Below are 116,262 nucleotides of genomic sequence, written 5' to 3'. Positions count from 1 at the left end.
AGGGAGGCTTGTAGCTGACGATGTCGTTACTCCATCAATCACTGGTAAGTCAGTGGTTGCTGTTTCTAAATCATGTGTTCCAGATGTGGTAACCATGGTTGCACCCATTTCATTCATGGAGTTCAGGCTTTGGACTGGTAAAATCATAATACTCAGACACGTGCACATAGTCCATATCCTTAACACTTGCATCATGGGAGTTCACTGAATCCAAGGTATTTCAGCTGGAGAGTAAAATCTAAAATTGGAACTGCAGAGCTAAAGGTTGAGATTGTCCAGAGGGGAAGACGGAGTGAATCCAAAGAAAGGGCAGGCACATTTATGCCATGAGTAAGAAAATCCAGCAGAGTCCGAGGAGCAGTCACACTCAGTGTTAACATAGGGAGATGAACCACAATAAAATTTGGAATTACAAAAACAAAGGTAGATTATCCTGGGAGTAAATATTATGCTGCTGAGTTATTAACCTAAAGCAATATTTGCACCCGCCCAGTCCAGGGTGAATGATGAAAATAGATGGAGAGCAAAAAGACGGGAAGAAATATTTATGAGGCGGAGAGGTAAAAAAATAAACTCTCACATTGTTAACAAAGGTCTTCGTTCATCACGCTATGAAATACACAGACCTCCCCCTCTTTTTCTCTCCTGTCCCATTTTATACTAACACTAGGTGGAAAGAACCAGAGTGAGTGAGTGAGAGAGAGAGAGAGAGAGAGAGAGAGAGAGAGAGAGAGAGAGAGAGAGAGAGAGAGAGGATACTAGTGGAGAGGAGACAGAGAAAGGGTAAATGTCCAATGAAAATTTCCATATTTGTGATAAATCATTCTTGTCATCATATAGATTTTTGACTGAAATACGGGTAGTGTGAGATAATTTTAGACGAGTGATAAGAAAGAATTAGCAGACAGAAGCAGTTGAGACTGGAGTCATCCTTGTTTGACCAGGCTCCGCTGGCATCTATGTATGAAAAGAAATACAACTGAGACATGAATGATGACCTTGTCTCTACATACATACAGCAGACACACACCCTCTGTAGGGCATACACATGTACGCTGGCGTGCGTGTTCCCTCGCACTGTGCCAAGCAGGTGCCACTGGCTGAGTGTTGAGCCTAACTGGGATTTTCACTGTAAGGTGAAATCTGTTGACAGCCCCTCTTTATTTGCTCAGCAACCACACACACACACACACAGTTCAGTCTGTCAAAAGGTGTGCATATGCTGTCAAGTCTCAGACAACAACTACAATGATTGACAAGACTCATGTTTATCATCTTGTATGTTCATATTTTTTGTGTGCAAATGGGTTCCAAAATATAATTTCGGCTCATACAACGGTTGGTGTAATTATTTGAGACAGCCTGGGCATTCTGCTGTTGGAGGATAGTTGGTGAGACAGTGACTACAGTGGAATCCAGACATGCCCCAAATGGCCCAGCGGACTATTTAACACTAAACACTGAAACACTTATGTCCTCATGTGACTGCCAAGGTAAACAGTGATGAGTCCAGAGTATAATTCATATAAATTCTGACAGGAACATGAAGTAATCCACTGACCATCTTCAGCCGCCTGCTTAACCTCAGTCTGACACATCGCCCTGGATTAGCACTTTCCACTGCAGAAAATGGAACCGAGAGGATCTAGGATACTTCCAATAATAAATACCTGAACTGTTTCCTCCCTTTGGACCAAGCAATTAGCCTCTTTCCATTGCCCCTCCTGTGACCTGTTGCCCCCGACCACCCTCCTTGATAGGGATTTATCTCCATCTTTCCCACTGACTGGGTGAATGTGGCCTAGACAGTCTTGACTAATACCAGCCCTACAACATGTATGACACTTATCTGCCAAAACCACACACACATTTCTAACACTAAATTTTTTTTCTTTGAGGGAAAAAAAAAGAAAACCAGTGGCATTAGGTCAATTGTTTTTTTTATTTTTTTTTATTTTATTTTAGTACAACACAGCAATGTTAACGGGTTGACAGGTGACTGGGAATCTTCACTACCATCAGTAACACCATGCGACACTCAAGTGGTCGAGATCAAATGAAGAGTTACGCAACTATTCAAGGTGGAACATCAAAAAAAATACAGTTCTTTAGCACAGCGCCAGTGATAAAGGCCATGACTTAAAACTAACAAAACATACTAGGTTGACAGGAACTGGTGTAACAATCCTTTCTAGAAACTTGAGGTATGAATGCCAGTCATGCGATGAAACTTAGAGAAGAAACATGGGGCATGATAGCAGGAATGTGGATGAGAAATGATAACCTGGAATGCGCACAAAGTTGTGGCCTGACTGTTCACAATGGATGCCTGGATGGACTGCTGGTTATGGTCTTACAGGTTTTAGATCAAACAGTCAACACATTTACAGTATTTGGTGATGCTGTATCTTTGAGCTGTTGGCAAGACAACATTGACAAAAAGTGACATGAGATACAAACAGGAATGTTGTTAAGCAGAAAGACCACATGAGAACCTATCTAAAGCAGAGGGTGCTAGAAGGTGCATACGCTGGAGGTTTTCTGTATTAGCAATAAGGGGTTAGGGTTAGACACACCACTGCATTTTGTCCCTTTGCTCTCTCTCTGATAGTCAGCTAGCACTACTATAACACTGCACTCGATTCAAAACCACAAGATGGCATTAGAGCAAAAACAGGTTTACAGTTCCACATGAGACAGTGCTGTGTAGCTGTAGGCTTGAATTGTGGAGAAATGTGAGTGAGAAGACGCCGGGACAAGGGGCTAGAGAGCAGGTGTGCTCCTTAGTTTGCAAAGGTCTGACGCACGGTCTGGGCAATGTGTTTAGCACTGATGCCGAAGAGGTCCAGCAGCTCTTGGGGCTTTCCGCTGCGGGGCACGCCGCTTACTGCCAGGCGGGTCACCACGATGCCGGGCTCCTCACCCACTGCTGTTAGCACTGCCTCACCCAGACCACCTGGGCACAAAATAGAGGGACCGTGAGTGGAACACATGGATGATGTGCTTGGGGATGCATATATACACACTGGTCATGAGAACAGTGTGTCATCATCCAAAACAAACAAAGCAACTTACCCTCTTTGTAGTGGTCCTCTACGGTGATGATCCTGCCTCCTGTAGCTCTGGCGCTGGCCACGATAGTGGAGGCATCCAGGGGCTTGATGGTGAATGGGTCAATCACACGGATGTTTATTCCTGCAGGTTGAACATCAGTTTACAGATGTTAGGCTGTGCCAGCAAACGGAGCAGCAAATAACGTCATCTCCTAATTTAGTAAACACTGGTTTCGTGGACACCAGTTATGAAATTTGGGTCTTGGGCTGCAGTCCACACATTTATCCACTAGAGGGCAATATGAGCTTACCCTCATTGGCCAGGATGTCTGCAGCAGTAAGGGCCTCATGCAGAGTCACACCAGCTCCAATCACTGTCACCTTGTCATTGTCAGATTTACGCACCACCTATAGACGAGTACACAAGCACAGCTGCTTACTATCTTGATCCAAATAACACTGGTGAGTCTCTAAATCTTTCACAGCTATTATACACATTTTTGGCTTTAACTAGTATGTCCATGAAACCACTCACTCCAATGACAACACCTCAGATCTTCTGTATCTTATGGCGTCTTATGGTGTATTTTAGGTGGGTAGCCTGACTCTCTGTACCCTGTTGTCCCTGGCCCTGCTCCTCTTGCACCATCCACAGCCATTAACTATGTACCATATTATTTCCTTGCTTTATTTAGTCTTAGTGCCTAACATTAAATAAGAACTTTTAAGGTTTGAAATGCTTCACTCTCATCTATTGTTTACTGGTTATGCTACTCCTTGCATTAATATGTATCTACCCAAGTACGAATTTCTTGTAAAACTGGCATGGAAATAGATCTCTACCTTGGCCACGCCCAATTCAAACTTCTCATCTGGGGAGTAGATGACTTTGGTGTCTGGTCTGCTGGTACGGATGAAACAGATACCCTGGGAAAAAAAACAGCAACATGTTACAAATAAACAGGAATGTTACTCCCACACCCCTGCGAAGACAGGCTGCGTTCCAGGAGTACCAACCTTGGTGTTGGCTGCCAACTCCACAGCCCTCTCTGTCGACACCCCGTCACAAGGGTAGAACACTGTGCATGTTGGGATAGCACGGAACATGGCCAGGTCCTCCAGGGCCATCTGAGAGGGGCCATCCTCACCTGAGGGCAGAATGAGACTGGTTGGCGGGTACAACACACTTACAGTGCCTTACAGTGGCTAGAAGAGCTCAAAAGGACAGCTTACCAATGGAGACTCCACAGTGAGACCCTACCAGGTTGACATTGGACTGGGAGATGGCGCCCATACGGATCTGGTCATAGGCTCTGGAGAAAAAGGCTGCAAATGTGCTGGCGAATGCTACTGTGCGGTCACGGGTGGCACAGCCAATGGCCACCCCCACCTGCAGCAACAAAAGACATCAGTTGTGTAAGGTTACTTTTAATGACAGTCAATACTATTAAGTAAAGTCTAGCTGTGGAAGCTCACAACTGGCCACCAGGGTTGGGCAATATGTCAAAATTTTCCAACTGACCACTGTCAACACAACATCCAGCAATAGCCAAAACTAGTGATAATTCATTTTGTCCATAATCACCCGGTCCCAGTCAGAGTAGTTGGTCCACCTTAACTGAACTGCTGAGGTTATGCAAACCCACTGATGCTAACTTCAGAGTTAATATCCTTTGCTTAATCAGCAAGTGACAAGCAGGACACATTGGAACTTTGAGTCTTGAGTTGTAGCATTTATTCTCTGGCAATGGCCTAAACTGTACGCACATTACTCTGCTATGATCACAGCAGACACACATGCAAAAAAAAAGCCTTTCTCCCCAAAAAACAACTGGCCAGAGACTCAGCCAATCCCTCATAGTTGTATATTCTCCCATGCCTGCTGGCCACATGGGAAAGGGAGCTCTGGAGGGATTGTGACTGAACCAGTGAATGAATAGTAACAGATTAGACTGATTTGGAGCAGATTATGGTAGTAAAGAGCATGGAGCAAGCCAGTGAGAGATCATCCCTCTTCCATTACATACTAGGCTTGATGAGCCAGAGTTCAAGTTGAACTTATGCAGGAGCTGAAGGCCTTACTGTTTTAAAAGGGTGTAACAGGACACAATATAATTGTATTCTTGCAATGATTTCCATAGTCAAACTTGCAATGTCTGAAATACAAAAAAGTGGCATACAGTCAAGAGTATTAAAGCCATTCCTAATTCTACAGAAAGAATTTCATACCATGTTCTGTTCAGCAATGAAGCATTCGATGTAGCGGTCAGGGAAGGCCTTCTTGAAGGTCTCTGAGAACGTTGAGTTTTTGGTGTCTCCGTCAAGGGCCACCACTCTCTGGCTGGACTGGCCAAGCTTGGCCAGGGCAACACCATACGCACGCCTTGTTGCAATCTGACAGAACAGGATGGAAGAAGAGAAAGAATTTAAAAGATAAATTAAAAAAAAAAAAAAGGTTAAACAGAAGAAACGCTTTTAACAAAAATGTAATCCTGAGAATTCTTGTTTTCATATGTAGGTACTAATAGAAACCACTATGCCTTTTGTAGGTTAAAAAGGATTATCTAATCTCAGATGTTGATAACACTCAATGGGAGACATGGCCACAACCCACTAGGCCAACAGAATCTTTCACTTACAAAATCATGTGGGTTCAGCTACATTCACAGTGAACTGCTGGCACTTGGAATCCAGTATAAAATTACTATACTTTTCAATTCAAGATTCTCCAAAATCTCCTCTGCTCCTTGGCCTTCACAAAGGAAATGACATACAGCAGAACTAGTGTGGGAAGTTTGCCCAGCTGTATTGAAGAGATACCTTGTCTCCCTTTTTATAGGCAGGGGGTGCAGGCAGGGAGATGAGGCTGAGGTCTGCAGGGGCTGTGTCGTCATTGGGCATCTCAGGGCAGAGGGTCTTGTTGGGAACCTGGATCTGAGCCATCAGGTCATTCAGGAGGTCATCCACACGATCCTTAGGGATGGGCTTGCCGTGCCAGTTATCCAAGTCCTCAATGTCTACAGCCAAGGGAAGGGGAGCACTGAGTGTCAGTCATATCAGAATAAAATGTATTTTGTGCAGTGAAAAGAGTCTTCACAGCACAACATTTACTCACTTTTAAGGCCTTTTCCCTTGAAGGTCTTGGCAACAATGCAGGTGGGCTTGTCCTTGACCTGTTGAGCCTGCCAGAAAGCTTTGCACAGCTCCTCAACATCATGGCCATCCACAACATACGTGTTCCACCTGCACAAACAAGTCTCAAGTTAGACAGCACCACATATTATATACTGGAACAAATATTAACTCAAGAGTAGGACAGAAGATACATGTTAAGCATCAACCTCATTAACTTGGTGAGGGGGAGCACTGATAGAAAGCAGTTTAGAGCAGGGGGGCAAAGAGCAGGGGGCAGCAGGGGAAATCCTGCAAGCATGTAATGGATGGCAGTGTGTATGAGGTATCTATCCATTTTCTACCACTTATCCAGCACTAGGCCACTGGTAGCAGGCGGACAAGGTCAAGACATATATTGGTAGGGTTAGCTTAAGGGTTAGGGCAATTGGTAGGGTTAGCTTAACCAAAAATCATTTATGTGCTGGGTAAAATTAAACCACACCTTAATCAAAAATGTTTAATGCATCAGTGATGTTTAAACTGGAGCTTTCACCAACCTCTCAAAATTCTTTATGTAGATTTCGGTGACAGTCCTTAAGGTGCTTTGTGAAGTGTGATGTGTTAACCCCCTTTGTAGCAATATTTACATATTTGCCTCCTGACATCCTTGGCCTATCAATGTTCCTTAGCCTCATTTGTGGAAAAAAAAAATCTTCCACATGGCCCTCTGGCTGTGTTTTTCACACACACACACAAAAAAAAAAAAAAAAAAAAAAAAACAGGTTGGGGAAGTTCTGCAGCACCTGCCAAGTTTAGCTGGTGATTTTACTTTGAGAATACACTCCCAAAAGTAAAAGCAGGAAGTTATTGAAGCTAAACTGAAACAGCACTGAGACACTGAAACAGCTCAAGGTGTGAAGAGGGCACTCTTCAGGGCACTGGGCAGCGGTGGGCTCTATCCCTCTCTCTCTCTCTCATGCCCCTTTTCCACCAAAAAACACCTGGTGCTAGTTCGGAGCTGGTGCTAGAGCCAGTGCTTAACTGGTGCCAACCAAGAACCGGTTTGCTTTTCCACCGGCCAACAGCCTAGCGGAGCCAAGTTAGAGCCACGTCATTGCGTCATCGTAAAACAAGATCACGTGGGTGTGCGAGACGCTCGCTTGGAATCACAACAACAAACATGGACGACCCACCGTAGCGATGCAAATACTGCTCGTGTGTTTACAAGCCTACATTGCGGTGGGCCGCGTCATCGGTTCTTTCTCTGGCTCCTGTTTAGACCCTGCTCGGAGTCGGTGCTTGCCTAGCACCAGTTTGGAACCAGTTTGGCACCAGTTTGGCCCCTGCTTGGGGGGTGGAAAACCAAAAAACTGGTGCTAAGTCAGGCACCGGCTCCGAACCAGCCCTGGTGGAAAAGGGGTATCAGTGTGGAAGTGTATGTTTGTGGGTGTGGCTGGCAGAGATGTAGTGACAAAAGTTTTAATTTTATTTACAGAAAACACACCAGGTATCAACACTCTCTAAGCAGTGATGGTACTATTGATATCTACCAAGACAATGATACTTTTGCCAAACGTACTGGGAACTAAAAGTATAAGAGGTAGGAAGTGTGGTGAAACCCTTAGTGGTAAACTCATGTGTTACATTATGAGTTGCTGCTGAAAGTGTGGTGTTGAGCGTTGAGCACTGACCCAAAGGCTTCACAGCGTTTGCGGTAGGTTTCCATGTCGTGCTTCAGGGGTGCAGCCTCACTCTGACCGAGCCGGTTGACGTCCATGATAGCCACCAGGTTGTCCAGCTTGTAGTAGGAGGCGAAGGCCATGGCCTCCCACACTGAGCCCTCTGAACACTCTCCGTCACCCAGCATGCAGTACACACGGTAACTACAACAAAATGTGGAAAATGAGAAAAGGGAACATTAGAATTGCATTTCCAAATAACAGAATCAGAAAATGCCAGAACATGTACACTTAAGTTGAGCCTAAGTGAAACATCTAAGTCGGAGTACAACTTTGGGAAGATGCAGCTCTAGCAAATGTTTTTGACTACTGGGTGATACAGTGTCAAATAACAGAACAAACGCAGATGAAAGTAAAGCCTGGGACAGACTACAAAAGGGTTGAATTCTTGTCTCATTAGGCTGGTTCACACTCAACCACTGATCTTGAGTAAATACTTAACATCTCATGAGGAGGCTACACAGGTAAGATAATGTAGCAAAGAGATCTTCAAGATGACAAATCACACACTAGATTTTGTCATTCAAAAACATTACCCCATTGGTCCAAGACCGTTATTTTAATGCATTGCTGCCGCCATCTGTTGCCCTAAATAACAGGCCTGAGCCAGGGAATAATATCGTAAAATTACAACTAGCCTAAAAATGATTTGTGCAATGAACTCAGATAAATGCATCTGACACCATTTCAAAGGACAATGCGTTCCATTTACCACTTGGGGAGGTGGCTATTTAGTTTCATGTGCTGAAATGAAAATGGGCTAGCTGATCTACAATGATGAGTTAAGGCTTAAGACTCCTGTTAAACTGATTTTTTTTTTTATCTCTACAGAAAAGTGAGGCGAGTTGAGTACAATTGGAACTGTCAATCGAGTCGATCCTGCATGTTTAACTCACTACACCATTTTACATTTTATCACTTGTCCGTACATATCCTCACCTGGATTTGTCAAAGTATTTCCCAGTGTAGGCCATTCCGCAGGAGGCCCCCAGACCCTGTCCCAGAGATCCTGTAGCCACGTCAACAAAAGCCAGTTTCTGGTGGACAAAAGATGCATTATAAAATTAATACAAATTGTAGAAACAGATAAAGTACGGTGGACACTATTGAGGAGACGTAAGTGAGAAAGTTATTAAACAGGTGCTGAGGATTGATTCCTGACTCACTGGTGTAGGGTGCCCCTCCAGGTCACAGTCAATCTTGCGCAGGTTGACCAGGTCGGACTCCTTCACGTAGCCCGCCTCTGCCCAGGCAGCGTACAGCACGGGTGCAGCATGTCCCTGCAGCCAGAGAACATTTTACAGACACTGGTTGTACCCAACCTGAGATGCACTGGCCAACTGCACATTGGTAATATACATAACACAGGTCAGATGTGTGCCAACCTTCGACAGGACAAAGCGGTCGTTACACTGGTTGCCAGGGTCATTGGCTTTGTAGCGCATAGTATGGAAGAACAGCACAGACATGAGTTCTGCTGCGCTGCAACATGATGTGGGGTGACTGTGGGGAGAGGGAGAGAGACAACTTGTTGGCAACCGTTCAGTTTAACAAACAAGCTATTGTTTGGACACCACTCACATTCATGCAAGTTACTGCATGCAAGGACACTCACATACACCTTTTAAAAAGATTACTTAAGGCAAATGACACCGCAAGCAAATGAAAATTAGGATGTCACAGGTTGAATATTTTGGTGTATGATCACATCAGTTTATGTTTGAATCAGTGATTCCAGACAAACATAACATCTTCACACAAACTGCAAACATAATAGATTAGACTGAAACAAGCACAGACATGACACTGGGATTAATGCGGTAACACTCCCATTTCAACCAGTTTCTGGATACTCTGTAATATGATCAATTGGTTATGTCAGTTCAGAGCCCTTAAATAACATTCAACTCTCAAGAGATAAGCAAAGCAATCTTGTGAAACTGTTAGTTGCTGAACAGTGGTCTGAATATCGAAATCACCAAGTTTAGAAATCCCACATGCGTTGCCCAATGGCAGTTCATCTTCCCTATGTGGGCTTCTCTAAAATGTCAACATACGGCAAACTCTGGGAACACTCTGGGTTATCTTTTTCAAACGTTTATCTTGCTCAATGTTAATATGCATTCCAGAAAAAAAAAAAATCCACTCTGTTGCTCTGTTTTACCCCTTGTCCTTCCACTGAGAGACAACCTGCTGAAAGATAATGGATTTAAGTGTTGTGAACGCCACAGGTGGTTAGCATTGAAGCCTCAAGTAAGTCAGACGTATTGTTTCATTTTGTTCAGGGAACAAGCAACAGCAGGTGTTTGAGTGTGGGGCGTGATATCTTGATGGCATCCTTCATTGAAGAGGAGACAAGACTATCAGATTATTTTTTGAAATGGTGTGATTTTCCTGAGACAGGTCATTGTCTAGGGCAGTCAGGATGCAATTCATCCACTTCCTTGTCTAGAGTGAGAAGGAAATGATAAAAAAAAAAAATTCTTTCCCCACAATACACACATTCTTTTTGAAAGTTTCAGTTGCATCATTGCATGAGCATTGCAAAATATGGGCTTTCTTGGAGGAAGTAATCCTAATAAAATTAAATATTCTTTAATGAAATACAGTGTGGACAATGGTGCTTACTGTCTAGCTGAAATGCACTATTCTAGGTGACTGGCTTTTGCTATGATAACAATTCAACAAGGAACTTCTCAGACTACCACTAGAAATTGCTTGGCCTTGTTCCAGTGAACTTACACCCCAGGCCAGCCTATAGGTTTGGTCCTGACATGTTATAAGAAAATGAGGCATTGCCTTCCTGACGTTTAACCTGAGATGAACTAGGACTCGTCATTTGATGTCGACCTAACAGTAGCCATGTCACTGATGCATTTACAAGTAGACCAATGGTGACACTGTAACTCCAAGATTACTGCAGCTGCAACTTTAACGCAGAGCATCACCGACCACGGGACTTTCCTCTCCCAAGAGCATGTGACTTTTTGGTATAAGAGGCCAATGCTAAGCTAGCGATGTAGTATCAAACAGAGACGGCTTAAGAGTTCAAGTTACAGTCTCAGAAGACAGCATGTTCGCTAAGTGTTAGACTCCATTACAGTTTCATTGTACCGGACGGAGCCACGCGTTTAACGTACGCTAACGTAACACGCCCACAGCTTCGTCTGCTAACATTAGCATCTTAGCCTAGATGGATATACAACTTGATGAGTACAGTATGGTTACATAATTAGTTGCTAACGATAGCTTAGTTTCCTGCAGTGCTGGTTTCTCTGCACCGCGTGAAGATTAACTGCACGTGCAGCGAGGCCACGCAGGTGGAGCGTGCCGTGCTCGAGGCTTCTCCACTGTCCTCTTCAGCTCCTCTGTACCGCCGATGTTATGTAAAGCGCTTCCGCGTACCTCCGCTGTGTTTCTGACCGATTCCAGCTACTTAATATAAAATTAAGTTTAGACTTTAAACTTACCCGGAGTTGGACGCGCACGTTGCCTTGATGGAGTTGATTCTAAGCTTGTTGGCGATGTCTCTGAGCGCCTGCAGAGTTTTTTCGTCGGGCTTGTGGTAGCTAGTCATGATTTCTTGATGCGCTTGGGAGTCGCGTCCACTTAGTCAAAGTTCACCACGGTTATTATTTTCTATCACACAACTGCTTCCAGGTGTCTGCGCCACGCCGCTGACAGCTGCCCAGAGCAAGTTGAAGCGAGGAGGAGAAGGAGGAGGAGGGGACGGAGGGGCTTTTTATGTGCGCTTCAGGAACCACTCCCACCCAATCCAGCCATTGGAGGAGTCGTAGTGGCGCAAGCTGCGCAGGAGAAGAGGATGCTGCTTTTGTAAGACACTCGCATTGTGTTAGTTTGGATGTTTTATACATTTACAAGCCAATAACCAAATCGAAAAAGAAGGTAGACTGTCAGCACTGCACCTTAAAAATAAGCCAGGACTATCTTATATCGGACAATGCATAAAAAACTGCCCTATGATATGTGGTGATAATATGTATATGAGGAAAAATATCAAGACATACAAGTGCACCAACCACTCACAAGACCCCTGGACAAAAACTCTGTTAGTGAATTGTTTTATAGACTTCTTGCTGGAGCACAGTGGAAAATGCCCTAATTATGATGACTGCTGTTTTAAGAGTCAAATTATGATGTTATCCTAAAGATAAAATCTTACAATCATGTAATGTATATTGTCTGTAGATATATAGTCTGAAAGACAGTGCACCTCACCATGAGTTAATTTTCTAGCCACCTGTAGTACCCTTTTTGTTGACACTGTACCTTTAAACCTGTTGGATGGCTGCCAACAAGGAAATAGTGACCGATTTTGCAGTTTCATTCTTACTCAGGGAAAACCATGGTTGATTATGCTAGTAACATTAGACTCGGAAATCCCTATCTCCTTTATTAGTCCTTAGTAATTACAACATTGGCCTGTAAAACTTCAGATGTGTATGTGCATTTGCAGTTTGGTTTGTAGACAATACAAACATTAGATATCAACATTTTCAGTCTTTTATTGTTTTAGAAAAAAATAGATGGGCTTTTTTGAACACTCTGGGCTGATAGATGTGAAATTTAACTTAATATATCAATGTATGTATGATGCAAAATGCATTGCACTGACAATAAAACAGATGAGTTATCTTGATACCTGTATAAATGCACACCCCTTTTATATGGTTTCAGTTATAAAAATCATTTCATGCACAGACTCATGCAATTAAATGTGCTTGCTTTGTCTCTCCGATGTACACACCCACCCATCTATCCACACCAGGCTCATGCTGGAAAAGGAAGACAGGTTTACGCCACTCCCTCAATTCAGCCATTATTAGAAGTCCTCTGGGTCAGGTACTTCCTCTTCCTTAAGTTCCTGAAATGACAAACAAGCTGTTAGTATAAGGGAAGGCTTGTTACCTGGCTATTGCAAAAACTATTTAGGGAGAGACAGTTTACATTGACTCTACTATGGGCTTCAGTCCTCTCCTCAGAGGAGATAGGATCCTTGTCAAGTCTCTCCAGCTGTGGCAGGTGAGCAAGCACCAGCAGGCGGTAATTCTCTGTCTCTGCCAGAGGATTCTCAGCAAGGACCAAAGTCCGCAGGGTGTTCGATAGACACCCAAGGACTTGCAGGGCATTCTGGCTTAATATCATGTTGCCTCTGATTGAGAGAGACAAAGATAGATAGAGATGGTTAAAATGAGCTTATACTAAAAGGTTATCTGATGTCTTGTTTGATGACTTTGTAGATGCTGAATTGGTGTTGGCCATAATCATTTTGGCTCTGATCTGTTGTGTCAATATTGTCTACCTGACATTGAGGTACTTCAGACACTTCATGTTTGGGCTAATGCCATCCAGAGTCTCCAGCTGGTTGTCTCGGAGGTGAAGGGTGTCGAGGCACTCGAGCCTGTCTAACCCCTCCAGACGTTTGATACCATTATCGGCCTGATCAGACAGCAAGGAGAGGTGTTAAGCCTGTGGCCAGCCTATTCAGTTTGACTTTACTGACACAGGTGATAAGTGTTACAAGTCCACACAATCAGGTATACCAGTGTTCTATTAGAGGATCGTTGTAGATAGTACCAGAAATAGTTGGCGAAGGTTTGGAAGATAGATGCCGTCAGTTGTGTCCAAGCGGTTTCCTCTCAGCTCTAGAGTCACCAGGTTGGTCAGATGGCGATACTGCAGACCGTTCACTCTCTGGATACTGTTACCTAACACCGAGGTTCCAAAGGTTTTGATGTCAAGACCCAAAAAAGATACACATTGGGCTACAGACCCCCATTTGATAACATATGGTGCTTGATGTGAGTTTGAACAAAGCAAGACAACTAATTCTACCACAGGCAACAGATAACAGAGGAGAGAGGAGAGTGAAATCTCTGATCCAAAATTCTTCTTATGTCATGTTTTCACATTCCTAAGTTCATATCAAAATATAGCTGCAAGTGGAGGTTTACAGTGTCCAAGCACCAGTGCAATCAGCAGACCATGACTTAACGGAGACGGAGAAGAAATTTAATGTAATTTGTTAAGATGGAGGTAAGAGTGGAAATATATACTATAACATGAACATGAAATGTGTAAAAAATCTATACATATACAAACAGCTCTAGTTAGAAATTTACAACCAACACAGAAGACCCAGATATGCTATATACCAAATTTAATGCCAATTGCTCAAAATTTGTAAGAGTAGTGAAAAAATATTTTGGACAAAATTCAAAATAGTGAGAAATCTTTCCAGTCGCAATGTAATTTTAAGTAAGTCTTGAAACGGAATTTTGAAAAAAAAAAAAAAAAACGTTACTAGCACTTACACTTAAGTAGTTATGATCTGAAACAATGTCACAATGTCATTATAGCGCCACCCTCTAGCCCAACATTTATAATTTTCATTACCTGAGCAGTGGGTGAGATTTCTGACATAGCCTATCTGCAAAGTTTGGTTTCAATCTAATTTTTGTTGTCATCGTTTCAGAGATCCACATACTTTAGTGGGTTAGGGTTAGGGTTGTTTTGTGCCGAACAAAACCCTAACAATGGAGCTGAATTATTTCTCACAAAGAGCTGTTTCTCTCAAGGACCCCACCCTGGGAAACCTTGATTTAGCAGAGTACACATTCATATTAAATCTTATCAGATGTACCTGGCATCATAGAAAAAACATTTAACATTGCACAAAACCAGACCGACCAATAACATTGAGGCTCTCTAGGGCAGGTCCAACCAGCCCTTCCAGGTCCTTCAGCTGGTTCATTGCCACACTCAGCCACTGCAAGTAGGTCAGCTGACCCAGCGGTTGCCCTTTGAAACATGCCACTGCATTACTATCCATCTGCAGAAACAGAAAAACACTTCAGCATTAACAAGGAGCTACACTTAATGATATTAACGGGCCAAGACGTGATTTCATAAATGAACAGAAAAGAGAATCCTTGCCTTCAGCCAAAGCAGGTGGGTTAATGATGCCAAAGGAGAAAGATCAGTAAGGTGGTTTTTGGACAAATCCAGGAAACGTATGTGAACATAGCTGCTGATTGCAGTAATGTCTGTCAGTCCCCTGTGGAGCGTAGACCACAACATTTGACATTTTAGAGTAAATTAGATTTAAAGTTTTAGGGCAAGGGCTTGAGGTCTGTCTGTTTTGTAGTCAGCTCTGATCTCTTACTTGTCTGTCAGGTCCAGTCTGACAAAGGCATGAGATAGTCCATTTCCCGTTCGAGCCAGTAAAGAGAGCCCCTCGGCGATAGTTTCTTTGGTCAAGTGGCAAACCATTAGCTGTGCAGGAAAGACAAGTGATGGAAGGTACAAGTGATGCATTTTGCCGAAACTAACTGTATCACATCTCTTGTCTTTTACAAGGTGCTCAGATGGGATGTGACTGGATGGGATGTAACCCGCCTGCAACCCGCCTCTCATAATATGTGTGTTTCCAAACTGAGCCCAGCTGTTAATATTTTTTACTCTTGGTGAACACATTTATTGTACCTGGTCCTCCTCCTCTTCATGTCCTTCCTCTGTGTCTTCCTCCACCTTGCCCTCCGACAAGACTTCTTCTTCATCCATGTCAGACATTGTATGCAATTTGTCAGTTTTTTTTTTTTTTTTTTTTGACAAAGTTGGCTGTAGACTTAAGGTTCAAGCAGAAGTTGGTCAGCCAGACAACCGCTCAACTTGCAATCATTTATCTGACTGTACAAAGCCAACGCTATACACTTATTAAGAGCTTCTACTGTTAAGGATAGCTCGACCAGGCTAACTTTTGATGCTGTAGGTTGACAGCTGATTACGTTAGCTAGATATTGAAAGAGAGCTACTAACTTACCTAAGTATCTTGTCACCCTTTAAAAATTAAGATGGCGTAGCTTATGATGTCTGACTTTTAAGTGTACTAAGCTAGCAGGCTCACTAGTTAGGGTGGCAGGCAGTGCAGAGCTGTTGTGGTAACCATGGAAACTCGACAACAGTAGCAACAAAGTACAGTAGGCCCGAGACTATCTGACCTACGATGATACGGAGTGACCTGTCCACCGCTCAACCATTTCCACACTCATTTGTTACTCCGAGCTTAACATGTGTGCTAGTTTAAGGGCGTTTTTTCTTAAATCCAGTAAATAACTAGTTTTTCATTGGTTAGTTTGTTTGTTTGCGTGCGTGTGCGGTCGATGCCACTATCGTCCCGTGTTGTGTTTATTACGCACACATTGAGACTTGATGCACATAATTTTGCACATACATTTGATACAACTTATACATAACGCGCATACTTTTTAAAATTTGTTAGGCACATATTTTTGTATTTCGTACTTCTGTTTTTGCATAATTTAATTCTTCTCGAGAACTGGGCGACTGCAACAAATCCAATATCCCCCTTGGGAATCAGTAAAGTATTATTGATTCCGATTTACGGACAACTGTTATTTTACTGCCAGTCCTACATATTTGTTATGCGAAGTGAACGCTATGTGTAGCACAAAAAGTGTTTGAAAACACGCTAATAATAGTAATAATAATGATGTTGTATATATGTATGTGTACACACACACACACACACACAGACACACACACACACACACACACACAGCATTCACATCGCACTCATGTCATTATTACAAATATGCTCTGCAATATAGAATTTCTACAGGATCCAGATGTTGCATTAGACACCTCATAACAAGAATTACACATATTCCTCTTTTTGACTACCACTACCGCAAAAACAAGTTTGGAAATTCCACATACAAAATGTCGAAACATTAGCTACCCTTTACTGGTTTGCACATAAAAGACATCAGTGATCACAAACCAGGTCAGTAATAATGGTGTAAATGTTATTTTGAACTCGCATGAGCTTGATGAATCACAATCACATTATTCAACAAACAGAAATAAAAAATAGCTTTCTCCAGAGACAAACACGCATTACATTGTGCATTCACATCTGCAATATGACACATTGACACTTTTCATCCACACAGTTCGTGTGACTTGTCCAGTCCACATGAGGCCATAAGTCTCTTATCTCCTACTGATGAGGAGTTTAAGGGTACAAAAGTGCTCATTCTAAACTTTATACACACAGTTTATCATATCCGGATCAGTCATTCACTGAATGACAAGGCATATTACATTAAATCAAAACAATCTATGGTGCATAGACAGTTATATTAGAAAATCTGATCTGCTGCTATAAAGATCTATACAGATCTTTAGTTTCTCCAACAGCAGATGTGTCTCCCAACCAAGTAAAGCTTGCTTATCATACACAAGCTCTGAAGCACTAGAGCTCAAAACTGCATCATTCAAGGAGAAATTAAAAAGGTGCATTCTGTGCAATATCCTGACATCCACTGCTACTGGATCAGTTCATAAAAAGCATATCATCACGGTTGAGGTAAGGTTCATCTCACGCCAAAAATTAATTATGAGGTTTATCTATAGATATCTATGTGATTGTAATGGTGGAGTGTTGCGTGCTGGGCTTTGTTCTTGTCCTGGCTGGGTCCAGGGGATGAGCTGCGAAGGTAAAGGCTCATTCCACCTGCATGTTGCGCAGCAGAATCCCCTTCTTCACACCACCCTGCAACATCCTGGCACCAAGACTTGTGCCTGTGATGCTATCACTACACAGAGAAAGACAAAACAAGGGTTAAACATGTAAATAAATATAACAATGTTACATTCACATTGTGGGCCACTCAGTGCTCAAAAAAAAAAAAAAAAAGTTGTAGAAGGAATAGAGAGACATGTCCTATATGTTGCAAACCAGTCACATGGTCCATCTAACAAATTCTAAACCTGAGACAACTTCAAGACCTGTCACTATCGCACATAAAATCTACTTGCACTTTCCCTGAACCTTACATGGGGCTCAACTTCCTCTTCTTGGGATCAGGAGGTTCAGGTCCGTCTGCAAGTCTTTGCCGCTGAAAACCAAAGAGGACAGTCACTATGATAATTATCATCCAACATTGCTAACACTTTCAATAATCACTGTATGTGCTATTGTCTAACTCCCTGTAACTTTACTAACCTCTTTGCCTGCTGCCTCCTGCTGGATTCTTCTCTGCTCCAGGTTTTGCTGATGATGGACAGATGAAGAGGTGCACGTTTAGAGGTGCAGACAGGAGGAAAGGTCATTAGGCTTTGTTGTATTGTGAAATCTTAAAGATGATTTAATAGTCATGATGGAGTGTTAAACAGATTCTCATAACCCATGTTTGGGTAGTTCTTCCACACAATATATAAATATGCCACCTACTAATTTTTGATATAGTTTGTTATAAGCACCTTATGTAGTTCAGAGAGCTGCTGATGCCTGATAAGGGCCTCTTTGCTGGGGAACTGCCTCCTACACAGCAGACAGGCCAGTTTGACCCAGTCTGTCATTCTCCCTTCCTTCTCCTCTTTCTCTCCTTCTTCCTCGCTGTCAGTCTCCCCACTGTAGGCTGGGACCAGACCCTGCTGCTGCGGGGGAGACTGCTGCAAAGCAGAAACGAGGTCAGGGACAGAGAACAACCAACAAACACGCAGACGATAACAGTATGCTACGGATAAAGAAAAAGGAGTAACATTTACTGCAAACTGGAAGTTCAGAAAAAGTGATAATGTCTGAAAAACATCTTACTTCTGTGGTACATCGAATCTGGTCCAGGAAAATCTGAGGCCGTTCAGACAATGCCCCCTACAGGACAAGAAACAAAAGGTCAGGACAGGTAACAATGAAAAAAATAATATATTTTTTACCTCATGAGGATACATTCTTTCGCGTGCCTCCTTCTACACAGAGGTCAAAGTTAAATAAAAGGTATTCTGTTCTCAATAAAGTGGGTCATCTGGCCTCACAAACACTATGACAAGTATGAAACCTTCATATCATTTTAGATTGTGACCTTAATTTTAAAGCCCATTTTAAGTCATTGACCAAAACTGCATTTTATCATTTGCACAATTCAGGGAAGGTGAGACCTCTACTGAGCCAGAAAGATGCTGAGAAGCTTGTTCATGCCTTTCTCTGACATCTTGACTACTGCAGTGCACTTTATACTGGCCTGCCTATAGCAGCCATTGCAAAACTGCAGACCATTGAGAATGCTGCTGCTGCTAGGATTTTAACAAAAACCAAAAGAGAGATCACAAAACTCCTGCTTTTAAAGGTCTATAGCCCTTTTATATCTTTGATTTCATGTCATTTTTTTTAATCCTCCATGGCTGCTCTTAACTTTTCCCAAGGTCACCACAAAAACCTTTGGGGATGCTACACTCAAGTCACTATGCCACAAAAATATGGAAAACTCTGCCTCCCTTTAATATAGCCTATATAACGATTTATTACAAAATTTTTAAAGTTATTTTTGTGTGTGTGTGTGTGTGTGTATGTTTCTGTTGTATTTGGCTTTAAATTAGTGTTAGTTATTGTGTGCTCTTATTATGTACAGTTTTAAATTTGTGTTTTGTTTTTATGGAATTGTTAAGCACTTTGAGTTGCATTGTGTGCATGAAAGGTGCTATATAAATAAAGTTCATTTATTTATTCATTCACTGAAAGCTGAGTCAAGTACAAAACAGCAGTAACTGGTGTCTTCAGTTTCTTCCTGAAGAAGACTGCAGCATGGCGGATTCTTGACTAGATCCAAGCCACTGAAGGACAATTTTCCTACTCATCACTACCACTTTGCTGCTTTAAGGCACACTGGACTTATAGATGACCAAATGCGTGTTTATGAAAGGGACATGCACCTTTTTCTCCAGGACAGCATAGCCTGCGTCGGCACTAGCAGACTCTCGCCGGTCATCAAGGCGACTGTGGCCAGGCGCCCTGGTGTAACCTGGGGGTAGTGCTGTGGAGCTGACCGCAGGGGAGGAAGAAACAGACCGCACATTCTCCTTCTGTCTGTTCAGACTCTTAGCCCAGCGCTCCATATCTTTGGCTATCTATTGAAGCAGACCCAAAAAGACAAACTTCAGCCATTTCAATGGATTCCACAGTGAAGTTGCAGATGCACAACATTGAAATTCGATATTGAGGGATAAGTTTTCACTCAAATGCACAGTTTGTTTGTTAGCAGAATATCTCAAAAGGTTATGTATGGATTTGCATAAAACTGTGGAAAAGTTGATCATGGGACAAGAAGAGATATTTAACTTTACATTTCCTAAACTTTACATGGGCTAAAATGTCAACAGGCATATCTCAAATCATTTTAGAAACAGTTTTAGAAAAAGTTGTGAAAATGTCTGCAATCCTTATGTAGAACAAGCTGGTAATGGAGCATGGACACAATTATTAAGTTCTGGTGAAACTTCAACTTTTGGCAGAGGTGAGTACTTTATTGAGTGCCATCTAGCCTTTTGTGCATCTCCTTTTCAGTATTTGAACATGTGTCCAGTGTGTTGTGTACCTGTTGAGCAGTTTTACTCTTGGGCTTGTCTTTCTTCTCCTTGCCTCCGCCAGGGGCTGAGAGAGAATCTGAAGGGGCAGAGTTATCACCGGGCGTAGCAGCGGCTTCAGTGTTTGACTGGGCGGCAGCGGGAATATAGGTTTGTTTCTCTCCATCCCAGTACATATATTGCTGAGTGTGGGAGTTGTAGTAGTACTAGTGAGAGAGGGCAAGACAGACACAACATACAGACATGTTGAGATTTAGGACACATTCTGGTGGGTCAATCAAAACAGGAAAATAAAAGGCTGCAATCTCCAGGGCTTTACCTGAGAGTTGGGGTCATAGTAGAGTCCCGTCAGTGGGTCATAATAGTAGCCAGAGCTTTCATCATACTGGTATGTGGACACATCTGGTACAGCTTTAAGGAGACACAGGACATTTGTCTCAAGATTTTAGATCAGAATATTTTTTACATTTTTATATAATAAAAGTAAACTGCTCTGTTCATACAGGTAAACACAAACAAACATTTTGCCAAGTTTTCTCTCTCTCTCACACTCACACACACACACACACACACACACACACACACACACACACACTTTGTCATACAAACAGACATATCATCGCACAGCCTTACGATATTGCTGGTACTCGTGCTCAGTGCCGGGGGTGGCAGGGTGGCTGGGAACAGCTGGCTGAGGTTTTCCCACTATCTCAACCTGCTGGGAGACAGAGGTCTTGAGAAAGGAAGTCAACCAGTAACACTAAAGAATGTTGGAGGTAGGGAGGGAAGGCAAACAATAATATAACCTAAACAATGAACGGCTATGGTCTGAGAAAATTGTCAGGAAGACTGATAACTGTACCTGACTGGCTGGTGTGATGGTAGCTGTGGTGATGAGAGCAGTCTGGGTATGACTGAGGGGCTGCTGCACTCCCCCAACTCCTGATGTCACTGCCTCAGATGAAATCACTGTTAAACACACATGCATGCACATACACAGCTTAAGAAATGCAGCAGCTCAAAAGTCTCGATGTATGTTACCATTTTAGAGTGTGTCACCTGCTGTGATTTGTACCTGGGGCTGCTCCTCCTGTGTATGCTCCCATTAGAGCTGTTCCTGTACTCGGCAAAGCAGCACCTGTGGCCCCTGCCTGGACCTTCAATGTAGATGCATCAGGTCCCAAGTTTTCTTGTCCTTCTTGAGTGTATGTTACTGCTGCCCCCTGTTGGTACACTGCAGTATCTACACTTTGGCCTCCGCCTGATCCATTCTGAGCTGTCTGAAAATGAAAAATGGGGGAAAAACAAGGAAAATAAAACTAAAAAAGAGTAATAAAAATTAAATCTTGATTTTGTAAATTAACACAAAGATATGCTGTATCTTTATGGCCTTGTAATGTGTTGGTATGTCACTGAGGCAGGTTACCTGTGTGACAGCCCACTGGGCAGCAGCTATCGCTGTGCTGGCCACTGTAGCAGCACTCACTCTGCTGCCATCAGTCAGAAACACATCACTGACAGAGGAGAGGCACACAGAGGGGTTTAGTTTTTGTTTGTTTGTTTGTTTTTCCTAACCTGTATTTCGAAAGTTTTTTGTTGTGATCCAAAAAAAAAACTTTACTTCTCTGTCCAAATGCACTGTTTTCAACTTTCCAGTAAAACAGATTTCACACAGACCAACTTACACTGTTATGACTAGAGAACAGCTCTGCACATAACAAAAACAACAGCTTTGGATGCCAAGTGCACCAGAATAATTCTGTGATCCATTTTATTCCAATGACCCTTTCAGTCCCAACCTAGCATGTGATAACTACTGATTAAAAAAAGCCATTATCTTTCATCATGTAGTAATAATCGGGTACAGGTCTGGGTGTGTGCTTGTTTACCGTTTGGAGCCCTTGGCAAACTCTACTGCGATAGCCTTCCCATCAATAGAAAGAGCTGGCTGGAGAGCCTGCAGGATCTGGAGCAGCTGAGATGCCTCCTGAAAGTGAGGAAGCATTTTGTGTCAACTCCTAAAAAAAGGCATTCTAGATGAATTATAATTGATCAGCACTGTAAAAATGACTTAGTAAAATGTCAGCAAATACAGTTGGCGCCTAGGTATACATGTGTGTTATTTCATTTCTCACCACTATGGTTGAGAGCTGTAGGAAGGCAAAGCCCCTGTTGAGGTGGGTGTGCTTGTCCTTGATGAGACGGACGTTGGAGGGGGAGAGAGTGGCAAATGGAGCCAATGCAGACAATATAGCTTCCACTGAAGTGTGAGGGCCCAGGTTCCTCAGGATCAAAGCTGGTGTGAGAGTATGGGAGAATGTCATACTCCCAAAAACAGTATTTAACAATGCAGGGGCTACAAGGTGTAGAATGCTAAGGGAGCATCTAGAGATTCTAGTTTTACAAGCCACAGCTACCTAGCTAAAAATGAATTAAAACATTGTCAAAGTGTAAGCATCAGCCACAACGAATGAAGGACAGGGCTTTGAATTGTGACAAAAACGTATGTTTGTTTTGTTTGGATTTTGCTTGTGGAGGTCATAAATCTTTACAGCAAAGCAAGCCAGTTATGGTTAAACGTTCTACAAAATAAACTGTTATTGTATTTGTGTAGTGTATTTTTAACTAAGCAAGCTTAGTGAAATCTAATTTTCTCAAGAGCAGTGATCTATAATAAAGTTTGATAGTAAGTGGCTGATGTTTAACTAAATGAAATATATGTATTCATCTCTTATTGTCTTTTAGGTAAAAAAACAAAACAAAACAAAAACAAAAAACCTTAACTTACTGTCATTGGCCACATCCGCCTGCTGTGTGGTTTGCCCTGTGGTGAGAGCAGGGCCAGAGGAATGACAGGGAGCTGGCAAGGGCAACAGGCCTTGGGTTCCCTCTTTATGTAGACCCAAAGATAAATCTCTCTGCAGCTGGGGCAACTTCAGTTCAGCCTCTGAGGAACCATAACATGCCATTTATATAGCAGCTTACGTCAGAGAGATTGTGCTGTAGCATAATGGAAAATAGGTGAGGTATACAGCTGAAATAAAATTTACCTGATTTAGGCACGCTGCATTTGAAGCACTTTTCCCTTCTTTTGAAGTTTTGCACACCACACTGTTGAAAAGTTAAATGACTTTTTATTAAATAAATAAACCACTGCTATCACAAATATGTAATCACAAGATGCACATAAAAAAATGACAATTTCCATGCATGTGCTTGCATGCATTAACAACCACAGAACACACAATACCTTGTTGCAGAGCCAGTCCTCGTTGGCACGTGGTTTTGGGTCGCTGTAGTGCATCGACACTCTCTGTCCCAGAATCGAAAGTACTCTCTGAAAGAAAAAGAGAGAGAGGGAGCGGGGAAACAAAGAATGATTATCAGTGATAATTAGGCCACACATGCTAGAGAAAGGGCTCATCTCACAAGAGATGAGAAAGAATGACAGGGAAGAGAGGGAGAGAGAAAGAAAGAGTAGAACTGAGACTGATAGAGGACAAGAGAGAATTGCAACCTTCAGCTTTAGGGAAACTGGGACGGACTGAGATGGTGTATTTGTATGGCTGTCTGGTTTTGTATGCATGTGTAGAATGTGTTGTGTTCAATCTTGCCAACCCCCCCCCTTAAGGGGAAACCTTTTCACAGCTCTCCCACCCTCCCATCATGCCCCTGTCACCACCTTCAACACTCAAATGTACAATAGCCCCCACAGATGTAATGGTAGATGATCCAGAAATGAAAGGTTCAAAAACAAGAACAGAAAGAACTAGACTGGCTCTGATTCAACATAAATACATTGTGTCAGACGTTAAGATTCTCACTGTCACACTACCCCAGAGCTGGTACTGTAAGCTTTAGAGTGAATATCAGGGAACAATCAGGGAGGGAGAGGAAAGAGAGTGAGACACTGTGACTGAGAAAAGAAGAGTCCTCTATTAAAAAGAGGATATCTTATTCAGAAGAGCGAGGAGCAAGTGTGGCTGGGAGGGTCCAATCATGTAAATGCTGCAGTTAGACCCAGACAGACATCAGCATAATGTAACATGAGTTTGCCTGTTTCTGGTTTTCTCTCTGTACAGAGAGAAAAAGAGAAATTTGCCCTAGAAAAAGAGAAATTTGCCCCACCTACCTCAGGCACAAAAATGAACTCTCCACTCTCTGTGCCACACTGTCATATTGTGCTGCTTGATGTGCATATGAAAGGGCAAGATGTGACTGTATGTTTGTGCTTATATTAACCCATGTATGTGTGTATGTGTATGTGTGTCTGTGTAAGAGAGAGTGACCTGGTTGGTCTCCATCCAGCGGCTGGCCTCCTGTATGACATTAAACTCGACGAAGGCGAATCCTCGGCTCTGACCTGGACACCGCCCAGCGCCATGGTAACCGAACAACAACAACAACATAACAACAACGCAGTGAGGGGTTAGTGCTTCATGTACAGAGAGAGAGAGACCCTGTATCAGCACTAATTAAATATGCCATTGCTTCCTCTCTCCTTTGGAAATAACACATTTGGGAGGCAAATGGAAAGTCTTCTTCAAATTATCCCAAACAGTGTTACACCAAAGGCGGGAAGATGCAATGTGTTTCAACGGGGTCAAGGAAAGAGGGAGAGAGAAAAGGAGAATTCTACCCACTCATCAGTCTGAGTCTGAGCTCTTAGCTTTGAATAATGAAGCACCCAAGCACCAAAAGAAACCACAACTACACAAAAAACTCACACACACAGATACACACGCACACACACTTTAGCTCAGCTATTTTCGGGGTCATGGTGTATTCTCAAATATTTTGCACTCTGGTGAGACACTGAATGTGTGTGCATGCAGGCATGTGTGTAGCCCCAAAGTGAAATTGTAAAATGTCTTTAAAGTGGCCTAACCATACATGACTACAGCTGATTGATGCCACTTTTTGCAACACATTTAGATTTATTCAGGTAACTTTTTTCAAAAAATGTTGTCTCTAATATCACAGTGGCGTGGTATGGTAGCACAAAAGGTCATCACCCAAATATTTACAACAGAGACAGACTAATCCTAATCCTAAAAATACAGTCAGAAACACAAAGTGAGATAGACAGAGCAGTGTGTTGGATTGTAAGTGTGGCCGAATGAGACAAGCACACCTTACACACAACCAGCAAGTTAGCGGGAGGGGGCAGCAGGTGAGACAGTGACCTTATGGAAAACCTTGAGAGAAAGAGTAGCTTCAGCATCTGAGGGGTTATGGATGACTGTCACAGAGCTGAGACATTTATATCCTAGCACAGAGAAAGTGGATACGCACACACATCTACAATGAGCAACACAAACACACACGCTGCTTCTGCTGGTCATTCTTAACTGACACAGTTAGTCTGTGAGCGTTTTTCCTCTGATCAGACACACATCTCACACCAAGATGGAAGAGGCGGAAGCATGAGAGGGAAGGAGAATGAGGGAGAGGGGAGAGGTAAATGAGAGCCATGGACAGAAGACCTCTAGCCTATGGCTCCATGCATTCCTGTTGGTGTTATAGCGTGTTATGGATACAAATCTCCTTTACTGTGTGCATGGATGTTTTGCTGCTCTATGTGTACTCGCAAGGTTGCAGCAAAAGGCAGACCAAGAGTCAAAGCGGGAATGTACACAGGGGGCCCAAGTAAATATATGTATTCTTTGCACTTGTCTTCTGTCAAAGTATGAAGGAAGGCAGAGTGACAGTAAGAGAGACGGAGAGGGAAAACACTTTGTTATAAATAATAAAGAGGAGACCCAGCAGAGAAAAGGAAGAAATCAGAAAGAGCCATGGACATGATAGAGCTCATAATGGAGGGGGAGCGTGAGAGAAAGTGAGAAAGAGGCGTAAGGTGAGGAGAAGAAAAAAAATAATTTAAAAAAAATGGAGGCTCAGGGACAAGTTCTCACCTGAGGATTTATTCCTCATGAGGCGAACCTCTCTTGGCTGGATCCCCTGCTCCTGAAGCTGCGCACGGATCTGAGAACACAGGGATCATTATGACTAACGATCACCCTGCCAAAAACCAAAGCCATGCCTCTCGTGCATAAAGCTACAGCAGAGACAAATGTACCTGCATGATCGGGAGATTACACTCACCTCATTAGCGGTGGCACTGGGCGGCAACATACGCAGCATGATGATGTTGCTGGGCCTCTGGTTGTGGTCCAGGTCACCTCGGTAGTCCTGATCCCTCTGATCCAGCTCTTCCAGGGACAAATCAGGGCCAGCACTCCCACCACCACCACCCCGTTCATCTGATCCCCCTGGAAAAGTCTAAATACACATGAAGGAGCCCCAGCCTGAGCAAATGGTCGCAACAAAATTAAGCATGCATGTAGCTGCTCTACAAAGATGATGGGCTTGCTTCGGCTTACCCTCCTTTTCCCAGGTCCACGAGCGAACCGCTCCTCTTCTCTCTGTCTTCCTGGATTGTATTCCAGCTGATCAGAGTGGCCACCACCTTCACGACCCCAGTTGGTCTCTCTGCTCCCTAAATGATGGCCACTGTTCTCATGGTAGCCTCTTCCTGCTTGTCCTCGACCTCTTTCCTGTGGGCCAGTCCTAAACTGCTCCCTCCTAGAACCCTCCTCCTCTCTTGGGAGCCTGGGGAGGATGACGTCATGCTGGACCTGGGATCGAGGGGGACATGGGGGTCCTTTCCCCTCACGCCCAATATCTCCTCGGCCATCTCCTCTATGGTGAAACCCCAGGCGGTCTTGAAGACGACCTGGGGAGAAGTCACGGACACCCGCTAGCTGCTCATCACGGCCATACTGTCTGTCACCCTCTGCTCTGACTTCATATCCTGCTCCTGACTCCTCATCCTCATGTCCATATGCCCTGTAGTCCATGTCCCGGAAGTTGTGATCATGAGGGGTGTTGCCATAGCGACCCATGCGGTCGCCCCGCCCACCCCTAGTGATACCAAAAAAGGAGGAAAAAAAATAATAAAAAACAAAAAACAGTGAGGGATTTGTTTGACACAAATACTATTAAGGGACACACTTGCAAAACTGACAACTCACCGTCTCTCATAGTCCATACTGGTCTTCTGTTTCTGGTCTCCTTCTTCCACTTGGTTACAGAATTAGACACCCTGGAAATAGAGCAGTTTTTCACTGATCTGAATGTGAGACCAAGCAATGAGGATTCTCAGTGCACACTCTGCAGAATGCAATGTATACAAACTAGAAATGCAGTGACAGCTTCTGGGCTAGTACTGACAGATCCCTGCAACAGAGGCCTCGGTTGGTAAGAGTTTGGGATGGGTGGCGGTGGCAGTGTGATCTTGTGCAATGCATGCATGCATTCAGCAGAGGCAGGTAACTCCCCATGTCTGTGATCACATTAACGCCGCTGCCAGGAATCATACCGCACAGACTTCGACTTCCAACTTTAAAATGTGATAGTATTTGGGTCATGGCTTTAAAAGCTACGATAAATGTACCGTTACACCAAGGCGGACGTCATCCAACAGAACTCATACTCGTAGACAGCTGCAAACTCACCTCGCACAGTGCATACAGATAAACACACTAAAATAACCAAGGAGCATTCAGCAATGACGTGTGGCGGTCATCTCTGTTAGCAGCCTGGCTAGCTAGCCCACGGTTAGCTGGCTAGTGCTATTGTAGGCAGGGAGACAGAGCTCCTGGTGCGAACGCTTGCCAGTCGTTACAAACACAAAGAATAACAACTGGGCTTGCATTTAAGTTATACGAACTTACCTGCGCCATATGTAATTTATATAAATTCATGAAATGCCTTGTGAAAGCCCAGCTGAAAAGGGTAATAATTTTTCAGAGGACCAACTGTGTAAAATGGCTACAGCCAGTCTAGGTTTGGGAGAGTGGGAGGGACTAATAGTTGATTCGTCCGCTTGATTGGCGGTTGGAGCTTTCACGTCGAAGCTGATTGGTCAGCGGCAAGGCTTCAACAGAGCAGGTCAAGCCTAAATATTTCAGAAATTGACTCGAAGGTCCATGACTGGTAAACAGACATATATAACACAGTTTCGTATGATACAATTAAACAGTTCATATTGGATATAAAATTCAAGAATTAGTTGTTTTGCACGTGATGAAAATTACATTGTTTAATATATGCATGACATGTATAAATACAGGAAAATAGATATAAGTACTGGCTGCTGTGCAATGAGGAGACAAATATACACCAGAAAACCCTAATACCAGCTTTATTTGGAAAACAAAACAAAACAGAAAAAAAATCCAGAAATCCCAAGATGTCACAGTACAAAAAATAACTGCCCCGACAACCCTCCCCCAAAACTTTCCAGCCTTGCACCCGAAGCTTGACCTTCAATTATCAATGTACAATACTATGGTTACAATTTATCATTTTACTGACATAAGATGATCATAACAGCAGGATTAAGGAAAAGGGTTAAAATATACTATGAAAATTAGAGACATCAACAATAAAAGTAATAATACAATAATGACAATATCAATAAAAGCAATAAAAGAGGGTGAGGGGTAGTTGAGAGAAAGGCAAACTGGAGATACACATGTCAAAAACATGTCATTACAAGGCCTTGTAAGACATACAGTACATAATGGACATTATATTAATAAGATAGCCTATCTTCTTCTATCTGAAAGCAAATTCAACTTAACTACAACACTCTTGATTTCACCCACTGACACAATCAAATGTATCTGTTGTATACACAAAAAGGTCCTAAAAACTCAACAAACAGTTAACTTGATTGTGCCTCTAGCTATGATACAATGTCTTCCAGTAAAGTAAAGTGAAAGTTTCTATGTCACTCTGAGGGTAGCTGTTGATTCCATTACCCGTGTGCACCATAAAATCTGGCTGTCAGGGGTAACTTTGGCATGGAGACAGGGATTAAGTGACGCAAAAGGCCTTTCCATGCATACAGTACATAGACACAGAAAATATGTATCACAAACACAAATATACACACATTCACTGCATGCAGACCTGCACTGGAGCACACAAATACACTCACACACACGCACGCACATACTCAGTATATCAGGTAATTCCATATGGGAAAACATTTCATACAATCTAGTTTAGGCATACCCCTGCATAGCGCCTGAGTCAGAACATGGGCCTGAAGGAGCCAAGCCAATGACAGGGAGAAAGCATTCATAAGAAGCTCTAAAAATGACAAAATTAATACCCTATCTAGCTTTTTGAATCCCTATCCCCCAACTCAGACTCTTAACCACTGCTCTCAAGGCACTACATGTAGGCGATACTGTGTAAGATCCACTTAGACATAGCCTTTATTCGAAACTATCATATAATTTTGCCCCCCGCCCTTCTCTCATGTCCCCAATGTCTTTGGCCTGGTAAGGACCTTTACTCTCTTCATTCCTATTGTGGCACACCTCAACCTTCTGTTGCATCTCCCCAGCTCCAAACTCCCCCCCTACCATCTGGCCTACACACCTCCGTAGATCTGAAAGTTTTTGATAGGTGCAAGCAAAATGGCACATAATCTAACATACAGGGCAAAGATCATAGTGTAGATGCCTATCAAATCATTTCAGATCTTCCTGAATGTGCTGCGTGTCACCAGATGATTAAAAATTAGGCATCCCCGTTAACTTTTGCAGGCCCCACCCAATATCCTCCCATATCTCAAATCTCAATAAAAGCTGCCCCTTTATCTGTGCTTAAAGGCAGCTCCTTATTCTCAGAAGACCTATAACAGAAGGCAGGCACTCTTCTTGCCACGTTTCTTGGCCTGCAGTGCTGCCCTGGTTGCCATCTCAAAAACCTCCCTCACACCATCTTTGGTTTTGGCAGAACACTCTTGGTAGCCGGAGGCATTGATGCGGTTTGCCATGTCTCTGCCTTCTTCAGTTTTAACTGGCTCCTATAGACACATGTCAGAGAAAAGTTTAAAATGAGAACATGTACATAGGCAAATGCACAAATGAAGAGGTTACAAACACCCACCTGTTTCATTTTGGCAAGCTCTCGTCTGGTGTGGTCGTCATTGCGCAGATCTTTCTTATTGCCCACGAGGATGATGGGAACATTGGGACAGAAGTGTTTCACTTCGGGAGTCCACTTTTCTGGAATATTTTCTACAGGGATATAAAGAACGTAGTGATTAGAATAGTAGGTCAGTATTACAAACACAAATGCCAGGGGTCCATTTCAAGTTTTGTGTGAGTGCCGCAAATACCTAAACTGTCAGGGCTGTCTACAGAGAAGCACATAAGGATGACATCAGTGTCAGGGTAGGACAGAGGCCTCAGCCTGTCATAGTCCTCCTGACCTGCTGTATCCCATAATGCAAGCTCCACCTGAGAAAAAGCAAAAGAAAGAGGAAAAAAATGAGTGAAAAGGGGAATATGTCAAGTGGCCAAACTCTATGCAAGAAAGGTGATATGTGCATTTAGGCTACATGGTCAGGCTTAACATGGGGCTACTCAACATACATGTTATATACATTTGTCTTAAGCTGTAGGGAGACAGCAGAGAGAATCCAAGTTATTGTTTGCACCATTCCAGTATATTCTCTCTATGTAATAAGGAATACAAGTTCTTCTTCTTTTTCTTCCTTGAGAACTCTTTGAGGTACCCAGGTCTTAGTTTGGAACAATATTACTGAGGGAATGAGGCTCACCTGTTTTCCATCCACTTCAATGTCTGCCACATAGTTCTCAAACACAGTGGGGACATAGACTTCTGGGAACTGGTCCTTACTGAAGACAATGAGTAGGCAGGTCTTCCCACATGCACCATCCCCTACTATCACTAACTTCTTCCTGATGGCTGCCATCTGTGGACACACAGCACAAACCGAGGGTATGATTCCTTTACTCACCGCTGTTGCTGCCACTGTAGAAGTCAGAAACCTTTTAAGTCAAGTATAATGTAACCAGTGGTGCATTGACGGAGTAAAACAGGGTGGATCTAACTGTCAAAACTTCTCTGTCCGGAGGGTGGCTGTGTTGTAAACAGTTCCTCCTGATGGCACTGAAGCAGTAAGAACTCAAGATAAGTTTTAGGTGTCACCTCTGCTTGTTGTAGTTCGTATCAGCTAGCGTTAGCTGCAGGCTAAAGCCGACCAAAGCCTTTACAACAGGGGGGGCAAACAGGGAGTCTAGCTAGAAGCTGAGGAGTGTAAACACAGAACATTCCGTGCTGTCTTCCCATTCCTGGCAGTGCAGTGAAGCCTGGGCCTGTCAACCCAGCTAACGTTAGCTAGCACTGAAGGTAATGATGTTTTTCATGGTTTGGGACACCGAGAACCTAAGAATTCATTATTTAATGTGACAACGACAACCAATGCACTGCTGCGATGCTATTACATGTGTGTTAAGAGCCGGCTTGAAGTTTAAAAGCGGTTTCTGAGCGACATTACCGTTTGATGTGTCTGTGTCCGCCTTTCTCCTCTTCCTGACCGACTAGCAAACTCCGCCCACCTCGGTTACGCGTGTGCGCCCTGACGTCACCCACCGGACGGCGGATGATATCGGACGGCAGTGGCATGATGGTACGCCTTCTCACGTGCATTATAAAACTCACCGCTCACCATCACACTTATTAACAGCTGTTTTATTTACAGTCGGCTACTGTACATTGACTTATTTAATATACACCTCTATGTACAAAACAGTTCCAGTTTTATGTGCCATCGGTTTAACCATGATACAAGCAAAACAAACAAACAATTCAGTTTGAGAGAAAAAAGAAATACAGCCCAAGTTTTCAATTCTGGGTCCTCGACAGGATGGAACATCTTGAACATCTGTCCATATGCAGATATAGTATATAGTTTCACATTAAAGTATACTTTCACATAACTCTTATTTAAATTCTAGTTTCAGCAATCAGACATGAGTAACATAATATGGATGATGAAAATCTATGTAATCCAGTGGGGTTAATTTTAGTATATTGGTAGCAAGCCTATGTGAATCATCACCTCTCACATTAAGAGCCCTGCTTCATGTGCAACTGCAAGTATGCTATGCTGATATGTTTACTCATGCCTGAGAAATAGGGCACGGGGGCTCTGTAGAGCACAATCTGCCCCGACAGTCCCATCAAGCTCACTGAGATTCATCAGCAGCAAATCATGAAGAGAAATCACCTCCTCAAGCCCCCTAAAAATGACCATGGCTTCTCTCACGGCCTGTTTTCCCAAGGAGATCCATGTGCCAGCTCATTGAGGCTAAAAAGTTCATAGATGCCAGAGTTACAGCACTGCTGCTTCTATTGGTTTCTATGTGCACAGAGATAAAGTTGCTGTGACTGGCTGTTTGCGCTGTCACATTGCAGCTCAGCCACTCTGAGGTCTATTTCCTGACAGTGGCGGTGCTGTTGCTGCGCTGGTAGAAGAGCACATAGGCTTGATTGGTCTGAAGCTGGTTTTCCGAGACTGGAGTCACACTGTGGGGGAGGGAGAGAGAGAGAGGGAGGCAGGGGAAATGGGAGGAGGGATGGATGTAGGGAGAGAAATCAGGGACAGTGGATGGAGAAGGATGGGGTAGGTGGATGAAGAGAGTAACTGTAACACACAGCAGTAGTATTGTAGACAGGGCATTGCACAAAACAAAAACAAAAAAAAAAAAATGATTTGAGAGTAAGGTTAAGTCTCACCTGGAGTCATTGTAGAAGCACCAGCCATCCTCTTCCAAACAGCAGGCTGTGTAGTGGCCCATGTTCACTGTCCCAGAGTGGTTACACATCGCATACAAGTCATAAAGAACTGGCCCTGCAGGGACACAGAGACACATTTATTTAATGACATGTACACACACACATACACACACACACACATGCAAGCACACAGGAGGAGTGTATGGAGGGAGAAATAGAGGCAGAACAAAGTAGATTTGGATGGATGGAGAGGGAGAAAAATTAAGCAGCGTTACCACAGTCAACAGGTCCATAGGGTCCGAGGTCCAGGTTGGTGAGAGGGAAGGACACGTATACTGTGCTTTTACTGATAGACCACCGTGACATGGCAAAACGGTTCAGATCTGATGGGGGTTTGTTAAGGCTTGAACACATCATCATCATCACCATCATCATCATCATCAAAATCCTGCAGATAAGAGCCTAATGCTTATAAGGGAGAAAAGTGAGTGTTGTTGTTGCCAAGGATACGGATGACAATCACCTGGGGGAACCGCTGTATGGACAGCCTCTTAGTGCTCTCTGTTCGCCTGTTGCATCTCTCACACATCTGAAAGGCACACAGACACACTCATTTGACTCAATAAACTATTCCTATTCCTCTGTATTTTTAAAACATTTACAAATACACAAAATCTGATGAAGCTATCCCTTGTGATATTTGGGTGCTATATTTTATGTGGACACCTACCATTGCAATTTTTTAAAAAAATCTAATTGGTCTTATGTTACTTCTCCTTGGCAGAAATATACAAAATCATGAATCCACACTACTGTGTAGACTCACCGGTGCATTCTCCTTGTCCAGTTTCTCCTCCTGGGAGAAGAGGTCCAGGCACTCCTTCAGTGTGACCTCAGCAGCAGAGCTCCTCTTGGGAATGGGCAGCGACAGATCACCAAACACGTCAAACGTGGTGGAGTAGTGGGAGCAAACCGAGCAGTGTAGCGTGCTGCGCAGCTGGCCTGAGAACAAGTCTGATGGAAGGATGGATGTGGTTAGAGCGAGGAGAAACCTTACAGTTACTATAATGGAGTTTGTATTTGAGATAAGAATAAAGAATCGCCATGGATGTGTTTTTCTTTACTCACCTACGATTTTGCTGTCATCCCTCTCCAAGTGCTTCTTCCACATGGCGGCGGCCTCTTCTGCAATCCTGTGAGAGTGAAAGAGAGAGGGAAAGAACAAAATGTGGTTATATGTAGAGGAGTACATATTCAATAACAGTGCTCTATGTCCTGTCCAGTAAAGAAGTCTGCCAGAACAATTTGCACATAGACATACACACCTAAATTTGGCATATTTTTGTTCAGGCTCCTTCCCTGTTCGTCGCACGTAGGGCCGGCGGTTGATTTCTGTGTGCAGCCGGTCCAATAGGAACCTCAAGAACTCCTGGGCGTCCTGCTGACTGCAATATAAAGGGTCAAACATAAAGGTCAAACAAACAGTTGCAGATGTCACTGTAACATGTAACTCCATATGTCTATACTAGTCTGTCCTACAAGGCCATAGAGCAGTAACTGCACTTATTACAGAACAGTTTATCGCTTGTCCTGACAAAACTTTCATTGTCAGCAGATACTTTAGCAACCTTTACAGATATAGTTTGTGTTATTATTATGAAATTAGTATTATTAAATCCACAAAGAAAAAAAATACACCTCCTTTGATAAAAACTGCATCACTGTTATAGCTTCACCAGGAAAAGCTGTTTATTCCACCTCCTCAGACGTTCAGATTGAGATTGCGCAGGCCAATATCTGTCTTTCTTTTTTTTTAAATATCCTATCAGATAATAGCATGTCTACGTCTAATCTTTCTCTGTGACATGAAAAATGCTGTTCTCTAGCTCTTTTTAATATATTGTTTGATAGTATTTCACATCTTTTTATTTTGCATTTGCGGTATTCTCTTTGTTCTGTTTGTTCATTTTGTTAATTCAAACATGTCATTAAAAAGTTTTACTCTAGCAGTAGTTTTTTTTGTTTGTTTATTTGTTTGTTTATTTTTTGGGGGTAGTAATTAAAATAGTAATTTGAATATACTGAATATGGGTAGATCAGTGTCTGTCTTTGAAAATCCATATTGGTCAAGGCCTTCTATCAAGTTCTGACAACACTGGCCAGAATTTTTTCCCCCTCACCTGTAGCCACTGAAGTAAGGCACTGCTTCTTTGAAGACATTGTAAAAATGCCGTGGATTGACCACTGTGTCGTCTCCATTCACGTCCCAAAGGCCAGACAGCACCTGAGAGAATGCTGGCACAGGAACATCAAGAGAGAGAGTTATGCTATTGTTGGCAGAAAAAGGGGGGAAAAAAACAAAGTAAGAGGAGGAAAAGGCTGAGAGGAAGGAACACACCTTCCATGAGTTTAGGCTCTTCTTTGGAGAACTTCTCATGTCGGTAGGACTTGAGGAGGCAGTAGTCTCGTAAGCCACTTGTATGAGACAAACACTGAACTACTGCATTCAGGAAGCACTGATTGATAAACAAATAGGCATGGGTGAGTAAATGTACTGGAAAGTAAATGAGACTATTGTTGAAAACATTTTTGGTCCAAGGACTAGTTTGCCTGTAGAGCTTCTTCCCGCATCACTAACTGATACTTACCGTGTTTCCTATGTTTCTAAGGCCAACTCTTCCACTTCCTAAATTGATCTGCTCTTTCTGTAAGAAGAACAACACAGGGAAGCTATTAATCTGTATTATTCATAATTCAATATTATTTGTACAACGATCTACTGTTCCTGTACGACTTCAAAAACCTGTTCATCACACATTTCATTACTGTTTCTGCTTGATGTGTCTTGAAAACAGTATGCGTGCACTCCACTGTGCTTGTGTCCTAGTATTTGACCCCTGTGCCTGTATGATGTGTCACTGTCTGTCTGTCTGAACTCCACCTTGTCAGTGTGTGTGCATGCACGTGTGCGTGCACAGTGTTTGGTAGGACAGATTTAGCCTTCTTATCTCATTAGCATAACCAGGGAGGCTAAAAGGAGGTCAACCTCAGACATTCATCCTATTAGGGACCAAAGAGTGCTGACAGGTGCTTATACACGTGTGTATGTGTGTACTCCATGTACTCCATTCCTTCATACTGTTTCTTTAGTCAGTATTCATGCAAAATAAACATGAAAAATAAGAAAATGTACAGATTGTCTGTTGCCCAACCACTACCACAGTTGATGCATGAGTTAGATTAATTGCAAAATGCATTATTTCAGGATGGACAGATATACTGCAAGATAAATCAGCTTTAAAAGCAATATCAATCATTCCAAAAAGTATTTTTACTGTTGCCATTTGGATGATTGTGAAATTTGGCATTTTGTGGCCTTTTTTTCTAGGAGTGTGCACAAAACACTTAAGACAGGCCTGTCTAAATAGCCGAGCCAGTTTTGCAGCTGCATTCCCATAACAATTCTTACAAAAATTCATATTGATATCTTTACTGGCTGTTATAGGTAGAGAGATATCGAATATCAGTATCGCCATATCATTCCTTCCCGAAGATTACAGGACTTCTTTACTAACTACTTATCTAACACATGTAGGCACACCTAAATACTATGCAGATACACACCTCTTTGTCAGCGACCAGCAGCAGGCCCATCAGTGAAGTGTAGAGGACAGACTGGGAGATGTCAGCTGTTTCTCTCTGGAGGCCATTCTGCGACACTAGGGTCCGACACAGGGCCTGGCAGGAGCCCTGCATGTTGACGTCACCAGCTCCAGGCATCCAGTTTTAGAAGTAAACTCACCACAGTCTACGTAAAGGGACCCTGTGACCGACACTAGGGCTTCCCCTGGAAACATAAGCCAGATGATCCACAACTCACTCTAAGTTGCTCCACCTCAGAGCTTTAACATGCAGCGTCAAAGGTGGGAGGAGGTGGTGGTAGTTCAAACAAACAGTCGCTGCCATGTAAAGAAAGAGAACCACTTTTTCTCTGAATAAATCACAGTAGGATGTTATCCGTTCTTGCCAGAGAGGCACTCATTCACAACCAGGGGCAGAAAGAATATGCTTAACCTTGTGAATGAACGAAAATCTTGCACAGATCAAGCTGATCCACTCTAACCCCTGAATTCTCCCATGAGTACAGCGTGCAGAAGAGCCTGGAAACTTGAGATCTGACAGGCACTGCACTGGAACTAGAAATTAACATATCAGCTTCAGGACACTTTTAAAAACAACAGGCTATTTCGGAGAGCTCATGCCAAGTGTTCCTTAATTAAGTGCTACACTTGAGCTGAACTTCGCTTTAAAGGTCAATTATATAACCTGTGATAGAGGACATCAACATCAACACCCCGATGCATGCGCTTACATCTTGTCACAGCCAAATCTGGACTCACACTGTTTCGTGAAAGTAAATTATCAACTCATGTAAACAAAGTTATTTATCCAATAATGTTCCTCTAGCACTGCAGCAATAGCACACAAGACAGAGAGATTTGGACTCACCTGATCACTTGGTCACTCTATCTGTGGACAAACTGTCCCACCAAACTGTTCCCATCACCTGCTGAGCTGTTAAAAATGCATAAGGGACAGCTACTGTTTCACTCTATGACTGTAGGCTAGCACTGAAAGTCTACCTTTCTCCTTTCCCCTGCCCTATCACTGGTGTCAGAGTGAGAGAGAGAGGGAGGGTGAGAGAGGAAGAGAGAGACAGAGTGTGTGTGTGTGTGTGTGTGTGTGTGTGTGTGAGAGAGAGAGAGACAGCGAGTGAAAGAGAGAGAGACAGAATGAGACAGAGAGAGACAGAGAGAGAGATAATCTGTCTAATCTTTTCCCTCTAGATCTTGTAGGCTATACTTGGATGTATCTTTGTCTACCCTCCCATGAACATCTCAACAGATTTTAAGTGTCAGTTTATTAAAAAACACATAGAAAATGTTACAATAGATACCAGTCATATTCTGCAAAGTACATTCATATTCACTAATATTGTTTCTGAGAACTGTACAGGCACAGAATACCAGGTAAAGAAAACGATGCAAGTAGGAAAGTGTGTGTGTGTGTGTGTGTGTGTGTGTGTGTGTGTGTGTGTCTATGCGCAACTATCTAAAAAATGAGTTCATTCATTTCATACAAATACGTTCATACAAATGCACAAACAGTCCCTCTTGGTGATCAGTCTATCAGTCAGCGGCTGGCATGTTCTGTCATCTCTGTGTCTGAGTTGAGGCTGATATCAGCTATGTGATAGAGGGCGGGATCAGTGTGGGAGCAGAGCTGTGACTGGCTGGTCTGAGCACTCCTGTCTCGTGATTGGACAATGGCTTGGCGCAGACAGCTGATCCACTGCTGCTTACTGAAGGAGTCGTTGGCCTGCAGGCTGTGAGAGGAGGCTTTGGCGCGCCCTCTGCTGCTCACACGGAAGCAGTTCCTCACTGGGAGGGAGACCGGAAAGGAGAGAGAGAGAGAGAGCAATTCATTGGAGGAAATAGAGTGGAAGTAAGGGTGTAGGTTTCACTTCAGGTTCCGTAGGGACACACTCTGAATCAAACAATGAACAAGCACAATCTGAGCACAATCACCATGACATACTTGTAGCCTAAATGCAAGTTCATTTTCCCTCGCTTCATTAACAGGACTGAAATAAGAAGATACAAATTTACACGAAAAAAAGTGTGCAGGTATGGGAGTGAGGACAATTACTAGTGAATTACTGGTGAAAGAGGGAACCACATTTTAATTTCGTTATACAACCTGTTGTATGATGATGAATAAACTTTCTTGCATCCTTGTATCCTTGAATTACTGAGTGAAAACACAGTAATGCATTGCTAAGATGAACCTCTGATCTGAATGGCAAACATAGCTGACAAATCTGAAGAAAATACCTGAAGTTTCGAACTACAAAGGAAAGGACACAATTTTCTTTTGACCAAAGCCAATCACAACATGTCAACAATCACACAGCAAGTGACAATACAGTAAATGTGTTTCAGGCAGAAATAACTGGGCCGTCTCCTCCCTCCCTCCTCCATTTATTTCGTATGTATGTTACCTTTATCATTACCCCCAGTGAAGGCTCCCCTAAAGGTGCCCCCTCCGCCAGCCTCTCCATCTGGGATATCCTCCAGGTTGAGCAAGTCATTGGGCAGAGGCTGCTTGTACACTTGGAACACATGGCCTCCCTCTTTGCCCTCTCCTGGCCTGGTCAGGACCAGAGCCTGCTCAAACAGGAAGACATGCAGCCGCTGACACACAAAACAGACAGATGGACAGAGAGAGAGAGAGAGAGAGAGAGAGAGAGAGAGAGAGAGAGAGAGACAAATGGTTATATTTAGGAGAGTGTCTGGGCAGGCACAGAGATACAGGACACACAAGCTGTTCTGACGATCCTCTCCAAGATATAAACAACTCAAAAACCCTCACAGAACCTCCCTAAGATTAAGACAAGGAAGCAGAGTGAACAGAGAGGAGTGTGGCTACCTGTCCTTTGCTGTTTTTGAGCTCTCCGTGGCAGTAGAGGAAGCGGGACAGTTGTATTTCATTTATTCTCTGGCCCTCCTCGAGGTAAGACAGCCCCCTCCTGTAGAACTGGCATTCAGCCTCCCCTGTCTTCCTGTTCACCTCCGCCACGATGCTCTGGATCAACTCCAACTGAGCAAGATGAAAGAGCATTTAGTGTGAGTGCAGATGACTTTGATTACACTGGTGCATATTGCCTCTTTAACAAACTGAGTGCATGCACAGCAGTTTGAGTAATCATTCTGTGGATACAGAAATATTGCACAAGAATTGCACCATGAATTCCTTGTTGGTTGATAAGGGTGTCCAATTTTGTGATAAAGGAAATGAGCATCACTTTGTTTCATATGAATGGATACAGGTTTTAGTTAAATGCTTTGAAGCAACACTAAGCAAGATTTCTATATAACAATACAACCATAAATCACCAAGTGGGGCTGCAGTGTAAACCGTTTCATCCCCTTTGATTGGGACCCCTTATATTTGCCCTTTTTATGCAAGGTGAAATTCCGGTGAAGGGTATGGTCACTTTTCTGCCCACAGAAATTAACTAAATGAAACAGGGTGTTGTGCCTTATCCATAGAAAATGGTAAATATAAGCACGGTCTTTGCAATGTGCTAATATCATATCAAATGGTTTCTCTTTTGCTGACACTTGCATAGTGTAGATTTAATATGCGAGCTTGTGTCTTCATGGGTTTGTGTGCATGTGTGTCTTTGGGTGTGTGGGTGTCTGTGGCTACCAACTCACAGCATCAGGCAGTGTGTCTTCATCAGGGTGCTCTGGAGGTGTGCACTTCTGGATTTCTTTCAGCAGCAGGGGGTATTTCACCAGTCGGCTTCGAGGGAGATCCAGGAAGTTCCAGAGGTCCAGTTTCCTGCTAAAAGAAGATTCTTGACAGAGGCGCAGGAAGCGCTCCACTTTTTTCTCATGCTTCTTGTGGTCCAACAGGGATTTGGCCCCCACCTGGTTGCAGCAGTATGTAACATAGGCCTCCAAGCAAGGAAACTGCAAAGAGAGAGAAGGAAGGGCAAGACAAGTGTGGTTAACAGTAGCGGTTAAAAGCAGAGATATACGCAGATTGACTGTGGTTTAGAGTAGAACATAATAAAGAATAGATGACACAGGAACTGAGGAGAGTGAAGGTCGGTTATGCACTCTTTTCTTCGCTCTTTCTTTTGGTTTCCATGGAGATACTCACCCAGTTCATCAGAGTGGGCCCCACCTCCCCAACTGTCTTCTCTGATCCTCTCAGCCTCTCGAGACGACTCAGAAGATCTACCACAAAAACAACAGCAAAAAATACTCAAATTATCATTCACTGGCACTCACACAAAAAAATCAATAAAATTACAGCTCACAGACTAATTAAAAAAAATCACTATTAATTAATTCAGCCACAAACAGCTGCTGAAAAAAAAAACATTGCAGCAACACACTGCATTTCAAATATTATATGCAGTAAAAAGCAACTGCACAAACACCATCTTGCATTATTTTTTTTTTTCCAAACTCAAAGAGTATTTAGAATGAGTATGTGCATTGGAGTATAAATAAAATGTATGCTGAAAAAAGTGATGAAAAGAAAAGTGATGCACCTTCATGAAGGGGAATGAGAGAGTCCAGAGTCCCAAAGATCTGCCCCAGTTCACTCTCTGTCATGATGTCCAGCTTCAGCATTGGCTCATAATACACCTAGCAGCACATACACACCAGGAGACAGGGGTGAACAAAACGAGGTACAGCAAAAGGCGCATCAAAATGGTGAGAAATAAACATCAGAGCAATTCGGCCTGGCTGGCTTGAATAGGCTGACTGTCAGTTTGACTAAAATTGTGAGTGAAATTGTGTAAGCAGGAATTGTTCTAACACAAATACAGACAGGCATGTGCCTATCGCAGTCAGGCTGGTGGTTGTGTTTAGTGGACAAGTACCTTCTTAACCAGAACAAGGTCGTCAATGAGCTGCCTCTCTCCCTGAGTCAGCTCATAGATCACCTGCAGAGAAGCACAAACTGTTCAACAGTCTTGCAAGCCTCAGTAAACACATCCTAAACTCCAAATGAGAACAACCCACACATTCCTTTGCACATATGCACATACAAACACTCTTGTGGAAGTGAGCACAGATACCCACACACTGAAGCACACACTGGCACATACAAAACACAAACTTTTAATACACGCAAGGCAGGGTGAGTATTCACAGCTGATTGTTTGAAACAGGAAGTTGGGCCTCCAGTGCCAGCTCACATCCTCTTTCATAATCTCCTGCAGAGCAGCTTCAGAGAAATGAAGTGGAGGCACTAGCCACCCCACCCACACTGCAGCCACAGTCTCACAGCTGTCCCACTAACCTCCCCCAAAAAGACTACTGGGTAACTGGGTAAGATAACTAGGTAAAACGCTTATAATCTAAAGTTATGCACCCACAGACTGAATATATATATATATATATATATATATATATATATATATATATATATATATATGTGTGTGTATATATGTATATATGTATATATACATACACACACACGCGCGCGCGCGCGCGCGCGCACACACACACACACACACACACACACAACTCGCTGAAGAACTGTGTAACCCTTGCAGAAACCCATCTAACCTCTAACCTAAAAAAACACGGCCCCCAGTACCTCTTGGCGTTTGATCTCCTTTGCGGTAAGGTCATGACTCTCCACAGTGTCACTCCAGCATTGACTGTTGCGTCTCCGTGGAAACGAGGAGGCCTTCTGGCGAGAGCGGAGAGCCGGGGGTAAAGGTCGCGCCTCAGTACGAAAGCTGATAGAACGCTGCGATGGTGCAGGGAACAGCAGAGCAACATAGTTTTACACATTTTTTTAACAAGGGAAATGTGTGCAAATGTGTGCAAATGTGTGCAAATGGGTGCAAATGTGTGCGCTGTTACCGAAATGGACTGTCCAATGCGTTTGAGAGCAGGGGTCTTCACTGGGGTTATGACGCCTGTTAGGCTATTGGACTTTGTCACAGGTTTAACCCTCTTATTACTGGGCTCCTGGAGTGAAATCAAACATTAGACAGCAATTGAAGAATCAAGCGTGAATGCCACTACTTGAATACGACATGGAACAATACAATAATATGAGATGGCCAGTATAAGTCAATCACCATCCCACTAATGCTGCCCATGCATCAAAAGATGACAAAACAAGCGCCTGCATGTGATCTGTAGGAAGGACGAGCACCTCACCTCTGAGTCCTTCATTTGCTCCAATATCATGTCGTCATCCTCCTCCTCCTCGTCATCCTGAAACAACAAAATCAGTAATTACATGCAATGGCTCCCAAAGGGAAATTAAATGGAAAAGCACAGTGGAATGTAAATGTGTGCACACCCAACCCATTTTTTGGGCCAGGTGCAGGATAGAGATACATATGGTATTATAAGGGTCTTCATGTTGAATGAAGCATTGCATAGTTAGTCAAATAACGTGCTGGAAGCTGTAATCCAGCATGTAGATAATTTCTTCCTTCTACATTAAATAGAGAAACCATCTTTAAAAATGCTTTTAAAAATCTACTTTGGCCAAAAACGTTCAAATGTAATCAGACACACTTGTGCAATACAATTTAAATAAAAATATTCATGTGGGAAGGGAAGGGTTTGTGCAGTGAAGTGTGTGTCGGGTGAAGCAATGGCAAATTGGAACAGAAGGCCATCCTCTGTGCAATGTACTCAATTCTGAAATAGGCCATTTTAAAGTTGCATCATGTGAAAACCAGCAGGGGAATGACTGTTTTACATTTCATCACAATGGGAGGTCTTTAAAATGCATTGAGTAGTCATACAAAATGGGTATGAATTCTATTAAGTCAATACACTTTGCAGACAAAATGGCTAAGAGTCATTTTTCATGAGAAAATCTAATAATACTAAATAAAATTGACCTGGAGAAAGAGAGAAGAGAGAGAGAGAGTATGAGGCGAGCTGAGGAAAGTGGAAAAGGAAGATGTTGAGAAGAGGAGGTGTTGCAGGGTGCAGATCTCTTCATTTCCTGTGTGAACCTTTCAAAGAGGAAGAGAGTTTAAGCTGTGCCTGTGTGTAGTAAAATACAACATGTCTGCCTGTTTGCCACAATAACCACATCAGCTGCTTATTTATGCTGTGCGTGCACTCAGTTTAGTAACGTGCAAATATACCTCCAATTAAAATATGGCAAACACTCTTTACCTGAACATGTGAGTGAACACTAGAATATGCAGAGAGCTTACAAAAGAGTCAAGTCATACACAGAGAAACAGAATTTTAAAGTGAGTGGATGTAAAGATCTGCGAGGTTTGGCTAAATACAGAGCCGCCATGGCTGCTGAGTTGAGTATATTTTTCAGATGACTTGTCAACTCTGCACTTGGCACTGTGGTCACAAAGGTAAGGCTGACTAACTTCCGCTAGAACGCGTAGAGACAGAGAGATAGAGAGAGACAGAGAGAGAGACAAGAAACAGATGTAAAGATGAGGACAAGACAGGAGAAAAAGACAGAATTTGGACATGGCTTACCTCCATGACCGGATCAGGGCCTGGGTCCTGCTTTCTTTTCTTCTACAGGCAGACAGATACATGAGAAAGTGACTCTCGGTTTTGAAAGGAGTGCATTGATAGGCTTAAATAGAAGACAGCAGGCAGAGATGAGAGAGATGTAGTTATTTCTTACCCCAGCATGGTCACAGGGGATGGCATGTACATCTCTTGGCACGGCAGACCTATAATGCCGTAAAGGTTAACGGCCACCAACACACACGTGCATGGTTACACTTCACATGTTGAGGTCAACCTTTTAACTATGAACCTAAGAGGGAAGTGGGAGCCTAATTGACAGGGTGATTCTAAAACCTCCATTAATGAGATACCGTTACATGTACCGGTACAATATTTTAACAGATTTAAGTTGGACTGCATGAGCACAGAGTAGCAGGTATAGGAGCCAGCAGATAGCTGTCACAATGCCACAATCTGTGCCAGCTTCAAACCATATGTTCTTCAACTATGTCTATCCAGTTTGGTCAATAATTACAACAAAATAAATTTGAGAATGTGGCCCTGCCAGCTGCCAGCACTGATCTCTGTGTTAGCCCAGGATACAGAGCGATGAACTCAAGCATTATTTGAAGAGGCATCTTACCAGGAAGTCCCTGTTTCACCAGTCTCCTCTGTCTCCATCTTTCTGGGTCATCAGTGCATCTTCACAGAAACTTAATGCGCCCCACAGTTGAAAAAAAAAAAAAAAAAAAAAAAAAAAAGAAGTTAAAATAATCCAAATGATCACCAAATTTGTCTTTCTCCCTTTAACAGCAACCTGATGGGACAGCTGTCGGGAGCCTGTGCAAGCTCAGTGCACTTCTTCCCCCTCACGCTCTTCCTCTTGTTCTGTCAAACCCGACCACATCCTTTAAAGCAGCACGTATTCATGTATCCGCTCTACTCATTTCATTAGAGGGCTCAAAACTCAAGTCACTAAATCTTAGCGCTTAACAAGTCTTATGAAATAATGATTAAATTATCATCTCAGGTTCTCTTTGAACCCGAATTGACACACTTAAGTTCCATGTGTAAGGAAGAGGAAGTGAAAGCAGATAAGTTCAGTTTAAAACAGTAGACCAGTCAGGATGACGCGCTAGTTCAACAAATCGATAAAGAAGAGGTACAGTTGAGAAGGTTAAGAAAAAAAATCTGATTGGGAGTTTTGATTGTGAATTCCTAGGTAAGTGTTTTGCTGATTCAGAATGATGCACTTCCTGGACACGCACTATTATGAAACATCTAATGAAGGAACCTGAAGTAGGTCAGAACTGCAACAATGTTAGACACCTCTCTTTAATTTCAGGTTTCTTTCAATACACTGTTTCAAAAATCAGAAAGTATTCTAAATCCAAAGAAATGAAAACATAAAACAAACAAAGAACACCACACACAACCTCAGGTACATCTTTTACATGTTTATTCACTATCACACTAAGTGCTCCATTTCAGGATACAACTCATAGCCTTGCTCTTACACTTATGTCATTTGGAGTTTACAAAGTAGAAAGTAGACAGTTTATGATCTACAAGGTGTTTGTGTGTGCACCACAATTCTGTCCCCAAATAAAATAGAAAAAACATAACACATGAAAAATAAAGAGAGTAAGTGAAAACTGAAGTCATGTGCAAGAGCCCCTCCAAAGCCAGAGTGCTAGATGATGTGGGTGGAGGGGTGCAGACACACCTGGCAACACCACAAATTAGGAGGGTTTCCAGTTTGCCAGCATCCCTCTCCTGGAGAACCACATGGATTATTTTACAGTCAGGAAAGGGCCAGTGGCTCAGGCTTCATTTTGTTTGCAGATGCTTCTAACAGTTCCAAATTTGGGGTCTCAGGTAGAATTGAGGGCAGCAATTTTGACTTTGGGTAAACTGGATTCTCTTTACATTTCTATAGCTATTTTTGGGTTCTTGGCTGATCTCAGTTGTGTCCATAAAAAATGCAATGTGGGGCCAGGTTTAAAGAGACAGGGGGTGGAGGAGGGAAGAGAGCAAGTAGAGAGGAGGGATGACAGTTTGCTAGATAAAATACCTCATCTATAGAGCTGAGGGCTAGTGAGAGAGTGCCAGGAGGTGTGAGAGGGACACTAGTTGGGCTACAGGGTACAGAGGGAAGGCAGACACTAAGGCTTAGAAACACGCTGAGCGGAAAGGTTCTGCTACTGAGAAAATAGTCAACAGGTCCAGTATGCATGTTCCCTTCCTCCAAAGACACCCCTGTCCCCACAACCAGTCGCCAATTGTATCCCTAACATACATACAAGTGTCCTTATGTCAGCTTGCTGGGGCTATGTACAATCAGGCACAGGGTTACAACAACCGCTGGCCTCAAAAACTGATTGATCCCAAACAGCTGACCTGGATCGACCCCCCCCCCCACCCCCTACCCCGCCTAAACTTCTCTCTTGTACCTGCCCCCCGCCCCCTGTCTCTCCCCCCTCCCCGGGTGGGTGGCTGGGTTCTTTGTGGAGCTCAGCGGATGGTGTATCTGACATAGGGCACTTCCACGTCTTCATCCGACAAATCGTTGCAGCATAGCTCAAACACCAGGGCTTTCACGTGCTTGCCCAGTTTCTTTTTGGACACCTTGGTCACGATCTCAGTCATCCTGCAGGACAGGGGAGAGAAACATGATGACATCAAAATTTGTGTGTACCTCAAATTAGAACACTAAGTGCATTTGTGTGTGCATGATGTTCTTACGGCAGCTCCAGTCTCTCTTTGAGTTTGGCAGCAGGCATGAAGAAGGAGTAGAGCATGGACACTCCCTGAGAAAGCATGGTGATCTCCAACTTATGTTCATTCTGATTAAAGACAGAGGGAAAGCAGACATATGTTTAGGCTAACTGCAGGCCAGTAACCACATGGTGGTAAGAGACGCTGCGGGTTGGAGGTGACTTACTTTAAAATAGTCCAGGAACTGTCGGAGTGTCATCTCCTCCCCGTTGGACTGCATGCCCTTGACCTCAAAGCGATCCCACAAAGTCCAGTTGATTTCATAGTACTGCAGGCAGAAACAGCAAAGAGTGAGTGTTGGTGGTCGAGAGAAGCGCAGCAACTACAGCTATAATGCATTTACACAAATGTCATCGTTCCACACCTCGCTAACATGTAATCATAGTGGGTGGTTTACATTACAAAAATGAACTGTTAATAAATCCCATCATTCTCCTCAGCACACACTGATCCAATCAGCATGAGAAGGTGAGTTGAACTCACTTACACCCAGGCAGACACACTGTATCAGCCTGATGCATCGGTATTAGCATGGCTGGGTCATCATCGGAGCTCAAAGCATCATACATGAAAAGTTAGCTAGCCTTAAAGGGTTCCTTTTAGTGTAGTTTACTTGACTCTCAAAACACTTAAATGTATTAGAGTATATTTAATAAGTGTATTCCAGATAACAAAAGATGGGGACACAATACTTATTTAGACATCCCAAAAGTTTCAGATAATATATAGAAACCTGCCCTGCCTACCTTGTGGCTGGGGGCAGCAATGGGCTCGGAGAAGGCAAAGAAAGGCAGGGCCAAGTTCATGAAGCCATTCTTGTACGACTCCAGCTTCTTGTGTCCCTGGACGATCTTGATGAGCTCCAGACACACCAGGCCCACAACTGAGGCCGTAGTGGTGGCAATGGCAGGAATGATCTTGCCAGCTATCAGTTTGCTCTAGTGAACATGATAAGCACAATGACCAATAAGAAACGTGACTGAGCCAATTTTTTTTTTACACATCAGTTTGTTCTATCCTGATGGATAATGAGCTGCACCTGTCCTGTATCTACCCAGCACCAGGTGTGGCTCATTAAGCAACAGGATCCTGATCAAGGTATCTGAGTGGAGCAGGAAAAAAAATCATCTTCACTCTAACAAGAATGCTGTACTTTTCCAGAAAACATGTAATTTAAATGTATGCTCACAAAAAGATTGCACTATTAACAGTCAGATGATGAAATCAATATGGAGTAATAATTCACCCAAGTATCACATCTCTTGGAAAAAAAAAAACTCAATAAAATTAAGTGAAAAACACTGCAGAGAGGGAACTAAATTATCTTAGTATTTGTAATCTATTCTTTGTTGTTTTCTCTGCAGTCACAAGTGTTTAGTCTGTTCACTTTAAATTAATCAGGCACCATTTAACAGTGGCCTCTTTTTGCTGAGTCAATACGAATAAACATTTGCATCCATTTCCTCACAGCAGCTGGGTCCAATATTTCATCATTACAACTTCTCACACTTGTGCAGGGATGGCTCTGAATTTATAAAATAATGCAAGACTCACAGCCTATATGCCATCATCAGAAATAACTATTCAATTCAAGAAACTGATCTGAGTCAGAGTGGAGCAGGGGCACTTGAGCAAAATGAGTTAAGTTTTAATCGCCCCACTCCACTCAGATTCTCTGGTACCTGGGATCCAGACAACAGTGTTTGTATGCCCCACCTTGTGTCTGTCAGCAGGGGGAATGTCATAGTTCTCTGCTCTCAGGTTTGACGCTGCTACAATGAAGTCCATATGGAAATTGGTGTCATCATCCTAGAACACAGAGGTCACACACATCAGCACAGGGACAGACACAGTCAATGGTCCTTGAGAATGATACAGCTAATTAGAGAGGCATATTGATGTAGAATTTGGAGGAGAGGGAAGTGTACCTTCTCAAAGTCAACAGGGTTGAGTTTAAATTGGGAAGATGACTCGGGGGCAGGCAGCAGGGTCTTCAGTTCCTCCAGTCTGGAGTCATCTATAACCAAACACAACTGTCACATATTACCTAAATACATCTACAATGTCACCTACATGCTGACATCAAGAACATGCAACAGCCCAAGTCAATGGTTATAATGTGACAACTCAAACAATATGATTTTATCCCTGTGCCATTACCATGATAATTCACTGATTTAGAACTTAAGATACTGTGATGTGTGCAGATGTGTCTTACCAACAGAAGCATTGGCGCTCTGCAGCTCCTGATCAGAGACATGGATTTTAACCCCTGACCGGGGGGTGAAGGTCGGCACATGAACATCCTGTAGGATCTTGGTCACGGCTGCACGGTCGGTGTTGCCAGGCAGGCCGTACGTCTGAGCATACAGGTTGGCTGCTGCCATGATATAATCCATGTGCAGCTCCTGCAGTGGGAAGCACAAGTATTATTTCCAGTGGTCTTGACATTGAGTGAAGGAATTAGCAGTCAAAGGAGTGATGCTTGAAAGACAAAGGATGAGAAACTCACGTTGCTAGTGCTGAACTCTAAGGGGTGAGGACACCTCTTTGGACCAGACCAGAAGGGGGCACCAGAGCTGGTGAGCTGAAAGCAAAGGAAGATAAGGTATCAATACCACGTTACCATTACAATAAATCATTTTGACACGACTAAGTTAAGAAATTTAAGATTTTGTGATTCAATACAGTTGATTTTGTGATACAATACAGTTGATTTTTTTTGGTCAAGGGTATTCTAACAATACCCAGTGGCACAATTTGACTTCAAAATTATGCCACTGTGCCCTGAGTGGCAGAGAGGTTCAGATGTGATGCAAGGTGGGTGTTTGGTTCTGTGTTATGCAAACAGTGTCGTGCAGAAGCATAATTACTTTAGTACAGCCACACATTTGATTTCCTCACACTTGATATATTGTCACATTGTCATGTCTTCTGCTGCATGCTTCAACTACAAAGAAACCTCATGTTGCCAGAAACTGAATACACACTGCTCACCCCTATAATCAGTATGCCTCAGTCACACACACAGCAGAAAAGGCAAGAATGTCAGTGAGTTGTTTTCAAAGTGAATTTTAAAAAAATGAGTATTATTTCCTACTTTAAAAAAAATATTCTGATGGGACTGTGTCTGAAAACACTGAAACCCAACCCTTGACAAGGCAATAGCATTCAAAGAAGATCATCACTATGCTGTGTGTACCTGATCTGGAGGGAAGTTGTGCAGTAGCTGGCGGATGTTGTTGCTGTATTGACACTGCCAGTGGTTGCGTGCCCAGGCTACACAGTCGGCCCAGCTGTGAGGGCAGTCTGTCACCAGGCTCTTGTAGACAGCCTCCAGCACCTCCAGGGGCTGAGCTCCAGGGAGTTTCAGAGTACGCTCCATGAACTTTGGATCTCTATAAATGCCAGTAATTTACATGCTGAGGGTCATGGTCCCAATAAGTTAGGTAAAAACAAGTGTAATGCAGGGCTGTCACTTTCTGTTTAACTATTCAGAATATAACCCCATTCGATATATGTATATATGGAGACTTTGCTGGATATGTTTGTTGAAAATCTGACGTAAAACACTGATGCAAGCTTGACAGTTTGTCTCAATTGTTAAGAGCAATAGTTTCTTATGATCAAACATGCAAAACACAGGCTTAGTTTGTTGAATTATGATTGTCTTTTTCATCTTACCCCATCCATAAACTCATGTCAAGACATGGCAGTATTTCCTTTGAGAGGTGCCAATATTTCAAGGTGCAGTTAATATTAGACAAGCTATTAGAAGATAATGCATAGAGATCACCAAGACCATCTAGTGTTTGAAAGAATCAGGTTTAGTCCAGAAAGGATTTACACAGTTTCAAGAATATACATACATTTTTTAATTTAATTCCTCTACTAATCTACTTAGGGCCAGTACCACTGGCTCTGAGAATTAAAGTCAGAAATGGTAGGCTTTGGGCTTATTATCGGAAAGAAAACTCATATCCTACCATTAAGAAAATTTCCACACAAAAACAAGAAAAATAAAATACCTACTGTATAGAGGTAAGAACTGTACAAAAATTAACATGGACTATAGAGGAAACTGAAACTGAACTGAAAATAACCTACTTGCATATTAATTTACACATTTTTTCTGGTCCTGTTGAACAGTTGAGAGAAACTGACTCTGATTAAGGTATGTTTCTGACAATCTTCAATTATGTCATGCTGAATGAAAATGTTATCTTTCTAAGCATGGTGCCATGGCAGCCAACTGTGTTATTGCCGATCATGGTTTCAGCTCTCTCCTCCTGTTCCCTTTCATTCAACACGTGAGCACATACCCAGCCAAGATAACTACATCCATATTTGACAAATCAATCCTCCACCTGAGTTTGAGGAGCAGAATTTAACAAAAGACAAGGACTGGCCAAAACCTTTAATAATGGGGAGTCTCATGAAATTAATCGGTACTCCACCTCATAAGAAAGCCTCAGGCCAGATTTCCAGTGTATATGTCTCATTCAACAATAACAAAGTTACTAAATTATTCCAAAATTTGTCAAATGTGACACATATGTAGTAAAATTATATTTTCCCTGGGATGCACAGGACTGCTGGACTGAGAACAATCTTAGCTGAACATCAAGACTACTTATGCTTTTAAAATCACAATAAGTTCTTGGTAGTAATTTTTTAAAAACAGGAGTTTAACAAAAGTTGGATGAATTTCTTCCAAAAGTGGTTTAATTCAAACTTAATTTTGGGAGAAAGGTGACAGCCCTGGAATGTATGAGTCAACAAATCAGGAGGTGACTCACGTGAGGTACTGCATGGCATTCTCTGATGGCTGTTTGAATAGTCCCTCAAACTCATCACGGGCCCACTGAACAGAGGAAGGGATTCAGAATAGATTAATTACACAGCTATGGCATTTTTACTGGCATTGAATCGCAACAAAGTACTTACATATGTAATAACTAAATATGTCTTTCAGTGTGAGCTGGCAACCTGTTTGTCAAATCATCTGCTTTGTGTGTGTCTCTACTGACCTGTAGTGTGTGTTCAATGGCATTGGGGAAGTTCTTGAGGGTGCAGATGGGGATGGACTTCTCTGGGGGGTCCTGGCTGGAGCTGTAGGACTCTGTGAGGAAGGGGATGACGACCTGCACATTGCCCTTGGTGCCCAGAGTACCAGACTCCAGTAGGGGCTTACGGTAATACACACACCGCCGGTCCATGTACATACCTACACATGGGTAAACACACAGGAGGGAGGGTCAGCTTTAGAAGGAGCCAAATGGGAGATAAAACGGGATAAAACAGCATCAAGTTCCTGAGTCTGGTCTTCCAGATACAGTCACCCATTTTTATTTTTTTTAAAAACATATATCATGTCTTACGTGCGTCAACATTGTCCAGTGCATTAGCCACTCCGTCCAGGTTTTCAAAGAAGTCGTCGTCGTAGATTCTCTCTGTGTCCGGGCCCACTCTGTTCTGGTGACCTGTGATCTTGATAGATGGGTTCATCTGCTTCACTGCTGCAGCAGCCGTCTCACTCTTCATTTTCTGTTAACATACCAAGACATAAAATGATATCAATAACCACCTTCTTTTCAAATATTCAACACTTAAACAAATCAAGACATTAGATGTGATTGAGAATACAGCCCAAGTTTCCTGTGCAACTGCATTACGACTTCCTTGAAAGTTGATTGGTGTTGTTTCTCAACATATATTGTGCCAGGGATTGTCACAAATTGACATTTCAATAATAATTCCAGCCAGAAGTACATCTTTCAGTTTCTGTCACAAAAGCACAAAAACACAAGACTGACTGTTTAACTAGTACATTTAGTAGGGGTCAATTTTTTTTTTTGTTGTTGTTGTGTGGGGGCAAAAAACACACATAACCTTTAGACCACTGTGCTAAACATAAATTTTCCATTGTAACCCATACTAATATTATTATCTTTTAGGTGAGTTTGCAGCTGCATTAGACAGGGCAAGGTAGGTTTTCCCCTCAAGACTGCCATCCTTGACTCTAGCAAGTACAATCACAGTTACTGAATGGTCTTTTTAATGCTCCTTACACTACTTTAGTGTCTCAATGCTATTCTTGGTTTAGAAAAACTTACTTTACATCTTTCACCTCTCCTAACAACAAAACTGTAATACTGTGTACTTCATGAAACCTGAGCCATCACAATGTATGTTTCCTTAATCCTCTGCTCTACCACAATGTCAATATTTACCTTAAGTGCACTTGGAAACAATTAACAAGAAATAGGAGCTGGTTCAATAAACAGGAAATCCATCAGAGCACAGCTTGGAATCATCACAGCCACTCAATCCAAAACAACTTCTGTGCAGTACCTCTTTCTTACAATACAGATATAGATGCAAGATGATGATACTGACCGTGACGTCCCAGGGTCTGAAGAGGAACTGTCGGTTGAGGTTGGACTTCTCTATGGTATCCATGTCTGTCACAATCACCTCGCCTTCCCCACCAGCCAGTCCCATCATGGCAAAGTTTTTCAACAGCTCACAGCCAATAGCACCAGCTCCCACCTGGTGTGGTGAAATGTCTTACAATGAGTAGAATTATCTAAGTTCCATGTCTAATACTAGAATTTAGGGAACAGTATCTATTAACAACAGGAGAAGAATTTCCAAGTATTGAATCACACTGAAACAAGACATATCCATGGCAGACAAGTCAACTAGATGACAGTGAAATCTTACTCAGCAACAGTGAAAGTATTTGAAAGAAAAATATGATTTGCCAACCCACCAGAAAGTAGCGCTGTTTGGCAAGCACATCCTGCAGCTTGGTGCCAAACACAGCAATCTGGCCATCATAGCGACAGTTCCTCTGGGGGAGAAAGACGGAGACACAGGAAGAGATTAGCACCATCATATGTCACCTGTAGTTGCATTTGTTATCAGTATGAGACTGTGTCTTGCTCTAAGCACTTACAGGGGCACACTCTTCCTCAGTGAGTATGGCTCCTTCCTCTTCAGACAGGCACTCCAGTGCATCAAAGTATAGCCACTGCATTATGGGCATAAATTTCCCTGTGCATGCCTAAAAGAACACAAAGAAGAAACTATTTTAAGAAAGCATGCATGTGTGACAGGCAAGGAAACAACTAATTTGGCACAGTTTAAAATTACAAGTGTAGCAAACAGGCATATGAACATGTCAGAGCATGTCTCCAGACAGCAGTGACAAAAATACACAGGCACTGATAACCCAGTGCCTTGACTTGTACATGTCATCACTAAGTGAGTCAAAACACACTGCTTTATGATAGGCCTACATCTAGATAAGACTGGATCATCGATTCTTGTGTTTAGGAAAAGATACACTACACACACAGCACCTATACACATTCTTCATATTTGAGCATTACACAAGGCCTGGTAAACAAAATGATGTCAAGTGTTTACCTTCATCACTTCCTGAGCAGCTAGACCTCCAATGAAAGCATTCAGAGGAGCCAGGTCACCAGCAGAGACAAAGGCCATTTTTTTGATAAGAGCTTCATCTAGCTGCTCCACTTTAGCAGACCCAGTCTGGGCAGAGTTCACTTCCTTAGCCAGTGTTACCAGCTCATCTCCATCAGCCTGGAATACACATATCTCAGCATTAGGGGTGCAACGATTAAACCCTGCAAAGATAAGGATTGGCTGCAAGATTTGTAAAGCGGACCTTGCATATCACGGGAGCACATCAGTCACGAACAAACATTTGAAAAGAAGGCACATCCGTCTTGTGGATGATGCAAACTAAAATGATTAGCCTCTCAGCTAGCAAACATCAGCTATTTCTAGACGGAGTTCTATTGGCTTTTAACCTCTTCCACCTGGGACTTGCCATACGGACTTGTTGTTGCTGTGCATCAATGTTGGATCACCTTCATTACACCCAAGAAAACGTTACGAAAAATACAGTTGTGCCGACTTGCGTGTTAATTTTGCTCAGGTAAAAATAAAAGTGTGTACAACTAGAGACATTACCGCAATGCAGGTTAACTCTGAACCTGTTTCCAATTAAGAATCGGGCAATTAATTGAATTCACTTACAGAACAAATACCTTTAGCTGTCGATTTAAATGGACAGAAACTTGATAGTGATTTTTTTTTTATCTTTAGTGTTAGTAGTGGCTATATCAACTGCAGTTTAATAAAAGACATTTTTGAATGAAGTCATACACACTCAGTGGCCACTTTATTAGGTCCACCTGTACAAACTAATGCAGTTCATTTCAACAGCACTGCCATAAATACTACCTTTTAAGAAAGTTTACTAATGTTCAGTTTTTGTTGACATTGTGGACAATGTGTAAATTTAATTATGTTTATTAATGAGGTTGTAGTTTGCAGAGGTCTTGTGCTGAACTACATTGTACCGAGGTGTTTCTAATTTTTTGTCCTCCTTATTTATTAATGAGGGGACAGAATATTAAAAACACCTCTCAACAAAATGCAGTCCAGAACAGCAGCAGCACTAACTATGAACTGAATGCCAAACATAGAATTGAATGAACACCACTATTACTGTGACAAAAAAAAACCCAAAAAAAAAACCCTGAGCATTACAAGTATCATAAAAATAAACTTTATGGCAGGGCACTTTTATTGGGTTGTATTAGATTATACAGGTGGACCTAATGAAGTGGCCACTAAGTGTATATTGTCTTTATTGTTAGTTAACACATGCTTAAAAACCTCCAAGTAAATTTAAAATCTTGACAGTTGAATAGGAGCCATTTTGTAATTCTGCAATTAAATATCTGACTAATATCACCTAACCATTTCAGTAATTGATGACTTGTCAACTTTCAAAATTGTTGTTAGCTGCAGCCCTACTCAGCATGTTAACAAAGTACACACAAACACACAAGAGAATGCAGTAACTGATTTACTACAATTTTTACCATCTAGGGCTGCATAATTAAAAAACAAACAAACAAAAAAACATATTTTTGTTGCAAATAATCAAGACTATTAACTGTGTTCAGAGTGTTGAGCAAAATAATCACAATTGGAATTTTAGTTGTAATGATGTTGCCACACCTTATATCCTGCTAACCTAAATGAGGGTTACCTGGCTCCAGGGCTTGGGGAGGTGGCTGTGTTTCTTCTGGAACGCATGGAGAGCCTGGAAGCCAACATGCAGCTGTCCAGGACGCTCAAACTTGGCAAAGTCTGTCATCATGAACTCTGGCTCAGCCATGGATGAAGAGATGGATTTCTGCATAGTAAGGATAAGACAGTAAGACAAACTCAGGTGGCAACAACACTTTAGTAGTTAACGCCAGCAGATAATATGACGGTACTAATAATTTGGTCATGTCAAAATGATTAATACTCAACAAACAAAACAGTAACTGCAATGAACAATGTGTTCCTTTGCCTCATAAAAGTGGGCAATATCCTGGAAACAATTATTATAAAGTATACTATATGAAGCTATGAGTCACATACAGCTAATGACAGACTTTGGTTTGACATTAATCAAGACTGAGGTATTTTAACACTGAAATCATGAACTGAATTCTCAGTCATTCCCCCACTTGCCAATTGCTAAGATCCCCTAATTATGTGTTATGTCATATTTATCACTTTGTTTAGTCACTAATACAGGCTTTACATATAATGCCTTGTAAATATAAACAGTATTTGTATCTAGCACTAGTTTCAGGAAATGATTCTTACATACAAACTTACAAAGCAAAACTCTTGGACCATTTTCCAAGACTTTGGAAATCTTTTCTCCAAGCATTAAACACAGCAGACAGATTACTTACACGTGTTTCCCATTAATATTTATTATAGCTGAGCCAAAAGCATAAAGGCCATGTTTGCAATACAAATGCAAGACTGAAATTTAATCCTGCAATTTTTATGTTCTGTAAGCTGTGCAAGGTAATTCATCTGCATAGTGCAAATTTAACTAGAGTGAGCAAATACTAGCTTAAATGCACAGTTGGGTCGCATTGCATTCAGAAAGTTTCAAAGATTTTCATCATCCACTGAGAAAGACCAGTGGGTTTTGGGTAGGAGCAGAATTAAAACGCAGTTTTTAACGGGACTCTGTCATTTCAAAACAGACTAGCCTTTATCAAAAATTTCCTATATGCCTTGAAAGGTTAGAAAATGAAGTGTCTTCAGTATGTTTGCTGACCCTCAGCAAAACTGTCAATCAAAATAGCCTTGGCTAAGTTTTCCAGTGGCAATATTAGAACAAAATGCACATTTAAAAAGTCAACCTGTGGTTCTATAAGAAAAGGATAAATTGCAGCTTTACAAATTTACTACCTTGTCACTGTGACACTGTAGCTAGATTAGGAAAGTTGCAGCTACTTACAAAAGAAATCTTCTTGGGCATCTTGACCTGGGAAACAATTCCTCCTCTTACATAGTCAGAAAAGCCAGTTGTGTCACAGATGCTGAAGGTATAGGGACCTGGATTGAGACAGCAGATATAACAAGCCATGTCAGGTACAAACAGTCCTCTCACTTTGCATCAACATATTTGTCTTTTTCTAAAATGGAAATAAATCTTACCCAGAGCCTTGATTTCAACTGGCTGGCAGCCGTTGAGCTCCGTCATACCCTGAACCTCTGTGAAGGTGACAAAGTCTCCACTCTCAAAGCCATGGCGAGCCTCATCCAGACATGTCACTACACCTGCAGTGTCCTGGTAAAACATACAAATAACTAGTCTCATTTCTTCCATAACAAACTCTTCCTAAACAAATCAAGCTTGAGTTCTGGAAAATCAAAAACACTGGCATAAATGTAAAGCACAAACCTTGGTTATCATGGAGATCATTGCACTCAGAGGCTGCTCTCCATTGGTGTCATACACCATCATCTCCTCACCAAAGTCACAGAACAGCTGGCTACAAAACAAAATGCACACCAATATTAGATATCAGTGGACAGGCAAGATGTATGCACATCACATGTACTTTATGTCAACAGGTCTGCAGGCTGCAGTGGGATGTTGTCCAAACAAAGACAGACCAGTAGTCTTACCCAAACAGGCCCCGTGTGTCAGCAATGACCAACTTGATGCTTTTGCTGTGGCAGAACTCTCCCACATGCTGCTGCTCCTCCAGAGTGGAGTTAGTCAGCACTACCACCTATAGCATAAACACAAATTTGAACCATTTTTTGAACATTTTTTTTCTATGTATGCTTAGATGAGAAGGGTGGTAGTGGCAAACCAAGGTGTACCTGGAACTGGGTCAGGTAGTCATCAGTAAGGGCTCCAGTGTAGGCAGCCACAGGGACATAGCTGTTGAGCTCAGCCAAACGAGGCTGACTCACCTCTGCCCTGTTCTTTCCCAGGTCCTCTTCCCGCAGGTAGAACTGATCACACAGACAAATAACGTTAGAGGGGGGTTTGTGCAAAAACAGAGAGGAAAAAAATCTGGAGTGACTGCCAATACTAGGAAACTGGTGCCAAAAATAGTGATAGAGGGAATTAGAATTCAATAGCAGATTATGTGTCACTTCCTATGATAATTAAAGATGAGTTGCCAGAGCAACAGTAATAGATATAGGTCATTTAAATCAGATGAGACTTCAGGACAAGTTCCAATTGCCAAGATGGAAACAGTCAGGAAAACAGAAGGTTAAATTAAGACTGGCTGACTACACAGAGAATTGGCATATGGCTCTCATCACCATGATTTTGCTCTTATTAGGTACAAAAACAGTCAAAACTAATGGTATTTGCTGGGCATCTGGGATGAGCACATCTAAGCAGTCTACCCACATACTTAGCTCTTTGAAGACATTATTAAAGTAGAAAGAAGTGGATTCTGACTGATACATTTTAGCCCTAGCATGACTTAGCTCTACTATGACTATGACCCTGGGAAAGGCCACCCACTGCTAAATCCAAGTCAGTCATCATTAGTTCAGGAGGGGTGGGTATTGCACTCATTAGATGGCAACAATGCAATCCAAAGAGTGACATATAATGCTGTTATACTGAACTTTGGAAAATGGTTCAAAGATGCCAACAAAATTTACTGTAATCATGACCTACAAGTACTACTGCAAACTGGTTCCACACCTGTGAGGAGAGATCTCTCCATTCTGCAACACCCTGGTCATGCACAGTGACACTTTTGACTCCTCCGAGGATGACGTTCTTGGCAATCTCCACTCCCAGCCCTCTCATACCAGAGATGAGGACATTGGAGTTCTGCATGCGCTTCATAGCATCATGGCCCAGCACGTAACTAAAGGAAGGCATAAAGCACCACCGATGTAAATATGCACTGTTCAACAACCAGTCTGTAATAACAACATCACGTTTCAGGTATATTACCTACCTGAGCCACTAAGATTCTTAAATATGTACTGACCTTTTTCCAGTGTATGCACTTTACTACATGCTACTCCTGTATTTTTTCCACAATCATATACTCTGCTATTTGCATTGTTACTGTGTGTGGTTATCATCTTATTAGTTGTATTATGATTGTGTGTAGCTGTTGTTGTCATCTTCAAGAGCACACCAAGACATATTCCTATCAACTCTTTTGTTGAAATTTCAATACATTTCTTGAATACATGAATACATTGAATACTTGAATACATTTCTTGACTATAATGACTGATACTGAATGTTAGAACTCTGCAGTTTCTTCTGATGAGAAAACGGTTCAAGGAGCGTAAGACTCACAGCTGTCTGGAGTACAGGCCTTCATCAATCTCAGCATCATTGCCATTCTTAGCCATGCCCTGGGAGAGACAATAGGGGTTTACAATCAGTTTGTGTTACAAGTTATAAAAACATTACACCATGCTTGCTGTGAGTCTACATACGTTGGCAGGTGTGTGGGACAGTTCAGTTCTGACAGAGTTAGAGGAGGAGCAGTGGGATCCCGTCTTCGTCTCTGTTCCTGACAAGCGACGCTTCTTGGACAGCGGCGAGCTGGACATCTGTGCATCAGTACACACACACAATTAGAATATATTCACTAGACATTCAAATGCACATCAACTTCCTGCCACATTCAAGCACTTAACTGTTCCCCAACCAATTTACACAACAAAAATTGTGATGCCGTGGGCAAAAATCGTGAAAAATTTTCAGTATAAAAGATTTAAACAATGACAAAGGACAAAAACAATCTTAACGTCCTTGTTGGTTATGGTCATTTTCAAAAGCACTGACAATCACTTTAAAAATGCATTGAGAAAAATATCAAAAGAACAGATATAAGAACAGTTTGATAAAAACATAATCTGCTGCTATGGTTAAATTACTCTGAGTATCAGAGCTAAATGCAACCCAATCCTTTTCATGTTGGTGAAGAGAAAGGATTTCTAGTTTAGAGAGCAGCTGGGCTGGATGCAGGCCAAGCAAAAATCTGGTAGAAAACGAAGTGAGCCTAGGAAAAGACATGAATGGCAGCATTATCAGCTCTTTTCATACTCAGAGACAGGGCGGGCTTGTTTATGTTGCGGTATTGTTTATTATATGTAATGACTGCCAACCTCGTTTCAACAAAACAGCTGAATCATTAAAACTTCACTGCGGTAAAGGGTGCAACACTTCACAATGGTTCGCAGGTGTAGACACAAGGACCACGCAAAGCGGGCGGAACTGTCATTGCTTTCAAGCTACAAATGAACGTGCTCATTCGAGATATTTACTAATAAAACCATATATTTCGCTACACTGTGGACGCTGATATTATATGTCAAGGCCCGTCACTTAGGGAACTGAAACAGGCCGCACTTTCTAGAACAGATTCCCACCAGACGACGAACAGGATCGGCCACAATTTCCGCATCCGATGCAGTTACCTACGCCCCCCAAAGTCAAACTTATCCGTATTTGAACCCTAAAGTTGATCGTGCACCTTCAAATGCTAAGGACAAGGAGAAGTCAGGCAATCAGTGTCGAGCCATGAACAAAAGTGTGTTGAAATCCGTGTATAATAATGTCCCGAGCAGTCACTGTTCGTCAGAAACGAAAATGAAGGCATAAAAACCGAGAATGATACAGCAAAGCACCAAGCACTCCGATCGCTGCTGTTTGCTCCTATGCCCATCGGAATAGCTACCAACCAAATGTAACGCTTTGCGTGTTAAACACAGAGACATCAAATATCAGTAAACACCACCGAGAGGCCACGGATAAGTAGGCGGCTAATCAGATAAGTAATTTGGCAAGTTGATCAGTGCCCGACACGGTCTCAACATTAATAACTTAGAGGCTAGAAAACACCAGACTGTCAGCCTATCCATTAGCAGAGACTCGGCCTAGGCCTTACACCGAGTGCGGAACACAAGTTTACAGGCTAGCTCTATGTTGTAACCCGCTCTCAAAAGATCGCAACAGCTTCATTTCTTTAGCTAATACGAAGCTGTATGTCGGTAAATTTGGTTAAACACCTGACCCGACGATTAAACGACCCAACTTTATTGCTAAAAGCCACCTCTGCAAATGAAAGACTACCATTACACTCGTGCTCCATTGATTTGTCTTTCTTACCAATAATCCTTCTTGGTCCCTTCTCAGTGCGAACCACTCCTCTCCTTTGTGTCTAGATGTCAATATTTCTGATTGTAAGTTCGCCGATTTAAAATAAAAAGAAACGCGATGCGGGGTAAAATGGTCTTCACTATATTGTCGAGTCACTATCGTTTTACCGAGAGTCCAATGTAATCGCGTTGCTGGCTTTGCGACTGCAGACGGGAACAAAACCAAAATGGCAGATGGGGAGAAGGGGCGGAGTGCCTGACGCATGGACTGAAATATTCAACAGGAAAGGGTGGCTGCGAGCACGCTGCTCGGCTCACTCCTCCGTTCATTGGCTGCGACGCCGAAGCACATCCCGCCCCTGTCCAGAAGATGCGTGCCATGTCTCCCTGTACAATGAACCACAGGATCTCCTAACAATAAATGCATTTTTTTTTTTTTTTTTTTTTTAGAAAAACACAAAGAGCATGACTGGTATCAGTGTATTATACGACAAGAAAGGCCCGAATGTGAACCACTGCGGGATGGTTATGAACACAAAGTACTGCCTTACGGAGGCTGAATCAATATGCAATAGGGGTGTCAAATACAAGCGATAATTGCAGCATCTTTGTTTCAGTGACAGCTTAGCGGAAATTCGCAATAGCGGAGAACGAGACAGCATATACAATGCAAACACTATACTTAGAACAACCTGGTATTTCAGGAGACCACAGCTCTAGTGTTAAAGCATCGGTTTATCTCATTGTAACTGAAGAATAGAATTTGGGCTGAAGATGTGTCTAATCCCCAACTTCGGCCATGCACACGATGTATAAAATGATAAATGGAGCCCACTACTGTTGACAATGATCAGCGAGATTCGCATGCAGTTTTGTTGCTAGCTATGGTGATGCTGAGGCCGGTGGTCCTTCTGCTACACTGAGGTTAGGGGTGAGCATTCCTTACAGAGGACTAGTATTGGGGGAGGGGGTGCTTGGCAAATGACAAAGGCCCAGGAAAGTGGGCCGCATATTCTTGGGTGCACATGTCGAGGGGATCCCCTAATCTCATCTTCTAACCTTGGAATGCCAAAACACTAATATCCACTAAACTAACAGCCTGGGCACGTATGCAAATCAATAACGTCACCCAAGTGCCTACCCAAATTAATAAGCTAAGAGCAAGAAATGAGCTAACATGACGGTGGTAACATTAATTGGCATACCAACTTAACCTTTCGAGAAAGAATTGTTGGTTTGAAACACTGCCAGCTGGTATTAGGTCCTGTAATGTCTTCCTTCCAACATTGAACCCGAGGAATGTTGGTGGCTAGCTTCCATGCTAGCGTTATTAATCACAGAAGGTTAATTAACATTAGTCTACCGTGCACATCAAATCTACAGTTGCTAACCGTTAACTGACAGTTCCTTGTTAGCTACCGTTATCCAACGGTGAAACATGGACCGGGTGGGTTAGCTAACATAAACTGACGACAAAATAACGAGCCAATATCGCAGCTCAAACGATTGCGTAGTTGCTAGCCTGGGCAGCTAGCTTGCAAGCTATCTAGCCAACCGACTTTTTTTTCTTCTTGTGCAGCTCAGTTAGCTAACTAGCTAACGTTAGCTAACTAGCTGTGGCTAACAATTCCAATACGTTGGCTTACACAAGTGTGAACAACTTACCACATCCGATATTACTCGGGCTGATTTGTAGTTACAAAAAATACACCTTGTATTTTAACTAAAAAAAAGAACTGACAGCCAAGTTGACAACTCAACACTAGTTGCCTGTGCCAGACTGAGAAGTCTGTAAGGGTGGCGGGCTCTGAGTTTTCCGTGAAGCGCTGGACGACTGCCTGCCCGGGTGTTCCAGCACCGCTTCCCCTCACGCTCACTATTTCAGTTGAAAGCAAAGCAAAGCAGCAACATGTGCACGGTACCGCCACAACCACCGCCTCTACAAGGAGGGAGGGCTCACAATTTTTATTTAATGTATCGATTGTGAGCAAAACCAACTGCTTGTCTTAAGTATTTACTATCATATCAGAGCATTTAAGGAGTTCTACTCTGTGATTGTTATGTCTGTTTCAGTTTTTATGTTTAACTGTTGAAAATCTGGGGAAAAAAATTCACCCCTGTGCTTACATGTTAATAGACTAGTCCAAAGCTCACGCAGGGCCTCATGGAACTTGTAGGCATGACGGGTTCGTCAAAGTGTTGCCGTGAATGATGGTTATTTTTACCCTCGACACCAAAAGCTTAGGCTGGACTTTAGTTTTCATGATATGTCAAACATTTTAATGTAAAAAAAAAAAAAAAGTTCACTGTGTTTTCTGAAGAAAGACACAAACGTCTTTATTCATTTTTTTACTTTTATTGAAAGACTTGCAGACAGAGCACTTACAGAGGGACACAGGGATAGTGGATGTCTACACTTGTTCAGGAGAAAAGTACATAACCTGTGTCACATAGATCCAAAAGCAGAATGAAATTCAGAAAGACATTTTTTTTTTCACGCTTGAAGCGGAGAGGAGCAAATAGACAGTACTGTCCAATTAACAATACCAGCTGAATGCATCAACAAAATTCAAGGAAAATGAAAACAAACCTTCTGGGGAAATGTTTCTGACAAAGCCAGAAGAATAATAAATGTGTGTGTGTGTGTGTGTGTGTGCATGTGTGTGCATGCGCGTGCGTGCGTGCATGTGTGTGTGTGTGTGTGTGTGTGTGTGTGTGTGTGTGTGTGTGTGAATATTGCAAACAAAGCCTGCATACAGTATCTTGTATGTAAATATATAGATCTCTCCCCAGCTTTCTTACAGGTGTGGAGCATCTCACAAGACTTTGAGTGACAATACAAGATTACTAAATACACAATAAAACAAAACAAATCTCCTGTAGCCAATGGCAAGGCTTTCACTCAAACAGTTCAGTTTCACTTACTGCTGTACAATCGTGTAATGACTTAGAGCTCATGATTATACAGTGTCACTATGGAGTGAGTGGCTACATAAATAAAAAAGATCAAAAATAAAGACGGGATTAACTGATCTGACATAAGTAAATAGTAGTTTGGTTGTGGGGCCGTTAACCACATGGGAATATAGACAAAGGATGCGGACTCCATTTGTGTTTATTTACAGTCTATAGGGGATAAGGGAATTCATAATTCTCAGCTGCTCACTGTAAAAAATACTTCTTGATAGCTGAGGGTCATATCACACTCTTTCTTGTCCTGTAGATTCAATATTTGTAAACCATGCAGTGTTTGGATTCCTGTATGAGTAGGTCATGTGCGCATTTCAGTTGTGCAAACTGTTCAAAATAATTCTCATGATGACAACTGTGTTACAGCGAGATACAGCAGCTATTCCCCCTGCAGTCAAGGGGGTGTTTGGATTCCATAGGCAGATCTCTTGAGAGACTATAAACTGTCATCTCATCATGAATACACAGCCAATCCAAACAACATGGCATGGTTACATTTTGTCTCGTGATCAAGTGGGTTCACTCATATATTTCTGGGTGAGGCAGTGTCTGTATACTCTCAAGTTTAAACTGTAAATAAATCAGATGTTCAAGATGCCGTATGTCGCCTCATTCATATCTGCTTCATAGCCCCCTGCCCATCCCAGCTCTGGGTGACTGGCAGGAGCGAGCAGCTGCTCTCTGTCCATCCTTGTCCTCTTGCTCTGCCACGGCTGGTGCTGAGGCCTGTGTGGGCGGGGAAGGTGGAGGGTAGGAGGGAGGAGGGATGGAGAGGTGAGGGAGAGTAGGCAGTGGGGGCCTGGGTGAGGTAGGAAGAGGCGGAGGAGTGGTTGATGGGGCGGCGGTTGAGGTGTGGTGTGAGGCGCGTGTGCGGGAGGTGGCAGGTGAGGCGTGTGTGCTCCGGGCACGTGGCGGCTCAGGGGGGCAGTCACTGATTTGCTCCAGCAGCGAGGGCATGTCCCCCTCAATCTTCTCCAGCACGGCAGCCATTTGTTTCTCAATCTGCTCGATCACGCTGTCCATTTGCCAGTCGCTCGTGGTGCTGCTCCCACCCCCACCGTGCTCCAGCCCGGTCCCATACATCCCCACCCCTCCTCCACTCCCATACAGGGAGCTGTATGGACCCCCATAGCTGCCGGCCACACCGAGCCCTACAGCCCCAACATCTGGGTTGTAAGGTGTGGCATGTCGGCCCAAACTAGCTGAGCTGCCTACTGTGTAACAGCCCTGTCCTGTTGTGGGGCCTCCCCTGGCTATGCTAAACTCAGCACTGTACCTGTCTGTTCTCCTGATATCCCTATCCCTTCTAACCATGGGGCTACCATCACTTCTCAGCCTTACCCCTAGTCCTACATCCACTCCAACCCCAACCCCAGTGCTCACCACTGGTGCAGGTGACACCCCGGCAGGCCTCTCTGCCACTGCCTCAGGGAGCTGGGTCTGACACCAGCTCCCGTCACTCTCATCCTTTTCCTCCCCTTGAGCAGCTGGCTTCTTCTCAGATGGGATGGCTACAGTGGAGGTGGTGGTGGATGGAGGGCCATGGAGTGTTGCAGCCATCTTACGTTTGCTGGTGCTGGTATCAGGGGAGCCGGATGTGTGTTTCTTTTCAACATTAGGAACTGAGGCAGGGTCTGGCACCTTGGACGATTCAGTCGTCACCACTGGGGTTGGTTTGAATTCTGGAGGGAGTTTATTTTGACCCAAATTGGCAGCTATTTTCCTAGTTCCATCACCTACTGCTTTCTTTGCCCCAACCTTATCTGGTTCTGCCTCTGCAGGTTTTGGGGCTGCATTTGGCTGGGTGTATTGAGAGAGAGGCTCTTTAGTGTCTGATGGGGAAATGCCTACAGATGGCCCCACACACCCTCTTGACTCTTCTTCTGCTTTCATTCCTTCTGCCTTATTCCTTCCCTCCTCCTGGTCCACACCTGCTGGTCTATTTTCAACAGTCACTTCTAATGACACACTGCTTGGTGTCATCCCTCCGTCACTCGCTCCAGTTACTCCCTCAGTCTCACCCTTCGTCCCCTGGGCCTCACCCCCTTCTTCCCCTCCTCCTCCCTCTTCACCCCGCTGTACCTCCGTTGAATTGTCAATCAGCGCCTCTGAATTCCTCAGTCGTTGCATGAAAGTGGTGACACGGATTGCTTTCTGCAAAATAGACATCAAAAAAGAAGGATGGTAAGGGGAAAGAAAATGAGATACATGCTGCTTTTTTCATAAACACCAGTACTGTGTTGCTTCCTTGAAAAAAATACCTGTGACATAATAATAACTTATGGCCAAGCCTTAGTTATAAGCTCTGAAGACAAGCATTTGACAAAAAGCCTGTTAAGGCACCATGGTTATGAATCATCACTACTAAGCACTGAGATGTGATTATTGTGAAGTGAACACTACAAATAGACTAGCGCCAGTTATTTACTTCCAGTAGCCTTTGTTAAATTGCGGCCTGGTTAAAAACAACCCACAGACTCATTCTTTCCAAGCTACCCCTTTACTGTTTGTTGATTGGCAAAGGCAGGTGAACAGATAGGTGTAAATCAGCTCTGCAAAGAGAGATGCTTCTTCATGCTTACACTTATCTGACTCCTTTCCATCTACAGCCACTGAAGGGATGGGGAAAAGTGGATGAGCTCAAAAGCTGTTTCTGAATCAGGCCATTGGTTCTCTGGAAGTTGAAACCCATTTTGACACAGATAATATGTCACTGATTACAGTATGGCTTGACTGGGCAGCTTCAGTATGGCTCCAAGTATGACTTGAATGTAACACCGAGGCACAGTATGGGGCAATGAGCCAGGATTCACATAAGAGGAATGACAGAGGGCCGGATAGTCCAAATCACTGCATCTCAATAGTCCACAGTGGCCTCTCTCCCTCATCCCCTTTCCATTTCTCACCCTCCTTATCTACACTAATCTAGAGAACCAGACAGGGAGCAAACAAACACTCCCCCAGTTGTTGATTATTGTCTTGCTTTCACTGATCCAGATTCATAGACTAGTGCAGATGAGGAGTCAGAAAGGAGCAGAGCAGGCCACTTGGAACTTCTCAGTCTCATCCAAAGAAGAGAAGTGGGGCAGAGCGGATGGATCTCTTCTGGGACAGGCGGAGTGACAGTGGGTAGCACCAGAGCTTATGAAGAGACCCTTACCAGCCCAGCATGATCAACACATTTTGATATTCTCTATGGCAAACTGAATTGTAACTTGAAATGGCTTATTTATTTATTTATTTTTCTATATGGCAAGGATGTTGATTAGATTACTGGTTATTGAGTAGTTTGCCAGTTTTCCTCAAAAACCTCTTTTCAATTCAAGAGGCTAATTGGCTCTGCGTATTGAGTCATGCCAGACTGAATGTGAGTTTCAACCCATGCTCTGTCCTCCCACTCTCCCACACAGTGAGCTACAATACCTTCAACTCCTGGGAACCACATGGAGGAAGAGAGAAGAGGGTTATAGCTGTTACTTATGCAGTTAGGTCAGAGTTATCATGTCGATTTCCCCCTACTGGTGTTCATCATCCATATCCACATCATCATGATCATCATTATCACCATCACTTCCACTAACACCATTAAAGAAACATCAAATATGTAATCTTTTGCTACTTTAAAACGCATCTCTGCTGAGTCACACACTACATCAGAAGAACATTATGTGCAATTATCATTACAAATAAAGCAGTTATCTTTGGTGACATGTTCACTGTAACTGTTTTTTAATTATTCTCCTGCACACTGACAAAAAAAAAAAAAAAAGAGAGTGATAGAGAATTCCTACCCGCCATTTGGCCTTAGCAAAGTTCTTTTCAAACTGGGCACACACACCGTCTTTTAGGTTCTTCTCTGACGCACCATTCCCTGCAATCCTAACACAAGCAATATACAACATAAAAGTAAGCATATGCCCAAGAGATGTGAATGAAAATGCTCTTGTGTGTGTGCGTGTGTGCGTGTGTGCATGTGTGTGTGTATGTGTGTGCACATGCTTACCACTCATGCCAAAGTGCATCTTGCGCTGTGATTCTCAGCATTTGGTCAACGTCCATAAGTCGACACACAAGCTCTTTAGCTGAGAGCGGAAGAGCAATAACAAATCAATTAAAGGGGCATTAAGTCATTTATGACTTTTACTGATCTCTATTGGCCATCATAATATTGCAACAATATTAACAAGAAGCCAGAATCCAGGCCAGACACTGAGTTCTGAAAGCCAGAAATCTTAGCACTTAAAAATAATTACTGTGTCGCTGATACTGATTAATACTATAGTACTGAACAGCATATAGTGATTTTGTACAATCAATCAATCAATCAAATTTTATTTATATAGCACCTTTCAAACAAATGCATGATATTCAAGGTGCTTTACATCTTGATTGACAAATAAGCATAAAATAAGAAGTGAAAGGACAAGGAGACCGATGCACACTCATAAAATATGGTTAATTTAAAATAAATAAAATAAATAAATAAATAAATAAGAATAGAATAAAATACTGAATAAAATATAAAAAAAAATATATATATATGGAACGATTTAAAACAATAAAGACACAGCAATAATAAAATAACTCAAGAATAAGATACCGAATAAAAATATAAAAACAATATGAAATGATTTAAAACAGTAAAAACACAGCAATAATAAAATAACTCAGGAAATAAGATACTGAATAAAAATATAAAAAACAATATGAAATGATTTAATAATCAATAAATAACAATAAAACAAATACAGATAAAATAATTAATAGTAAATAAGAAGTAGAATACCTATAAAACTATAAAATTATAATATTATAAGACACTACATAAAGGCCAGACCAAAGAGATGGGTTTTTAGTCTACGTTTAAAAGTTTCAATGTTTCCGGCTCCTCTCAGATCCTCCGGCAGGCTGTTCCAGAGTTTTGGTGCATAGTGGCTGAAAGCAGCATCACCGAATGCCACATTAAATTCTTACTTACTACACATTTAAATTGAAGCTACACAACAGGCAATCAAATATAACTCTTACACGAATATAAAATGTGGATTGTGTAAGGCTCTTAGATGCTGCCATTGAAATTTCAACTGGGTATTTGTTGCCATCGAGTGGTGGAGCTGTGTACCTGCAGGTGAAATGTCATCCCAGTATGGGGAATCAAACTCAAACTCTCCAGCAACAATGCGACAGAATATGATGCGATTATGTAAATCTGTGTTCTCCTCCTCCGTCTCATCATAGAAAGGGGGGTTGCCTGATAGGCTGCAGGAGACAGTAAATCAAAAAAAATACATAAGGAGAGAGAGATCGATTAAGTCAATGCAAAGCAGTTGTCTTACGTAAAGCAAACAATGTCAGGATTCAGCTAATCAGCTAATAATTGGATATTGAGTTTTTTTTGTTTGTTTGTTTGTTTTAATTATTATTATTGTCCTTATTATTGTAACTTTGATATGGAATGATGGAAACTTACAGGATGTACATAATGACACCCACAGCCCAACAGTCCACAGGACGACCATACCGGTGGCGAGCCACCACCTCAGGAGCTGAGAGAGAGAGACAGAGATAGGGAGGAAAAAAAACAGATTGAGAGAGAGAGAGAGAGCGAGAGAGAGAGAGAGAGAGAGAGAGAGATTGGGGCACAGATAGAGAACAAAATCTGAAATATTGATGGACAAGTATGAGGCACTTAGTACTGCCACCCAGTAAGTCATTATGTGCCACAATCTGACACACAATAAAAGAAAAAAAATGTTTCCATACTATCAGTTTGCACTACTACATTTCCTTTTATTTTAAAAGTAACTGAGTTTTCTATTCTATTACAGTGTGTACTCTTATATTTAATGTTTACACGAATCTATTCTTTATTTTACACAGTCAATTTTATTATTATCATTATGCTGATTGTCTCTTTTGACTTGATTTATTGATCATGTTAATGGTATCATTACATATTACTACTAAAGTTTTTGCATTACATACTGAACTGAACTGAACAGATCTACATTGAATTGAACTGAAATGAACTGAGCTTAACTGAGGGAAAGAGAGAGTTTACAAAGGCTTAGACTTTCAAACCATTATGCCACATTCATCATCCTAGCCGACATATACAAGAGCGCTCTTTTTCAATCTCTGTCTCTTTCTCATTCCTTTCCTGTCAGGGCCTCTGTTCCCTTTCCTTATTTATTTGTCTAATTACTCAACTCAGCGTTATGAATAACTGTGCTGGCCTTTCACCGGAGAGAACTGGGCCAGAGCATAGCTCTGCACTCTCACTTGCCCTTGCGTGAACCTCAGCGGGAGACACACACTACACAAGAGATGAGAGGAGATGAAAAGAGAGGAAGAGTGGGAGGAGGAGGAGGTGGAGGAGGAGGATGGGCGGAATGGGTGCTTTCAATTCTATGTATGTGTTTTACCATTTTTTTTCCCCTTCTGACAATTTATCTTTTGCAGACTATCATCTTGAAAAGCCCGATGCTGTATGGAACCCTTCAAAGGTAAAGTTGTTTTGCCCATATAGTCACAACAGGAGGCAAACGGAAAAAAATATAAGATGGTAAAAGAGAAAGACAGAGAGGGGGGAGACAGAGAGAGAGAGAAAGAGAGAGAGATAGACAGACAAACAGACAGACATAGTGGTATAGACATTGAAACAGTAAAAGACAGAAAGAAAGACTGAAATACCCTACCAAGGTATTCTGGTGTTCCACAAGGCTCTGTGATAGAACCGTTCTCAAACTTGGACAGGTAGAAGTCTCGCAGAACCACTTTGTTATGGTTGTTTTCTGTGTAATACATCAGGTTCTCCAGCTACACAAAATGAGAGATTGGATAAGTATTTTCCTGTGCACATACACACTCATAAGGTTCCCAAAATGCCCTCAAGGGATGTATGAGTATGCACTGACCTTCACAGTTGATATTGTCTAATTATTCCACCTAAATTTGGCTCTTTGTGCCCGGTTTGTTTTACTCCAGTGGATAAAAAAGTGCCTGATGACTATAAACCTTCAACTAGTGTTGCAGGGTCATAATGGGTTTTACAAATAATGGGCCACCAGATTTACAGATACAGTAAGAGAAAAATAATGAGTGTTGTAGATAATCATGTGTCATTATTTCTCAGCACTAAAGAGTACAGAAAGAGAATGGCCAGTGACCAAGACAGCATCCTGACTTTTCTTTCTGCATCCTGTATTACTTCTGCACTGATCTGAAAGTGTAAAAGTGAGAGCTGACTGATTTATTCCTGTTGTTTGCAAGAGAATTACTGGAGTCCCTTTACTGTAAGACCTAGGGAAGTGCCAATTTATACCAGTAGGGGGAGTATGAAGCCTTAGACATGTTGTAATTCCAGCCTAATGAGTTGATGATGAGGGCAAAAGATATGAATCTTTGTGTGTATGTGTGTGTTTGTGTGTGTATCACTGGAGATTGCATTAAGCTATAAAGACAGTGTTTACTCCCTTGCTAAAAACGTTATCGGATGTTGAGTCATTAACTGAGATGGCAGTGCGATGCTTTTATGTGTCTCCATAGAGATTCTGTTGACTAAATACTTAAAATTGCTTTCTGGGGTGAGATAGGAAGGAGGGCCATTCCCAAATATATCTCATTTAAATCATTCCTTTATTTCTATCTCTGTGTCATGCAGCTTGCAGCTAAATTACCAGTCTTCTTCTTCCTCTTGTTTTATGGGTATTAATCATGCACACTGGCACACACGCCATAAAGGCAGATGACAAACACACAAAAACACAAGAGAGAGAGAAAATACACCTTCAGGTTCCTGTGAACTATGTTGAGGGAGTGTAAGTACGCCACAGCCTCCAGGACTTGTCTGATAACATTGGAGGCATCCCTCTCTGTGTAGTTCCCTTGGTCCAGAATCCAGTCAAATACATCTCCTCCTGTGGCACTGGGAAATGCATGTGCGCGTGCACACCCACACACACGAACATACACACACACACACACACACACACACACACACACACACAGACAGGCACATAAAGACAAATTTTCTCATATAAATGAAAGAAAGGTTAACAGTACTGCAATCTATGTACATGTTACGGCACACTAAATCAATTTAAGGTTGTAACACGCTTATTAAAACTGCTGCACTCTATTTTTCACTGCTGGCTTGAAGCAAACCTTGCTGAGCAATTAAAAACTAGACTATGGGTCATTTCTCTGGATGACTTGATTAACTTTGGTACAGAGTGTAAATGATTGGTGTGATCATCGAGGACCGCCCTTAGCAGGAGGACTATATTGACTGGCACTGGCCACAAAGGACCCATACACAGGCACAAACATCAACACAAACACATACACACACACACACACACGCTGTCACTGGCACAGGGAGATGACTGCATTGATTTGAGTGCACGGTCTCACATACACACATATAAATACTCTTTTCACTCAGGCTACACCAACATTATTGCTGCAAAATAAAGTTGCAAATACTGAAAAGTGCACTTGTGCTACAGTCACAAGTGGTGTGTGGGTCAGGTGTACTCTGGTGTATCGATCCGGAGCTCTCTGCCGAGACCCTCTCATGGCAAAGCAGTGCTTTAGGAGCGCTGAGTAATGTGGAGAGTTACTCAGAGCAAACACCTCATCAAATCCAACACCTTCCTATGCTGCTGAGGGGAGCAACAGAGCACACAGTAATAAGAGGACAGATTCAACTCCATGGATGTGTATGTGTGTGAGGGTACATGAAGGCACATACACAATTAAGTGGATATTTGCCTACACACACACACACACACAGCAAAGATACACCAACACACGGGCACATAGCTGCTCACAGAAGGACAATAAACAGCCAGGCAGTGACGGAGACACTCACAGTTCCTGGATAATGAAGTATTCTTTCCGGGTCTCAAATGTGTCTATCAGCTGGAGGATGTTTGGGTGATTGACCCTGTGAAAGGAAAAAAAAAAGGATTCACAGACTGCATCAGTCAAGATTCCTGCGTGTAATGAAAGGCTGTGTTTGACTAGTCTCATACACACAAAAAGATGGTGTGCGCTTAAGGCTTAAGTCCCGTCTGCTGAATAGATACTTCATAAGCAGCATAAGGCAGAAGTAATACCTGAGCTTGGGTTGTTAGCAAGAATTATTACATGGACCGTATGAATGGGAGCAATAACGGCATTAAAAATGAAGTCAAAAATCATTCTCTCTCTCTCTCGCTCTCTCTCTCACTGCCCCCATCCCTCCATACATCCATCTGTCCACAAACTGACTGACTGCATACATTTTCAGGATCATGATCTCGTTCTTGGCAGCCTTGCGGACTTTCCTGCCATCTTTCTTCAGGAATTTCTTACAGACAAACACCTTTTCCGTCTGTCTGTCCTTCGCCAGGCACAGCTCACAGAACTCCTTCCTACGCAGGAAGGAAGAAAAAAAAATCATAGATAGATAGACAGATAGATAGATAATTAGATAGAAAAAAAAATGGAAATGCAGAAGAGATAAATGAAATATTAGAAGAAAGAGATGTGGACACGTGTTAGAGAATCAGGGTGCATAAAAAGAGCGGGGAGGCAGAAAACATGATGAATCTGGACAGAGCTGATCATATCTGAGAATATGACCCAAGAAAAACACAGCACAGTATTCAAATTAGGGAGACAGAGTACACTGGATGCTTTGGTAAAATGCAGTAAAATGCCCTGTTGGACCCAAAACAGCCCATAGTAGCAGCCGTAATAGATAAATAAAGGCAAAATAAATAGAAGGGCTGTAAATAACAAATCAGAAATAGGACTACTGCTGCCATTTGAGGGGCATCGTCTGGTTTTCCGGCTGGTTCTGCCTTAGGGGGATTCACCCAAATGGATGCTGAGACATTTGTTTGATGCCAATTTCAACTGCAACTTTTCACAGGAAACCCTTCATGCCCATTTAATACCATCACAGAAAATCCAAGGGCTTCCAAAGTACCATTTGTAAATCTATCTAGTTCTAAATACCTCGAATAGTCAAAATGTTCAAATTAAGCACATTGGAAAGGTAAAGAATATTTAACATGAATTTAAATACAGAGTAATACCGTTACGTCAGCCTTCCTTCTCACTGTAAAGTCAAGATGTCTACACATATGTGTGTGTTCTTAATTCTGTGTTAAAATATGTGGTATGTGTTATATAAAAGATGAGCAGAGAGCTCTGAGGCCAGATGTTGGTGTTGCCATATGGCCTCTTACACTGATCTGTATATATGTGTGTGTGTGTGTGTGTGTGTGTGTGTGTGCTTGTGAATGCCTGATTTCTGTGCACCACGAAGAAGCACTCAGGAAAAGAAAATGGTCAGAATCCATCCAGCGAAGCAGCAGGGAGATTTTCACAGCTCTTTGAAAATATGTCCAAGAGATGTTTTTAGGCAAGAGACAGAATATTTAAACTGAATAAATTCTGGGCTTCTGTGAGTATGCGTCATGTACTCTGCTGATCAAAAATATACAGACAATTGTTTGGCTAATATTTGAAAAACGAGTCCCTCGAGTGTGCTACCCGGCAGCCTTGTGTTATTGCCTCCTGTCCTTCCTCCAGTGAAATCGTTTGATATGTCGAACTAACATCTCCAGTGAAAATGGATTAAATATAGTTTGAAGTCATTCATGAATTTATGCTTAGTGAGAGGGGAAAAGGCATATAGTAGAATTCCAAGCATAAGGCCCTGGATGGCTTGTGATACTTACGCTCGGAGGACCTGTCCAATCTCATACTTGTCAGTGACATCAGATATGCTGTTGTAAGTCCGCCCATCTCGCAGGGCAAGGCACCCAAATGGCATGGCAGCATTCACCTAACAGATAAAAAAGGCACAGCCGTGTTAATTGCTGATCTACAAAGACCTGCAGTACAAAGGTAAAACATGCTTTGTGTTTGATGGTAGCCCCTATGGGCACCAGAAAGATGCAGAGGTTGCAGGGAAGCATGTTACACAGACAAAGAGGTGCTGATGATTCAACATCAAAACCTCCAGTGGCTAATATTGCGGTAGATTTCAAATTGATTTCCATGGACCATCAGGGATCCTTGAGGGGTTTCCAGGGGATCCTAAGCAAAATGAAAATAGTTTAATTTCACTGCAAATTAATTCTCCACAACGTGTTACCGTACAAAAAGCAGTCATTTTAATATCATGCTTTAATCTCACTGCTTTGAATCTATTTTTCAGTCTTCAACCATTTTAATACTTAACACAAACTGAAAATATCCTTTCCTATTATGGTCCCTAAAGCAAAAAGAAGGTCAGCTTGGGAGTGCATGACATATAAAACTCTGACAATCCCTGACCTAGATTGTGGCAAGCATATTCCTTCTCCAGAGTCATACAAAACCATGAGAACGACTTTACTATTAGTTGTGAAAATATACGTCAGACAGCCACAGACACAGCCAAGTCATTCCCTAAACAAATCTTGATACTGCTGGCAGCCTAGTTGCGTGCCAGCCTTGTCAACAGATACTAAGCTACCCACTAAGCTCTTCTCTTCTCTGCTAAAGTCTATGGATTCTGTCAAACGTCTGTCAAGTTCAAGTTAAACTTTATTTAAAAAGGGCAGTGTCCCTGCGTCCCTAAAGCAGCTGGCCTCCTCAGCAATCACTGCAGCCCTGAGTGATACTGACAGCGGGTTTAAATGACAAGAGAATTAGTTTTTGTTTTTAGTGCATGTGCATGAGAGAGTGTGCATGTGTGTATGTGTACATGCATGTGCGCATGCGAATTTGCATTTGCCTGCTAATCCACAGCAGATCAGTAGTTCTTGACCTTTCTGACTTTCTGTGAACTGGCACACCAATTTACTTTTAATTTCCCTTTTCACCCCATCTGATGAAGGAAAAAAAAAAGCAATGATCCCTATAATCGCCAACATTAATATATATGTATTTCACTCTAATATACAGTATATATATTGTTTCCACAAAATGGATCTTAAATAGCTTGCAACCCCACCGGAGGTCCCAGCACCCAGGTAGAGAATCACGGTTCTAGATAGTGAATCAGCAATCAATACACCATCTCAAAACAGTCCTCAGGCAATCCTCACCCACATCCTTTGAACACTCCATCTACTGTAGAAGACCAATTCCCTGGAAACTTCAGCCGCCATATATCCTCAAGGTCCCTTTCCTCTCCTGAATACTTGATTTACCCACTGCCCCTCTGGATAATTCATTTCTATTGCTTCTCTTGACTCCGCCTCAGTAAAGACTTCTATCTTCTGTCTCTTTGGGGCTTGGGACCGGATCAAGAGCAGTGCCTACAATTGTCCGAGTCAGGCCGTTTTGGGATCGCAGTCAATTAGACATTTCACAGCGAACTTTGATTAATTTGAACGATGCTGAAGGCAGCTGTCTCCCACATAAAGCTGTCAGATGAGGTTAGGATTGTGGTGTGTGTGTGTGTGAGAGAGAGAGTGAGAGTGTGCGTATAGCATTCCTATATTTTTGAGAAACGAATGTTCTCACAAGGATAGAAAGACTATGTGAATTCTCCAAACCGCAGCAAATTATCATTCTTTACGTGTACAAGGAGCTAATTTCATGTTAAGGCTTGTATGAAGAGGGATAAAGACAGAGTGAGAGGTTAGGAAATGGCCACGTTAAGACTTCAGAGTATAAGTCATAATACAAACCCGTGAGTGTGTATGTGTGTGTGTGTGTGTTCATGTGTGTAGCATCACCAGTGTAGTTGATAGGGCCAGAGATGGAGGCGGGGCTGGAGAGAACTGTGTAATCCGAATGCTGACCCTAATCTTTAATCTGTACCCCTAATCCAGAGAGCTGGGATACACTGTGTGTGTATGAGTGTTTATGTACATGTGTGTGTTAGTGCTAGCAACCATGTATGCATTTCTGTGTGTGTGTCTCTGAGCGAGGGCAAAGTTATATGTTACATTTGTGAATATAGGTTGCTTGGGCTTGTAAACACACACACACATGCACACACATGCCTTCAATGTTTATGTGTTTGTGCATGTGTATGTGTGTGCACGCATGTGCATCCATATGTGCGTGCTTGCCTGCAGTGAGAGAGAGGAGAATGTAGCGGTGGATTGAAAAGGCCTAGTTTTTCCAATAGGTTACGTAAACACATCATTCCCATAACAGCCTTCCAGGGCAGTGAGAGCTGAGGTTTGGTCTGAACGGAGCGTCCGTCTCTGCGCGAACAGACCAAGGAAGGCTGGTCCGGTGGGCTCGGACTGACGCTCTACACACGGTCAGACATTAACACAAGCCAGCTGCCAAATGGCGGTAAAATTTGTCTTTACTTGATAAAATGGTGACAATTTATTACAATGGTCCAGTGTTAAAGGTGCACTACATAACACTGCCAAAGGTTTTTGATGATTCAGCCTATTTGGTTCTCATTTATCAGCCTGACTCACTGATCACTTTTGTAGTTATTCAATGTGTTTTTACAGGTGCATCTAAAGGGTCCTCTTCACTTAAATCGACTCTCGTCATTTTTGCATGGTGTACCTTTAATATTCAGCTTAGTATCCACTTTCTTTCAACGTAGTATCAACTGTAGTCCTAACCCTAAGATGATAATAAGTTAAAAGTCAACTCACAGTCAGATTATATTAAAGGGTCAACTGAAGTGAAGGCTGTTTAGACAAAACTGGCAACACATTTACTGATTTATCAGTTGCTCCAACGATGAGAATCATGCAGACTCAATGATCAGATAGCAGGCTTTTTTTACTTCACATTTTTTCTCATTGGAATCTAGAGGGTCCTCACTTCAGTCGACCCTCTGTAATTCTGCATTGTGCACCTTTACATGTCTACATTCACTTATGAAACTCAACTGATACGAAGGCGATACTAAGTTGAATATTAAGATTGGACAGCTCATGTAAAATGTGACCAAAAAAATCAATAAGAGTCTTCTGCCACACTATCTAGTGGCTTCCTGAGGCATTACATGACATCTGAATGGCTCTGTGTTGCCTTTGGTCTTTGCCTGTACTCAAACCTTTTCCCCCTCTGGCCACCATACACCCTTTTTTCTGCATCTCCACTGTGAACTAGTTAAAGCGTAATGTTGCTTCTATGTGGCAAATCACTTAAAAAATAAATGACAAGCTTAATTCACTGTATTAGTGAGTGAGCAGGTTTTAAATAAAGCTGCTCTTTTCTGTTTACTGAATATTCCACACTTTACCTGATTCTTTACAGGAACTAACACTGAAAGTGGATTTGGTGGGATATTTCTGTGAAAAACATGTACTGTTTTAAAAGGTAATTCTTGGCAGCCTGTTCAAATCCATGTTTTCCCACACTGGCTGCAACAAATGCTAAGAGATAATGGGCCCTTATCACCATTAATACAATTTTTGTTTTGGTATAGTGCTGGATAACTGAGCTTTAGGTGTGGAGATGGGTATTTTATTTCAAACCCATGCCTGCTCTGTCCTTTGTTTTAGTTTTATGTTTGTCCTTCTATTCTTGTGTCACTGGTGATTGTTTTCCACCCAAACCTCAGATGCTGCAAAAACACTGCACCTGCAGAACACTGAGTCAATATGAACTTTGACTGAACTTGAAGGAGAGTAGGAGGCAATACAGGAGGATATGAGAAAAGATGAGATGAGGAGGGAGGAGTGAGAAATGGTGGGAGAGGAGGAAAGAGGAGGGACAAGAGAACAGAAAGGAAATGAGAAAAACACACACAGTGACTAAGTGAAAAGATGCATAGAAAGATTGTGTATGTGAGAACAGTAGGAAGTGTAAAACACAGAACTGCAGAGGCAGCATACCTCGCAACTTCACAGCTTCACAACTGTGTGTGTGTGTCTGTGTGCACTTGTATATGTGTGAGAGCATATGTGTATGTGTGTGAGCCTGCATGTTGGTGCATGTGTATTTGTGTTAAGAAGCTGTGTGTGTGATAATGTGTTGGCTGACTCATTTTGATGTGTATATTAAGGGCTGTCCCCAAAGTCAGAAGGGACTTGAAGGCATACTGGCAACTACGGAGCAACCACTCAGCAAAACAAATTTATGTATCCTGAATATCAACAAGATTGGTGCAAGTGCTAAAAATAGCACAAATTCTGTGATAAAGATGAAAGTGTTGAGAAGCAGAATGCAGACTTTCAGCCATTCTCAGTGCCAGCTACCTGCACTGATGTCACAGGACCAGGTGCTGCTGAGTGAATAGAACTGGGTGCTTTGTGCTTTGTGCTGGGTGCTTTGTCATTTAAATTAGAAAACACAGTGTTTTCAAACAAAGGGGACGCTAAAAATTTTAATTTCCAACTGTATGTTTTGAAACAGTGATCGGGTGAGCGATGATGCACAGCTTCACCTCCACCTCTATTAATATATTTGGGCTTTCTCATGCTTCACTAAATACCACGACCACTCTCCAACACTTCAAAAATATGGAGATTTTATTAATTCAGGGATCAATATGCTCTGAAAACTACGCTTTTTTTTGCCAACACTATTTTAGCACAGGTCAGACAAAATTATAACTGCCAAGTAACAGAGATGGTACAAGCTGATTTATTCAGCTTGATCCGCGACATTGTAGATATGGCTGACAGTGCAAAAATGGATCAAATATGGCATATATATACACAAAATTGGCTTGGCTAGCTCAGTGATGGTGTTAATGTTATGCTAATGTTAACTGCTGGAAAATAATCAAAATATGGGGTGGGGGGGAGTGTGTAGCGGCTAACATAAGCTAATGTAATTAGTCATATGTTAGTTATATGAGCTGAATATATTTGTGGGCATACAGAATGCTGCATTCCACAGTTGGCATGGGTTATGTTTGAGATGCTCCGATCCCAATCAAATTCAAATACACAGAGGCCAAGGTATACACCTGTAAAGCGTTGTTATCATTTCATGGCTTTTTGGAACACTTCCACATGTTTACATTTTTAGCCTGTGGTGAAAATTTGTAGTTTTTGGATCCTTTAAGGCAATCACCCTGCTTTTAAAATATATTAAGTAACACCGTGCCAAACATATCACATGGTTATTACATATTATTGTGTATTTATGAATTTATGAGGAATATTTAGTTCAAAATTGTGCAGATGTTGCATAGCAACGAGATCGCATTATTTGTTGCTATGTAATCTCCATTCAGATGATTTCCCTATTTTTAACACATCCCTGATCATCTTTGAAAAAAGAAGTGATGTCAAAAATTGACACAGCCATTGTAAGTCTACAGCTGGGCGTAACATTTATGTCATCCTTTACCAGCCTATAAATGGAAGTAACATTTATGTCAGTCAGCTCAAATCTGGGATTCATTTGAGGATATAGCTGCAGTGGAATATGTCTATTTTAGATTCTTACGCAAAGAGTACAGATAGAAAAAAGCTGTTTTCTTTTAGCTATTCCATTTTAGCTCTAAGGGAGTTAGGGGTGTCTAACTTCACTGTTTCCAGAATGAATCTGACTTTGTGGAGATACCTGTTTCATCATCAGCCATGGTTACACTTGTTTCTGTGCAGCTTTCATCATCTGATCCTGCCAGGACACATTAAGTAACAGGTTTGGATCCACACAATTCAGATTCTGCTCACTTTGCTGGTGGATTTTGGAAGAACAGATCTGGAAGTGGTCAGGCTCCCATTGTGATCTGACTGATGTCTGAGACATGAAACAACACTGAAAATGGAAATGGAAGCTAAAATCTGTTTCAGCTGGCTTTTAGGGAATGCTGTCAATCAATTTGAAAACAAGCAACAATCCCACGTTTGACTTTACATTTGGCTTATTTATTGTTCCTTTAAAATACACCCACACCGACCCACACACACACACACACACACACACACACACACACACAGACTCAGGCATGAAGGCACATCCAAGCTAGACATCACACTTTCTCTTTACCACCTTAAATCAAACTGGTTGAGCGTGTGTGCCTGTGTGTCTGAATGCGGTTGTGTGCTTGTTCACACGTTTTGTGTGTGTTGGGCCTACAGCAGACTGAAATCAGCGCAGAATGGAACAGAATAACTTTTTTTATTAGCCCAAGTGGGGAAGCGTTTCAAGGACTCTGAACATCAAGGTTGTTTAAAAAATACAATAAAAAAAGCTTTTTAGTGGCTCTTTACTGGCTCTTTAACCATCCTGTACTATCAAGCCCATGGTCACGCCAACTCACATCCAATGTGATGCCACAGGCTTCAGGAAAAACAACAACAAAAAAACAAACAAACAAACAAACAAAAAAAAGTAATTCCACATTCTTCAAGTCTAACCACACATTTTGAAGCTCATTTCTCAATTCAGTGCAAACAGAAAGAAATGATCCCATGGGCCCATGTGTGACAAGCTGCCGTGATTGGCGTTCGTTTTGACACGGCGCTACCATACCAAGCTGAGAATGACTGTAAATGCCTGTGATGTAAATATTTTACCAACTGCTGTGCAAAACTAGTGTTGCCAATTCCCTTTGTGCTGCCTGTCACTTCCTCAAGTGTTGAGATGCTTTGACAGGAGCAAACATGCAGTCTCTCATGAATCAACATCATCAGCATCACCACCACCGCCACCATCTTACAAATCCTAACACACGCACAACATGATTAAGCGGCACCGCGGCGTTTTGCTGAAAGGTGACACTAGATCTACGGAGTGATAGGATAAACAACAAAATGCTGTTTTTCCCTCGGTTAGAGCAAGAGTCAGAGCAGCAGAGGGTGTGCAGTTGACTTCGAGTTACTTCCGCCAGTGTGACCAAGAGATGACAGGCCTGACAGGCATGTGAGACTTGACGTGAGCAGTAACCACACAGCTGAGGTACAGTACACATAAGGTACATGAGCACCCATTGCGTAATGTGAAGGCAGGAACGAGGCCGCACGCATCATGCAAATCAGCGCACACCGCTCTGACTGTCCTTACATGGCAGACATGCACACTGTATGTCTGTCCCTCATTAGTGTATGACATGCCACTCTGGTTATCACGGCAGCAGAGACGCAGGTGCACGACCCGGCGAGGATGGTATTTAGCTCTTCAACTCCACAGGGATCTCAGGGGAATTATTCCCCTTAAAACCCTCGTTGTCTGTCCCTGCCTCCCTGTGCCCCTCTTTGTTTCTATTTTGTTCTGACTCACGCTCCCACACCTCTGTCTGCCTCTGTGCGGTTTTCATCTTGCCGCTCGACCCCTCTCTACATCCCTGCCTTAATCAGACTCCAGTCCAAAAGGTTTAATCATGGCTGTCCCTCGCAGAGAAAGGAGAGGAGGACATCAGGGGGGTTCTGCTGATGGACCAACTGTTAGGTTGTTACATTAATGAGAAAAAAGGAGAGGCAGTGTGTTAAGTGTTTGTCATTTTGGCACCTTACTACCATTGTACTGACTTCTGCTGCACTAACTTGTGTGTGTGTGTGTGTGTGTGTGTGTGTGTGTGTGCGTGTGTGTGTGAGATAGACTCAGGGAGAATGAGATCAAGATAGGAAGGGAGAGATTACTCCTTTGCTCTCAGGTCTACAAAAACATTATCAGGGTAATAAATCTTAAAATTTAAGACACACACACACACACACACACACACACACACACACACACACACACACACACACAAATGCTAATAAAGGCAAGGCCAAACAGGCAGTACTTATTATTGCATATCTTATTAGAGGTGGGAAATGTATTGGTGATGGTGGGCTGTATTACCCCTCTGAGGGCTTTTGGGATGTGGAAAAATTCCACCCACTGTGTGCATATGTGTGTGTGTGGGGGGGGGGGTGTGTGTGCAGTGGGTGGGGGAGATTTGTAGACAAGCAAAGAAGTAAAACATTGATTAAAAAAGAGGGTAAAAGAGAAAGTGAAATATGTACATATGAATAAAAGATATGATGAATATGGTGAATATGGTGAAAGAGGTACATATACAATATGTATGTCTATGTGCTGTCTATCTGTATCTGTGTCTGTGAGTGTGTGTGCATGTGTGTGTCTTCATTTGTATATAATACGACACGACAGCTCATCCATACCCAAGACCTTCACTGATCGGCCATGGGGCCTCATGTGATTTACTTGACTGAACACACATAGAAAAGACATGAACCTAATGGACTTTTTATTCATGGCCTGCAGCAAGATCAGTTAAACAACTTAAAACTGTAGAGTGTAGCTGAATTAGCCTCTAAACTCCACTACTGCTGTGTAAGAACTGTCCTTTTGCGTGATTAGAAAATAATAACCCAATAAATATTCTGGATATTCGCTGGTGAAGATGAATAAAAAGTCAGCTGACTACAGCTGAACTGAGAGCTTGAAACAGGAGAGCGATCGATGGTGAGCAGAGGATGCACGAGGGTTTTGCCAGTGCAGGCCTTATCGAGTTGTGATGGAGGAAGGGAAGAAAGAAAGAGGGAGCAGTAGAGTTCTTGTACGAGTGATGAAGAGCTGAGAGAGTTGTGTGGACTAGACAGGGACTACGAGAGAGAGAGAGAGAGAGAGAGAGAGAGAGAGAGAGAGAGAGAGAGAGAGAGAGAGAATTAATGAGAAATGAGGAGTGAGAAGCAGACACGGTCCAAAATGTATGTAAGCATTATCTTGCTTAAAATCAAGCACACAACAGCATACTGTGAGACTGAATGGATTATATTATATTATACCATGTGGACTAATGGACATAAGCACACACACACACACACACACACACACAAACATACGACTGCCATACGACTGCTATGTACTGCTATGCTATATGTGTGTATATATGTGTGTGGGTGCGTGTGTGTGTGTGTGTGTGAGTGTGTGTTCTGTGAATCTATACCCATCACATTTGCTTCTTCCTGTGAGTTCCCAGCAAGGGGTCTCCTCTGTGCTTGTTATAAACACTAATTCCCTTATTGCTCACATCGCTCTCATCACGGTGTGTGTGTGTGTATGTATGTGTGTGTGGGTGTGTGTGTGTGTGTGAATGTGTGTATGTGTGTGTCTGTATGAGAGAGAGGAATAGAGAGAAGGGGGGTGGGGGGCAAGAGAGAGAGCGAGCGAGAGAGAGAAGGTGACTGCAGGGCGTACACAGGGCCAGAAACAGGCTTAATAAGGAAACGCTCTAATGAAAATTCATCACATCTGCCCAGAGAGAGAGAAACCCATTTCCAACCGCACACACACACACACACACACACACACACACACACACACACACACACACACACAATCTTGTACTTCTATCTTTGTGAGGACATTTTTTTATTGACTTGAATTCATTTCACAGCCTTTCCCTGATCTTAACAATAATCAGTGCGTGCCTAACCAAAACCCTTAGTGTAATTATAACCTAATCCTAATCCTAATCCTAATCTTAACCAATGAGACAGAAATTGCCTTTGTAGTTGTGAGGACCAGTCAAAATATCCTCACTTCCCAAAAATGTCAAAATATGCTGTGGTCCTCACTGTGTAGTCCTCACTAAGTACACACACACACACACACACACACACACACACACACGCACACACACACATCCATATCCATATAACTGAACTCACATGGACATGAGCACATGAGTACAGCACATGAAAATATATGGTTGCCACCCCTCTGCATCACCTTATTCTTATTCACTGATATGTTCCCACTCTTTTAAAATCATACACTGCTCTGCCAGAACACCGCCAGAAATACCAAGAATACATCCTCCCTTCTCTCTCTCTCTCTCTCTCTCTCTCTCCCTCTCTCGCTCGCTCTCTGTCTCTCTCTCCCTGTATCTCGTCCCCTCATTAGGAGAGTGGATCTCTGGGTCTTGCACAGTAAGTGTGTCCTAAGGGAACAAGGCCACAGAGTGCCATATTTTTGTCTGACAAAAGTCTAGCTATCTGTGTGTGTATGTGTGCGTGTGCATGTGCATGTGCATGTGCATGTGCGCATGTGTACACGGTTCTGGGTAACTTTAGTAACAGCAATGCAATAGCTGGCTGGCAGGCTTGCTCTTCCTGACACCAGAATAGCCTTAGGCAAGGCCTGCAGGTATTGTACACACACACACGCGCGCACACACACACACACACACACACACACACACACACACACACACACACACACACACGCACACACATACACGTACACATGCACGCACACACACACTACGAGATGGACTATGCCAAGTGAGACAGGAGGTGTGTATATGTGTGTCTAACTTCGTGACTAAATCTAAGACAGAGCTGACGTGTTGGTGTACACACACACACACACACACACACACACACACAGACTGACTGAGTGGGATGAGGAGCAAGAAAAGAGACTTCCATCCCAAGTTGAGATGAACAGAACATAAAATCAATCGTCCGCATGACAGAGAGAGGGAGGGGGAGGGGAGAGAGAGAGAGAGAGAGGGAGAGGGATCGTAAGCGAGGAGAAACAGAAGAAAATCATAAACACAACATTATATAAATCTATTGCATAAAGCATGGAGGTGCATTTACAGTACAAGAGCGATTCCCTTGGAAAGCGCCACAGGTCTTTTTTGAGAATCCATCATAAAAACAGACATTGATGCTGTTCCCCAGACCATCTCTCCACCACTTTTTTGTGTTTTCTCCATATTGCACTGGTCTCCATTTCAAGTCCAGCATTTTTTTTTTTTTTTTGAATCCCCAGTTGCAGCAAAAACAACCGGTTTCTGTTTTAGTAGCACTTCCTCCTTCAGTGTTTTTTTTTTTTGTTTTTTTTTACCCATGACTACTGGCAAAAAAAGACAAAAGAAAAAAGAAAAAAAAAAGAAAAGGGTGACAAAAGCAAATTTACATCAGCAGAAGTCCTGGACGGCATATTTCACCTCCAGGTTAACTGGTATCATGATCTTCCAACCCAAGTGAAATCCAAGTCCAATCCAAAAGATGATCATTTATTGGTAATTTATAAACTTAGTTTAAAGGCAGAATGAGTGAGATTAGACAGTTATGGTTTGCAAAGCTAACCGCCAGCAGTGACAGAATGAAACGAATGCCCAAAATGTAATGTTGCCGTCCAAGGAAAAAAAATTTGGCCCACCAGCACCTACATGTCCAACAGACAACAGGCCAACACCGCGTCACTCTTCATCCTCATCCTCTCCTTCAGTGCTCGCCGTCGGGTGAACGCTGACCCCAGACTGACTGTCACTGCGGAACAACCTTTGTCCACTTGGCTTTTGGCCTCGCTATATTTCCTTTCTTCCGTGGTCCACATCAGCAGTTTTAATAGCTTTCTATTGGATGTCATGCTATCCATCTTGCACTGGTTACTGGTTATCTGTTATTGGCTGGGAGCTACACAGCCACTGCCCAAAGGCTAATGCCCAGAAGCATCTCTGCATATTTTTATATAAGTCTATATATTGTTTTTTTTTGTTTTGTTTGTTTGTTTTTCTTTAGGAAAATCTCACTCTTTTTTCCTTTAAAGGTACACTGAAGTTAGGACTGCCTACCAAAAATGTAGATAATGTCCTGTATCACTGCATGTACGTTTACACCTCTGCTGATTGGAGCTGAAGCCAGGACAGAAACAAAATTCAGAATGTGGGACCGAAATGCTAGTTAGAAGCCATTACTGCATGGTTTAAAGTTCAGAAAAAGTCATGGTTTAGGTGTGAGGTCAGAGGTCACTGACTACTGTACTAATAGTCCTCTGATGTGTTTTTTTCTGTCGAGCTAGGCAAGCCTGATCGACTCAAAGCTAGAAAAATACGCACATACATGTAACAAACTAATCATATCCGTGTGGTAGAAGCACCTTTATGTGCAGCTTCAAACAGTGACAGTGAGTTGTGTGCATATGTGCACTGGTGCCCATGTGCTGTCATGTAATGTTGTTTTTGTGTGGGCTACCTGGCACATAACACCCACTGTAATGAGGAATTGAAATCAATTTAGGATTAAGCGAATACAAAGATCGATAGGCTCCGTTGTCCCTGAGTTTGTGTTTTGCCATGTGTATAATAACATGGTGTTCTGTGTGCCGGCGGATGTTCAGATGATTATTCTATGAGATATCACCACACTCTGTTAGACAGAAGAAATATGGTGCAGAGAGGGAGGGAATATTGACAATATTTTGTGGCGCTGCGGCATTTTGAGATCACTGAGAGAACAGAGCTGTACACTACAGCCACAAAATTCAAAGGAAAAAATAAGGTACCTCAGAAATGTGGAAAGCTGATGTCTGCGCCTACCTATTAAGCTTTGCGTGCAAGTGTGTGTGTGTGTGTGTGTGTGTGTGTGTGTGTGTGTGTGTGTGTGAGTGAGTGTGTGTGTGTGTGTGTGTGTGTGTGTGTGTGTGTGTGTGAGATGGGGTGGTCAATTAGAGAAACAATATTCTCTCAAGTGGCCTTCCTCCAGAGAGAGATTGCATCACAGAGTTGAGTTTGCGCACACACACACACACACACACACTTGCAATTTCTCCCTCACACACTTGCATACAACACACATGACTTGACTTTAGTAATACACACACACACACACACACATTAGGAAGACAGATGTGTGTGTGTGTGTGTGTGTGTGTGTGTGTGTGTGTGTGTGTGTGTGTGTGTGTGTGTGAGTGTGTGTGGAGGGGGATGCTCAGCTCTGAGGGCTCTCTGTGTTAATCCTGTTCTGAATAACTAAGAGTCACTTACATGGAGAGCTCTCTCTCCCTCTCTCTCTCTCTCTCTCTTACTCTTGCTTTCCCTCTTACACACACACATACACACACATACCCATTTACCCAACTACCACCTACATACACGTGTGCACACACACATGTGTGTGCACATGTGTAGCCATTGGCCTCATTGTTAGGTTTATCCTCTCAGGAGAATAAATTAATCAGTAAAACCTTCTTTCCCAACAACCCTTTGTGTGTGTGTGTGTATGTGTGTGTGTGTGTGTGTGTGTGTCTCCATTGATCACGACTGCATTAATTCATTCCTTTTGTGACCCAACATAGCCTTTGGACACACCGCGCAGAGTGCCTCTCCAAACACTTCAACTGAGAGGCCCAATGCACACCTCACATTATACGCATGCACACACACACATACACACACACACAGAAGCGTTCACACCCCCTGCTTTGCCATCCCACAGCCCTCTGGCACTGTTTCTCCCCAGCTGGGATGTTCAGCTAACAGTCAGACTGTTCTGCCCCTCTCCCCCTTTTCTTTCCCATTCCTATACTTCCTCGTCACAAACACATCAGCTTCGCTCTACCTCTGCTGTTTACCTCACCTCTGTCGATAAAAACTTCAATGAGAAATGTATAGGACAAGGTGCCATAAGCCTGAACCTCCCTCACCCCGTCATCGACCACAGCACATCATAATACACAAACCACGCTGACCCCAGCCCTGCCCTGGCCGCTGTCTGCCTCCTCTTTTGTAAAACAGTGAGGTAACTTTAGCAGTGGTCCTTGTTATGTCATCAAAACCTGTTGTATATGCCTGTGAGTAAGGATGTGGACTTATGTGGTTTTGTAACTTGATAGTTTATGTCTGCATAAGAAATAATGTCAAAGCAGTGCAGTATGAAAGAACATCAGCTTAAAAAAATCTTTTAGTCTCATATTCAGTGTTAAAATCTTGTTTGTTTGGCTTTTTTTCAAAACAAGTGAGGGAAAAAGTTGTCAGTGGAATGAGATGATTGCACTCGTTTCCAGTGGTAATCAACGTGTTTTTACAATTTTCTTGAATCAAGTGATATTTTCAAGTGATGTGTTTTGATAGTAGTAAGCTGATCCACCTCATTCTGCCTTGTTACAACATATTTACACTTGTTCCCAGGAAATGTTCTTGAAGAAGTGAAACTGCACTGTAAACAAGTGGGATCCTCTCATCCCACTGGATGATTTTTTTCTTCACTTGTTTTAAGAAAAACAAGATTTTAAGAATGAATATGAGACATAAGATGCAGTTTCATTCCAAACTGATATCTCACTTTGCAACGAAACTCTTCATTTGTTCTTAATTAATCTGCATGGATAAATCATGAAATAGAATAAAATGCTCTTCTATACTGCTGCGATTATTGCTGCATTGAACACTTACAAACTGTAACTTATTCAGCTTTTGAATCTTACACTCTTTCTCTTATTTGACAAAAGCCAAAATAACTCTGTGTTGCTTGACTTTACATTGGGTTGTCCTGGGCCATGCCACATAACGAATCTCATTTCTTGGAACGTGTCATAGCTTACTTGACATTTAAAACCACACAACAGTTGCTCACAAATTTATTATTACCAGATATGATAATGGAAATTTGTGTCATCCACAACAAAGCTGTATCAAAATCAGACTCATATTCTATAAAGGATATATATATATATATATATATATATATATATATAGAGAGAGAGAGAGAGAGAGAGAGAGAGAGAGAGAGAGAGAGAGAGAGAGAGAGGGGGAGAGAGAGAGGGAGAGAGAGAGAGAGAGAGAGAGAGAGAGAGAGAGAGAGAGAGAGAGAGAGAGAGAGAGGATATATATGGCAGATCGCACCAGTGGTGCAAAGACACAGTTGTATTGGCATACACATACTCATAAATACTGACAGCAGAAGTGTTTACTAATAAGTTGGTCTAAATAGAAAATTGTTTACGAAAACAGAGGAAACAAGGGAGAGAGGTTAAGTAGAAAGAACCAGTGCAAAGCTAACCTTTTGTGTATTAAGAGATATTTTATTCATTATATGAATCATTCTTGCTCTTTACTACCACTATTCCTAGTACTGCTGCTCTAGGACCTGTGTGTATATGTGTGAGAGAGAGAGTAAGAGAGAAAGAGCGAAAGAACAAGCAGGCTAAGGCACAAGCCTTGAGATGTGAATTAGGTCATTTTGTCTCTTGGGAATGTTACAACAAGAAAGACACATAGAGGGGAAGTTAAGGTAAAGGAATCAAGACAATAAGGAAAACACAGACAAAGAGAGAGAGGGGATAGTAAGGAAAAGGAGCATGATGAAATGATGATGCTTGGGTATGTTCCAATATGATTATGTCAGCAGCATACACAAACACACACACACACACACACACACACACACACACACACACACACACACACACACACACACACACACACACACACACACACACTGGTGACATTCAACGGTGGGACAGCTAGGACCAGTAACCCCTGTAATTCCATGGGACTCAAACCACTTATCAGTGCCTGTCAGAGTCACTTTCGAACCACCTTGTTGCACTAGTGCTCCCCTCAAGCCACTACTCTCTATCATCTGATCCCCACCTGCAAAGCCTTTATCCAGATAACCATGGTCAAATGTCATCTGTTGGAGAATGTAACTCTGCTCAAAGCATTTGACAGACAGCAACACCTGGGAGGTGGCCAACCTTGACCAAATGAACTCAAACATTTTACTGCTATAATGTTGATTATATACATATACATATATATGCAGAATAGTGTTTTGGGCTACTACCAGAGAGATGTTTAGGTTCTGATTTCACAAAGCTACGGATGATTACAGACAGTCAACTTTATTTTTATGAATCAGTGGCACACAACATAAACCGCAGTCAAACGCAGGATGAGTGCACAGGGTGTGGTGACTGATTTCCGTTAGTTTCATGGCCAAAGGCGCTGCAAAACTATTTTACAGATGATCACACTCACATCTAAACAGGTGCCGGGCTGAAAAATGTCCAGCAGAAAAATGCCAAAAAACATGCGCAGTTTACCACATACCATGTATTAAATATGCAGATAACTTTTCATGCCATGGGGGCCTCCACTGGGTCACGAAACACAGGTTTTGTGTGTCCAAAGGTGTGCAGAGCACATATGGCGCAGCTGGGAAAAGGGCTGTATTAGGATGAATTCATTAACAGTAGTGTGGCAGATCAGGATTCAATCATGATCAATCAAATCACTTTTTCCCTCTCCTTTAAAAGCAGTGCAGCTCTGTGTCACAATGCTCTAACAATTCCATAATAGCTGAGAACAGACTGGAGTGGTTCTCCACAAAAGCTTCTCCCAGGAGGAAACTGATGTCCTTGTGCAGGCAGTGCAGAATCGCTGGGACATTAAATAAGCTGCCGGTGGCAGATGTTGTGAAATTAGCTTGGGAGGACATAACACATTTGGTTACAATGTTGCTCTGGTCCTGGAAGAATCATTGGCCAATGTAGGAAATGGCTCATTGATATTAGACAAAGAGCCAAACAAGTTGGCAGCAAACTGAAGGGACAGTTTGGTTACGGAAGAGAGAGTGGAGGTTGTATGTGTGGGGGGGTGGGGGTGGCGGGCATCCACCAGCCAACCAGCCAGTCGCTGATATCTATAAAGGATTTAGTTGCCTCCACAACCCCTACACTATGTGATGTGGCGCATACTATGTTGGATGACAATCACTTACATATGTGTATACTGTCAGAATGAAAAATGTTGTCTTATATTTTTTCTTGCTTGAGTGATTTGTATCTGTGAAGTTGGCCAGCATATCATCTTCCAAAAGACTTGGAAAGCTTTTGAATAGGATCTGTTGATGGCACACATTGCTTGGTGAAGCTACAAAAATAGCATACAGTATGGCTGCGCTTTGCTCCATTCGCTTTTTGACATGGTCTTAGCCGGTGGGTGATACAAGCACAAATTCCTGTAATTGTTGACACCAAAATTGCAGTTCACTGCCTGATTGTTACTGACACACCCCTTACTTCTTTTTTCTTCTCCCGCCTTGGGCAAAGTCAGGATCACGGCGAGTCACCAAAATACCAAACAGCCTCAGGCGAAAAGAAAACCTGTGTATGCCTGACAAAAATGCCACTTCTGTGGCACAAAGCCCCGCCATCTGCCATGAGCTGTCACAAAAACAGAGCCCCTTGTCTCACCTTTCATTTTGGTACTATTTTTACACAGGTTTTCATCAGTGGTGCAGGCTGTCCTGTGTCAAAACATATGTTGGGAGACAGGGTGGCAGAGTCAGTAGCAAGGCGGGAGGACCTGGGTTCAATCAGTTATGTTGGCAAGAATCAGTCCTGGTGTCTTTGAGCAAGACACTGAAGCCCCGGCAGATTCAGATGCATAACATGTATAAGATGTCTGTGTGTGTTTAAAAATGTGTGAATAAAGACACCCATAAAGTGCTTGTAGAGCAAGATGTTTCAGTGGCGATTCACGATCTTCGACCCTTATACCATTCAGCAGCAGACACTCATCATTTTTGGTTTATAATAAATGTAATGTGTTAAGCTCAAATTGCAGGCATGAATAGCAAAAAATCAGAACAATTCACTAGTGAATCTTGAGAATGGGGATATTTTAGTGTTTTGCAGATATTTGTCAGGACTCAGGGCATCCAGCTAGAAACCAAGACAATCCCTGGTTCCTACTATGTGGTAAACTATGCACTGGTCTGGTCACTGTAACTCAGTGTGCTCTGGACAGCTGATGCATGGACATGTGATGCTGTTCAGTAAGAATCAACACCATGCTGCTGCCTACTGAGTAAACAACACTGACTGCAGTTAAAGCCCCTCAGTTTGGGCAACCTAGCAGCTATCTTGAATTTGAGAAAACATGCAAGGCTACACTGATCTTCAGATGTGATCGACCGTAACTTATGTTGGAAGAGCTGAATCAATTTTGAATCATAATCAAAGCATAACACACTTTAAAAACATAACACACTCTCCTACTCTGTATATGTAGAGTTTAAGATGGGAGCAGAAATACCATCAAGCAGAACAAACTGAGTACTTCCGCTGATGATACAGAAGAACAGAGAGGGACAATTTAGCACCTAAGAAAAGCAGCACTTAAGTTGCTGCAGATGGATTTTCATCAAAAGCAGGTACTGTGTAAATGCTACTTAAGAAAGGCAATGATATCCATATAAAAACTGTGAGAGTTTATTGCAAGATTTTATTTATTGTGCACATTATTTATTTTATGTAATGACAGCTTTTATGGAAGCTGTTATGTTTCGCCGGTGGACTCATTTGTTAATTCAGAAGTTAAACATCTGCTGGACGCAATTTACAACACTACATCCTTATAAAGTTTCCCTTTGGGGATCAATAAAGTGATATGATTCTGACTCTGATATAAAATACAGAGCAGTAAATTCATTGCCATATTGTGCTGTTATGCTAGTGCTCCATAAAGTATATCAAACAACATAAACAATAAATACAAACCTAGAGCTTAAACTATATTGCAAGTCACACTGCAGTCACAATTAGGAAAATTGCTATTAGATAACTTATAACTGTAGAATAATATACTAACTATATTGTAATTAGGCTACTTGGTAAGTATACTTTTTTTTATATCTGAGGCAACCCAGAGCTAGACACCCAAAAATTGTGATTCACAGTCCTCATTCAGTCTTACATGTGCAGTAGGTACATGAAGTGAATGTAGACTCTGATGTAATTAGCCTGAAGCAACTGCAGGCGCCAGAACACTCCAGGGTGGTGTGTAGTATTTCAGCATGCTGTAGTATAGCATCTAGCTATGTATGAAATATTAACCAGTTCCTCAAATGGGACTTCACTTCAAATGCCTGCCTCTGCATTGAATTCCAAATATAAAAAGTCTAGTTTGTACGCATGTCGCCACAATCAGCAAAGAGGAACGCAATGTGAAGGGGGTTGAAAGGAAGGAGAATTCTTGTCCTGTCATCATGATCCAAATGACAAGATGTGAACAGCAGCTGTTTTCTCTGCAAGCCGCCTGCAAAGGCATTAGAGTAGAATTGAGAAGTGGCTCCTTGCTCCTTGTAGGATTGTCTTGTGTGTGGCTGCGGATCTGAGTCTCAGAGGCAGAGCAGGACAGCACTCAGCGGGCCTTGACTAACAATAATAAGATGAAGAATCTCATTTTCAAGAGGAAAAGCTGAATCAACAGGGCAAACACAAAAGCACGCATACACATACATACGGCTATAAAAAAAAGGCCAAGTCTGCATACCACATAAATAATTCATGCAGTTCCTGTGCACAATCTTCATCGATGCCAGAAGGCAATAAACATTTTTTTCTCTCTCTAACTGGAATGTACCTATTTGAAATGGTACAGTAGCTGAGATCAGTGCTTGGGGGTACATGATGACATACGTTTCATTAAGCTGCAGCTTGCTACATTAGGATATATTCACCCAATCTGAAATAAAAGATGTAAACAACTGCTCATTGTACAGGAACAGCTGCGGAGCCTTTAGGTAACCTTAATGGCTATGGAAATTTAGCCATATTACAAGTCGGTTGAACTGACCCGATAACCAATTATTCTCAATATGGTCAGCATACAGTATTAGACTGATCTATGAGGATGCAGTACAGTATAGCGGCCAGGCAGGAGTGTGTTGCCTGGCCGATGATAATCATAATGATAATGAGGTCCCTGATGATGAAACTGCCTAAAAACTGCCTTGTTTAAATGCAACTCGAGGATTCTTCATTAAAGAGATGGGTGTAAGGAAATAACTAGAAGGCTGTGTAGAAAGATTGAAGAGAAAAGGAAGGGGCAAAATGGTTAGGTTTGAGGTGGGAGAGCAAAAGTCTATCTGTATATCTGTGAGAAGGAATAAAGCTGATGTTGAATGCAGAGTGAGCGATGGGGCTTGAAAAAAAAAAAGAAAAAAGAAGAGGAACAGTCATGGGAGAAATGAAGATTGAGAAGAAGATGAAAAGCCAGAGGAAGAATAAAAGGCAGAGACAAAGCATGATGAGAGACAGACGTAAAGAGCACGAGGGACTGAAAGTGAGAGCAATCCGTGAGAAAGTCAGCGCCGTGTTGTGTGTGCGCAACAGAAAAGTGCTTTTGTGAAATATTCAGTGCGATAGAGGACTTATAGAAGTGAAATCCCTTCACTGGAGAGACGAGAGAAGAGAGGAAGAAGAGCGAAGAGGAGGAGCAGAGGAAGGAGGTGAAAGGACTGGGGAACGGTGATTGAAGTTTTGGATGAGAGTCATAAGGCAGGAGACAATTTCAACACAGAGGCCTGTGCTGTGAAGCCCCGTGTAGGACTGTCAAGGCCCTCTCTATTTTTAAACAGTGTGTGGGTACGCTGCTCTCACCTTATAGCATCCAGTATACCTGTGGAGCATGCTGGAGGTGTGCTTATGTAGGATTTTGCACCATGCTACCATTTTAGGAGGAGCAAAAACAGCCTCTGGATATCAAATAATAACAACATAACATACCAATATTGATCCCCAAGCAGAATTTCTCTTTGAATTTCCCCCATTTATGGTGCAAATTCAGCAGAATTTAGACCCCAGGTGCTTCAACTGAAGGTCAGTCACAGACGGAGTGATGACAGACTCATACAGGTGTCACTGAGCAGCACATGTTGCATCAAAGTGTGTACAAAACTGTGCACATCACACTGGTACAAAAGTGAATGTACTTGGTAATATCTTGGTAACGCATTTACAAACTCGTAAACAATTTATAGAGAATTATCATTTGAGATTGGCTCGTGGATGATATATTGTAATGCAATCTTACAATGAAAACTGTCTTTATGATCTGATCTGTCTCAAACAATTTTTTTTTTGCAAATTGATGCAAAAAAATCTGTTTTTTTGTTTTTGTTTTTGTTTTTTTTTTTTTTAAAGGGATTAGGGGATTAATTAAGGGATACAGCACTTGTTGCTGGGAATGTGAGCAGCATGCTCTAAAAGACAAAAACAATCTAAGAACATATAATGCAAAATATAAGACTGGCAAACAGTATCTCTTCGGACCCCTTACATGTTTTAAATGGTGAATATCAACTATTGCCATCCATGAGGCGGTTCAGAGTCCCTAAATTTCAGAAAAACAGACTAAAGAACTCTTTTGTATATCAGTCTGTCCTGCATTTAAACCAAAATCGATGATTCAGAGGAGAGGTTTGGTGTTTTGCTCGTTCTGCTCCAGTGTCCTGTCCTGTCCATCGTCTGTCTTGTAATGTACTGCAATGTTTTGTCTGTAACCAGTTTTGTCCTGTTTGTATCGTATTGTGAACGTTGATGCCATGGAGGCAAAACAAATTTCAGTGTAAGCTGACAATAAAGTCGCATCGTATCGTATCGTATCGTATCGTATCGTATCGTATCGTATAAGCTATAAAACAAGGTAGTCCAATCGGGCCGTGATATAAGTAAGTTAAAAAATGTCTTGTGCTTACTGTCATCATACGGTGTAGAAAACATAAAACTGTGAGAATCTGGAGTCAGAATCAGAAATCACCTGATTCCTCCTGAGTCAAATGATCGGTGTTGCTGGAAACTAAAAGCTACTTTCACTCTAGCCTTAATAGTAGCCTTAGTGTTAGCTCAGCACACTGATTTTGTCCTGTTCCCGGCTATAAATCCATCATTATACCAAAGACTATTTTACTAATCTAATGTGTTATCAGAAGAGGCAAGGGCTACCAAAGTGCCTCAGGCTAATATGCAGTGAGCAGTGGAGTCAGGTGTGGATTTTTTCCACATCAACTCTGGCATTACAAACCTCCAAAGTGCAGGTTTTTACCCAGTGAGCTCTCTTCAGCAGTGTTTGCTATGAAAACATTTGCTACCATTTTGCTGCAGTGCGAGTAAGACCTGTAGCTATTTCAGTTCAAATAAACAGGATATTTTCACTTTGCTGGACAATTGGTCTGATCATTACTGTGCAAGGACAAAGCCTTTTAAGTCCACCCATCCCTGCTGGAATGCATGATTGTAGAAAATGTAGCCCCTAAAAGTCCATTTTATTACAGTTTACAACAGAAGTCTTGGATCTTGGTGGATGACAAAGTCATTATTCAAGAAAAATACTAAATTTGAAAAAAAAAAAAAAAAATCCTGTTTTTCATTGCTCTAGTGTTACAAGAGGTGAGCCAGTTGAATTAATATAATGTTTTCTAGGGCTGTTCACTCGCTAACATAAGTGTGTGTATACCCAAAAGGAGGACAATAGAGTCTGGGCGGGTTTACTGGCTTGGTCGACCTGGCTTACCTGACTGGAGAACGGGGCGAATAGACAGTGAGGGGTCCCCAGCATGGCCTTGGATGTCGACCAGCCCAAGCAGAGTATGGATGGAAGTTTAGTTTTTTTTTTCAGTGTGTATGAGCTGGTCAGTCTGCCCATAACTCATCCCAACACTAGCACAATCACTATCTAAATACTACAAATCCAATAATTCCTCATTTTTCCATCATCATCGTCTACTTCCACCACATTGTTTATAGCCATCTTATTTTAATTTCCTAGTTTGAGCTTTCTAAATTTCTGTAGCAATAAGCCCTTCCTCGGCCCTCCAGTTCAACACCTTGCTGCCATCATCTTTGTTCAAAGCTTCTCTGAAACTGCATATTCTGCAGGTAATCCAAATTTCTAATCAATTGTGCAAGTGCTCGTCAGTGCAACCAGCAAGCAGCCACAGCAAAACATTCAGTACCAGTGGCATACCCACTTTCCTATTCCATTTGAGTGTGTTTTTCTTACTAATTGTATGCAATGGGATCACTTCGCCTTGTGCCTGTAGGCCTAAACTGCATTTCGTCCAGAGTCGTGGCCACATACACATCAAAATCCACATACGTGCACACATGTATACACATCCCACACATGGGCCTGCACATACAAACACACACAAAAAGGCACTATAAATACAGTGTGGAGGTAATGTTCATCGTCTAAAGTAGGCGGATTAACTGGAACCAGGTCAGAGGAAAGGCAGAGCATGCTCTAGCTTTTCTCCTATTTAGCTTTTTTTTCCCCTCGCCTATTTTTTTTTCTTATCGCTTTTTTGGCTCTTTTCTTTGCTGAGGTAGACACAAGCAGTTAACCCTTCCACCTCCCACCCCAACTTGTTTCTTAACTTTTTAGCACCGCTGTTTCACATACAAACGGCTATTTCAAGAACACCTGTCACTATGTATATAGGATTTTTTTGCGAGTGGATTATCCGTCGGGTGTGCATGTTTGTGTTTATCGATGTATTCAGCAGAGATGTGTTTCTGCACTCTTGCCCCCATGTGTTGTCATTTGTGTGTACCTCTCTGCTCTACTGCTCTCTGTGTGTGTATGTGTGTGTGTGTGCACATCTGCCTTTGATTGAGAGAGGGAGGAAGAGAGAATGAGGGACTTTGAGTATATGTGTTAGCATCAAAATCTTGTTGTTTCTCGTAGATGACTAGATGCATGCACCCAATCGATGCTCAGTGGGGCTCCTCAGTAAAGATGCAGGGAAGAGAGAGCTTAAGAGGGTGAAAGAGGGGAAGGACAGAACAGAAGCTAGAGGGCTGATGGAGTAGAGGTGGTAGGTGGAGAAAGGGTGAGGACTTGGTTTTTATTTCATGAGTCCAAGTAAAGAATGCAACCTCATTGAAGAATCTGCCTCTGCTTCTAACCAACTCAGTATTAAACTCATCCATCCTGAGAGAGAGAGAGAGAGAGAGAGAGAGGATAAGAAGGAGACAGAGACACAGAGAATCTATGTGTCTGCAGAGCAGTCATCTTTCACCTGTAGCTCGCAGATCTTCGCTTGCATAATGCAATGCGAGGATGAGGCCTCCTTTATGACCAGCTGAGCCAATAAATCCGGATCAGTTCTAACCTCCTTTCTGCCCTACTCTCTCCTCCTTTCTGTTTCTCTGTTCTGTGGTGTCAGAAGAGAAGTCCAGCCACTGAACTCTCTACAGCCCAGACACACTTCCTGTTTCCTCTCCAGAAAGGACGCTCTCTGTTTCATTTGCATGGAAGCTTCTTATTATACACGGATACAAAGCAAGGAACGCTGTTTTGGTTGTGAACCCATTTTGTCCGCAAGGTTTCATAAAAATTTGACAACCTAACAAGGAAATGTCACATGACTAACATAGAATTGCATGCGGTGTCACCGGTTTCCATGGTTATCAAGCCTCTTGCAAAACAAGACCATAAATCAATGTGACATAAATGTAACGCTTGCTACCTTCAAGCTAGCTAGCTAATGCTGAATTTAGTTACTTCTGGTAGGATGACTAGCGGCTATGTTAGGCAAATTGCATTATGGTGCCAAAATTTTCAGCTCACTGCACAGTCTTAAGGGTTATCCTATGCAGCAAAAGAAACACTCAATGTCTCCTTAAAATTTCATAAATCAGGACCTACACTGAAGTGTCCTTATATGTTTTCGAGTTTAATGAGACACTTCCAAGCACATTTCCTAAAAATGCAACCATAGGAAGCTTCCTTGCTTCTTTTGCTCCAAGCATCTCAACAGAAGAAACAAGTCTTTTCTGTTCTGTCTATTCTCCATCCATACATCCATCCATCATCCATCCATTCCACTCCATTCACCTGATCTCAATGCTGAGAGTGAAACGAACAAGACTTCAAAAATTACATTTTAATACGACAACCGGAATGGTTACACTAACCAAAACGATCACAGAAACAGCAATCACAGAAAAATCCCTGTATTTAATGTCAGTTTAAATGTGTTTGCTGTGCTGCAACAGCTCGCAACTGTATATATTGTCTAAGTTTTCAGGGGAATTGCAACCAAAAGATGAGGGATCGCTTTTTGGCAGCCATAATTATGATCGGATGGGAGCCACATTTGAGGGACTGATAAAGCAGTGGCATGTTGGATCCATCTTTACAACAGCTTGGGGTGTTACATAAGGGGTGATGTAGCTGGGGCTGGTGGAGATAGGACAAATGACAAATCCCAATGACAAATATAACTAGGAAGCAATATGTGAGTGCTAATGTAGCACAGAAAATGAAGTTATTATTTTCTTTGACTTTGAATTTGCCTCATAATTATGGCAGTAAACATGATTAATCTTGGGTGAGTATTTATTTAATGGGTTTCATTTGTACACTTTATACTAGTTTGTCACTGATCTGTGTCCTAGCTCTGCTGGCCCAGATTCTAGCCCAGTTTCAACACTTTCCAGCTGAACTGCAAGGGACAATGTGCCAGGACGGCCATACTCTCCGAGTTCAGCTTTGTTCAGTCTCGACCGCCTGGCAAAACCCCTAAATAATACAGGCGTAGAATCAGACAATGTAAAATTGGGCCAGGTAAAACTAGAGTACACTGCTTGGCCTCCAGGGGGGTTTTCTGGGGTAAAGGAGAGTAAGCTAGGCTCGTCTGACTGCCTCTTCTCTCTCTCTGTCTGTTTCCTCCTTTACAAAAGGCCACTGCAGTCATTCACACCAGTCGTAATGATGGAGATAAATAAGGAGAGGGAGAAAAAGAGGGCAAGACAGAAGCAAAGAGAAAAAAAGGAAAATGCAAGATGGCCCGAGAGGAAAGAGAAGGGGGACAGAGAGAAAAGAGAGAAAGAGAGAGAGGATATGTGTGTGTGTGTGTGTGTGTGTGTGTGTGTGTGTGTGTGTGTGTGTGTGTGTGTGTGTGGTGGTGGTGGTGTGGGGGGATTATGATGGGGGAGAGGTGGCGAGATGACAGATGAGGATATAAAGACAAAAAGGAGCACGTATACAGGCTCTATAATAAAAGCCACTTTAATGAAGTGCTCTTTCAGTCACTCTGTCTCCATCTTACTCCTCTTCCTCTAATCTGTCTTTCCTCTCTGCACCCCCCTGTCTTTCTCTGTCACTTCCTAGCTTTCCTTCGTTCCTTCCCTGTTTCTCTTCTAACACTGGAGAGCCATGGGGATAGCATAACTCATTACTAATTCATTGCTTCTCGCTGCATATGTATTTACTAGCCTTGAGAACTGCTTGGTTCAGTATCCTACAACAAAGTGTAGCAAAAACAGATCTTTCATTTGCACGATAAAAGCTGCCTCCCAACTCCTGTCTCTTCCACTTTGTCAGACAGATGGTTTTTGGAGTGGAATTCAAATACAGGTGGGTAAAGATTTAAACTATCAATGGCTCTGTTGCCCTCCAGCCATCAAGTTAATTTTGGTGAACTTTTGAAATGCTGCACAAAAAAGTGAGTTGATGAGTTAATGTGAGCATAAAAGGAAGCTACATATCCATAAAGAGTATTTATGCGGTGCCATATTTTGCAACATTAAAGGAAATTTATTGAAGTGCTCAGTGTGTATAAACTAAACCATCATAAACTGCATAAAAATGCATGGATGGAAACCCAAATTTGTTTCATGGTATACAGAACTGCGACTATCTGACACAAATCAGCACAGCTCACTTGGCAGTACATTATTCTATAGTGTTTGTGTGAATGTGTATGTGCACCCATGTGTGCATACATGCAATGCTTTGTGAACCACAGTCTCACTCTGGCCTAACATTAAGCAGCAGTGATGAAGATTTCTAAGATGAGTTTAATTCCTTCTGTGCTGCACTGTGATGTTTCTCATGTTTCTCGTAGGTACCAAAACTCAAGGGTAGAACATGAGTCATTGTTTTAATATAAACTTTTCATTCTCTATGGCCTCTGGCTCACTGCAACAGTTAACAGACAAATAGAACCCATAACACATATGTCAAGTGTGTGTGTGTGTGTGTGTGTGTGTGTGTGTGTGTGTGTGTACTTCTGTCTGAGAGAATAGAGAGGCACATCCTCTCTAGTAATTTCTTAAATTCTGTAATCATTTCTGCCTCTGAAGTTGGAGGGTGGTTGTGTTATGTTATTCTGTTTGTTAGCAGGAACTCTCTAAAACTGTCTCTTAAAGTGTTTTTTTTTTTTTTAAATTGCCTTACATTTTACGATTAGCCCTCATCTGAGCTGTATTTGGTGGTGATCCAGACCTAAAATTTCTGCTATTACACATAACTATTATGCTATGTTCAAGCGCTGGCCGATAAGTCCGCCATCTGGGACTTTCACATCAGCAACTAGTAGTATTGCATTCATGAACTATTTTGCAAGAAAATCAAACCTGGAAGACAAACAATAAACAAACTGTTGCAAGACAACTTGGCAAATTTTAAGGTCTTTTCAATTCCTAACATTGTTTTAATGTTTACTGTGTATATGTATAGGATTATTTCATGTGTTGTTGTTTATGATTCATGGTTTAAAAATGCCTCATTTTGTTGTCACTATACTCACCTGTATTATGAATTATTTCCTGTATGATTTCAATTCATCAAGTTGAGTTTTTTCATTTCTTTTTTTTTGTGAACATGTCTTTACCCTGACCATTGCTCCTGTAGAAATGACAGTGACTTGAAAACATATTCAGAGCACCTACTGTAAGTGTTTAAATTGAAAGAAAGAAAGAAAGAAAGAAAGAAAGAAAGAAAGAAAGAAAGAAAGAAAAGACTAAGGGGACTCAGCTGGAGGAGACAGCGAGCAGATGAGATGGGGGCGTGGGAAAGCAGGAAGGCAGAAGATGAGCTAAAGAGGAAGGACGTGGGGTACCTCTAGCACCAAACTCACTTAAGGAAAAAAGTAAACATATGCTGTACTTGAGTACTGGACACACACACGCACACTGACACATAAACATTACTACACACAACGTGTAGTTTATCCTGCAGCTGATCCTTATGTAACAAAGGTGGCCTGGCAGAGCACCCAGTGCAGGCCGTGTGTAATTTCTGATTTTTTTTTTTTTTTTTTTTTTTTTAATCTCAGCCCAGCTGGCTCCACTCTTTATCCAATACCTGTGTGTTTACTTATAGTACACACAACGTTCACTGATTTCACTGAGTTCTTACCCACTCTGACTGAAGCACTGCTTGTTAGTGAAAACAGCTGCTGTAGTGCTGGTTAGAGCAAAAACCTTCAGTCTCTCAGGCAGAGATGCAGGCCTGATAATAAAGGAGTTCTAGGAGCAATTTTATGGCAGAGCTCCTTCTTTGCACTCTACCTGCACTGGCTGTGTAACTGAGTCTCTACACTGCCCTCACCAGCCCCACAGGACCAGTCATGATCATTTGATGGTGAAATTATCTGTTATCTTTGATGCTTGAGAATCAGAGTTAAGCTCTGCCTAACAACAGAAACATTTACACTTCACTGCCCTGTGACAGCAAATATTCAACAGACTTAATTTCAAAGAAGCCATTTTGACATCAACAGCAGGATAAACAAGTAGAAGTTATAACAGTAAAAAAAAAAAAAAAAAAAAAAAACATTGTAAAAGGAGACAGGGCACAATGAAAACAAAAACATGAAGAGGCATCACAAATCAAAATAGTGTACATGATAACTCAAGCACAAAAACACTTTTGAAAAAAAAAAAAAAAAAAAAAAAAAAAAAAAGATAGGTCCTCAGCTGTGACTTACAACACCCAAGAGAGTTTGCTGACCTGACTCCCAGGGGGAAACTGTTCCACAGCCTGGGACCCAGGACAGCGAACGCACAGCCCCCTCTGTTTTCAGTCTTGAATGAGATACAACTAGCAGGCCTTACTCAGAGGACCCGAGAGGCCTAGCAGAGGTCTAAGGCATTAGTAATTCACTAATATACTCTAGGGCAAGATTATTTAAATACTGAAAACTTGAACTGAATCCTACATTTTGTTGGAAGCCAGTGCAGTGACATCAGAACCAGGATGACGTGAGAGTGATATGAGGTCTTAGTGAGTAATCTTGCTGCAGAGTTTTAGACTAACTGTAACCGGGTAACAGTGTCTTGGCTTAGGCAGGGATAAACAGTATTACAGTAAGTGAGAAGACACAAAGGCATGAATAACCATTTCCAGATGCTGGAAAAATAACAGTGGATGTATTTTTGCAATATTCCTCAGGTGAAAAAAACAGGACTGAATAACTGTATTGACATGCTTATCAAATTTCACCTGGTAGTCAAAGAAGACACCTGGGTTTTTGGAAAAAGATTTTCCACTGGTAGCCAATGTACCAAGGTGCTGGAGTAGAGGCCTGATCTGGGGTGAATAAAAACAGGACAGTTTTACTGTGAAGAAAATTGATCCATTTGAAACTGAAGAAGACTTTAAGACATCCAGTTACTATTTTTAAATTTGAGAGATTGGATAAGTGGAGTTATGTATCGCCAGTAGCAATGATAAAACAGACGACCAAACTGAAGGACAGGCACCCCTTAGGGAAGCATACAGAATAAAAATAAAATGTGTACAAGAATAGATCCCTGAGGCACCCCACAAGTCAGAGGAGCACAGGTGGATACCTTCTCAGTAGCTTCCAGTTGAAAAAATAAGATTTGGTGCTACACCACATACCTCAAATTTTTCTAGCCACAGACAAATCTGAAAGAGCTAAAATTGTAATTTCACTGTGATGTAATTGCATGAGAATATCATTCGTAACCTCGAGGAGAGCTGCCTCAGTGTTTTGTTTCTGACGAAAACCTGATTGGTATTTATCAGATATGTTGTTTTCTTCAACCAGTTCCAGGAGTTGCTTGCAGACCAATTTCTCAAAAATATCTGATGTAAAAGGTCAACTTAGAAATAGGTCGATAGTTTGTTGGTATACTAGGATTTAGGTGCAGTTTCTTTGGAATCTGTTGAACTGAGGCCAGTTTAAAGGATTCATGAACATTGCATGATGACACAGACTGGTTCATAATAGCATGACCTCTTTAAGTAACCTGGAAGGCACAATGTCAAGGGAATACATGGAAGAATAAGTGCCGGAAACGGTATCAATCAAATCTCTAAAGGGAGATGAGAAAAAAAATTGATCTCGTAAGATGGGACGGGTGTGAGATGGCTCAGTGTAGGGACTGAGGGGCTAAGGGCATGACACATTCTCTTATTCTGTTGAATTTATCTGCAAAAAAGGATAAGAATTTTTCACAACCCTCCACCAAAGGTGAGGACATGCTGGAGGCCGGGTTTTTAAAGAGGCAGTGAGTATATTTAAAAAGAAATCTAGGACTGTGTTTGTTTGTGGTGATGAGATTATTTCAAAAAGCAGTTCGTTCTGAATTTTATGATTCAGCAAGATCATCATGTCCTTCATTTGAATACAGTGGACAAGGAGTAGTGTGGCTTTCCACCTACGCTCCTGTGTTATTAATGACATTAATTAAGTTTCTGAAACACTTAGGTCTAACAAGGCCAGGGTCCTGCTATTATGCATCCTGGCTCAGTGGAAAGACTCTGGTCCACTTAAACAGAACGGAAACTTAATTTCATTTGCAAGACTGTTTTTAGCCTGCTAGTTGTTAAAGTGGTTGCTGTGAGAATTGTCTGTTATTACCACAGCAAAGCTCTTGTTCATCTATGATCCAAACTGGTCACACTCACATGGCGGTGAACATGGCGATGTCCATGGCGAGGGACCCATGCAATCCAGATTAAAATAGCTCATTCTCATCTCTTGAATCTTTATCTCTTGTGAGACTTCTCATATAAATTATGTAAAACACATTAAAGGAAATATATTTAAAGTTTTTTTTAACATGGGAACTGTTTTTAAGGTCTAATTGCTTAGTAATCTTTTCAGTAAAAAGTTTGCTACTATTTGACTGGGCAACACTGAGTCACATTTCATGGAAGGTGAGAAAAAGTCATCTTGATGGAACGGTGCACCTTTTAATCTCCTACAACCACCATCTGCAACATATCCTGGCCGATGTGATGGAAAATCTCTTTGGTTGTGGATGGATGTGAGTTGCAGAATGCAGCAAAGCTTAGGATACAAGTCTCCATGCTCCAGCAGCAGAAGCTCAGTGGGAGACACGCATATTCAACCAAACAAGAACAGAAGGTGTGCACCATCAGTGCTCTGATGAGCCATTATAGCATGTCATTACGTTGTAATGGAATGTTATCGGCTGCATTGCACCAGCATCTACACAAACCTACTGGGTTTCCTATCGATGAAATCATAAATCCGTAAAATTGCATTTACTTGCTGGCCCAGAACAGGATATGCCCTGCTCGCTCACCGGAAATGATCAATGTTATTAATTAATATGTTTCATAAGCAAGGAGTTTAATTCAGGTTTTCTATATTTCCCGCTTTAAATAGGGCATTTACTTCAACCTCTCAGTTCAGACTGCAATGAGTCAACTCAGAGAAATATGTGGGCAGATCAATACCACCAATGTTACTGTAAACATGAGCATCATCCCTCATTTCTCATCCATATTTTTTTCTGCTTTTCCATTATGAAGGCATGACTTAAAACCTATTTGTCTTAGATCAATACTGCAATAACCACATCTCTCAAAGCTGATGACCTATTCACTGATCAATATGACTGATGATAAGACGGTTGATGTTATCTATCAAAACTTACTGTTCCATTTACTGTGGTTCAGCCATGGAGGTCAAGATGCTACAGGTACTGACAGATCTACAGTTATGAGACTGTGAAAGTTAAATGTAAGCATTCTGCTCACTTGATGGGTGAATCATTGCTAGATAGTTAAGTAAAATCGCAGCTACATAAAATTGAGAAGAGAAGCCCAAAAGTGAGTAGGCTAGTTCCGATGATCAGCGTATTCAAACACAGGCAGCCAATTAAGACCAAGCAGATTTCAAATGTGTTTCAAATGCTTGTTAAATGTTGAATAATATCACATACATATTACATAATACATCAGCAACATTAAAAATCAATAATGCGGCTCTCATGAAATTGTTAGCTTTAGAGGATGGTCAAATCCATTTCTCTATGTTGTTATTCTCTCTCTCCACTGGCCTGTTCCATCCTGGAATTGTTTCTTACCAGGTAGTGCATGTCAAAGGTCAGCCTGAAAATCTCCGAAATGCATCAAAGACTGAAGAGATAGAGGGCTTAACAGCAGGGATGCAGGTCATATCCTGATCTGATTTAGCAAAAAAACAAACAAACAAAAAAAAATCTTTCCAAAAAACAGGAAAGTTGTTATTCTCTATAAAACATACGCACATGCCCATGCACGTATTGCATATCACTGATGCAACATTTTGCATTTGACTTTGTCTGTGTGTGTGTGTGCTGTGTTTGGCTTGTCAGTTATCTGGCTTGTCCAGGAAAATGCAAGAATGGTGGAATTTTTGCCATAACCATTACACACTGAAAAAGTACACAAACAATTTAAAAGCCTATTGTCCTCTAGGCTGCTGCCTTTCCACAAACTCTAAATGAGGTCTCGAGAGATGAGTTCAAACGTAAACTACTGCAGCTAACAGGTTGGCTTAAAGGACAGCGGCTACAAAGAAGCAGTGAGAGGGAACAGAGAAACAGAAAGAGACACGTAAAAACAGATAGATAGATAGATAGATAGATAGATAGATAGATAGATAGATAGATAGATGCAGGTCAGTGGGTGGGACGGAAGCATAGACAGAAGCAGAAGCAGATAAATGCACAGGTAAAAGATTAGCAGAGACAGACTGATGCTGCTGAAGCCGTCATGTGACAGTGCATATCAACACTACATGTGGAGCTGACAGCTCAGTAGCCAGGTGTGAACTGTGAGAGATATGGCACCTGATGTGTGTACAGGAGAAGGTTCCTCTCACCCTCCTGGTAAATGTGGAGCAAAATTAGATCAAGCCCTCTTTTACCATGTAGATCCCCATCTAAAGACTGGTGTGGGGAAACACAATGCTGCACACTGGAGTGAAATAAGATGAGCGTACAAACAATTATGAATGAAAAAGCATCTATCTTTCCCAACATCTTTTCCTCAGTCACTGTGTTTGCTTTCTTAGTCAAGCATTCTCCTCCCAGTCTCACTCTGGGTTGCAGTGGTGTGGTATTACTATGTTTTCTCATCTCTCTTAAGCCTTCCTTGTCTGTCTAATTACATCAGCTACTATGAAGCGAGTAAATGAGGCCAGCAGATTCTAGGTTTGAGCAGGATTCAGCTTTCATAGCAAAAATGAGAAAGGATACTCTCTGGCTTGGGTTTAATAAACATTTGATTGATCTTGAAATGTTCATGTTCAATTATTTAAAAGGTAAATATGTTTTTCTCTGCTACTTCTGCTGCAGCTACTAATGCTTTCCTACTAAAGCAATGCCCTATACCAACTATTAACAAGCACCACTATTGCACTGGAGAAAGGCAACAGATCTGCTAAATGTTTCCACAGCCACAGTCCGAGGGTTTCGTTTCATTGTATGATCAGTCACTTCCAGTCTCCACTTAAACCAAATGACATCAGACCTGATTCATCTTAAGACTGGAATCAATATGCTGAGCCAGGATGGAGAGAGAAGTGGCTGGTGCTTAATGTATAATTAACGAGTGAAAAACTGAACAAGCTATCACAAGCACATCTTCACATGTCACAGCATCAGGGGAGAGGAGGGAGAAGGGTGAGAGGCAGAAAATGGAAATGCTTTGCTTTTCTTTGCTTTGTTTTGCTTACTTCAGAAGGCAAAAACTGCCAATAACACTATAGGCTGCTGACTTAGTCGGGATAAATTCTCTGTGATACAAAACTGTCAAACTGTGGGCCAAAATCAATAATGAAAGTGTTGAAAAAGCCCATTATCTGTGATGAAAAAAAAAAAGGTTTTCACAGCACAAATTTGAGTGTGCACATATCCTGCACATCCTTAATTCCTGCCACATGCCTGAAACAGATGCCTCTAAAAGTCAAATACTTGGCATGGACCAAAGTGCCCTTTTAGGAGGACACTGTGCAAATATAACAGCAAAGGTTCCTATAGGCAAAGAAAATTACAGGATCACAAGAGTTATGCCATATGACTAGGTGTTGAAAACTCCCTCCTGATGACTACTCTGAGTCGTTAAAGAGATATTTTAGAAATAGTGATTTTCTATTGGGGTCAACGCCAAATTCAACAAGTTCGGCACTATGACAGGCGCTGTGTCATGTTTGAGCAATATTGTGCCGTTAACTATTACTCGCAACACATTTGGCATTTCAACTCACTATTCACTGTTATTAATATTTTTTAAACACCTTGGAGCCACCGACCCGGATCGAAAATGAGTCGCATTAACCTGTGCACAGCCGTGCAGGCACTTTTACTCCTGTTATTGTTCTTTCCCATTGCAGCTGTTTTACGCACGGCGCGCATTAGTATCAGCACAGCAGCAAACATGCATTTTATCTCTTTATCGGCTGGTGTCTACCGCCAGGGTGGATCAAATGGAGTCGTTTAAAGGAAATGGGGGATAAAATCACCGAGCGTCAGTCCCGTGCCTTACCTTGAGTTGTCGCGGCTGTGTAGAACTGCGGGTGCGCTTGTGGCAGCCCTATCCAAGTGGAAACTTTGGTTGCACTTGATCTTTGGTCGCACTTTGGTAGGCCTACCTGTACGCGAGCAGGTGAAAAAAAAAAAAACAATTATTTCTTCGGTTCTACATTCGGGTTTCTGATGGGAGAAAAATGAGAGCAAATTTGCGAGCGGCAGTGGTGTGAACTAACTGCGCCTCCTGCTCTAACACGACTGTCTGTTCTTCGGTGGGAATTAGTTTGCTTGTTTCTGACTGCCGCCCTCCCTCCCACTCACTCTCACTCACTCACTGTCTCCCACCCATGAGAAATAAATAATCTGCGCTTTCATCTCTCTCTCTCTCTCTCTCTCTCTCTCTCTCTCTCTCTCTCTCTCTCTCTCTCTCTCTCTGCCAAGCAGGTGGGCAACTTTGAATAATGTGGGACTGTTATCATGCATTAAAGGTTTGCTGGAGGCCCCCCACACCTTCCCACCCCTGTAGGTTGTATGGGGCTTCACACCCTCCTCCCCCCCCAAGCTGTCTGTCTGTCATGAGTGCAACTCTGCCTGTCCGGAGTGCAATGGCCGACCATGCAGCGGATTGGGAGTGGTCGGGATTAAGGGAGTAGGATTATACCTCAACATTCATCATTTCATCATACACACAGGAAACACACAGCTGACAATGACATCACCCTTTGGCAAGCACTCAGACACAGACAGATCTATGTGGGTAGGGATGGAGAGAAAGAGACAGAGCAAGAGAGAATGAGAAAGGAGAGAACAAGAGAGATTAAACCTTTCACCTCCTAGATTGATCCACATAAATCTAATGCCTTATACAAATCCAGGAGACTACCAGGGGCAGACAGGGCTATTGGTCGGAGATATTTCCTGGATGAATGTGTGTGTAAAGTGGCAACATGCAGCCTCTTGTGGGCTCCTGTTCAACTGTAGTGGACACGCAGCCAACCCAATGTATGTGTGGCTGTATACTGACAGATGGCTACTGTAATGACGCAGGGACTGACTACTAGGTTTTCATGTGTCTGTGTGGTTGCATGCCTGTGCGTTAGTGTGTTTTTGAGTGTGTGTTAGTATGTATGTGTGAGTGAGGGAGACAGGGACAGAGAAAAGAGAGAGAGAGAAAGGGAGAGAGAGAGAGAGAGAGAGAGAGAGAGAAGAGAGCACTTGTGTATCTGTGTGAGAGAGTTGAAGTTTGAAGCAGCAGCAATAGATATCTCTTCTTTTCCAGCAGCCTTCCCCCATCACACAGACGGCACGCACACAGGCACACACACATGCACGCACGCACGCACACACACACACAGGCAGGCAGGCAGGCAGGCAGGCAGGCACGCACGCACACACACACACACACACACACACACACACACAGAGTATGGCATTATGGCTTTGCCTTTTTGTCCAGGCGCTTACAGTCTTTGCCCACACACATTCACAAGAGACCTTGAGTCTGCTGCAGCTTTCATTTGTTGAAAACACATTCATACAAAGGTATGTGTGTGTGTGTGTGTGTGTGTGTGTGTGTGTGTGTGTGTGTGTGTGTGTGTGTGTGTGTGTGTGTGTGTGTGCGTGCGTGCGTGTGTGCGTGCGTGCGTGCGTGTGTGTATGTCTGTGTGTGTGTATGATCAAAAATAATAATAATAGAGATGGCAGCATATAGTCTCTTTAGTGAAGTGTTTTGGTTCTGTACTGCTTGCTTTCAGTGACATTTCAGTCCAGTCATCTCTTACATGCTTTGGCAAACTGTAATCACTCCTAACAAAATTATTTTAATCATTTGAGCTTCACCTTATGATGCATAATATCCTTCCACAGGAGCAGCTTTTCCTGGATGATGTGATGAGATGACTATAAAAGGCCTTCCTTATAACCTGATCAGATTGAGACAAGTGAACATTAGCGCACGGTTCTGAAACAGCAGAGACAGGGGTGTTAGATGATCATTATGTTTCACTGTGAATCATCATCGTGAATCATTGCATTTTTTGGCGATAAGCACCTCACCTTCGATGAGTGGATCAAAACTGAGCCAGAAAACGCACCCCACACAGAGCCGCCACCACTGGATGAAGCCTAGCTGCTCCGCACACTCTTTCCATTACAGTTACCTTCATCTGTGTCTTCTCTAGCGAGGCAGAGAGATGAGGCCAACTGTGTTGTGCCATTAAAACAATACAGAACGCACAGCTGCTGGGATGAAAGTAAACTGCATCCTGGCTTTGAGGACTCAGTGCAAACATCCGTGTGCCAAATGTGCCATTCGGAGCCGGCAGGCTTCAAGGCCACTAGCCATCTAGAAGGAGAGTTCAGAGCTCTGGCTCTTCTTCATTCATTCTGTCACATTCTGCCTTCCCCTTTTTCTCTGCACTTACACTGTTTTATCTGCTTTCCTGTGCTTTCTCTGCTCTGCCTGTCACACTCAGCCTTTTTCACTGTGTATTTGCATGTTTGTGTGTGTGTGTGTGCGTGCATGCGTGCGTTTGCGTGTGCGCGCATGTGCATGCATACATGTGTGAGTTTAGATAAATAACCATAATTAGATAACCCTGACAGGATTGAACATATTGAGAGCTATTCTATTATTTACAATATGCACTTAAATTATTATAATGTGTATGTATGTGCACACACTTGTTTGTGTGTATACTTAGTTTGTATGTGTACTCATCTTAAGGAGCTCTCTTGGCACCCACCCAGTTGTCTTAGCACGTCAATTTAAATGCTTCTAATTGTTGTGCATACATACAGTAATGGCTTGGTACATGGATTTACATGCAAATTTTCCCCTTGCAGGCTTAATTTAGAATTAAATCCCTAACAGCCTACAATCTACCCTTCTAGTGCATATTTCAAATTTGGCATCAAATAATATAATGCTATTAGGGCTGTGACCATCTACTGCTTGCACTCCCTTCTCATGCTATTGCTCAAGCATGTGCGTGCAAGCATACACACACACACACACACACACACATGCACACACACACACACACACACACACACACACACACACACACACAAACAAATGTGAGCACTCAGTATGTGTTTTACTGGAACATCTCCCACTTCCTTTTGTCGGAAGCTTACCCTCCCTCTCTCCCACTGCCATCCTGCTATCCCCTATCCCTTCATCTTGCCTGCCCTCTTCTCCCTCATCCTCTCATTCATCACTATCTCTCTTGCTCACTTGCTCTCTTTTTTCTTTCCCTCCTCTGTCCCTTCTGCCTCCTTTTCTCCCTTTTTCTCTCAGTCTGTCCCCCAGTACATCTCTCCATCTCTTTGTGTGTCCCTCTGTTGGCCCTCCTTGTTGGGCTGCAGGCCAGTGTGGGTCAGAGGCAGGTTGTAATTACTTCCCTCCTCCTCTGACAGCTATGGCAGAGAGAGAGAGAGAGAGAGAGAGCAGATAGAGGGAGAAAAAGAGAAAATGAGCACATAGATAGATAGATAGATAGATAGATAGATAGATAGATAGATAGATAGATAGATCATTATTTACAAATGCTCACCCCTGTCTCGCCTCTGCCACTGCGCTATTTTTATTGATAAATTTCACATGAATCAGATGCATTTCCCTCCAACAGTCTTGTTCAAAGTCAAACAGAAACCAATCAAGTGCACTGCAACAGATCAAAGTTGCAACTAATTTCATCCACTGACAATGCAGGCCAGGGGGGTTTTGAACTTTTTCATGCTCTGAACCCCGAAGTTGATTTTCATGAATCCATGGAGGCATAGTTGAAGTGATTTTGCCCTTAGAAACCTGATATGAAAAGATGTTTTTCTTTGTGTCAAGTACTGAAGTTCAACTTTGTATATTTTTTCAGAGCCCCAAATCATTTTTTTAGAGCCTCAAAGGGATTTACAGGCCGACAAGTTCACAACAAACAGAACATGACAACGCCCCCTGACTGTCGCAATGTGTTGAGCTGTTTGGACGTCATACATGAACACTGGCACATAGAAAAATTGGTGGGATAACAACATAATGCTAAAGTAATCACTCAGGCATTCTCTGGTATTGTAAAACGTTGTAGTGAATCACTTATGCAGATGTAAATGTAAATCGACTGCAACTGCAACTACAAAGCCACAAATAAAGCTGACTTACTTCTGCAGCTAATTTCATCTACTGACAATGTAGTTGCATGTTCCAGCAGTGATAAATACTGGTCATGTTTAAATCTGCCATGCCCCACACTTAGAACATAGAAGATTTGGCCTTAATTAGAGGAGCTATATTTGAGCTGTAATTTAGGACGGGCAAAGCCTTCTTGACTTTAGCACTGGGTTGGCGGGACAAATGTGCCTACCTCTGATAATCAACAGTGCTCTGAAATAAAATGATGAAAAGGAGGAAAAAGCACATCACCAGACTTACTGAAATTAGCATGAAAGGAATAAATATGCATGCAAATGAAGGAAATATGACCTCAGTGAGATTGTTTTTCTTTAAACATGTCTTACATATCAGACCTGGGCCATGCTACAATTTTCCAATTTCTTCCTCATAGTGGTAAATGGCAGCAGAACTCATTAGTTAAAGGTTGTGACAGGCGAGAGCTGCGATGTTTTGATGTTCTTCAACCAGATGCATCGCTGTGAATGGTATCGCTAATTACCCAAACTAGTGTGGAGAAGACGGCTGCAGTGTTTATGCTGTAGGCCAGCTTTGTGCAATTGTTACGGATTCTATTCTGGTCCTGCTGGTTGATCGATGATATTTTTGCTGCTGTCTGGGGCCCCGGCTCACCGAGACAGGGGTCACCAATTAAGGAGCGCCAATAACCTTCATTCCTTTAGTTTTCAGAAAAAAATATGCAGGTTTTTGCACATAGCCCTGAGTGAGCTGGCACATCCACGCACCTGTGATGCACATGGCTCACATGGATGCACTCACATGTCCATTAACATATCATTGGTAAGCCCTTCTCTTCAACTGGGTTGATTATTTTAAGCACTGTGAGATTGATTCTGTGGCCCTGTGGGGGCCTTGCGGGTCTGTGTGAGCGAAAGTTAAGGTGCACAGAGACAGAAAAAGGAGGTAAAACAAAAGTTAAGCAGGGAGGAGAGGAGAGGAGAGGAGAGGAGAGGAGAGGAGAGGAGAGGAGAGAAGAGGAGAGGAGCAGAGAGGAGAGAGGAGAGGGGAAGAGGTGGAGGTGGTCTCCAGATTCCAGAGGTTATTAATAAGAATGTCTCTTCAAGGAGAGCAATGATGATTTGGGTCACACAATTTCCTCTCCCTCCAGAGGTGTCCCAAGGTCGCTCAAAAAATGGCCCCAGAAATATCTCTCTCCCAACTTGAAATAGGCTCTCTTTGTTTCTATGGATCATAAGGCCAGCTGAATGAGTGAAACCCTTCGATATGACTATGAAACACTGGCAGATTTACAGTCGGTTTCACTTATTGTTTCTCTCTCTCTCTCTCTCTTTTTTTTTTGCTAGTGAGTGACAGGTTAAAACAAATGGAACACGTTGGTGTTAGCAACTAATGTGTTAGGAAGTGTGCAGGTGGTTCTGAATCAGGCAGGGAGAGAGACAGACAGACAAAAAAACAAGAACTGAATGTTTCATGGATGGTGTCCTTGAAGGCACAATTTGTTTCTTCTTTAGCGAGGAAGCTGGATGGTCTCACTGCCCACCTTCCTTTGCCTTCCTCCCCGTGTTTCTGTCTGTCAAAAGTATGATGTGCATCCTCTCTCTCTCTCTCTTTCCCTCTCTCTCCATTGTGTGCACACTGCTTTCTCTTGACACTAAGAGGACCTTGCCTTTGCCACCTATTATGTGACCAAGGAAGTCAAGATGCTCACTGCCACCCACGAACCAGTTCTGAGGAAAAATGTTGTATATCTGTGTTTGTGTATACAAAGTGGTCTAGTAGTTCATTTTTATCACCATTATTATTATCTTGATTTATAGAGGACCAAAATTAGTTTTGATACCTCGCCTAACATAAAGTAATGTTTTATATGATCATTTTTTCCCATCAAACCACCCTTGCAAACTATGCCATTCAGCCTCACCACCATTTAATATTTGATAGGTGTTATGGTAGATCTCTTCCTATCAATGGTGATCAAACGACAATGGATAGGATAGGGATTTTAGACGTCCACTGCATGGCCGGTCACTGGGCGTCAGACTGTGCTTGTCTGCCATCTAGTGGCTGAATCAGGTTCACGGCTTTATTCTCAGCTCATGACTGTGGAGAGCAGTGTTATCGCACTGACTTCAGTGAAAATGAAAAATTAGGGAATAATTAAGGAATTTGGTTTATCATCTTTTCTTTACTTTACTCTTTCTATTCTATTCTTTCTTTGTTTCATTTTTGCTTGCAGTATGCCAGGCTAGAGGTTTTTGTGCCTTATTGAAATGTAAGATATTATTATTATTATTATTATTTTTAACTTGCCAAGAATTCTCAGACTTTCCCCAGAGAGGTGGCATTTTGTTTCCATTTCCTTTCTAGACAGAAAGAATGAGATTTTACAGGTTATAGTAAGGTATTGATTTCCCCTTAACATAACAAACAATCACTAGTTTAGGCTATAGTGTTTACATGGCGTCATGTAGTCTGTCTGCGGTTCTTAATAGAGAGTTTGTGGGAATATCATCAAACTGTATGGTATTTCCATCTTCCCCATTAGACAGATTCAACTACAGCACTTTCTTTAATGGCTCTGTTTTTGATCGGGTGTGGCCAACTAAATTCACAAGGGGAAAAAAAGGTACACCAACATCAGTAGAATATAATTCACCTGTGAAGGAAACAGACCAATGACTACGGCTCCAACTCCCAGCATGCCATGCTCGTCTGTTTCGGTGTGTGGTTAAAAATAAGATAAAAATGTGAACTTACGGTATATACATTTCAACCAAACCCAATGATTGTGTCATTATGCAGTTTATATTCTCATTGTATACTCAGATTTAATTTAAATTCTGCACCATGACTAAAGTACTACATCAACTCGTGGTGGT

General features: G+C 42.2%; 7 protein-coding genes and 1 non-coding gene across 15 annotated transcripts; all 8 read right to left on the bottom strand.

The window, feature by feature from the left end:
- Window positions 1-1,923: 1,923 nt before the first annotated feature.
- Window positions 1,924-11,629, bottom strand: tktb (transketolase b). The gene is made up of 14 exons (XM_030055048.1): window positions 11,377-11,629; window positions 9,292-9,409; window positions 9,073-9,186; window positions 8,846-8,943; window positions 7,859-8,050; window positions 6,169-6,296; window positions 5,874-6,070; window positions 5,283-5,447; window positions 4,287-4,443; window positions 4,071-4,201; window positions 3,897-3,980; window positions 3,365-3,461; window positions 3,076-3,195; window positions 1,924-2,956 (listed from the first exon to the last, which is right to left on the bottom strand). Exons 1-14 carry the CDS (start codon window positions 11,481-11,483, stop codon window positions 2,784-2,786), a joined length of 1,881 nt encoding a protein of 626 aa, XP_029910908.1. The 5' UTR covers window positions 11,484-11,629; the 3' UTR covers window positions 1,924-2,783.
- An 864-nt stretch (window positions 11,630-12,493) lies between these two features.
- Window positions 12,494-15,490, bottom strand: lrrc23 (leucine rich repeat containing 23). The gene is made up of 8 exons (XM_030056544.1): window positions 15,413-15,490; window positions 15,093-15,202; window positions 14,864-14,984; window positions 14,618-14,759; window positions 13,505-13,635; window positions 13,230-13,366; window positions 12,875-13,079; window positions 12,494-12,791 (listed from the first exon to the last, which is right to left on the bottom strand). The coding sequence occupies exons 1-8, from the start codon at window positions 15,488-15,490 to the stop codon at window positions 12,750-12,752; spliced, it is 966 nt and encodes a 321-aa protein (XP_029912404.1). The 3' UTR covers window positions 12,494-12,749.
- A 1,244-nt stretch (window positions 15,491-16,734) lies between these two features.
- On the bottom strand, window positions 16,735-28,173 carry rbm10 (RNA binding motif protein 10). 5 transcript variants are annotated; one of them, XM_030055039.1, is made up of 23 exons: window positions 28,051-28,173; window positions 27,349-27,419; window positions 26,698-27,238; window positions 26,420-26,596; window positions 26,230-26,299; window positions 24,604-24,677; window positions 23,565-23,651; window positions 23,365-23,425; window positions 23,103-23,261; window positions 22,450-22,610; window positions 22,204-22,301; window positions 21,741-21,828; window positions 21,390-21,594; window positions 21,177-21,283; window positions 20,948-21,047; window positions 20,634-20,725; window positions 20,326-20,520; window positions 19,664-19,858; window positions 18,552-18,608; window positions 18,215-18,406; window positions 17,958-18,005; window positions 17,789-17,850; window positions 16,735-17,547 (listed from the first exon to the last, which is right to left on the bottom strand). In XM_030055039.1, the coding sequence occupies exons 2-23, from the start codon at window positions 27,363-27,365 to the stop codon at window positions 17,457-17,459; spliced, it is 2,877 nt and encodes a 958-aa protein (XP_029910899.1). In that variant the 5' UTR covers window positions 27,366-27,419; window positions 28,051-28,173; the 3' UTR covers window positions 16,735-17,456. The 5 variants fall into 5 exon arrangements, with proteins under 5 accessions (XP_029910899.1, XP_029910900.1, XP_029910901.1 ...); XM_030055040.1 differs by having other exon boundaries at window positions 20,948-21,032; XM_030055041.1 differs by having other exon boundaries at window positions 20,948-21,029.
- Window positions 28,174-28,494: 321 nt separating this feature from the next.
- On the bottom strand, window positions 28,495-31,832 carry LOC115361589 (rho-related GTP-binding protein RhoA-C-like). Its single transcript, XM_030055051.1, has 5 exons — window positions 31,701-31,832; window positions 30,960-31,115; window positions 30,516-30,636; window positions 30,284-30,414; window positions 28,495-30,200 (listed from the first exon to the last, which is right to left on the bottom strand). The coding sequence occupies exons 2-5, from the start codon at window positions 31,113-31,115 to the stop codon at window positions 30,027-30,029; spliced, it is 582 nt and encodes a 193-aa protein (XP_029910911.1). The 5' UTR covers window positions 31,701-31,832; the 3' UTR covers window positions 28,495-30,026.
- A 4,746-nt stretch (window positions 31,833-36,578) lies between these two features.
- On the bottom strand, window positions 36,579-44,870 carry arhgef3l (Rho guanine nucleotide exchange factor (GEF) 3, like). Its single transcript, XM_030055049.1, has 14 exons — window positions 44,633-44,870; window positions 44,165-44,213; window positions 44,011-44,052; window positions 42,703-42,759; window positions 42,400-42,507; window positions 42,128-42,283; window positions 41,406-41,468; window positions 41,070-41,166; window positions 40,673-40,749; window positions 40,222-40,479; window positions 39,431-39,601; window positions 39,003-39,195; window positions 37,451-38,382; window positions 36,579-36,788 (listed from the first exon to the last, which is right to left on the bottom strand). The coding sequence occupies exons 1-13, from the start codon at window positions 44,668-44,670 to the stop codon at window positions 38,135-38,137; spliced, it is 1,557 nt and encodes a 518-aa protein (XP_029910909.1). The 5' UTR covers window positions 44,671-44,870; the 3' UTR covers window positions 36,579-36,788; window positions 37,451-38,134.
- A 556-nt stretch (window positions 44,871-45,426) lies between these two features.
- On the bottom strand, window positions 45,427-63,151 carry uba1 (ubiquitin-like modifier activating enzyme 1). Of its 2 annotated transcripts, none has more exons than XM_030055038.1 (26): window positions 62,938-63,151; window positions 59,605-59,721; window positions 59,462-59,520; window positions 58,847-59,015; window positions 58,000-58,134; window positions 57,799-57,905; window positions 57,572-57,662; window positions 57,325-57,457; window positions 57,125-57,222; window positions 55,862-56,008; window positions 54,202-54,378; window positions 53,729-53,836; window positions 53,543-53,623; window positions 53,167-53,319; window positions 52,149-52,314; window positions 51,798-51,994; window positions 51,567-51,631; window positions 49,970-50,165; window positions 49,280-49,354; window positions 48,986-49,175; window positions 48,696-48,784; window positions 48,484-48,576; window positions 47,514-47,705; window positions 46,934-47,035; window positions 46,735-46,835; window positions 45,427-46,639 (listed from the first exon to the last, which is right to left on the bottom strand). In XM_030055038.1, exons 2-26 carry the CDS (start codon window positions 59,719-59,721, stop codon window positions 46,504-46,506), a joined length of 3,177 nt encoding a protein of 1,058 aa, XP_029910898.1. In that variant the 5' UTR covers window positions 62,938-63,151; the 3' UTR covers window positions 45,427-46,503. The 2 variants fall into 2 exon arrangements, with proteins under 2 accessions (XP_029910898.1, XP_029910897.1); XM_030055037.1 differs by lacking the exon at window positions 62,938-63,151 and adding an exon at window positions 61,283-61,498.
- Window positions 47,199-47,319, bottom strand: LOC115362831 (small nucleolar RNA U6-53/MBII-28). The gene has a single exon (XR_003928560.1). It is a non-coding gene; the product is annotated as a small nucleolar RNA U6-53/MBII-28 (small nucleolar RNA).
- Window positions 63,152-63,622: 471 nt separating the features above from the next.
- Window positions 63,623-109,478, bottom strand: camkvl (CaM kinase-like vesicle-associated, like). 3 transcript variants are annotated; one of them, XM_030055046.1, is made up of 12 exons: window positions 109,250-109,478; window positions 74,979-75,085; window positions 73,530-73,661; window positions 73,118-73,192; window positions 72,031-72,169; window positions 70,941-71,061; window positions 69,713-69,788; window positions 69,365-69,501; window positions 68,246-68,324; window positions 68,034-68,121; window positions 67,666-67,674; window positions 63,623-66,396 (listed from the first exon to the last, which is right to left on the bottom strand). In XM_030055046.1, exons 2-12 carry the CDS (start codon window positions 75,071-75,073, stop codon window positions 64,867-64,869), a joined length of 2,481 nt encoding a protein of 826 aa, XP_029910906.1. In that variant the 5' UTR covers window positions 75,074-75,085; window positions 109,250-109,478; the 3' UTR covers window positions 63,623-64,866. The 3 variants fall into 3 exon arrangements, with proteins under 3 accessions (XP_029910906.1, XP_029910907.1, XP_029910904.1); XM_030055047.1 differs by lacking the exon at window positions 109,250-109,478 and adding an exon at window positions 103,943-104,019; XM_030055044.1 differs by lacking the exon at window positions 109,250-109,478 and adding an exon at window positions 76,335-76,433.
- Window positions 109,479-116,262: the final 6,784 nt, after the last annotated feature.

This window comes from Myripristis murdjan, chromosome 7 (genome assembly GCF_902150065.1).
Source record: "Myripristis murdjan chromosome 7, fMyrMur1.1, whole genome shotgun sequence".
NCBI classification, from domain to species: Eukaryota; Metazoa; Chordata; class Actinopteri; order Holocentriformes; family Holocentridae; genus Myripristis; species Myripristis murdjan.
Note: the sequence above shows the minus strand (reverse complement) of the source record. Positions and strands in the feature narration are given on the sequence as shown.

Bases quoted from the DNA above. Each gene is read 5' to 3' on its own strand.
- rbm10 (XM_030055039.1), bottom strand. The intron at 22,611-23,102 runs GTAAGTTAAGGT...CTCTCACACCAG, and splicing joins GGCGGATGTGGCCAATGACA to CTTTGATCCTGAGGAACCTG. The intron at 18,006-18,214 runs GTGCTTATAACA...GTCCATCATCAG, and splicing joins AGCTCTCTGAACTACATAAG to CAAAACCTGGAGCAGAGAAG.
- LOC115361589 (XM_030055051.1), bottom strand. From the start codon at position 31,115: ATGGCAGCCATCAGGAAGAAGTTAGTGATAGTAGGGGATGGTGCATGT. The intron at 30,637-30,959 runs GTGAGCCTCATT...GCTTTTTCTCAG, and splicing joins TTGAAGTGGATGGAAAACAG to GTGGAGCTTGCATTATGGGA. The intron at 30,415-30,515 runs GTATTTGCGGCA...ATATCCCTGTAG, and splicing joins AGACAGCCCTGACAGTTTAG to AAAATATTCCAGAAAAGTGG.
- arhgef3l (XM_030055049.1), bottom strand. From the start codon at position 44,670: ATGGAGACAGAGGAGACTGGTGAAACAGGGACTTCCTG. The intron at 41,167-41,405 runs GTACTTGTCCAC...ATGTGCTGCTAG, and splicing joins ACCTTGTTCTGGTTAAGAAG to GTGTATTATGAGCCAATGCT. The intron at 40,480-40,672 runs GTGAGTATCTCC...CTCTCTTTGCAG, and splicing joins GGCCCACTCTGATGAACTGG to TTTCCTTGCTTGGAGGCCTA.
- lrrc23 (XM_030056544.1), bottom strand. From the start codon at position 15,490: ATGGATGAAGAAGAAGTCTTGTCGGAGGGCAAGGTGGAGGAAGACACA. The intron at 14,760-14,863 runs GCAAGGATTCTC...CTGTTTCTGCAG, and splicing joins CCCACCTGCTTTGGCTGAAG to ATGGATAGTAATGCAGTGGC. The intron at 12,792-12,874 runs GTAAACTGTCTC...TTGTCATTTCAG, and splicing joins AAGCCCATAGTAGAGTCAAT to GAACTTAAGGAAGAGGAAGT.
- camkvl (XM_030055044.1), bottom strand. From the start codon at position 76,397: ATGGCGGCTGAAGTTTCCAGGGAATTGGTCTTCTACAGTAGATGGAGT. The intron at 73,193-73,529 runs GTATGCAGTCAG...TTCCTTTCACAG, and splicing joins GAGATCATGATCCTGAAAAT to GGTCAATCACCCAAACATCC. The intron at 69,502-69,712 runs GTAAGTTTCCAT...TGTCTCCTGCAG, and splicing joins GGTGTCATTATGTACATCCT to CCTATCAGGCAACCCCCCTT.
- tktb (XM_030055048.1), bottom strand. From the start codon at position 11,483: ATGACTAGCTACCACAAGCCCGACGAAAAAACTCTGCAGGCGCTCAGA. The intron at 6,071-6,168 runs GTGAGTAAATGT...CCTTGGCTGTAG, and splicing joins CAAGGGAAAAGGCCTTAAAA to ACATTGAGGACTTGGATAAC. The intron at 4,444-5,282 runs GTATGAAATTCT...TTGTTGCTGCAG, and splicing joins TCATTGCTGAACAGAACATG to GTGGGGGTGGCCATTGGCTG.
- uba1 (XM_030055038.1), bottom strand. From the start codon at position 59,721: ATGTCCAGCTCGCCGCTGTCCAAGAAGCGTCGCTTGTCAGGAACAGAG. The intron at 57,458-57,571 runs GTTTGTGCTTTA...ATGTTTTACCAG, and splicing joins TGATCTCCATGATAACCAAG to GACACTGCAGGTGTAGTGAC. The intron at 57,223-57,324 runs GTAAGATTTATT...GTCTCAATCCAG, and splicing joins AGTTGAAATCAAGGCTCTGG to GTCCCTATACCTTCAGCATC.